Source organism: Papilio xuthus, unplaced genomic scaffold, assembly GCF_000836235.2.
Source record: "Papilio xuthus unplaced genomic scaffold, Pxut_1.1 DF826923.1, whole genome shotgun sequence".
In the NCBI taxonomy this organism is placed as follows: Eukaryota; Metazoa; Arthropoda; class Insecta; order Lepidoptera; family Papilionidae; genus Papilio; species Papilio xuthus.
This window is the reverse complement of record NW_013531726.1, coordinates 5061399-5201072: the sequence shown is the minus strand read 5'-3', so window position 1 is coordinate 5201072 and position 139674 is coordinate 5061399. Positions and strand designations below refer to the sequence as shown.

Below are 139674 nucleotides of genomic sequence, written 5' to 3'. Positions count from 1 at the left end.
GTTTACTCGAAGATATATTTAATGTTACTTGTTCATTGTACTTCTGCAGTGTTTGGACACGGTCAAGTTTGAATGTCAACTTATACGTGTGTGTACAAGAGGCTTGCGGCAACTCATTGTATAGGATGCAGACACAAGGCCTGTGGAATACTAATTATTTGTATGGAACAATGTCCCTCAGCTATGACTTCTTTGAAGACACTACGCATTGTTTCCACTTAAAAATGTCTTAGTTTTGAAATATGAATTGTAATTTGTAATAAAAATGTACTTTATGTACATTTTTGGTAAATTATTTAATAGCAAGGTACTTTAGGACACTCTTTTATTTAAGTTACTAGTTATCGGTCAAATTATTTTATTAATTGTATACCTAAATATTTATTCGGAAAGCTCTCTTTAAATTACTTAATTGTAACTTGCAAAGCTACTTAACATCAAGTGGGTCTGTGGTCAAGCACTAGTTCATTAAATATAAAAAAAAATGTGTAACTGTACGGGATTGGTGATCCAGTTCCATCCCAATTAAATAATGCGTTGTTCATGGTTTCGAAATAATATATTATTAAAAATAAAACTAAAATATTTATTTTCATTTAAAATACCATGCATAATTGTTATAATCTCATTAAGAAATACTAATAAAAAGAAATATTTACATCAAAGTGATAGATAGTTTCATCATCATCATCATCAGCTCACTATACGTCCCCACCGAGGGGCTCGGAGCCTACCCTAAGTTAAGGGTAATCAGACCATAGTAAAAATCTTAATAAGACAATTATTTTATTTTATTTAGTCACATTACAATCTTTTTAAAAGTATAAAATCGTTTAAAAAATAAATGCCAGCTTGATAACTTCACGCGTTTTCGAGATAAAGGGCCTTGACAGATATACGGACGGACGACAAAATGATCCTGTAAAGGTAACGTTTTTTCCTATAAGGTACGGAACCCTAAAAACATGAAAATATGTATTAACTAATCATTCCAGTTGATGCGTAAAAATTTTAAAAGAAAGAAGTCTATTTCAATACTAGCTGTCGCCCGCGAATCCGTCCGCGCGGAATTAAAAAAAGTCTTTATGAGTAGCCTACGTGTTTTTCCACATGTGTGACAAATTTCATCAAAATCCGTTAAGCCGTTCTGGAGATACCTTCAAACAAACATCCATCCATCTAAACTTTTGCATTTATAATATTAGTAAGAAATGAGATACAAAGGTTCAACTGAGTATTGAGAAGGAAATTGATTAATTTTTCAATATTTTGATAATTGTAAAGAAAACTACATTCAAATTACAATCTAAGTTAATTAATAATCAATATTAGTAACATTTTTTTAACGAGCATCGGTGGTCAAGCATTTGACTTGCGATCTGCAGGTCCTGGGTTCGAATACCGCCATGTACCAATGTGTTCTTCGATTTCCGATTTACATATGTACATTTATCCTACGTTCTTACGGTGAAGGAAAACATCGTGATGCAACCTGCACATATCTGAGAAAAATTTCAAAGATATGTGTGAAGTCAACCAACCCGCATTGGGCCGGCGTGGTTGACTATGACCTAATCACCCTTAACTTAGGGTAGGCTCCGAGCTCCTCGTTGGGGACGTATAATGAGCTGATGATGATTAGTAACATTTAATTAGTATTGTAGGAAATTCCGGGTCGTTTCATTGTTTTGCTTCCAGCTTCTACTAATATTGGTGAATAGTTGTATATAGCAGGCGTCGATGTGCACTCATTGTGCGGTATAGGGAAAACATATTTTATATCCACGTCGTATCTGTAAAATGAACATTTTTTATTACAATACAGCTCAGAACAGATGAAACTAGAATGTTCTAGTTTGATATAAAAATATTTAGTTCAAATTTATATTTTATATGCAATATCGAGAGAGAAAATAAGGTGTTTAATTATGAAATAATCATGAAGAAATACACTATCTAATTTGAGTTTTGTACAATTTCAAATAATGCTTGAAAAATGCATTATAACTAGTACATTTAATCGTGGATTTCTGAGACCAAACCGTTTAAAACATATTGATATCTCTGTTTTATGCAAGATGCAAGTAGGAATGACGATATGTGTTATACCATTATTTTGGTCTCAGAAACCATCGGTTAATGCTTGAAACAATAATTATTATTTTAAATTTCTTCCGCCGACTTCGGTATATTTATTTCTCCTTCCTTTTAACACGTTAGCTGCCAGAATGATTTTTCGAAAAATTATTTTTTTTTGTTTTTTTTTTAATTTTATCCAAAACCATTTCAATTGGGCCTTGCGGGTCACGCTGTATACAACAATTCGATTAAAAAGCCACAGCGAGGTGTTGAATGGAAGTATGGCTTGTCGGACACATAGTCCGACATCGCAGCTAACGTGTTAAGCAAAGATACAGACAACGTATTCATAACTTGGATGATTAAGATGATGATGTAAAAAAAAAATAAAAAAAAATTGTTACCTTGGAAGCTTGTCCCTTAAATATGCCATGACATTTTTAGGCAGAGTTGTCTTTCTTGACAATACGAAAGCACTCAAGTATCGAGCGCCCTCTCTCTGTTCCGCGCAATGTAGTAACAGTGCCCAAGTCTTGTACTCCGTGTCCAGGACGTATGTGTTGTAAATACCATCATCTGTGTTCATTCAGAAATAAATAGCATGATCAATATAGAAAAAATGTTACGTGAAAATCCTAGCCTGTACTTCAAATAACTGCTAGTCGTAATAACGAATATATTAAAATAAGTAAATATTTATTAGATTTTCTTTGTAGTAAAAGAAACGATGGACAAACGACAATAAAGATCTTGTAACCGTTAGTTTTTGAGTCCAAATTCTCTGTATAAAATATACAGTCATCCCTGTCATTATCTTTGACAAAACAGAGATAACAATATTTTCAAACGGGCGATTTAGGTCTCGGAAACCCACTGTTAGTGACCCATATAACTTTGTTATATTGGTGTAACAAAATACTTCTTCAAATCTGTGTCGTAAAAATATTTTATAAAATTTTTATATAAACTTTATAAAGCATTACACGAACACCCCTTCCCTTTTCCACCTTTATATCAGTCGGGTGCATAATGTAAGTTACTTTTTATCGTGATAGTTGAAATCGAATACGTAAAGGAAATATATTTCCTTCAGTTTATTAAGAATAGGCGAGCCATTAGGCAAGGCGTGTTTTCATCACATCCCTTAATTCATGCTTTTTTCGCTACCGACGGAATTTAGAAAAGGCGTGTTGTAGCAATGAGAATATTAACAAGTAAAAAATGTGTACAGAATACATCAATCAATTACCGACAATAGTAATTTTACAAAGAATATACTACAAACATAAAAGAGAGTTTTGTAGTAAAAGGTTTTAATTATGCGGTCTATATTGATAAGCAATTTTAATGCCAATAGCCTAATTGTTAGGAGTACAGATTTCCTATCTGGACGCGAGTTCGAATCCCGCCATTCGACTATTGTCGTAAACCATATCCTAGCACACGCCTAGAGCTTACTTGGAATGGTACAAAAATATAAGGTAATTAAAAAAAATGCTAATATTTAATTTAAAGAAAAATTGTTGTCACAGTAACTGTATAGTATTTCTCACACAGAGTCGTTAAATGGTGGTTTCTGTACACTATGGGATCGTTTAAGCATTAAGTGACTTACAAGTGAGTTCGGAATGAGTCCAGTGCGCAGGCTCGTTCAAGTCAACTCGCCATGTTATGTTGCCGAGCAAGTTCTCTCCGAGAGGATCGTCCGCGAAACGATATGTGAAGTTCATAGTCACACCCGGCGTCCATTCCACTGATCCATCTGAAAAAAACAATTATAATATAAAATATAGCCCTATAGTCAATCTAAAGCGAAGTACACGAAGTTTTAGAAAGTTAAAAATATTATGGCTCACTTTTTGTAATTACTTTGACGTGAGTTTAAAAGTACAAAAAAATGTTACCAGCAGTTTGAACATGATCATCTTCGGTGAACACTGCTCTCATGCAGCTATATGAAAGTGCCTCTTCAGCACTAGCATAGTATTCCACAACATACCAATCCCCCAGCATCTGAAAACGATCGAATACTACATAAATATTTATATTAAAAAACGCCTACAATTTCTTGAATTGAAAAATTGCTATGAGATTTCAATAGGCGTTTTATGTCATAGATGGAATATAATAGTAAGATGAAACAAAATTGCCAAAACACTTAAAAAAGCTTATATATCATTTTAATAAATGGTGAGAAAAAAAACGTTAAGTTATTAAATACGTCAGATACAAACTGTACTTGGTAATACTGACATTTATTATATGTAAATATTTAAACAGCAAGGATTAAGATAGAAATCTATACACAGATTTTTATCCGACATAGTGACTATTGTAATATATTCATAATATAGCTAATTGAAAGTGAAAATGTACCGAGTATCAATACATCAGTAAACATTAGCTCCAACGTATACGTCTAACCATAGTAGTTCTATTGTGATTTAATAATGTATGCAAATTATTTTATTGAGCTGTCAATTTGAAAGACAAATACAAAGGCTTGTTTCAAATCAATATACTGAGACTTACAATAGACATTTTTAACTTACTTGTGCTGAATTTAAAAGTGAAAACCCGGATATAAAGTTAACTACGAAAATGTGCAATTAATAATTTAGATATCCGACTTAATGGAATCAGTGGATTATAAGTAGAAGCATGTCAATTAGTCGTTACTAGCCATTGCTCGCGTAACGTAATGAGTAGCCTATGTGTTCTTCTAGACTATGTTCTACATATGTACCCTTTCAACAAGATCCGTTGAACCGTTCCGGATATATCTTTTAATAAACATCCATCCATCCATCTAAACATTCGCAATTATAATATTAGTAAGATTGACCATCCATACCATTCTTAAATTGACTCGTGACATCAGATATGTGCAGGTTGCATCACGAAGTTTTCCTTCACCGTAAGAACGTTGCATAAATGTACATATGTAAATCGAAAAAGACATTGGTACATGGTGGGATTCGAACCCAGGACCTGCTGATTACAAGTCAAGTACTTAAACCCCTGAGCCACCGACGCTCTTGTATAAACATTTTAAAATTGTACATTAATTTGACATTTATGATATTAAATTGAATAGATGAATAAACTAAGCATTATAAAGCATACAAATAGTATGAATACAACTTTCTCTACTTGAATTTAGTGGAATAATTAATTATTTTTAATTACCATTTAAAAATAAGAATGTATCCCACGGCCGTGTTAAATACTTTTTGGGTATTCCTCGGTGTGGTTAACACGTTAGCTGCTAGAATGATTTTTAGAAAAACGAAAAAAAAATTATCCAAAACCATTTGAAAACACCTAAAAATTGCTCATATACTAATTATTTACATATTGACAATTCGTCGACATATAGTCCGACACGGCCTTGCGGCTTACGCTGCATACAACAATTCGATTAATAAGCGTCCGACAAGCCACAGCGAGGTGTTGAATGGAAGTATGGCTTGTCGGACATATAGTCCGACATGGCAGCTAACGTGTTAAGATTGAAAAATAGACCCTGTAGGTGGCGTTGTCATAGCGTTGCAGGAGAAATTTGTACCAAATAATAGAAAATAATGTAATCTCATATTACCGTTCATCGTAAGAAGGCAAACACCAGAAACACATTTATGTAATTAAATGGGTCTGCCAAATAGTTCCGACATTGTTTTTCTTGAATGTACTAATGGTATATAATCGCAAACAAAAGTGTATTTATATCAGCTTAATGAACAATTTACTTTGGACAAATAATAGATAAGTTAATTTGCACTTTATAAATTATTTACCGTGGGTTTCTGAGACGAAATCCCTGTAATGTTTGACAAAACTACAGTTTTAGACTAAGTAGTTTAGTCCCCAGGAAATATTTCATTTATCTTCATCATAAGCTCACTATACATTCCCACTAAGGACTTCGGAGGCTACCCTAAGTTAGGGATGGCTATGCAACATCATAATCAACCACGCTGGCCCACCGCGGGTGGATTGACTTCGCGTATCTATGAATTTCTTCGCAAACACGATGTTTTTCTTCATCGTAAGAATGTTGGATTAATTTACATTTGTAAATCGACAATAGAAAAACATATTGGTAAATGGCGTGATTCGTACCCAGGATCTGGAGATTAAAAATCATGTAACTCCTGAGTCACCGACATTTTAATTTGTAATTAAATAATATTCGTTTGTCAGTATTCATTCACAAGCAAACAATTTATACAATCGTTATCATATATCCGCCACCTACTCAACGCTTGGAGCTCGCTTGTTCAAAATATTGATACGAGTTTAATTTATTACGTACTTTATTATGTTAATTTGGAATATTATTCAATATTGAAATGAGAGAAATTACGTGTTATTTGGATGAATATTGCTGCTATTGCAATTGACATTTTTTTTTAATTTATTACATACAAGATTCCTTGTTTATCATTTATATGGTTTAATTTACAATTATAACATCCAAATCATACCAATGCTATAGTCTTACATAATATTTTAAATGCGAATGTTTAGATGGATAGATGTTTATTACAAGGTATCCCCGGAACGGCTCAATTTAAAGGGACGATTTTTGACTTTTACCAGTCAAAAATGTAAAAAGTTTTTGGAAAATGTTTAAAATATTCAACATAGTTAATTAAATATTATAGTATTTTGCACAATTCTATAAATATCTATAATTTCATTCATTATCGTTAGTCTATTTTATTATTATGCTTTTTAAATTTCTAAACATTTGTTTTTAAATTAAAAAGATGGAAAGTCAAATATATTGCATTTTTATACAGTCACCTGTGATAAATCGAAATGTGGAACAGCGCGGACTTCCGGACATTTTCTTTTATTCACAATCCTTGCAAAAGCAACGTCGAATATAACAAACAAAATCACAAAGACTACAACAATTTTCGCCATAATTTAGACCAAACTACTAGATGACACAACTAACAATTCTTTTTTTTTATTTCTCAATCGTTGTTGTAATAAAAGTGTACGGTATTTCAAAAATATGTTTTCGTGACTTCAAAACGTATTACTCATTCGAGGAATAAAATGCGACTAACAGAAGGGAATTGTTATCAATATTGTATGGGACATTTGTTAATGCGTTGGCCGGGACGTTGGCAGAATACTATTATCAGATATCTATGAGTCATTGTTCTATTATTTTTGTACATCGTTATCCTTTAACAACTTTAGTGACGTGTTGGCATTGATTTTGTTGACACATGAATAAGTTTGGTTCATAAATCATTATATCCTCAAGTAGCTGTTGCCTGTGTCGTCTGCGCGGTCTCAAATAACTACTAGTGGCATGTGAACTTCCAGATTATGTTCTAGATGTATACAATATTTCATTAAGATCCGTTCAGCCGTTGTGGAGATACCTTCAAACAAACATCCATCTATTCATCCATCCAAACATTCGCATTTACAATATGAGTAAAATACCACAGATGTAAGTAAGGTGTATGAGAGTTAATCTAAATCTATAGTATTAATAAAATTGGATTGTCTGTATGTTATAAATAAAACATATTTCATGAACATATTGTATTTGCTTTGCTTTTAACGAAAAACTAATTTAAAAAAAATCTGTCTATCTTGTTACAAGTGTGTCCGGACAATCATCGAAACGTCAGGACTGATTTTGATGGTTTTTTTATACTGGAAGATAGCTGATATATGCGGGAATTACTTAATATATTATTCATTCCACTATGATAAAGTCGCGAGCAACGCCTAGTGCAACATATATTAAGTAAAAACTCATAGAAGAAAATATAAAATAATAAATAAAATAAATGTTTGTCTTATTGTTTAAATCATAATCTGTACCATAGTAACAGGTGTGATGGTCGACTGGTTCCTAATCGCAAACTATAAACAGAATTCTTGTTGAACAACTTGTTTTCTAACCCACTTTTATACATCGTGTCAAATATACAGGTTCCATAAATTGTCTTAGAATTCGGCAGGATTATCTGGTACGAATTTTAAATTGCCAAAATTACTTTCCAATTGCTTTTACCGTGATTTTACATTTGTTTTTACTAAAATTCCATACAAAAATCTTATGTTCTGGATGTTATGTCGATTAGATTTTTTTTTATAACAGAAGGTGGCAAACGAGCAGCGGGAAAACCAAGGTGTTCGACGACGCCTATGGATATCAGCAATACCAGAGGAACCACAGATGCGTTAACGGCCTTTGAGATTATGAAAAGAGTGTTCTCTTTTACAATCTTCTATCCTTTTGCTTGCTTATTCTTTTCTGTACGAATAATGCTAATATATCTTTTCTTCCACATTACCAAAATTAGGAAAGAGTATTTGGAATTTGACGTTTTAAATTTAAAAAAAAACAGGCCTTGCTAAAGAATCAACCTAATTTGTAACCAAGCTAGCTATTAGCTTAATAAAAATCACATTAAAATGACTACTTATCTACCTGAATTAAATGTGAGAAATTATTCCTAATACATTTATCTTGGTCAAGTATTCGTTCTAACAACTTACGCCAAAAGTAAACAGGCACCGACGCAAAAGAATGCGGCACAATAAATTCGAGTTTAGAATGCCCCGAGTAATTTTACTGAAGAAAGTGTTTTTGCTTTTTCCCCGTACGGTCTGTTATTTTCACCGATCTATACTTATCTCAATGAGGTCAAGGGAACAAATTTGTTATTCACGACTGCACCCTATTGTGCATATTAGGTAGTTAAACTTGCATTTATGTTAACTTACTACGTACTTTAGTTGTATAGAAGTGTTTTATTTGAAACTAGCTGTCGCCCGCAACTCCGTCCGTGCGGAATTAAAACAAAACTATTGGTCGCAGCGTAATGTTATATAGCTTAAAGCCTTCCTCTATAAATAGCCTATTCAACAAAAAAAGATTTTTTTCAAATCGGACCAGTAGTTCCTGAGATTAGCGCGTTTAAACAAACAAACTCTTCCGCTTTATAATATTAGTATTGAGGTAGTATAGACTAGATATTACCCGTTGTTTCTTGGCTGAATTACAATTGTTAAAAACAAAATATGGCTCAAAGAAGCTCTTGCTTTCTAATGGTGAATGGATTACTTGTATCGATTATTTTAAAGCTTATTATTATACAATTCTAATAATAATTTCTTATTATAAAGTAAAATGTCATTTAATTTACATTTTTAGATTAGAAATATAAATATGAACAGACAAAGATTTGCAATTTATTGAGCAGATATTTATATGTTTTCTAGTATCTGTCCATTCTAAATGTTGTTAAATTACGTTCAAATGTTCGCTTGGAATCTTCTTACGAATCTAAATTAGCTAGCACCTCAGGAATCACAATCAATACCTTTTTGTGGTATAACTGGCAAACAGAGCACGTACAAACTGCCAGCGAACTTTCTTAACATTCTTCAATACCTTTCCTTTTATGTTCTAAATCATCTTTTAAATCTTTAGTTGTGGAAATGTATGAAAATGTATATTTAGTCTTATCTTTTAGTATTCCTGACTGAAAGATGAGGTTTTTAGTTTACTATGTCTATCAATTTCAATCTTTTAGTCTCATCTCTTTAGAGACCACATATAGCCTAAACGTCTTGGTTTCTATTTTAAATTCATTTTTCACCAAAATATCGTAAAGATTATAATCAGTCGGAGCATATTAATAGATGTTTATTGTTGTTCATACCCTTCACGTAGGTTTCTCAGACCTATCTCTGTTTAAAACATATCATTATCTCTGTTATCAAAGATGATGATACAGATGACGTTGTTTTATACAGAGATTTTGGTCTCGAAACCTACTGTTAATGTTCTTAAAAAAATTTATTTTTAATTCTTTTTTTATATTTAATTTTCTATTTTAAGATGTATTTGTTATTTAAGGCCAGTGACCTTGACTTTTCAAAGTAGACGACAAACTACATCTGAATATTGGGCTATAAACCTACTTGTTATGCGAGACGGTTCAATGTTGAGGAGTGGCAAAACGAAGTTGGTGAAAATGTTCTACATTTAAATCAATTGATTACATTAATAAGGAAATAGTTAATCGTTTAAGTTTATGTTAAATGTATAAACGGATCTTGTAAATAAGAAAACCATTAGACTAAGTACAGAGTTTAAGTTAATATTTCATATTAATGAAGCTTGTTTAAGTGATAACTTACTTAATTTTACATTTATGACTTAGGTTAATTAATATAACTAGAAAGTGGCAAGTACACCATGTCATCGCAATTATTTTTTTATAATACACTAGCTGTAACCTGCGACTTATTCCGCGATGAATTAAAAAAAATATTTAATTAGTAGCCTATGTGTTCTTCCAAAATATGTTCTATATCCCGGCCAAATTTTATCGATATCTGTTAAGCGGTGCTGGTGATACTTTCAAACAAACATCCATTCATCCATCTAAACATTCGCATTTATAATATTAGTAAGATTACATTTTTTTATTTGATTTCAAGCCAATGTAAATGGCTTGCTTTTATTGTATTTTTTACTTTTATATTTTTATATTTCGAATTCTTGTTCTTTTCTTGAAGTATGCTAGCAGTTTTCATTACGTCTTTTCGTTTTTTGCTTAGTAGCTGTCGCCCGCGACTCCGTCACCGCGGAATAAAAAAAAAAAAACTCAAAAGTAGCCTAAGTGTTCTTCCAGACTATGTTTCATGTGTATGCCAAATTTCATCGAGATTTTTAGCGACCTTCAAACAAACATCCATCCATCTAAACAAATTTTTATATCCATTCTTTTGTAAATTATTATAATTAAAATCAATTATTGCTGGTACCTTTTCTCTACATGATTTTAAAAATAGCAGTGTTAAAGGATGACCAAAAATGTATTTACAAGAGTGTGTCGGTGTGTAACTGAAGAGAATGCTTTCGATATTCTTAACCGGCTGCCCTTTTTTATAATTAACTGCTAACGTGGGCGGTCACTTGACGGCTCTTGAGGTGACTCTTTATAAACTTTCTTCGACACTTTATACTTCATTTATTTATACGATTCATTTCTTTTACTGTACTCCTTAACCGTTCACAATCTGATATTAAAAACGTAATGTCATATTTAATCTGTGGGATGAGTGTTAAAGTGGAAATATCTTTTTTCCTTACATCAAATCTTTTGTCTTTTCAACAGGCAGGTAACTCATCTGGGGGGTTAGACAAAGTGCATTCGCTTCGAAGCGATTCCATAACGAACTTAATGTGTTCATAAATGTGTAGAACTGACAAGAACGTTGATGTTCGTTATAGAATCGTTTTGAAGCGAATGCACTTTGTGTAGCCCCGCTGTAACTCTAAATTGTTGCAGATATCTAAGGATAGCGGTCACTTGGATATTTTAGCGGTACTAAGTGGTCGCTTACTAGTTTGTCAAAACATTGTGACGTAAAACACTGGCGAATAAGCTCTTCTATCTAAGGAATTAATTACAATGTTTGGTTAAATGTTTTAGTTAATGGAAAGTCTAAGCAAATAGGATATTGTTCAAACATGGCGTCAATAAAAACGCACTTGTGCTTTCTACACACACGGAGTCTACCTGTTCTGTAGTTTGTTTTAATTTCTAACGACAAACGTGGAGGAACTATTTAGTGGGCTTTCTTTAGAATTGTTCGCAAGTTGTGTATATCTTCGAGAATTCTCCTTATTATGTATAAGAAAAAAGTCAAAGTAGGAGGTTAAAAAAAACTTTTTAAACATAATCTTTTCATTATTAATTTATTATATTAATTATACATATTTAGGAAAGATACACTGCTCGGAACACGATTCAAACAAACCCAAACACGATGAGGTTGTGTCGTTGGCCACCTACCAGCGCCATCATCATGTAAGCACCATGCCATAATATTCCACAGTCACGTGATTTACATCTGAATGCAAAATTTTATCTCAATCAATAAACTTGTGTTAATGAGTGGATTGAATTTCATTTGCAAAATTGGATAACAAACATCGGAGCAAGTGACACTTTAAAGTTTATAATAAGTGTGTAATAAAAAACATTAGAAGAACATTTTTGGAATCTCGTGTTATTCTTTAAATTACGAGATTTTGTGTTATGAATTTCTGCGTAGAGAGAACATTATTATGAAACGTACTTACTTCTTACTATCTTACAAATATTATAAATGCGAATGTTTAGATGGATGGATGTTTGTTTGTTTGAAAGTATCTCCAAAACGGCCGCATGAATCTCGATGAAATTTGGCATAGAGGTGGAGCATAGGCAGGAAGAATACATAGGCTACCTTTAATCCCAGAAATAGTTAAGGTTCACTTGCGATACTTCTATTGCTTATACGAAGTTATGTTTCACTGTAATGTAAATTTTAACGCTATTATCACATTGATGTTGGTAACAAAAATCTTATGGCACGTACGAAACCCGATAACTTTCATTTTTATAGATTAGTATTTAGGCCGTTGCTAGATAATTGATGGTTTGATAGTTAATCATTGTAATTATTTAAACTCAATTTAAAAAATGAAACGGTTATATTTCAGGTAGGATGTTTTCGAGAGAAAGTATATCATTCTGCGATGAATAACTACGGACCGGTCTCGGAATTGCGTTCATCGAAGTTAATAATTTATAAATATATATTTTATTTTAGAATGATTTATATCTTATGGAGAGTTAATATCAAAAATATTAAGAACATCTGCGAAAAGTTATTAAAATCCCTAACGTTAACAATCTAAAATAAGAATTTAAAAGAAGACTGCAACTCAAATGTACACATTAAAAATAATACAATTCTTAAAGCTAAGATATCAAATAATTATAAAAGACAAGCTGTCGCCCACGATTCCGTCAGCGCGGAATTAAAAAAAAAACATAATAAGTAGCCTATGTGTTCTCCCAGACTATGTTCTACATGTGTGCCAAATGTCATCAAAATCCGTTCAGCCGTTCCGGAGATACTTTTAAACATCCATCCATCCATCCGTCTACTCTCGCATTTATAATATTAATAAGATAAAATTAAAAGAACATTACGTACTTCAAACTTTAAATTTGTTTCATCAAGTGCAATTTTTAATTTATGTCGTATGTATTTTTGTTTTTCATTTCTCTAAAGACTGAATTTCGATTTCCGGTGAGCCTCCAAACATCTGGCCTACATCCGTTGAGGCCTAATCCGTCACAATCCAGAATGCTAATCTTTACATCGACGCGGTACGAATGCTTGAATAAAGATAAATAAATAAAATCGCGTTGATGGAGAAAAATGTGTGTCAGTATGTTGAACGCGCTTCGGCCGGCTGGGTGTGTGACTACGGTGACCAATACTTCGTGCACGCGGAGATAATTCCAAGTACAATAGTCTATTGCTCTTCCCTTTTTTTCTTATATCATAATGTGGCAAACGAGCGGCCACCTGAAATCGCTGAAATAGCGAAGTGACCGTTGCCCATAGACATACGCAATTGCATATGCGTTGCTTACCTTTAATCGACAGAGGAGAGGATGCACAGAAAGAAAATATTTTCCCTTCCCATACATCCTCTCATTTGGAAAGTCCACTTCCACTGCCCATTCTTTCCTTATAAGAAATAGGGGGGGAACGGAAACTAAATTAGGCCTCCGGGACGCACACTCATCAGACGAAACGCGGAAATTCTTCCACTTCACGCCTGTCTTCTGTGTGGTCGTGGTACTTCACCGGGCGAGCCGGGCCAATACGTGCGAAGATGTTAAAGCGGGCTCTACTACTGTTAAAACCCTCATCGCGCTTCCATATCATAATAGATCGGCCATGTTTATCATCATTCCTAAAAAGTGCGAAGAGATTGATGCCTATAGACATTTGCAATCTGAATTGTCAAATGTCAAATGATTGCTAATCGATTTCAATTGACAGAGAAAATGTTCATAAAAAGATCATTTTTCTCTTTCTAATATGTATTTCTTTCTTCAAGTTCTTCTTAAAAAAATAATGCTTTAAGGCATTTCTTATTAAAATCCCATTTAATTTCGAAATTTCTATGGACACCCTAAAGGCCAATTAAATCCGTTAAAGAATCAAGGAACGTAAAATTATGTGTTTTAGGAATATTTAGCATATTAATTAAATAATATTAATTTTAACTGTAAATCATCGTTAGCAGTTGATTTAAAACTAATAAACTAGCAAAGCTATTAAACTGACGAAACTGAATGAGTCGGAGAGAGAATTATCTTGCCGGAGAACAAGTAAAAGAAAGCACCGCAATATTATTAACAAAACTTAAATAAAATCAATATGCAATAAACATAATGCACCATGACTTATAATTTCGAATCTATCGAATTTAATTCATGTTTGAGTTGACAATCTTACTAATATTATAAATGCAAATGTTTTGATGTATGGATGGATGCATGATTTTGTTACAAGGTATCTTCAGAATTTCTTCAAAAAACTCGTTGAATTTTGGCATAGATGTAGAACATAGTCTTGAAGAACACGTAGACTACTAATTAAGATTTTTTTTTAATTCTGCGCGGACAGATTAGCGGGCGACAGCTAGTGATCAATATTTCGTGGATTCCGTACTACTACACTACAGTGATGGGTCATTGATATTTGTCATTCCAAGGCAAAATGTAAATTAGTGTAAACATGATCATAGACGTGCAAACTATTATACATGAAATTCATAACACGTATTAAGGAGTATTTACGTCTGGACAGGCCGATGTTCCTCGGCGGAGTACCTGAAGACGTCGCTAAGTAAACTACATATAATTGTTTTGTTTTTAAGTGATTTTAAATACAAAATTTTATACAAAAATACCTTATAATTATAGAACGATCGTTTGATTACTATTTTTGACCTTTTTATTTGTATAATATGAATGCGTCATGTCATAAATTTAATGCGTCTGCAGGGACTGAAAAAGGAATGCTCAAACAAGTTAAATCAACAAACCAAACGACGCGGTCACAGATAGCGAAAGCTCTTATTGACATATTGGAAAGTAGCCACTGTTTGTAATAACTTGACAAAAAAGTGTTGTCTATATCTAGTGTCATAAGGTTCAATTTATGTTAGAATATTCATCTCGTTAAACGTCTAAACGTAGGCGGTTCAAATCGTGTATTAGACATATTTAGGTTGAACGTTCGACAACATTCTTAGTCAATAAATTTTCATTGGGTGCATCGGCATTTTTTATTTTTATAATTACATTTCGGTAGGCTTTGTTCTTTAACTGATTTTAATATTATCTTCTATCAAATTATCATTGTAAACTGTTCCATACCGTAGTATTCCACTGTCTTGACATTTGTTTACATCCATATTGATATTAATTATATTATCTATAACAAAATTGAGACTCAAAGTGTCACGGCAGTGGAATTCTACGTTTAAACTGTTAAAAATACGATATACTGGTAAACCATTAATACCCAAGCGTAAACGAGGAATGTGGCAGAAATTATTTAGTTCTATTCAGCAAAAAAAAAACACGTAAGGAGATAGGATAAATGGTGAGCTCTCCTAGAAATGTATGTGTCGTATCCGGCCCGATTGGCACGCGACATGCTCGCTCACTGTATTAACAATTCGACCTGCCATGGTGCAACAAGTCCACTTGTAAATGTAACTATAAAATTTTGATGTATTGTTACGACAGTTTGTAGCAACTATAGATGATTATACGGTCTGTAAAACTGTTCTAATTATAAGTTGACATACCATTGAATATGATGATAACTATTTGCTATGATAGTTTAGTTAACGTAATATCCATAATTGACTGCTGAAACATACCGCTTTTAGTATAATATGATGACGTCCATAGAATATGTAATACAAAATGTTGCTGCGTCTAATTTAGATCTGATTGCTACAAATGCTAATAAATGTGATTTCTCTGTTTGTAATTTCCATTAATTTACCGGCGCATAATGTTGCACCTTTATTGAGCGTACGTTTACTAGTGCACGCTACGCAACGTTTTACGATCAGAGGCGACAACAACCCAGTTGCGCGCATCCTCCTGCCGACCTTGCTGACCGACATGCGACCCGACACATACCCTGCGTACGTTTCACTTCCTCTTTAAATCAATCTTAAAACATATTGCATAAGATTCAATTTATGTTACTCTGTAGTTTTTAAACGATGACGTATAATACATTGTCATTTGTGACATCAAAAATAAACAGTCCTTTGATGAAAAATTACGTTATTAAAGATTCTTACCTAATTATTTTCACAGTCCAATCAACTCTCTTTTCTCTTTCTTGTATCTTTTATATAGTTATGATAGATATTGATTTTACATTTTTACTATGATTACTGCCAAGACGGAAGATAGATCTAGAATAATGCGCCAACTTGACGTAGGATAAGGACGAGTAAATGATGAATTTATTAGTATGTTACCTATCTAGATGTTGCTTCCATTATGTCCTATACTTGCAATGTCACACTTTTTCATTCATACTTTCAATCTGACCGAACATTACTGTATTTTATGCCAATAAAAATACAATCTCACTATACGCAAATTTATACAAAATAATAAAGAATAAAAAGCTTGTATTTATGCAAGATTCCAGCGCTGACATTTGGCACAATAATTACCCGCAATTTCTCCTCATTGCCATAGTATTTACGTGACCTTTTCCATCTTGACATATTTGTTGCTCTTGAATTTAAGTACTTTATATATCAACCTCTTTAATTTAAAATCGATAGTAATACAAAATGAATTTACACAAATAACAATTTGTTTGACAAGATTGTAAAAGAATAAATAGTAAATAAAAAAATATTTGCACTTTAACACATAGTCTCCTTCCTGTTATATAAACACGGCTAAACACTCACGTATATTCCGGTGGCGGCACCGATTAGTTTCGAGCCCATCGGGGGCCCTTCATCAGGATGAGTGGTACTGGTATTATTTCGCGGACGCGGCCCGTCGCTCACTAAGCGTGTTTAGCCGTGTTTATATTTGTATATAATTTTAATATAATGTCTCATGAAAGTTTGAATAATTTGATATTCTCCTTCCGTTCATAATAAAAAAAAACGTAATAAGTAACCTGTGTTCTTCCAGGCTATGTTCTACATCTATGACAACATCAGCGAGATATATGCAGCATTTCTGGAGATACCTTTAAACAAATATTCTTCCATCCATCCAAACATTCGCATTAATAAGTAAGATAGCTGTTGACTAGCTAACAACACATTATTTCCTTTCCACCTTTCAATTATAAACCTGACGTGAAACCGCGTTAAACTTAATTCATCGGTTCAATGATTACCTTAACTATATTGCAATCATTAATCCGTCTTATTGTCCAATCATTAATGAACAAGACAGATATCGTTGGATTACGCTGCTCGCTGATTGAGCGTTGATTGTAACGTCACTGTAATTGTAGGGGAAGGCGCCAACTCAGCCGTGAACGATAACGACGTTGAAGTTTCAAATGAGCTTTTATTAGCTCAATTCTTTGTGATTAACGCTCTACTTAAACAGTTTATTAGATGACAAATAAGCGATTTATTGTTATAACTTAATGTTTTTTTTATATTTACATTTTGACTCTGGATTAAAAATATGGGATATAATTTTGACAAATTTCTAAATCTAAAATGCGTTTGTTAACATTAAATCCTTTTTGGTTTGAAGAAATGAGACTTTTCCTATGGTTGCGTTAGGTTGGCTAAAATTCTTTTCAGCTCTATTAGTATTAGGTATGATTTTTTTACTACCTTCTTAACTTGTCATTAAATGAAAAGATTTTAATTGCAGGTAGTTTGGTTAGGCAGGCCTCTATTAAGACGCCGAATATCTTCGGGCGCCGAATAGCCTTCAAAGATGACCCCTCGTATTCTCGGTTCATTCATCACATGTGTGGCCTTTAATTCAGCCGAGTCGATCAGTTCGGATATTTGGTATGTATGTAGGCAGACTTTCTCCGGGTGAAACGAGTATGGGAGAGGGGGGCACGACCTTGTTAGAGGGAGGCTGGCACCTGCGCTATCCACTTGTCACTGTCCGATCGGCGCGCGCGCATCGCCGCCACCGATACAAACGCGTCGTGCACGTGCGTGCGTATCCGATTACTATCCGATAGTTGATAATATACAATCCTATCCGACACCCTTGGACCTTTGTAGTGAGAACTGTGATTGTGTTGGACCTTTGATTCTTATTGATACGGAAAATTGGACGGTATGTATTTACAATTAATTACATATAATATTAATTAACAGATAAACTCTTATAGTTGGTTTCTGAGACCAAAATCGGTGCATAAAACCATTCATCATCCCTATCATAATCATTGTAAAAACAGAGGTAACAATATGTTTTAAACAGAAATTATGGTCTCAGAAATCCACGATTAGAGATTTTTATCAATTAGAAATATATTCGAACTTGTGTATTTTATATCTATGTATGTACAAATAAACATAGTTTACATCCCGTATAAATATCACTTACATTACTTTTACAGTATTAAAAGCTTAAATGATTAATTAAATCCATATTTCTCTTAATTACATTTGAAATAGTAAAAGTGTTTAAACAGCGTGAAAACTAGAACAATAATTTGAATAAGATGTGTGTTAGAAATGATAAGTGCATACAAAGTGAGTCGTCGGGGCGCTGGGTCAGTTCACAGTCGCATAGTAAACACTCTTTGAGTATTCTAATTCGCACTATTAACATATTATACCAGTTATTCTGTAAATGTAGAAAGTTCTTTAACTAACCATTAAAGTATTTTACCGATTGTTACGAAGGTAATGGTACGAGTATATTTATACCATTGTGACCTAGCCCAAGCAATCTGACAGATTTATATTCTATCATATAGCAAGACTTACTATAGGTTTCTGAGAACAATATTTTCGTAATACATATTGCTATCTTTATTCTGTCTAATACAAATCGTCCTAGAGGCCTAATTTAGTCCTCTTTCCCTTCCCACCCTTTTTCTTTTAAGGAAGCGATGGGAAGTGGAAGTGGACATTCCGGATGAGAGAATGTATGGAAAGGGAAGATATTTCCTTTCTGTGCATCCTCTCCTCCGTCGATTAAAGGTAGGCAACGCATATGCAATTGCATATGTCTATGGCCAACTTCAGTCTATGGGAAATTTCAAGTCAGCTCGCTCCTTTGCCACCTTATGACATAAAAAATACAATAATATGTTTTATATAGATATTTTGGTCTCTGAAACCGACGATTAGTCAAGATTAATTAAATTATTTCGTAGTAACTATTGCTTGTTACTACTAGACCTGTTTTTTGATGTTTTGATAATATAGGTCAAGAATATTTAAACTAAAATTATAGATATGCATGTCAAATGGTAATTTGGAATAGGAAACACATCACAACACACAAAAAAATGGGAGCTTTAAAAACTATATACGGTTATTTACATTAACATAAAGTATTATAACATTCAAAATTTATTATAACTCGCGATTACCTGTAAGTACATGTCTGTTCTCCTTCTTCATTTATTCACCGAAGTTTCGAGCTGCTATAAAGTTTGGATATCACTATACTTGTTCTTAATATGACTCTTTAGTACCTCAGTGATCTGTTCGATATACAATCGCCTAGGGCGTCCCCAAGCGTTGACTTTCATTTATTCATATTAAAGCTGTTTCTCTTATTCACGCTTTACAGTTACTTTTGACTTAGTTTTCCTGAATAATTTTTAATTCAATCTACCTGATTAATAAGGTCGAAGAAATTAATTAGGAAAAGTCTATTTCAATATTCTTTAAAAGTTAATTTTTTTTTTAATTAAAATATTAAATTAGCAGATTTTGTGTAAATTTACTAATATTTCTTGTACCATTCCAACTAAGCTCTAAGCTTGGGCTAGGATATGGTTTACGACAATAGTCGAATGGCGGGATCCGAACCCCCGATCTTGTGATCGGAAATCCGTACCCTTAACCATTAGGCTATTGGCGCTTTAGTTAATTTGCAATTGCAATTTACACCTCAAACTATTACGCCTTTAGAATATCTTTGCTTTACTTACGTTTCTTACGATTTTTAAGTTAAAAATAGGTAGGTTAATATAATTTTCTACTATGAATGCATACTCGTACTTTTTTATAGGTTATTTCAGTATATTGAATACAGCAATAATTAAAATGGTTACTAGACGTTTTGGAGCATGCACACAACGCACTACAAATTCACTAAAGCGTCGCAATTAACAATTAATTTAATTTAAACGTTAAAAGATGAACAAAACTATAAATATCTGAATGAAGATAGTTTTCAATTTACGTAGCATTTTAACAATTAAAAGAGAAAAAACTTACAAAAAATATTTAATAATGTAATTAAAATTATTAATGTTTCAAGAAGAAAAAATCGTCAAGAACATTAAAGCGAGTCCAAACTTGATTAGGTGTTACTTCATTGCGTAGTTCCTATAGCCATCTTTCAGCTTCATCATCAGATTAGCACCATGTTATAATAATATTGCACTACAATCGCAGAGTAACCCGGAAGAGGATCAAAGTTCCAAGATTGAAGGAAATTAAAAAAACTTTGTCATATAAATTTTTATGAGTTTTAGGTCCTGTTAAGTAATTAAGAAGTTTCATTGTTTCTAATATATATTATTTATAATTTCTAAAAGCACGTCACCATTACTCGTTAAAAAGAAACAAATAAGCGCATGAAAAACCTTATCTCTAGGTCAGTCTTTTAAACCAATAAATAAAAATGCATAATACTCATAAAATACATAATAAAATTATATTATTAACTCGTAAATATTTCACATCCGTGTTCATACTTACGAGTATTTTATCGTAGTACTACAGTATTACCAGTCTTCTGTTGAGTCAATTTAATTTGACCTCATTATATTATTATTATATATAAATATTAACTTAGTATTTATAACAGTACTCACGTAAGTTCACTGTAGTGACATTTGTAACAATATTGTCATCCCTTTCATATTTATTTTGTTTCTAATAAAGCGGATCAATCCAGTTCAAACCAGCTCTAGGGTTGGCACAAGACAGTTCGTAGACTACGGACGTACGAGGCGCTTTCTCGACACAACCTCCTTTTGCGTGTGCATCGACCTTTGGTTTGTTTTGTTTACATACGTAAAAGGAGTCCAAGCCTTAGTGGTATCATTATGACTAGTGTTATGTTAATTATAAACACACGTATAAACAAACGTAATATTTATAGTGCGGTTAATAATTTGATTGGTTTGGAATACTAATATATTTTTAATATAACATTTCTGTCTTGTTACATTAATTTACATTGAGTTTTTAAATTACAAGTATTAAAAGTCTAACAATAGATGCTTTTAAGTATATTATTGTTAAATATAAGTAGTTATATACTTATTTTAGTTACTAATAGTTAAGTATTAAGCTAAGTGTTTACTCCTATCTCCACCCCAATACCACATTTATCACCCACAATTATAATAATTTCCATACTGTCAAATATCCGTCATGTTATCTGGATCTGTTAGATTATAAATGTCACTAACTCATTAACATCTCTTTCCTATGATGCACCTAAAGTGTTGTATAACTTTGAAAAAACTTCCCTATAACATAATCTTATATATAAACTTCTCATGTCACAATGTTACTTACAATACTTCTTCCAAACGGCTAGATCTATTTTTTTGTATTATAATTCTATAAGCATATTCAGAAGGTCTGAGAATCGGTTCCTATCTTTTTAATCTCGCTACAGCTAGTATCATATATAAATCACCATTCGTCAGTTGACAGATGGCAGTAGGACAATCATTCAAATCGTCTGATCACAGGAAACGCGAGCGGCTCTTATGTCGGCATTCGTTTAATCACAGTTTAATCGTTACGTTAATGGGTGAAACTTAACTCCGGCGACATCGACTAGGACCCACGCGTCCGTTTGTCTTTTTTACCTTACACTTTCCGTACTTTCTCTAGTTAAGGTTAAGGCATAACTTATTCGAACTTACGTTATTTTTTATTTGTAAAATAATTAAAATAGAGAAATGAATCCAATTAAAAGAGAAGTGTACGAAACATTGATGTAAATGAGTATAATTAATCGACGAGGAAAAGAGTTACATTTCAGAAGAAATGTGACTATTTTTATCGGACTGTTTGATGTATTCGTCTTATATAAACAGAAGAAGATACCGAGAAAGGACGTAGATTAATTTTAACAGTAAATTGTATTAAAAAAGTTTAGATGCTAATTGCACGAAATTCAATGACATAAAAATGTATTACTATTATAGTTTATCAAATATTTCTAACTTAATTTTGTTTTATTTAAATCGGAAAATAAAGCCAGCATAAGTAAATTGTACCAATGTGTTTTTTTCGATTTCCTGTTTACATATGTACGTTTTTCCGACGTTCTTACGGTGAAGGAAAACATCGTGATGGAACCTGCATATATCTGAGAAGAAATTCAAAGATATGTGTGAAGTCAACCAACCCGCACTTGGCCAACGTGGTTGACTATGGCCTAGTTAACCCTAACTTAGGGTAGGCTCCGAGCCCCTCGGTGGGGACGTACAGTGAGCTGATGATGATGATGATATGTAAATTACTTTAAGAGTTTACCCAGTAAAAGAGGATTTTAAGTAACAATTCTCATTCGTATATTGTAGACCTTTTTAGAAGCATATTGCTTATGTACTTATTTATATAAGCTTAATGTGATGCCTCGTTAGCGGATTGAGGAGAAAGTTTTATAACTACGATCAAATAACGTTGGGCACTTTAGTAATGGTGTTAATAGTCAAATATTATTTATCTATTATCAATTTGTTAGTATATAATGAAAGATGTTTTATTTAAATTTCCGTACGGATTTTAGATAAAAAGTACGTTTAGAAACTTTTTTTTTTGGAAAGTATTATATAAATGAAATATATAAATTGATGTATAATATAGGCTTATATTTTTATTGTAGATGTAGCGAATGCCGATAAACATAATGAATCATTTGTTCTCATGGGAACTGAGATGAAAGTACTGTGAAATCACTTGTAAAGCTTTTTATGTGAAAATTAACAGTTAGTGAGAGCTATTGGTACTGCTATTTAATAAAACTTGACAATTGCTTTAAAAAAAATTGATTATAAAATTCAAGGCGAGTCATATGAGCCTTATATTATCCCTTAATGAAACCATAACTCTTTAGAATTTGGACCTTGGTACAGTAATTTTAATCCTAAAAATCCTATTTCATTAAAAAAATGTAAGATTCAATTTCATTCAAAAATTGTATTTCTAACCCCATCTTTTAGATAACTATAAAACCAATAAGAATATTTATAATATCCCGTGTCAATACATAAAAAGATTTTTTTTTTAAATTATAGTATACAAATGATTGCTAGTTTAAAAAGAATTAATTCTAAACTGATATATAAAAACGGCTAAACACTCACGTATATTCGTCCGGAGGCACCGACAAGTTTCGAGCCCATCGGGGGCCCTTCATCAGGATGAGTGGTACTGGTACTGGTATATACCACCGGACGAATATACGTGAGTGTTTAGCCGTTTTTATATATCAGTTTAGTATAATGTCTCACGAAAGTTTGAATAATTTAAGAATTAATTCTTTCACTTTAGTCTTAACATTTCAAGAATGAAGACAAGAATCATACTTATTTGTATTTTATTCATTTTATACTAACAATATTGTAGTCAATGGAGAAATGAAGTCATACGATCAGAGCTGTCCCTCGCGGCGAATTGTGTTTAGAAAGGTACACAAGATGGCATTCTATTGACGAGATAAAAAATGATTTGAAAGAGCTTTGACTAAGACATCATTGGTCGCGTTTTTTTAACATATTTTTAACAAACTGTGCATAGTATCTATTGAAATTATTATTTTTTGTATATTAGGTGCGATAATTTAAATCCTGGCTAATTATCACCGTCGATATCAAAAGCTCAATATAACGTCCCTACTGCGGCTTAAAGGTGAATAGGTTATAGTCAACCACGAGTTGAGTTTATACAAATCTTTGAATTCCTTTGTAGATATATGCAGATTGCATTACGATATTTTTCTTCACTGTAAAAAGCTCGGTTACATTTACATTAAAATCGAAAAAAAAGTTTTTGTAAGGCGAGGATTGACCTTGGAGTTTTTGATTACGGACCAGGTTGGTCATAATTGTATATAATAATCTACTGGCTTAGTAATTATTAAACGAAGGCTTCCATCGTTGAAATATTTGTACAAATGTCGCCTCTCTTTTCTCTCTGAAGAAACTGAGATCTGTGCCTATACATGTAACGCCAGTGGAAACGTACGGTTAGAATTAACAATGCAGTAGCCATCTAATTGACAGCAACAAATGATCTTTTGTTACCATCACGTCTGACAGTCGGCACGCGTTCACACAGTATTTATCTACATACATGCATACTATCGTCGAAATTTCTACGAATTGTTAAGCGCAATAGAGGAGAAATTTTTAAATAGCCGCCCGTGGTAATTTCAAATTTTCACACGAGAATTCTATGCATTCATGTAAGGAATCATTGTAACTTTTTTTAAGAATATTTTTAAGCTTGTTATAAAATTAATGACATAAAGATGACGCTAAGTCAGTTAGGTATGACTAATGAAAATTTCAGTGAAAGTTAAATATATGTCTTTACGTAGTATACTTGAGTAGTACATTTTGAATATCAAACAACATAAATTAAATGATAAGGTCAGTCGGTGGGGAGGCTTCGTCATCTTCGATAGAACGCACCTGTGAGCTATTCAACTGGGGATACGCGTTACCAACTTCAGCGTATCTGTTTTCCAGTTCTACGACAAGGGAACTTATCATGCTGCCGGATTGGAATGCATGGAGATAGATGTTTTAATCATAGTATTAAGTTCTAAAAATAAGTTAATCTAAATTTATTCACAATTTTAATCTTTTCACGCGTCGTGCGTAACGCTTTTATACGTCTAATTAAAGTTATCCTTAATGGCTTTAAAATTTAAATGACTTTCATCGGTGTATGTATTACCGTATTAATTTTGTTAGAGAAACTTAATAGTACTATAATTAATAGTAAAATGCAATACTGTCCAAAGAACCATGACATCGTAAGGAATTCTTTTTTTAACTATTAGCAGATTTTTTGTAAATTTACTAATATTTCTTTTACCATTCCAACTAAGCTGTAAGCTTGTGCTATGATATCGTTTACGACATTAGTCGAATGGCGGGATTCGAACCTCCGACCTCGTGATCGAAAATCCGTATCCTTAACCATTAGGCTATTGACGCTTATTTTAATAAATATGTAATTAACTCCCACACTCAGAGTGTTTAACTCTAGCAGGATTTTATTCTAAATCTACATTTAAATCTCATTTAGAGACCAATTAACGACATCAACGCGTTGAATGGGAATATGTTTTTTGTTAACTCTTCGTCTAGTGTTTTTTGTTCGTCGTCTGTTTTTTTTGTCATTATCTAACGCGAGAGTTAACTCGATAATCGTTTCGACATCTGGTGGACGTTAATAAAAATCGATATCGACAATCATACCACACGTAACATCGATACTCGGATCGCTAATTAGCCGGCGGGTGAAAGTCACCGACCGACTGACCACAATCCCAACCAAAACTCGATGTTTCGGCGATGCCGATTTTAGATCGATTCTACTTTCGTTTTTGACTGCTCTTACTCGCCATTCACTACAAGTGTCGATTGAAATTCCGATTTAATTTGTTCATTACAACACCCGTACATTTGCATAATTACACTCAAACCGATTTCATTAAAGCTTTATCATTTATTTAAACGTTACATGGCTAAGCTTTCTGTTACACTTATTATCCGTTATCTTAGGTATGCGCATATATTTCAATCCTTTTTTGGATGGATATAATTATAAATATTTACGTAGCATGAATTAAGGAGTTATTGGTGTAGAAAATTTTGATCGACTTTAATTTTAATAAAACTATATGGAATAAATAACTAGACAATTCGATAAAATACTAATCTTATATTTTTTCATACGTATTCAATTTTCTTTTATTGGTATGTGTTCAACTGATTTACTTAATTGTAACAGCACCTAGTCACCATATAGTGCCAACCCTAACATACTACAAGAAGCTTACCCCACCACATTGTGGTGACCCTCTCCGATACACTGCGACATCCCTACAAGCTCATTGTGACAGCCCTACTCAGCAATGAGGCGACACGTGTTTTTCTAATCGCCGGAGGTGACCCCATGTTGATGTGTGCCAGCGGGTCTGTACATGTAGGTCTACTGGTCTATTCCGCGAGCGCGCCTTCCCAGCACCGTGGGTGCGGTTTTATTGTCTCTCATTTTAATTACGACGCTAACTGCAAAGATGCTATTAATTGATAATTAACGAGATTCCGTATAAATGTAAGTAAAAATTAAGTATATTTATGCCCTTATTAGTTTATCAAACTCGTACCAGAATTTACTTCATATTATGTGTACATTTCGATCCAAAAATAGATTGAATCTCAATTATTCGGCACTTTCTTATTTCGCCTCTGTTATTTTAATATTCACCATATTAGTCGAAACACGTAATATAACACATATCATTGATAAACGAATAAAGGCAACTAAGGTTCCGTTCATACAAGGCTGAAAGCAGAGCAGATTTTGATTGCAACTCAAATTGAACTTTACACGTTTGGAATAAGGTTTACTTATACTTGTCAAGTCTATTAACGCTTAATCTTGATAAAAAGATGACCAAAATAATTTTGTAACTTATTTATAAAGTTTCATTTTATTTGCGACAAAAATCCGCTCTGGTTACCGCCTCGATCTATCTGAACGGACCCTTAAAATGCATTCGAAGCGATAAGACAAAAATAATCTTAAAATTATTATTTTTTTTAAATCAACATACCCATTTCTTTTTAAATTAATAACATGTTGGCTTAAAATGGGCATTTAAACATGACAGAGATGTGTCAAGAACACTCCAAACGCCTGCCGGTGAAAGTGTAAATAAATCAATGGCTTTCAAGTGTGCTTTTTTATTATTTATCATCTACGCACGTAGCAACGTCAGATTAAAAAATATTAATTTTGTTTGTGTCTAAAAATTCTATCTTTAATTGAGATTTTAAAATTATATACTTAGTGAAAAAAACTACTAAATTTTATTTACTACATCAAATAAAAATTACTAGTTTTTTTATGTAAAAATGTCACGGGTTAAACTTCTGCGCCGCTCGCGTTTTAAAAATATACTAGGTTAGTTTAGGAATTAAAAGATTTAATTTTACACATCATATCAAGTTTTTAGATATTCTTTCACGGCTTCCCTAAATCAGGTCAGGAGTCGTGAAAATTTATGTACTCGTAGCTCTCTTTCATTCTATTTAAAATAGCACCAAAGTGGTAAGTGGTAAACATATTATCATCGTAGTGTGATTTCATCGCAATTACTTTAGAAAAAGTAAATTGTTTCGACTCAACTTTTCGTCTTAAATAGAGAATCTTTTTTATAGAAAAGTGGACCAAAAAGAAACATCGTCTAATGAAGGTTGCAAAATTATATTTCATTGTTGGTTTTTGAATAAGATGTTAATCAGTGATCACTTGAAAATCATAATCAGAACAATGTTGTTCCGATATTGTAGATATATGCAACTATTAATTTCTTTAACGGCATTAAATTAATTTAAAATAAAAAAAAAAATTATCTTTAATAATAAATAAAAAATATTATTAATGTATAATTAAATTAGCATAGTGGAGTGCTTGCGTCGTATTCATTGTAGTGAGTACTTTTACTTTCGGCGTGTCGGGTGTAGGGGCATCGCACTCGGTATAGCGTGCAGATTGTATGTCCCGACAACCACCAACCGGCAACTAGCAACTGCCAACCGGCAACCGGCAAATTGTAACCGACAACCGGCTAGTCATTGACATTGTCTGTCCGTAGTCTAGACTATTGAACACTCATTTGCATAAGTACAGATTATCGCAAGTAATGTGTAAGCACGCTTAAGATTAATGATGATAAGTTTATATATATTTACAAAGTTAAGCTAGTCTCACACGTGCCTATAATATATATGAATATGCCATGCTATAATATATATTGCATTAATTTCAATGATGGTCGACTTAGCGTTTATATATACTAACTAGCCGTCGCCCGCGAATCCGTCCGTGCGGAATTAAAAAAAGACTTATTAGTAGCTTATGTGTTTTTTCAGACTATGTTTTACATCTATGCCAAATTTCAGCGAGATCCATGAAGCCGTTCTGAAGATACCTTCAAGCAAACAATCATCCATCCATCCATCCATCTAAACATTCGCATTTATAATGTTACTAAGATATGCGATAATATAAATTACGCTATAATTCGATGGCATCATAGTAATATATGTCATAGCTGCGTGTGCGGTCACTTCAATATTCGTGTAGAAAATATATCATCATATGCCTTGCTATAATTTTCATTATGTGTATGACGGGCTTTAGAATCAAAACTTTCGCTTTTAATTTAATTTCGAAAGGTGATAGTTTATTCCTCGAAATAAACTTAACATATTGAAGGATTTAATCAGATAATGATTTCTTTTACTGTCTATATAATAAATATATTATAAAGCTTAAGAGTATTATACTGTTATACATTTATGAATTTTTATATGTATTATTATTTATAATGGTGTTTATTTTGTCGATTAAATTAATAATTTATGTTATCGAATTATTAACCAACGTCTTAGATATTCATAAAAGAAAGCTTTCGAAAGTTAATTTAAAAACTATAATCTATAGAAACGAATATGCGAGAAATTCGCAGAACAATTTGTAATATAAATGACTAATTTGAATTTATAAAGAGTATTTCACGACAATCCACGCTTAGCAAAAATTATGAATAGAAATAACATATTAAGATAATGGTGAATATAATTATAATATTTATAACTTTCTATAAGTTCTTGCAGAGTTAACGCATTTCTAAAATGCATAAATGCATCAAATACTAGCTGTCGCCCTTCGACTCCGTCCACGCGGATTAAAAAAAAATTTCAAATTGACTCTACATTTTATTTACAAACCTTCATATGGGAAAAAAATAGGGCTGTTTTTGGTGTTTTCTCGGCAATTTTTTGAAATTTTCTCACCTTTAAAACCTTTTCTACACCTCCACGAACATTTCAAGACAAAGATAAGATAAATCCATTTAGCCGTTCTTGAGTTTTGGAAAGACTAATGAAAAGCAATTGATTTTTATAAATGTAAAAAATATTAACAAATTTTGTAAGTACAAGGCTTGTGAACATTTTTGTTTGATGTCAAATTAAGCTTATTAAGGGACTAATCGGGGTCAAGAGCGGACAAGCAAGAGAAAGTAAACGAATACTCTCTACGGGCTTCTGTAATAATCAAAATTAACTTAGTTGTAACATCTTCAAGGACGCTACATCTTTCCGAACTTACTGCATAGTTTTTTTTAATTTAATTTTTGATATACTGTCAACGAATATTTTGGACATTGGTCATCGCTATGACCCATCTCATTCCATATTTGAACATAAAGTTACATTTCTAAGTAATACCAACCACAATTTGCAAAAACTATGGCACACATGGTGTTGGCCAAATACTTTATATATTAAATGTATTGACAAAAACATCAAAGTGGCTGGCAAGAGTTCCGGCAACGCAATACTTTCTCCCATTGCTCCCACGGCCCACTTGGCTCAACCCGTTCAGAGGGAACGCCCAAAATGTTTGGTGATTAAAGATTCGAGTGTGGTCGCGCCTTTACTTTCGACTTTTCAACTCCATCCAATTAATGCAGGTTGCGGCCAATCCAGACAAAATCCGCGTCGCACGCAGCGTGACACTCCCCGTGACATTCGCCGTGACACGGAGCGTGACTTTTGTTTTTGCACGTTCAATTTTCACGTCGCGCACGTGTCTGACTGGATTTTAATTTCGCTACGTATACATTTAAGCGTCTGATTGTGCCGACAGAACTTGATTTATTTTTACTGTACAGTTTTAATAAAAAACAAAATTAACGAGTAGAATTTCGAGAGAAATGCAACCTTAAACTTACCATAATTTAAAGTGTCACGGGTTTGTAAGCGTTAGTTTAAAATGTCACGGAAATTATTTTTCTTAATATATCCGTTTGTAATTAAATTTGTCAAAATTACATGCGGAAACAAACAAGTTTACAATTACTGTAATTTAGAATATTATTGAAATTATATTTAGAAGTAGTATTTCTAGACCAAATATTACTAATATATGCTGTTTGGATTGCATGGATGTCGCTGAAATTTGTCATAGATGTAGAACATATCTACTAATAAAGCTCTTGTTAATTCCGCACGGACGGAGTCGCGGAGAACAGCTAGCATGTAAATATAACTTTAAACTAAGACAGTATCCATCGTGTCGATAGTAAAATCGTGAGCTCTTAGCAAATGTTCCGTGGTATGTCTCTAAACATGGTAAGAAGGCGACCTTACGACCTGAAATTTCTAACTGAAAGTGCATCATTATTCACTTGTATTTACTTATTTCTTATACACAAAATTAACTATGTAATGAGCTAACGAAACATGTTTATTGTATAAACAAACTAGCTGTTGCCTGCGACTCCGTCCGCACACTATTAAAAAAAAAAACTCAATCAGTAGCCTGTGTATTCTTCCAGACTGTATTCTACATCCATGCCAAATTTTATCGAGATCCGATGAACCGTTCTCGAGATACCTTCTATCAAACAGCTATCCATCCATTCATCTAAACACTTGCATTTATAATATTAGTAAGATAGTAAATTTTATTATATATTTCTATTGTCGAATAAGATAAGTGTAGCTTAAATCAATAAAATTAAAGTATTTTGAAATAATAAAAAAAACGAGTAATGTGTTCGGTGGTTAGTCATTAAACAGTGGTCTCTTACGCAAAAGTTTTGTTTTAATATTTATTTTGAAATGTGTAGAGTGTTTTGAGAACTTTCATATCCATGACCATTCAAAAGAAAGCACCGTCACTCAATCTGCTCACAGTTATTACCAAACTGTAACATAACTAGACTAATCGTCTGTCAGAAAAGCAATTAAAATATATAATTTATCTTCGCCTTGACATAGAAGTGCCATTGACTATTAACATAACTAAAAATTCAAAGTTGACTTGCGTTAAAAGGACGTAATTAGATCAACTTCAAAGTACAAAATGGAACGCATAAAATTACGTTACTTTGAGGAATTACAGAAAATGAACCCCGATGTTTGATCTTTTCGGCGAGGGCCTCGTACTCATTATGCTTAAAGCGCATCTTTAACTAGCTAATAATAATGTTTCACTAAAGTTTTAACGATTTTAATTTGTAGAAAAATGGGCCGTCTCAATCTTATTAGCAGCTCAAGGTCATCTGTGCATTGTGCAATGCTCTTCTCTGCATATCTCTACGCTTTATTACACCTAAAAGTGTATTCTGCACAATAACTCGTACACTGATATGAGCTACCAAGATATTTCAAAACCTTAAATAGAATTTAAAATTACCTCTATTATTTTAAGTTTCTGAGACAAATATCCCTCTTTAAAACATCTTCATATCTCAAACATGTCCAAGATAATGACATAGATGATGATATCCATAGATTAAATGGGGATTTTGGACTTGGAAACTCACTGTTAATAGTTTAATTTAATCACCTCAATCATATATTTACCGGTACAAATCAACTATTACCAAGATATTTGTTTCGTGGGTACAGCAGTCACAATACATTCGTCACGAATACGGGAGAATTTCCCATAACAATTGAACTGGGACACACTTTATGAGATATAAAGTAGGTTCATTATGGGAATGCAATAATTGTACAGTTATTTAATTACGAGTATTGTCTACACATCTAAGAAAATTGTCTGTGAGTTCGATTAATTAGGTCATGTGTTCTGTTAATTAAAATTAAAGATTATATGCGTTTTAATATTGGATTCTAAGACCAAAATACCCGTTGAAATATTATTGTTATCTCTGTTATTTTAAAGATAATGAGAGGGATGACAATATGTTTCATACAGAGATTTTGGTTTTAATAATCAACATCATCAGCTCGCTAAACGTCCCCACCGAGGGGCTTGGAGCCTACCCTAAGTTAAGAGTGATTAGGCCATAGTCAACTACGCTGTCCAAGTGCGGGTTGGTTGACTTCACACATATCTTTGAATTTCTTCTCGGATATGTGCAGGTTGCATCACGATGTTTTCCTTCACCGTGAGAACGTCGGATAAATGTACAAACGTACATGGCGGGATTCAAACCCAGGACCTGCAGATTGCAAGTCAACTGCTTGACCACTGAGCCACTGACGCTAACATGCAAATCTTTAATTTATTTGTAGTATTAAAAATATTACATAATAAAGTTGTCTTAAATTCATTTACATTATAATTTGAATGAAGATTTTAATATTTTTTTTTTGTTCACAGTTCACGATGCGGCAGAGACGAGCTTACGCCGTAGCTTTTCTTCTATTAATACAAACGGTAAGCTACCTGATTTATTGACAAATATTGTTTTTAATCTATCTTAATTACGTATAATTTTTAATATTTCACAATTGTTTTTCTCTTGTTTTTTTGTGTAAAGTTGATGTTAGATAGGCAATGATGTTTATTTATATTGTATCGGTAAATATCAAACAATATAGACGTTGTACTTTCAAAGTGAATAGTACTCAAAACATGAAAGTTAATGACTTTTAATCGTCGTACTGTTTACCGTTTATAGCGCATCACTAGCGCCGACTAGAAGTTGCTTATTTTGCTTGTATTTTCACTAAACGTATACCTACTTATAGACATTATTCATTACAATCCTTTGGCGAGTGATTAGTGAGGGGACATAAACGTCGACATTTTAGTAAGGCTAGTGTTGCGCCAGTACAGTGTCGGATTTTCTTGCTAACACTACAAACTTGTAAACTCTATTTGATTTTGTATAGACTATTGTCTATTATAACTTAAAAATGCTGAGCAGAGTATTACTTATTTACAAATTTATTGGAGACATATTATGTCCTAAACAAAACATATCCTTTGTCTTGGATGTTGACTTTGAAACTTAATTTGATAGTCATTTGTTTCTTTTGATAAAACAATCATTTGTTTTTAATATTTCGATACTTATTACGCAAGAATTTTCGTCATCGTTAGTTAATCTGTAAGTACATTGTTACAATACTCAATAATTGGGTTACATGAATAGCATGTGTAATATACAAACACTTTCATATGCGTGCTTAATTTATCTTTTATTTGATGTTCCAAATGATATCTTCTAAGTTTCGTCATTGTGGATTCACATGTATTACTATCGTATGCTTAATTTCCTTTAAGTTAGTTTCACTTTCATTTGTTTGTTAGCACTTTTTATTGACTTAAGATTGGGGTCGTGGGTCTTTTTTTAATATTTACTTATATTCTTAATTCGACAAATTTACTTGATGAATTTGTAAAGATGTGTTGAATTCTTGAAGTCTCGTTAACTTTTGTCATGTTTCATTGAATTAATGCAATCATGATTCATTGAAGTCTTGTTAACTTTTAATATGTTATTTTTTACCTTAGTTGAACATTTGTTAATACTTATCTTATTAAGTATAAATGCGATTTTTTGATGGATGAATAATTTGAAAGTATCTCCAGAACAGCTTAACGGATCTCGATGATATTTGGCATACATATAGAAAGGCGTCTAGAAAAACACATAAGCTACTATTTTTTCTAATACCGCGCGGACGGAATCGCAGGCGACCACTAGTGGTTTATATATTTACATTTGCTATGAGTTTGTAACTTAATGTCTACTCTATTATTCAGATATTAGTTAGTAATCACAATTTGCTGTCGACAGCTAAAAAATGTCTCGAACGAGACTCAAGCCTAGACAAGTTGGTGATGTCTAAGCCTTAGGCCTTAGCCACATCTTTGAGTATCGTATATATGTTTATGGTACTAAAGTTGATACACATCACAACAAATAGATCAGGGCGTATCCGTAGGAAACAGAAAGAGACAGAATCTTATACGGCGACGATAGTCCAAACATGGTGACGTCGACCCAGTAGCGAGTGGCAAGTAGTGAGCAGGCCAGTTCCGTCATGTACGCTATTTACCCGTTTAGCCTTTACTGTGGAAAGTAAGAAGGCTACTCAACCCGTTCGGGCTTCAATGTAACTCAATACATTGTAAACAACTCCAGTTTAAAACTTCAACGCCTTTTTCGTTAAGAAAATGAGTGTCCCATTTTCATTCAGTTCAAGTTGTGCTAGATGCGTTTTATGAAATTACTTGGCCACATGGATTTTAATCTTGTAAATAAGATATAAACGACGTTATCGTTATCTCGTATATTTTGTCCCCTCTAAGGTGCTCGGTCATACCCATGTTAAGGGTGACTAACTAGCAACAACAACCTTTACCCTGTAAAGTTTGGTTGACTTGACAAATGTGTTTGTAATTCTTTGCCGATATGTGCAAATTGCATTACGATGTTCTCTTTCACTGTAAGAAGTGAACAAATGTATATATCGAATTTGAATCGATCAAACCTGGATATAGAGGTCCAATTCTAGTTGTAATTTCTGGTAACAATCAGAGAATTAAAACATATTGTAATCTCTACTTTTTAGGGTTCCGTACCTCATAGGAAAAAAACGGAACCCTTATAGGATCACTTTGTTGTCCGTCCGTCTGTCAAGACCCTTTTTTTAAAGAGAATGTGAATACGACATATATTTCATTCATACAGGAAGAATAACGATACAAGACAAACTAATAAAAATTAAAATATTTATAATCTTTAGCGACACAAATGTTTAATAAATAATTCACACCACACGTGGGTCAAGAACAAGGCGGCATAAATTGTTTCTTATAATGGCAATTTATAACAATAGACGTGCGTGGAGAGTAAAAGCCGCTTTCCCGAGCTCTGTACATTGACCGCCGCGACACACATCCCTGCCTCAAATCCTGTCACACATTGCAACTTTTATTGACGTCACCTTTAGAAATTCAATAAAATGTAGATAGAAATTAACAAAATTTTCAACGATTAAACAGCTCTTTGACTTAATAGATCAACAGACGCAATTAATCTTACTTCTAACTCTACTGAGGAAGCTATGAATTATAAAACTCTTGACACAATGAGAAGAAAAAAGTAAGTTGTTTCTTTAAAAGTTCTCATATTTTTTTAAAACTTTTTCTTATAAATTCTTTATAATTAATATTTAAATGTATTAATTGGGCATCAAAATGCATCTCTGTAATTGATTAATAATAATATTCTGAATTTAATATCTGTTAGAAATAAGCAGATCTTTTTACATATAAGTTTCTCAGAAGTTACTTTACAAGAAAATCCTTTTTTTTAATCAAACAAGAAGGTTTGCAGTGATATGTTGATATGATACATCCGCGCCGATTTAATGAAAGTAAAATTAGTTCGCTGAGATCAACGACCGCGCGCTGACACACTGCACTTGAGACCACTCCCCGCCTTTAGCGCGCCTCATTTCACTGTCACAGTGTAGTAAACACAGTAGCGTCACTTACAATCGAATGTTCAACTTACGTCTGTAATTCACCGCATACTTAACGAATATATGCGCTTGTGAAAAAAGTTACAATTTCTTTTAAGAAGATATTAGGTATGCTTGGAAATATTTAATGGTTTTGAAAATAATTTTCTCTTATTTTGAGATGAGATATTTATTTAAAAACATTAATTTCGTATTATATGTTTAAATGAAAATGTAAAACGTGTACTTAAGATTTTTGTCTTGAATAATTTGTCTTTAAGGTTTTTTTTATATCTTAAATAAGTGTACTGATAAATATAGGCTGTGACAAATCAAGACAGAGTAAACCACATCCGTTTCGATCCGGTAGGTAAGAACAATCATATTAATTGTGTATGTTGATAAGTAAAATATATAATTGCCATCTAAATTATGTAATGACGTTATTAAAAATAGTAATAAATAATAGTTTTTGCTAAGACACCGGTAAAATAAAAAATATATTACTAGAATGCTAAAAGTGAAAGTTGTAACACGCATCAAATTCCTTGGTTGGTTTTTACATGTGTTCTGAAGTCATCCGCGTGTAAATACCAATTTAAGCTTACAAGGTAATTAAGTACTTACATATAAAATAACAAAACCAAACATTAAATATAGACAATTCTGCAATCAACGAAATTCGCAAAAGTACTTAAAATTCATGTACTACTAATAATAGTAATTTTTGGAACACAAAAACATATTTTTTCGTAATGCAATCATCATAAACCTTTATCCTTACGGAGGGTCAGCACAGTATGTATGTATGTATGTCAGTACAGTATGCCTCTATAAATCTCTATCAGCCGTCGTATCTGAATCTAATCCCTTCTTACACATATTCTCTTCCACACAATCCATCCATACTTTCTTTGGTCTTCTTTTACTTTTGTACCCGTCCACATTAAATCTCATTACTTTTTTCGTAATACTTATATCGCCATTTCCGTATGAGGATTATCTTTGTTTTAGAAATTTTGGTAACGGGACAAACCAACAACACATACAAAATTTATGTAAATTCAACTTAAGCGAAATCGACGTAGTGCTGATTTCTATTTTCGTTTTATTTGTTCATGAATTCCAATGTTTTAATATAATGAGAATAATTTAAATATGTATATTTATTATATTAATAATATAAATCTTTGTTTAATGTTTCTCTTTTATCTCTGAATGTATATTTACTGCTATTTAAATGTTTGCTGTTGAAATATTTCGAACAAACTATTAAATAGAGATGGTATTTTGTATTCCTTAACATTGTAAAATGTTATATATGTTGGGTGTTTCCCATTGATTGAATTTGTTTCGGCGTATCGGGAAAACAATTAACATTGGACTGATTGGCATAACGAAGACCTAGTCAGAGCAAAAGCTGTTTTTTTCTATATGACTAGAGATCCCTAAATAAATTCTCTACAGAATAGTGTTGTAATTAAAGTTCCCTGCGCTAAAGTTACTCGCTCGCTCACCAATTCGTTGCCCCTTTTAATAAACGCGCGTCATCTTTAGTTATTACGTTTCTCTAGTAACGTGTAATATGCGGCTATCGAACGATACGCATAGATTTTAATCTAAAATAATTGTCGATGTCGATGTACTTCAAGCCCACTCATAAATCTTAATTGAAAAAAAAAGTCTTCACATCTCGAGTCGAGGCCAATACTTTCTAATTTCTTACCTTGAGGCCAAACGGACAAGCTTTATAAAATTGTTAACGATTCGTTTATGATCATTTTATAGATGTTTGTGAATAGTAAATTTTCTATGAGTAACAATATTGATCTGATGTTGGATTATTAGGTTTCCTTTCAAGTTGTTACTAGCTATTGCCTGCGACTTTGTCTGTCTCAAATTAAAAAGCCTACGCATTATTCTAGAGTTGTATTTGTCTTTGTTCCAAATTTTACCCAGATTCGCTTCACGTCTGGGATCACGTTGTAACAAATATTTATAAATCCTTTGGCTAATATTTGTAGCTTGTAGCAATAAAATTTGTGCAAATTCTTTAACACAAGTAAGAAGACCGTTTTAATTTTCTTAACTGTCATAAATTAAACCAGTCAGACACGAAATTTTAACAAAACAAGAGCGCTCAAATCGGTCATCATCTAAATCAAATAAAAACCAGAATCATCAGCAACTTTCACGTCGTCCCATTCGAGTTTCAAGCTAAACAGATTCAGTGTGGCGTCCATCTAATTTTTATAAACGACCCAGATAAAGTTGACACATAGTTTTTGACATGTATCGGTTTACCTGAAGCATCAGGTCAAAGGCGGTCAGTGTGTCGAATTAAATAATATGTGAACATATTCATAAAATAAAACATATCGTTGACAATACACTTAATAACTAAATTGTCATAATTGATGTACTTAGTTTTATAAGTTAATTCTTGCATCCATCGATGATAGATGTCAAATGCAACAAGAGATATACAAATATTAGCATCATATTCAATTTTCCACCGAACCGTAACACATATCTTTCCAATGCATTTTTAATCAAAAACCTCTCCTTTAATTTTTAGAGTGCAATCCTAACCGACCAGACATCGAACGACAACAGCGGAGGAGGTAGCAATCCGGACACCAACAATGCTGTGGAGCCATCTACAGACCAACTGGCGATGGAGTCTGGGGAGCGAGACACACCGAGCCACGCGTACAACGGTCCGCCGCCGCCCGTGCCGCCACAGCACAACAGGAGACAGAACCCACCGCATCTGCAGCCGCATCATGCATTAGGTAGTACTCAAAACTGTGTATATTATAAGAACCCATAAAATAATATCTATTAAGACCTTTAGGGATTAAAAAATGTTTTGACCGAATTAGGCTTTTGGAGATGGAACTAAATGCATTTCTGGAGAAGCAGGCAGATGTAGATATTGCTTGATCACAAATGCTGAGAATATTATGTGTTTCATGTGTTAGTTACCATAACGTAAACTTAAATTGAAAATCAATTTATTGTTTTCATTTCAGGGATGCCGAGAATTCCAAATCACCACCAAATTCACTCCAAGCCCTTTGCTCTGGGACCGCCAGTCAATCATCTGAAAAACGATATAGGGTCCGGGTTCCGTGGCCCGCCTCCGCAACAAACGCCACCTGCTGACTCACAGACTGCCGCCAGTGACAAAGTATTCAGTGGAGCTGGCGATGTTTGGCCAGCTCCTGCACCTGATATGCCGAAAATAGTCTCACTCGATGTAAAATGTGAAAAGAATGCCATGCGAGTGTTTCTCAGTTTCGATAAACCTTTCTTTGGCATCGTTTTCTCAAAGGGACATTACTCGAACCACCAATGCGTACATCTGCCACCTAATTTGGGACGGGCTTCTGCTTCTTTCGAAATCGGCGCTCACGCTTGTGGAACCGCTGGGAGCGGAGACCCCAGGTACAGAGGAGATGTTGCTGCGGCCGGTACTTACTTCGAAAATGTTATTGTTATTCAGTACGATCCGCAAGTCCAAGAAGTTTGGGATCAGGCAAGAAAACTGCGTTGTACTTGGCACGATCAGTATGAGAAAGCTGTTACATTCAGGCCGTTCCCTGTTGACATGCTTGACGTAGTGCGAGCAGACTTTGCTGGTGATAATGTCGGTTGCTGGATGCAAATTCAAGTTGGAAAAGGACCTTGGGCTTCGGAGGTATCAGGACTAGTGAAAATCGGACAAACGATGACGATGGTTCTTGCTATTAAAGATGATGACGCTAAATTCGACATGTTAGTACGTGATTGTGTAGCTCACGATGGTCAACGTGCGCCTATTCAATTAGTGGATAGACGAGGCTGTGTCACACGTCCAAAACTTATGTCAAGATTCACAAAAATAAAGAACTTCGGAGCTAGTGCCTCCGTACTTTCTTACGCTCATTTCCAAGCATTCAAATTCCCTGATTCAATGGAAGTCCACTTCCAATGTACTATTCAGATTTGCAGATATCGATGCCCAGAGCAATGTTCTGATGGAGGTCACAATTTAATAGCCCAACACGTGGAATACGGTCCTCCACAAATCGACTCATATCCTGTTGGTGCTGAGATAAGAAGAGATGAACGTAGAGTTAGAAGGCAACGTCGTGCTACATCTCCTGAAAAGGAAGTTGGTGTAAACAGAGTCATACGTGTTGTGTCTGCGGGTGACTTGAATATGGATTCGACTGAAGAAAACGCAGCACCTAAAATTGTTCCAACGCCCGGTTTAGTTTGTATGACGACTCCTGGTTTTGCAGCAACACTTGGAACTCTACTTGCTACTCTGATTTGTTCATGTGCAGTGTCTGCAATTTTATTCTTTAAATTAAGACCTATAACGAATCTAAAGAAGAAAACAGCAGCGATCACGACGTTAGCTCGACCACACCCACCTACAGGACCGCACGTAATCTCAAAGAGTCGGTTCTATTCGTAACGTTATCGCTTTAAATAAATTTGTACATATTAGTGTAAAGAGACTGAAGTATGATGAACATACCTAATTTGCATTAAATATCAGAGGGGTTATACTAAATACATTCGCTCCAAAGCGATTCCATAACGAACGAAATGACAATCGCTTCTGAGCGAATGCACTTTGTCTAGCCTCGGAGTGCTCCTGTGAATGCAAACTTCGGGACTTTGTTATTTGTAATATGTAGTTTTCTATGTCTTATTTAATACAAGACTTAAATAACTGCGTGAGTTAGATGTAGATGACTTTCATAATGTGACGTTTCATATTACACTACCTCTTGTTTTTCGATATCCTTAAGTTTTGCGAAATTGAGCATTTTAAAAAATATCATATTATTTTCAATTAATGTTGTAACTGGTTTATTATCATATTCAATATTTTGAATAATAAATTATACTATAGTCTAAAATCTAATGAAATTATCTACATATGTACAAATTTAGAAAAATATGTATTTATCAAGCAATAGTTTATAATTTAAGTACAATCTTCCGTTACCCCTTTTCGAAGTGCATTTGAAATAGGGGCAACGGAAAATCTAATACGTGGTATATCAGCATTTAGGAGAACCGCTAGAATTAGTTAACTTGTCATTAGTATTAATATTATTTATTTTAGTTTAGTTATTGTAGTCATATTACTACTTTAATTTTATCTTGTTTCACACCTGAGTACCTCCTCCTTAAGATTTTCTTATTAAAACATTTTAAAATATTAGCTTAATTCATTAGTGCTGGGAACAAAAGAATTCTTAATTTGTTGGATAAAATAATATTGTTTGTGTGCGAAATGTTTTTGTTATTTTATAAATATTGTGACTTTGACAAATCTGTAATATTTAATTCGTATTAAAAGGATTATTTTAATTTAAGAGTTATTTTATTTATAGTTGTACTAAAATTATTTGCCGTAAGATGATAAATGAAAATAAATTTAAAATTTTATGGTAGCACACATATTTTAAAAGTGGACAGAACAGTTGTACAGTAACTAGTAAAAATAATAATATGGTAGGTTCCTGTCTCTGCAGCCTTGACCACTGGTTGTTTGAGTCATGGGATTCCGCAACCGGTGGTGTTCTATTTTTAATAAAAAGTATAATATTTTGGATATATTTTTTTTTATTTTGGATATGAAATGTTTAATGGCATTATATTAAAAATATGATATATAAATGAATACGTCATAGTAATATGGTATAATTCCTTTCCAAAAAAAACTAATTGTAAATTAATTAAAAAAAAATAAAAATATTGTCGTGAACATCGTAAATAATTTGATTAAGTTAAAATTCCTTATTTATTTAATGAAAAATCTAAAAAAAGAAAAAAAATGGGAAACAAATAATTCATAAAACACTTTCAACATAATTTTATTATTCCATTAAACAAATAACAAGTCGCACAATCATACGAAGAACATACGTTATGTTTGTTCATAATAAATAAATGAACCCTTCAAAGTAAAAGAAATGAAGATTACATCAAAGAGAAACCGCAACCGCATCGAAATACTTAATTCAAATTTAATATTATTCAGAGTATTATAAAAATAAAATCTGATAAAATAAAATTGCACTAAAAATATTATATTCTCACAAAATCATTTCCTTACTTAAAACGTAATAGTTGTAAATGCAAGCTTTTTGGACGAACTACATAATATAATTATTTTGGTTGAAGAATAATTATTCGCTGGTAAAACGATGTTTAAACATACGAAAAAAAACGAAAGTAGTTTTTACAAATTAAAATACTATTTGATATTAAAATTAAAACAGTAAAATAAGACGTTAACGTCTTTTAAAATATTTAAAACTTTAACCGGAGCAATATGAACTTTTAATTAATTGTATTTAAAATTAAAGAATTTATCAAAAAATAAGTAAATTATAATCGTAAAATGGCGAAAACATCGATTTACCTATCAATTCCGAATTTCTTCGTTATAAGAAAAACTTAAATTCTAATTAAACTAATATTAGCAACTAATTATGTTCAAAATACAAATTGATGTTGAGCAAAATTAGGAAACACTATAAATTATAAATGCAACGTAAATGCAAACTTAAATACATTAGAAGTTGTGTTTGAAATTATTAAATGATAATTCATTGGTGTTTTAATTAAAATTGTATCTAAATTATTATAATTGATACTAACTACGTATATAAAGGGCCGGAATACAAAAACATATGCAAAATAAAGGCTTAGGTACAGAAAATTACATTATCTTACAAGTAAAACAATTTCATCATCATCAGCTCACTATACCCCACTGAAGGGCGCGGAGCCTACCCAAAGTTAAGGGTGATTAGGCCTTAGTCAACCACGCTGGCCAAGTGCAGGTTGGTTGACTTCACACATATCTTTGAATTTCTACTCAGATATGTGCAGGTTGCATCACGGTGTTTTACTTCACCGTAAGAACGTCGTATAAATGTACATATGTATGTAAAACGGAAATCGAACACATTGGTACATGGCGGGATTCGAACCCAGGACCTGCAGATTGCAAGTCAAGTGCTTGACCCCTGAGCCACCGACGCTCTCAAAACAATTTATAATAATGAAAATTCTATTAATTTCTAATTAAAATAAGTCCAACCTGGATAAGCGAGAGTCCAAACTGCGATATTTTCTCGCTTATGGAGGTTTTTTTTTAACTTGAGTATCTCGCTTATGAAAGTCCTCCGTCGGGACTTTATTATACAGTAACACAGTACAGTTCTCGCTCATCAAGGTTTGACTATATTTTTCTATGTAAAAAGTTGTTAATAAAGTATTTTTTTTTCTGAATTTACAATAGTTAATATTAAATGTTTTGATGAAAAAAATGAGCTATATATAACAATTTTATTTTTCAAGTAAATTAAGTAAAATATTTGAAAATATTTATCGAAAGTTCTTAACTAAACTTACACTAATGGCATGACTCAACTCTTACCCACTAAATAGACACATAATTATAAATTAGCGTTTGTAAAAATAAAAAATGAAATCTGTACAAAACTTATGATAAAATGTATAATATTCACAACAGTGAAAATCAGGTTACAATGGACTTTGTCCGTAGCACGACTTAGCACCATCTGTATTTATGAGGTGTTTAGAAATACAACGAATCATAAATTATACAAAAATCAAGAAGGAAAGGATGGGAAGTTAAAGTGGACTTTCCGGATGAGAGAATGCATGGGAAGGGAAAATATTTTCTTTCCGTGCATCCTCTCCACCGTCGATTAAAGGTAGGCAACGCATATGCGATTGCGTATGTCTATGGGCAACGGTCACCTCGCTATTTCAGCGATTTCAGGTGACCGCTCGCTCGTTTGCAACCTAATGATATAAAAAAAGACATTTCAAAGTATATTAAGTATACAAAATAAGCACTGACCTTTTAAAAACTTCTAAATACGGCAAAATCGATTAAAGGATTTTGTATGAAAAATCTACTATTCAAATGACCACTAAACAACTGAATGTGGCAGTAAGTGCAAAAAATTGATTATTTTATTACGAAATAAAATGCGGTTTGTCATGGGTTTCAACTGCCATGACACTTGTAATGCAACATATCGTTGTCTCTATCTTATCGAATAGAAAGTGAGGGATGGCAAGTGTCACTATAGTCGTAACCCACATTTATTGGATGCTAGAACTAAGACAGTCTTGTTAACAATTCCTATATAAGATCAGCCTTCATGTGAATGGTGTGGATGAGGAGAGCCTAGCAGTCTGAGAGCCATCCAGGCGGCGAGTGATTGCGAGGCAGGCGCGGGTGATACGGGTACTTGCTGTGCGGCCATCCTTGACCGCAGACGGTGCAGCATGACAGCAGCAGCTAATGCTGCGCCTGCTGCAGCGCCAGCAGCTGACGCGAAAAGAGCGCCGAAACTCAACGCACCCATACACACGCCGTATACAACCTGTAAAGATAAGACTATGCTTTAGAACAAAAATGCATTTGAGAAAACATTGTAATTTTTATTTCTATATAAACTGGAAGTGTAGTACTTTTGGAAAAAAATTATAATTTATAACAAAATATTAGTGTCGCTATCTTTGATAAAAGATACTAAAGCTTAAATATGTTTCGAATGCTTAAATATCTTTAGTTTTAGCTAAAACTATTTACCTCTTCGCGTATTCTTCCGCTGAACACGGTGACGGGTTCTCTGGAAGGTCCAAAAGCTAAATCAGCTTCGGAAACAACTTCGTATATTCCAGAAACGCCGACATCTGCGGATCTTGAGTCACGAACAGTGCGTCGCTTTCGTAGAGATCTGGGACCCGCGACAGCCGGCCCGCGACCTTTAGGCGAGGTCATAGTTTCTCCGTTTTGTCCCGCTTTATCGCTATTCGCAAGGTTTCGTGGTCCATGTGGGAAATGTTCGTATTCAGGTGCCCGATCCTAAAAAATGAAAACAAATTAAATCAGAATTTTTCATAATACATTTTCAACGGAAATATGAAAAAAAAAACATTTTGGTTTCGCTTACAGTAAATGGTCTCCTGTTCAAAGATTCAAATGCTTCTTCTAAAGTCGATATCTGATCAGACTCCGGATCTTCGACGGGCGCTGGAGCTCGCTGTGGCAGAGGCGCCGGGGCTGGAACTACGTCACCTGACACCTCGTCACCGAATGCTTCCTCTAGAGGGAGACGCTGATACTCTTCTGCTAGACTCGTGTCCGAACCCTCAGCCGAAGAGTCACTGAAGAATAAAATAATTTCAAATGCAATTATTGAAGAATTAACATTTAATATTTGAAATGTAGAACTTCAAATCTGCGTTAATCACTAATAAAATGTGTTTAATTTTATTTCTAGGTCTTTGTGTATTAAATTCAAGCCATGCACTAGTAAACTCGTAAAACCTCTTATATATTTAATGTCTTCCTTGATACAATATTTAATTCAAAATTAATATAATATAACAAAATAAATAATTCTTGAAGCCTAGTACGCTTTAATGTTTTAGGTTAAAAAAGGTTATTTTTGATAGCCGATAGATGGCATTAATAATTATTTACCTGATCTCATTATGGTCCTGATGAGCACGATCGTCCTTCCTATCAAGTGCGTGTCGCTGCGGCGTGACGCCCGCGAGCTGGCAATGGTCGAGGCAGCCGTGTCTGCAGATCTCCACCTTGCAGCGAATATGCACACTCAACGCGTCGGGGAATTTGAACGCGTGGAAGAACGCGTAAGTTATGACTGTCGCTCGTTCGTCCGCTGCTTTGGCCTTGAGAAATCTGAGAATTATATGTTTTCAATTAATTATTACAATATTTTGTAAATGCTTTTATTCCAAAGATATTAGACAAATTATAACTGTTCTATACTTAACTGCTATCGAAGAAAAGAATAATTAAATTTCGATAATTACCTGGAAATCATCTTTGGACGTAGAACGCATCCGTATTCGTCAGACAGCTGAATAACGTGTCCCGAGCCATCCGACGCGGCGCACGACTTCACTCGCATATCGAACTCACCTGAAATACAATTTTACAGATAATTTAAAATTTTAACAGATTCACATTGATGAACAAAAATACAAGACCATGTTTCTTTTGATAAGAACCGGCTTACGTAGCCCATCTTATTTATGTTAGTTTTACAAATTCCCTCTATTTTTTACCAAACCTACTAAAGCATTTGTTAGGAGACAATCTTCCACGAAGTTAATGTATCAAAAAGTTTAGTGGAATATGCTATATTATTCTCTCTGTAACCTTTAAAAGACAACTTAAAACTTATTATAAGTACACATACCAGCTGGTTAAACATTTAGAGAATAGTAATTAAACAATGCAAGGAAGCCGCGAAAGCTTTACGTCTCACCAAACTTGCTTTCAGGTGGAAACAAATGAGTAAATACTCCATTAAACTATGCAAGCAAAAGCTGTTTCAATACAAATATGAGCTTTCTTAAGCTCAATAAGTTGACACAGTGATAATGTAAATGATGTTTGACAAAACGCTAGTTGGTGGTTTTAGTATGTATTTGAACTTTGTAAGTTTAAGTCAAGTGATTTTAAGTGATCCCTAAATAAGACAGGTTTTTTTATACATAAGGTGGCAAACGAGCGAGCGGCCACCTGAAAACGCTGAAATAGCAAAGTGAACGTTGCCCATAGACATACGCAATTGCATATACGTTGCCTACCTTTAATCGACGGAGGAGAGAATGCACAGGAAGAAAATATTTTCCCTTCTCATACAGCTAAGTGTCTAGTCAAGGTATATTTAAGTAGCCTTAATAATACTTGTATATAGCAGTTAATCTTGTTGATTGTCAATAGAAATACAATTATGATGCATTTATCTTAAAACATAATTACTTCTAAGTGTAAATTAATATAAGTACGAAAATGTCGATGAAGTATGCCACCGGTTTAAAACTTTATCATAATTCTACTTTTGAACGCACTACAATATAACATTGTAAGCTAAGTAGTCACGTAAAATATTTTCAGGTTATACATAAGAAAGATCCGCATACTTCATAGCCTTATTTTCATGTTTTTCTGCCATTTACTTAATCTTTGGTGTTCTATGCTTGAACCTTTCATTAAATATTTTTTGTAGATAATACATTTTTATTTTTTAACACATCAAAGTTTTGGAAATAAGACTTGCTTCCTTGCTTATAACAACAAATAAGTATACATTTTGATTCCACGCTACATCGTAATTAAATAACACGATACAAAAGACTTCAACGAGTTCAAAAGCGATTAACTCCCACACTAAGCTCACTAAGCTTATTAATTTTGTTTAGCACCAAAATCATTGATCACCGTTGTTAATACTTGTAAATATTAACCTTGAATCAGCTGGATATACAACAAAGAAGTAGTCTTTATAGCCAGCACACATGAGGCGCTTTAAATTTTGCGTGCGTTTCCAAACTTTCCGGTTCGGCTAACTCCGGTAATGCATACATGTGTTACAGCCGGATTATCAGACATATTTTCAGCAAAAGTGCGCTATTCAGCACTTTTCAGCACGTGCTTTAGTAAATATCCGCACATTATACGTGTATTCATAATGCCTTGTGTAACTTTAACACACCACATATTTGTCGTTTGTGCGAACGCGCGTTTTCGCAACGCGCGTACAAAACGCATAGTGTGAACCGGCTGTATCTCTTGTCGACTCGCGGCCCGTTAAGCTAACTCATTCGAACGTATTTGTCCAGTCTACTTTTTACTATTCTACGTACCGTTAACGTGTCTGTTTACACACTATTATTACCCTGTTAGAGTCGGTTTCACGATATTCGGCTCTCGTGTGACGACACGAAAACGAATATTAATTTACCTACATGTGTTGGACTTAATCGATCTTACTTAAAATGTAAACAAATTCAATGCTTATTTTATATATTTGTTGTTTAATAAGTCAATAGCTATTCTTAATGTTTTATGTTTTTTTGTCACTTTAATTATGTTCAGTTCAGTGGTGTAAAATTTATTTTATTTCAAATGATTATTTCGCGTGATTGGTTAAAGAATATAATATACTTAACACCCTGTATAAGCACTTAATTATTTGTAACCGACACACAAATACTATTTTAATTACCTTATTCTTCGTATTACCAAATTAATTAATACAACACAAAAGTAACAATACAAAAAATTAAAAAAAATCTAGTGGTTATTGAGAAAGTCAGAACGACGTAAAATTTTAAACAGCCACAGCGTTTCTGTTTGTCGTCAATCAAGTCTAACGGTCAACGATACGATATTACATCAATACTAATCAAATAACGTGAATTCTGAATAGGCTTATACGTGGATATACAAGAAAATACCGGTTCTGATACATGACGGTTCTCCCTTATAACTTAAAAAACGTACGACTATGGAAACTATACCTACAAATTCATAATAAAACAAACTAAGCAGCTATAGCAAATATTGTGTAGTACATGCACTGAAGCCTTCGCTTTATATACTTATTTTCCAATTATTTTATGCTATTATTATTTTATCAAAATAAATAAAAAAAGATAATATTAAGTATGATAGTAACACAATAAGTTATTTATCTTAATTATATTGTAAAATAAGTGATTGCAATTTAACTTAATTTTCTTTTTGGGGTGTCTAAGACTAGAGATAGAGTTAACCTAATAGCTTACGGTAATTAAGAATCGTTAGTATTGCGTAATTAATTTTAAAAGAATAGATATAGCAATTTCGATTAAAAAAAATATTAATTTCCGAAACAATAGTCGTTTATCCAAGTTATAGACGTATGTATTATTGTTATATACTTGAGTGTGATTTTATAGTTACAACTTATACTCTATCGTTAACAAGTGCATGTTAATCATCAGCTCAGGTTTTATAGCATATTATGAAACACGCGCAACACTCGTATAAATTTTAATTACCCAACTATAAATCTGTACAAAACAATAAAACTCGTTAAACAAACGATTTTCAAAATAAAATTGGTTATTAATTTAGATTAAAAATATAACTGCAATGCAATATATTATTATAGATGGAAATAAAATAACTTACTAAATTAAAAAAATTAAATAAACATTACTGTCATGAAAATCGTAAGGAAAAAGAAGTATTATAATAACTAAAAACCATAAATATGGAGAAGGCAAAGTACCGATAGTAAAGCAAATGAACATCTTGACAGGCAAAAATTTCAAACAATATTTGACAACGTAATTTTATGAAGGTTCTATTTCTACGTTACTTATTCACTTTCCCGCGAGATTCACATAATTTCTTCACTTATATACTATATATTTTAAATATTTTAAATAGCCATTAATCTTCTGGAGTATATGAACTTCTATACTACCAAAGAGGACGAATACGTTGAATTTTATTAAACAGTAATAAGCAAAAACGAAAGTAAAGTTAAAAGTTTGATATGATAACAAACATTTTTAAAATCATAGAATTTTTTTTAATATTTAAGCATAGATTAGATCGTTTAAGATGCTTTATAATATCTTTTTTTTAATTAAAATTAAAAAAAATCATACCTCGGTAATCATTGATGGCTACCACGAGAGTCAAAGTTGATCCGAGTGGGACGATCCCAGAAACAGGCGGCGCCCAGGGACCTTTGCCTGCTTGTATTTCCATCCAACAGTCCACATTGTCACCTAAGAACACATAAATATATAATTTACATAAAATACGTTATTGAAAATTTCAATCTTATCACAAACACGATATTTATATGAATTGTAATAATACAAAGTAAATTTTAAGTATAGTAAGTAACTAAATAATCGATAACTTTTCACAAAATACTCCAATAAAAGTGGATTAAATAAAAAAAACCAATATGAAATACTTAGAGTCAAAATAGAAAAAAAGACATTAAAAAGAAGACGAAAGCCTAAAGCTCTGGCCGAAAATACATCAGTGAAGAAAAGAATAAAAAGACACACAAATTATATCTTACATAATATTTGATGAATGAAATAAAAAAAAGCAATGTCCTACCTCTAAAATCCAGCTGTACAACGTCGAGATCTGCGATGACCATTGGTGGCTTGGAGGCTGTCTTCTCATAGTCGTTGAACCACTCACAGCGCAGCCGCTTTGCCTCGTCCCATACTTCCAGCAGATCTTTGTCGTACTGCACCACTACTGTGTTCTCGTAGAACTGACCGTGCAAGTCTGGAAATTAATAGAAGCATTGTATCTATACTAGACATAATTATATTCTAAAGCAGGTAGTAACATGCTTAGTGGCCTTATTTTAATGTCAAAAAAATTAAAAACTTAAATATTAATTTATATTTATATATTTTGTCTCTTATGGCTGGAATAAAAGCAACAATTTCAATTATTTTTTTTTAAATGAGTTTTGAATTTTTTGTAAATATGTTATGTGATTTTTCCTTTTAAATAAATAAAAATTATTTTTAATCCTTATTATTACTAGGACTAAACGCGGATGAACTCGCGCAAAAAGTGGAAGTCGTCCGAAGAACGCGGATCGACGACAAGTCCCCCGGTCAGTGCGGCGCACGCGATAATGACCCTTAAGAGCTTTCAATTACCTCCTTTTCAATACAGCGAACCATTAGGACGACATAGTAAAGCGCCTGACACTACAAAACTCGAATTAAGTCAGGAAACATTTAAATATGTCCCATTGAAATTACGTGTGAACAAGTTACAAATGTCGTGTACGAGTTACAAATGTCGTGACACTTTGGGAAGGAAATGCTTCAGAGTACGGGATTCAGGGTTGGCGTCTCGGCGGCGGGCTATCATGGAAAAATGCGCCTTACACGCTTATGTTATGCGGTCCGGCCGGGTGGCGATTCTCAGAAACAATGCTTGCTGCACGTTCGCAGAACGAGCGGGCTCCGTCCGTTACATACACTAGCCATAGAGGACATAACTAGGAATCGCAAACGAGAAAAACTCACTTTACTTTGTTGAAATGGGACCGACCGGCAGCAGAAGTTGACCGAAAGCGATTTATACGATTTATTGTTAGATGTTGCTGCAATTAAATGACAAATTATCTATTTACAAACATTAGCTTTTAAGGATCATTTTATTGATTTTATAAAAAAAAGAAAACAAGCATACAAATATGAATACAATTTAAAAATATAGGAATACTAACTTATCATATGGTACAATTTTGAGAATTGAATTAAAATTAAAATATTAACATCTCTTATTTAAATTTCTGTTCGATATACAGATTTATAATATTATTTCGTACTTCACTTGTTTAAATTTCAAATATAGAAATAAAAGTGAGTGCAGAGGTCGTGGGAGACAAAGTTTAATGTAAGACGTTATCTTCGCCTATAGATTAATCAGTCACGAAGCAACGACAAGCTACAAACGTTAACACAATACTAAAAGGTTTTAGCGTTCCACCGTCTCTATGTATAAGTGTTTTCATAAATTTATACGTTTGACCTTTACAACATAGACAACATAGCTCAAGTAATGAAATAGTTATATTACTAATATAAATGTGAATGTTTGAATGTATGGCTGCATTGAGCTTGCTGCAATTTGGCATATATGTAGGTCTTAGTCTGGCAGAACATATGGCTACTATTTTTTTTTTCATTCTCACGCGGTCGGAGTCGCGGGCGACAGATAGTGTGGTATAGCTAGACAGGAATTAAATACAAATTTCGCTTACAATTTATTAGAAATTGAGCTACTAATTTAAAACTAATATTACTCCTCACAAATGTTCAGTTTATCAAATAGATACAACCGAATTTGTCTGTATGTATCATAATTTATATTCAAGTGTTTTTTTATATGTCATAAAATCTCTGAAATAGCGAAGTGAACGTTGCCAATAGACATACGCAATTACAGATACGTTGCTTGCCTTTAATCGACGGAGTAGAGAATACACAGAAAGAAAGTGTAAAGTAAACATATAGCAACAGTAATTTGTTGAACACATCCTGGGTTTATCCTTAAAAGTAAGAAAAACGACTTCAATATATTAACCTTGTTTTACGATTACAATTATGCGAGAAGACAATTTTATTACAGCGGCAAAATAAAATGTTGAGACGAAGCAAGTAAACAAGATAATGTGTGATATAAATCTGATAGAATGGACTGAACGATGTAAGTGTTGTTACGAAGTTGTTTCGTAAATACACAACGGAACTAAATATTTACCGTATTAACTGAATGTTCTGCATATTTTTTGTTATTTTTGTTCCAACTATTTTATTTATAAGTTGTTAGTCAATCTGATAGAACGTAATAACAAACGCCTCTCTCACCGGGTCATGTATAATTTGATTTTTATATCAATACTAGTTGGCGCCCGCGACTCCGTCCGCGCGGGATTAAAAATAGATGTTGGCCGATTCTCAGACCTACTCAATATGCTCACAAAATTTCATGAGAATCGGTCAAGACGTTTCGGAGGAGTATGGGAACGAAAATTGTGACACGAGAATTTTATATATACGATAGTCAGTCATAATAATTTAATGATAAAAAAATTAAAGTAGAAATATACAGTAGAATCTGTATAAGCGATGGTCCAAGGCACCGCGACATTTTTCTTTTATAGACAGGTTTCTCTCCTACCAGAGTATCTCCCTCGGGACCGGAAAATGTCTCTCGCTTATAGAGGTATCTCGCTTATCCAGGTTCGACTGTACATACAGCTAATTTAAATTAAAATTTCATAGCGTAATGTAAAAATATAGTTCTGTAATAGAATAGTGTATAGTGTATAAGTCTAGAATATTCATAAGATTTACAACTTTAGTGAATCCATTAAGATGAACATTTGACGGCGTTTTGATTGCCCCTTATAGCATACCACAAATGTATTTATGAATTTCACACATCATCCGAGACCCATATTTGTAAATTGAAGCGCAGCTTTGATTCGTTATGTTCAACGAACTGAGCTGAACAAATAATTATTTTATATCCTTAAAACAAATACTTAATAAAATAAAAAAAAAACTAATTGCGATGGTAAAAAGTTTTATGGCGCTAACAATAATAATAAGACTATTAAAATAGATTTTACTTTTGTTTTATTAATTATTGTTTAATTTCTTTCTATCTATATAGAATAAGTCCATATGTGTTAATAATATTGTTTTATTTTTAATTAATAATTTTCTTTTTATTTATAAGAAAACCTGACAACACATTAATAAAAGGCCTCAATGTAAAAAAACTCACCAGGTTTAGTGCCACATTTCGCGTACGCGATCCTAAACGAGAAATAAGTCTGACCCGTGGACGGCGGCACGTACACACATCGCGGATCACCGTGCTGTCCTGAAATAAAAATAAAAAATTAACGACAAAAACGCCATATGTAAAACAGTATCCATATATGTACAAGCACATAATTATGCACGCAGAGGATTTAATTCTGTAGTGACATTAAAAGTATGAAGGAATGTGTCGCGGTAGCTTACCAATGTTTTTAATTACAAAGAACTAAAAAGTTAAAATTTTTTTTTAGATTGTAGTGTTTGAGAGCGTCGGTGGCTTTGGGGTTTCAACACTTGACTTGTAATCTGCGGGTCTTGGGTTCGAATCCCGCCACGTACCAATATGTTTTTCGATTTTGATTTACATATGTACATTTATACATTGTAAAGAAAGTCAAAGATATGTGTGAACTCAACCAACCCGCACTGGGCCGGCATGGTTGACTATGGCCTAGTCACCCCCAACTTAGGCTTCGAGCCCCTCAGTGGGAACGTATAGTGAGCTGATGATGAAGTGAAGTGTTACACTAATTCAGAGCTTTAAAAAAGTTAAAATTGCTTTTTTATTCATACTTTTAATAACTACAAAACCACTCTATTTAAATATATGTAAAAAGAATGAAATATAGACTGACCAAAGAAAGTAAAATATAATTTAATTAACGGTATTCTAGTGGAGATAACAGACTGCTTATTAATTCCCTGTGACCAGTTCTGTTTACATTAATTATAACACTTTAGATTAAGAGATTTAGAACAACATGGAAGTTATTTTTAAAAACAAACATAAACTTAATAGAAATTTGCTGTTTAAACTTTGTTTTTTGTCATATTAAAAAAATCTATCTGAATTTTAAATAAATAAACTTTACGAATCCTTAACTTCTTTTGGATATTTTTGTCAACACCCATTTAAACCTTAAAATGAACGATATTGCAAAGTTATACTTCGATTACCTTTAGTTAATGAATCTGAGTTTTTCAGTTTTTGTTCTTACAACAATATATATAAAAGCTGTCGCTAACTAAATCATTCAATTTATTTCTGTTTAAAACAGTTTGTAAAATGATTCCATAGTTTAAAATAGTTTGCACGATAAAGCCATAGTTTAAAATAGTTTTCACGATAAATCCATAGTTTAAAATAGTTTGTACAATAATTTCGTAGATTAAAATTGTTTAGTGCAAGAAGTTTCAATAGTGTTAGAAATGTACAATTATTTAAACATAATTCGGTACCAAATTAGTTCAACACGGTATATATATATTAACATCACCGAAATACGACCAAAAAAATTATTTTCATCATCAAATATTCGTTACAAAGCCTTATTGAAAATGAATAAAAAACACGAAATCCTTTTCGAGTAGGGATTGATGGGCTTACCCATTGTCTTGCCAATTGCTTCTTTCTTATGTTCTTTTAAGGATACATGATAAAATGTTATTGAAACGTTATAATAATTTATTGCGACATAATTCAGACTTAAAAAAGTAAAATGCTCCTTAATCTTTCATCGGAATTTCATTATTACAATGGACTTTCATTACCGGTAGACATGTACACTGTCGGACAAAAGTTTGAAACCACTTTGTTCACAGGTTATAATTTGCAAAATATTTTAAATCTGCGTATGATAACATAATCTACTAATCATTTTGAATGTCTAAACACTATTTTTCTTATCTTTTACACAATGACTATGCCATAAATGGGCAAGTTCCCTATTTAAAAAGGTAAATAAATAATTTGTAGAGCACTAACTTTTGGAGTTTTATTCAATATCGTAATTTTTTCATGGTGGTCTCAAACTTTTGTCCGGCAGTGTACATAAACATATGAATAAAAGATAGGAATAAATAAAGGTATGCATTTCCTCTGATAAGATAATTGTAAGGAATCTTATCACGCTTATTCTTCCCCGATTTCACTTTTTTTCTTATCTACTTATTTTTTCTTTTTGAAGAAAGGTTAACAATTCATTTGTCACTTTTCTGACCTCTTGATGTGTAAATAAGGTGTTAAATGCAAATTTGTGAATTCATTGTATAATATGTTCTCACCGAAAGGCTTTGCCTGACCTTACCTTAACATAGAGTAAGTGCTACATATAGAAATTGAGATTAGGTACTAAATATTTTACAATACTCTTTGACATGTTGAGTTGCTATGCATCTATGTAAGATCTCACCCAAGTTTATATTTTAAATTAGTATAACGACATCTTAAATGGAAATAAAGTTATTTGTTGCATCCTAAGTAATTTCTATCCTATTGCCCACATACGTATTACTAAAACAACCAATTTAATCGTATACGTATTCATAATAACAAAGAAACGTTATATTTGACCGTAATTTCGACTTGTGTTTCGGTTAAAAACACAAAAAGTGCTAATTATACATCAAATAGAAAACTAAATAATCGGGATGTGTACTGTTTGAAACGGTTATATCTCATCTAGAACGCACACAGAATTGATAACGCGTATGTTAGTGAAACCCGAGCAATTACAAGTAACAATTAGTAGCGCTCTGAATACTTGCCGCTCATATGTGTTCAATGCGGACTGTAACAGTGTTAAATCGATGTGTTTTCATCCTATTATAGATCAATCACCAGCTCCAAGATATACATAGAGTAGTAACAGTCTTCTAATGATCATAAAATAATTGTCATCAAAATTTTTGTGTTAAAAACATTAACAACCCATGTATGCGAGGACTTTAGGATCTAATTATATTTAATCATAAGCTTACTATACGACCCTGCTGAAGGGCTTGGAGCCTACCCTAAGTTAGGAATGGCTAACCCATAGCCAGCCACACTGGTCCAATGCGGGTTGGTTGGCTTCACACATATCTTTGAATTTCTTCGCAGATTGCATCAAGATGTTTTTTTTTCTTTAAGATCATCGGTTAAACATATATGTAAATCTTAATTTACAAAACTCATTCATACATATTGAGATTCGAACCCTGCAGATTACAAGTCAAATGCTTAACTACTGATCCACCGACACTATCTTTTTAACTTATAGGTATTTGTAAACATGATGTTTATACTTATTTCCAACAAAACATCCATCAATATTTCTATTATTATTCTTAAGTATAATCATAAACGTGTTAAATTGTATGTTGCGTGTATGTAATTTTATCGCACGAAAGCGTTGAAAATTATTTGAAATTACCTTTCGATGAGACGATGCCCTCGAAGGGATGTGAGAATGTGAGGTGCACGTCCATGTGATCCTTGCCGCACATTACCTCAAGCGATTGTATGACCGGCATGCCTTCCGGCCTCTCCATCGGCCATAGCTCACCTGCGCGAACTCTCGTCTGTAAAATAATAAGCACCGTTTTACTTTCAATGTCTTATATTTTCTTATTTATATTAGTTTGAACTGAAAGTTCAGTCAGAGATTAGCGACCAAGGACTGTTTCAGTTAGTTAACATCATATGTTTATAGTTTTAATGTAGTGTGAATTTTAACAACTATAACGCTAGAGAATGAAAGGACGGCATAGCGCCGTTCGTTTTTACAAAAATATCAAATAATCGCCGAAATAACTGTAGTGTGAAATAAATCTTACTAATATTATAAATGCGTAGATTTAAATGGATGAAATGATGTTAGTAAGAAGGTATCTCTAGAACGGCTCAAAGGATGACGATGATTTGGCATGAATGTAAACCAGTCTGGAGTAGCAGATATAAGTTTATAAAGTTTTTTTTTTAATTACCCGCGGACGGAGTCGCATGCGACAGCTATTATTTACATAATGTAGGCTTCCAATTGTAATATGATTCAATAGATGTACACAGAAATAATCGCCTTATATTAACGGGATCATCTTTAAATGGAGTCGTATTGTCTAAGAAGTGATTAGAAACAAGCATTAACATAACATATATGAGCACAAAACATTATGATGGATTGCGAGCGAAGGTTCCAAGAACGTCGAACGCGTTTCGTTCCCACGCCCAGGCAAAGAATTCACAAAACGACGAGTACAAATATGGTGCATTCGGATACGGACACTTTAAAGCGAAAGTTATCGGTTTTAATAATCTTATATTGAATGAAGAAAGAAGGTAAATGGTGTACAAAATGGAATTAATAAATTGAAATGTTCATTTCCGCTTTGACATATATCCAAGTAAGTTGTTATATGGCATATAATACACGATTACTTTTGATAATGTTATAAGCATCTGTTTTTATTTTTATTCTATTGAGATGTTGAATCATCATCAATCTGTCCTTATCCCTACGGAACAGTGTGTCATCATAATCAGCTCAGTATACGTCACCACTGAGGGACTCGGAGCCTACCCTAAGTTAAGGGTGATTAGGCCATAGTCAACCACGCTGGTCAAGTACGGGTTGCTTGACTTCACACATATCTTTTGAATTTCTTCTCAGACATGTGCAGGTTGCTTCTCGTAAGAACATCGGATGAACGAACATGTGTAAATCGGAAATCGAAAAACACATTGGTACATGGCGGGATTTGAACCCAGGACCTGCAGATTGCACGTCAAGTGCTTGACCCCTGAGCCACCGACGCTCTACGGTACAGTGTGTACTACACCTCCATACATCTCTATCAGCCATCTCTTTTTATGAACGTCTCTCCACATAACCAAACCACGCTATAGAATAATTTGAATATTTCACAATGTCTTTTTTATTTTACATACGAAGATTTATGTGACCAGTGCATTTGTAATCGCGTGTTCCCAGCGAGATGCTACTTTACATCGAGAAATCGTTATTAAAAACGATTTCTAATCGATTCCATATACTTTCATGTAGTGTTAATTATTTAGAACACAATCAAATATTCATGAATTAAGCGAATATATAACTCATCGTAGTTTTTAATGTGACGTAAAACAATTAAACATTGAATTATTGTTAATTGTTTCCTTTTGTTGTTCGTAGTCATAGACAACCAATTCCAAATTCAAAATCGATCGTAATTTAAAAAACAATGGCTTAAAATTTAAATAATCGAACTTGTTATGTTGCAATCAATAGAAACTTTAAGTTTATATATTGTCCCAAAATTCATATAATTTTTAAGCGACTTCAAAAAGGAGGATGTTCTTAATTCGTCTGTATTATTTTTTATTTTATTTTTCTTTGCCGATTACTCCGCCCCTTATCCGATTTTTATAATACTTTTTGTATTCTAAAGGTATTGCGTGTCATTTGTCAGACATATATCCGTACAATTTTACTATGACATTTCAGGAAATTTAACGCTCATCTTTTTTATTTTATCAACTCGTGATTTTCAAATTTTCTATGACATACTAACTATATAAATTAACATTTTAGCGTTGTATTATATTATCTAGAACACTAGATAATAGTAACAATAAAAAATTGTCTACGTCATACAACCCGTGCAAATTACAAATTACATTGTACACAAGAAAGTAAGCAGATCTAATATGTGTATTTAGCTTAGCAGCTCTAACGAATCCGTAGGCGCGTGCCACACGCTATTACAGTAATGACGCACTTGTATAGAAAATATACAGTAATCAGCACAGCTGTGTTTCTATCATGGCCTGTTATTACCTGACACGGTGGCAGGAAGATATCTTATATTGAGTTCAGTTTCTAAATAGTTTCACTTGTCACCGAAATTGTATGTTCTGGGTACGAAAGCGGTTAGACAAACACAACTCATAGGGGTCCGCAAACTATCTGAACATATTAAGATTTCGTTTTAAGATTTACCGTTTATGTTTGGCTATCCAACACTGTAACTGGCGTGCGGATAATCCTATGGGTTTTCACGGGAGATCAGCGCTGAGTGGTCCAGAAAGGAACACCCAGTATACAAAGCTTAGTGCAACCTTATCCGGTCAGCATTGCAACACTCTTTATAAATATTTCCTGTTTCTTATTAATGTTATTTCTGTATAATTATTTTGTGCTCTTTTTGCATATTGTGTTGTAATATTGAAAGGACTAAATGTTTTTTTTAAATATGGACTTCTATTTAATGTGGCTAAAAGAACCTATGCAATGCACGAACAACTTTATAGGTGTATTATATACATTATAGAAGTATTAATTTTTAAGCCCAAAAAATATTTTTATAGCTTCTTTGTGTAAATAATTATGTTTGTTATTCAAATGAGGTGTTAAAAAGGCAACTTTACAGGAAGCGGAATGTGGACAATAAAAATATTTGCAAGAGCGCTTGATGAATTGCAGAAAAGCAAAAAGAAAGCGCGTTGTTTGTGAGTCACGGCTATGTCCGCGACGCATGCGGAGAAATTTGCCAAGAATGTGAATTTCTTCGGATACTATTAGTCAGATAGAGATGACCCCTTTATCATTTAGACTCTAGAACTATGATATTCAATATTATTTCCTTGAAGTTAATAAAATTATTAATTATTTTACCCGGTGAGAGTTATATATTTTTTTATTCCAGTCACATTTAAATCCTAACCCATATTATATTACAACGGTACAGTTCGAAAATAAGTCATTTAGTTTTTTGGAGTAGATAAATTCATAGAAATGTCTTAAGATACCTCGTGACCTTTTAAATTACATTACAGTGACTTATATTTGAAACAATAAATAAAACTTGGATATAAAGTTATAAGCAAATCGCAATCTTAAAGCAATAAAATTAACGAGACAAAAATAGAAAATCAAAAACACCTTATAACTAAAAATCGCAAAGCAATCAAAGCGAAGTGAAAAGTGTAAAAGCGAAGAAAATATAAGTAGCAATAAAAATTCCTTTGTACATTTGCTTGTTATTTAAATTGATAAAATGAAAAATGTTGCAGCAATTTCCTAATACTTAGACACGGAATCTTTAATAAATATTAAAAATGTTTCCACAGTTCCCATATAAAATAAATACTTCATGGTACTCTCGACAAATTTGTATTTGGACGATATATCCACATAGCAACAAGTCGAAATCAAAACTCGCATACTTTCATCGTAATGTAGACGGATGAGTCATAAAACGCGTTTCGTATCAAGTTGGGAGCGTCACCTGTGCGCATGTTGCATGATACCGACCAGACGAGAGCCGTCAATACTTACGCGATATCCGTTACGATTACAAAACTATATCTAATTAAATATACATTTTTTATATCCGCCGGAATACATAATTATTGGACACGCTATATTACTTAACTTAGTTATAATTTAGGGGGTTAAATACTCTTATCAATTAGAAACATATATGAGATGTTTGTACCTCCCAAAAATATAAATATCTACGTTTAAAACATATTATTATCTCTGGTCTGTCAAAGATAATAACAGGGATATGTTTCAGAGGTTTTGATCTCAGAAACCAACGATAATATGTTCAGGATGGTTGTCTAAGCTCGATAATTTTAAAGATTTTGTGTTGGTACTCTTATCAATGCTTTAAAAACATCGCGATAATGTGTATGGGAAGTCTAATATCATCATCATCATCAGCCTATACTAGTCCACTGATGGACATAGGCCTCTCCAATGGCACGCCACTGAGCACGATCCTCGGCCACTCTCATCCAGCTCTTGCCAGGCAAGCCTAATATAAAACCAATTAAACGAGATTAAACGTTAATTATTTATATTCTCTAACTACTTAATGTCTATACTTCAGTTTAATTTAAGTATTAAGTAGTTACAATTTATAGTGTTGAAGTAATCGATATTTTCAGTACAAAATTGTAAGTTTCCATTTTGTACTGGCGCACCTCACCGCGAGGTTTCGGCTAATATGTCGTCAGACGTAACTACACTAACCGACTTGTAAAGTTCAATGGCACCACGCCAGGTGGTTTGACCACGGATGTATGCTTAATGGAAGAGGCTATGTTCTAGTTACGTAATTTAAGCCAAATGTGAATATTTTGGCGATATTATTTTTATTATAAAAATTTATAAATACAATAGGTATCCAATGTTTTACAAATAAATAATATTACGGTAGTTATATATTTATAGAAAATAAAATATAATATTAGTTTTATCATAGCTGCTTATTGATAAACACTAGAATAATGACAAATTGTGATGTTCGTGCATTTTTTAAATTTATAAATCATAAATTTGATGTACAAAAATCGAATAGTTATTTAAAATTCGTTCATTGCCACATCTAGTTACAATATAATCCTAAACATCCATCGTAATGATAATAATAGGCGAAAACCGCCCGCGGCATCTGCCAATACGCGTGTCATTTTCTCACCACATTAATTGAATACAAGGCAGGTAATTATTTTAGCAAAGAAGAAAAAAACATATAATAGTAAAGCTGTCATGACATGTGGGTTGGGTGGTCCTTGAAATTCCACGGATTGAATTCTAGACATGATGACTTTACTACAACGTACAATTACTTTGATGGAAATTAGAGTTCATGCTTTTCATTCGTGGAAAGTTTATTACATAGTAATAAATATTTAGGATAATTGAAGTCTGGTTTTTCTTTCATAAAAATATAATCACTAGCTATCGACCGCGACTACAGCCGCGCGGGATTATAAAACTTAATTATTAGTATATGTGTTTTAGACTATGGCTTACATATGTGCTAAATTAAAAAATAGTTAGTAGCCGATTCAAGGATCTACTGAATATGCATTTAAAATTTCATAACAATCAGTCAAGCCGTTTAAGAATATGGTAACTAACTTTGTGACACGAGAATTTGACATATAAGATATTCAGCCTTAAGTTGTACCTGTTCCGGACATACTAGTAAAAATAAACACTTAATAAAGGTTCTATTTAGTTTAAATTAATTAAAATAAGCGCATATTTACCGAAGAATTGCATTCAAAGCGGAACGTTCGCGGGATTTCCACTTCGCCGCTCTATTGCGTTCAGCCGCACTCGCTAAATCTTACAATTTTCTACTTTTAACAAGCAATGATACCTTTAACACTTTATAACTAAGTCCCTAAGATTATTAACATACGAGATATATAATAATTTGGGATATCTACGGACACTAGAATATCTGACCAAAATTAGGAAGAGGCAATTCATCTTTGGTCTTTAAATTTAGTGTTAACGTTATTCGCTAGAGAGCTACAAATAGAGTTAACCCATAAGAGTATCAGATAGTAAATTTCATTTGTGTGTTGCATAGGTTTTTACTTTATGTAAAAACGAGGGAGTTTATTTGAAGAAAGATAGATCTCTGGATCTCTGGGGGGGTTCGGGACACGGAGACTGCGGGGACGCAGTCTCCGTGTCAGGCTCCCTCTAGCGCAACTTATCTAAGTGTATTATGAGGTCGTCGTCGCATTGCCTCGCTCAACTTCCTTCCTCCATCTATTCACTCCCTTAAGAATTATAAACTTATAAAAACGCAATCGAATAAATAATTGTTAAAAAGTTTTTTTTAGTAACTAAATCTTTCTTAATAAATATACGTCCCCACACACACAATAAAACATAATCATAAACCATAAAAACGTTAAAGTAATTAAAATTAATAGGCCTATATCTGTATGAAAAAATAAATCTCGCAAAACTAGATTGGTATTGTAATAAATATTTTATTACACATGATAAATGACGTCACGACATTCCAAAGACAAAAAATAGTAAGGGCGTGTCAAAATAATTATCATCCTGTCCTTATCCCACTTACGTAGAAAAATGAAATAAACGCCAAATGAATTATTGTAGTACTATTCAACATCTCGCCATAAACTGCTCTATAGTTTTTTTCCTTTATATTATTAAGGTTAGTTTTACAGTTGTTTTACAGAAAGCATTACAAACCGTGGGTTTCTGAGGACCCCGCTAAAAAATATCGTTATCTCTGTTTTGTCAAAGATAATGACAGGGATGACGATATGTTTTATACAGAGATTTTAGTCTCAGAAACCAACGGTAATTATCATAATTGTATAATACTTCTTTGTTTAATTCATTTATCACGGATCCCCATTATAGTTGTTTTTTAAGAGAGATTTTTTAGAGTTGGTTTATATTAAGTGAATAATTTTCGAACTGCATCTATGTTATTCTAAAACAAGGCAATTTCAATTTTACCGTTGTTTATATATATTTAATAATCAAGAGGATACACCTTGTCAATGGAAATTAGTTTTTTCCCGCAGACTCCGTGATTTACAGATTTTATTGCCTAAGAAGATAACTGATACTGTCGGCTCGCTTTGATCTTGACATTTGGGTACATCTTTAAAATTTTAAATAGGGTTAATAGTTATATCTTAGAATTAATCAATTTTGACGAACATACAAGTTTTAAACATACAAATTCATAAAACTTAATGCGGAATTAGTGATCGAGATAAGAAATCTTTTAATTAGTATAATAATTTAAATTTTATACGCATTCATTCAAACATATTTACGTGATCTTTAGAATACTACTAGCTATTGCACGCGACACCGTCCAAGCTGATTTAAATAAATATAATTAGTAGCTTCTGTGTTCTTCTAATGTTCTATGTGCATGCCAAATTTGATCGTGATCTGTTCAACCGTTCTAGATATACCTTCAAATAATCCATCCATCTAAATATTCTCATTTATATTAGTAAGATTAGAATTAGTAGTAGCAAACGGGAAGGCGGAGATCGATTCGAAAGCTTTTGATTTCGATTAGCAAATATCAGATTACGTAAGGAAAGTGAAATTACCTCACATTTAATATTGAAAGTTATTCTATGAAATAAATTAACATCGATATAATTTATCTACGTAACTGTTATTCTACTAAGTACTTATTGCAAAAGTGTGAATATTATTGTGGGTTTCCACTGACGAAACACTACATAAACAGCAAGCAAAACAAAGGAGACAGTAAAATGATTGGTACAAGTATTTTGGGTTTGAAAACACACGGTGAAAGCTGCATTTCCTAGAGTTTTGTTTTAAAGGCATATCAGTTATTTGTAAACGGATCTTATCCTTTTACTCATATCTTACTAATATTATAAAAGCAACTATTTGGATGGATGTTTGTTTGAAGGTATCTCCAGAAAGGCTGCATCGATCTCGCTGAAATTTGGCACGGATGTAGAACATAGTATGGATGATCACATAGGCTACAGATTAAGTTTCTTTTTCCCGCGTAGATGGATACGCGGCGACAGTTAGTTGTATAATGAGGTTTGAATCTAAGTAGAGTAAACGCATAAATAACGTGAAATAAACAGTACGGCACACATTTCCTTTCACTTGAAACAACAAATTCACACATTCATTGTGTTTACGAGCAATTAAATAGGTGCAGCGCTGGAGGTTTTGGAAACCGGATTGGTATTACTTTCGATGATTGAAACCGAGCTGTATTGAGATGTATTGAAGTATACCAACCGTTAGGATTCCAAGACGGGGCGTCACATAGAATCTGCATATTCAGAATCTGAGAATAGGTGAATTTAATTCCGTTATACTGTGCCATTCATCTCACGTAGTATCGTAAATTCTGGTAAAACGAGCTAACCAAATGTTTTATTCATGATGAGTACACATTAACTCTGTCTGCTCACTATTCTAAGACTATTAACCTTGAAGCGAAATACACTAACAGTGATTTACAAATAAAGCTCGAAGAAAACGCAAACCCAATTGTAAATTATTTGGTAGCTTGTTTGCAAGCACCCTGTAGTTTTTATGACAAAGGTTTGTTTTACAAAAAGGTGTAGTTTACGAAACCGAAAACGTTATTATTAAAATCTATGTAATTTGTTTTGAGATATTTATATAAATGTAAGAAAGGTTAAATCGTCATATTTTCGACCAATGAATCTGTAGTATTCCGTTGTGCAAGTCATTCCCGGACACCCTGTAGTTTGCAGATGTAACAAGAATTCTTAACTGTATTAAAAAACTAAAAGTAAATCGTTTTCACAATTTCATTTTAAAATAACTCAGAAAAACAAAGAAATATAAATAAACCGAATTCAAAAATAACATAACATCGACGTGGATCAAACCAATGTCAATCGAGACAATTACAGAACCACAATACAAAACTAGGTCAGTCGGTAATTAACCATAGATAATTGAGCCCAATGTACACGACACGCACAATGGCTCTCACGTGGTTGTCTTCACACGAACTTTCTCAAGTCATCACACAGGACGAGTGTTAGACGCTTGTCGGAACACTTCATAACATAGGACTTAATGAACTCTTGTATCGCTTTGATTTTAAATGCAAAAGGAAAAAAATACTCCTGCATTGGATGGATGGATATTTGTTAGAAGTTATCTCCGGCTGCAGAGATCTCGCTGAAATGGCATGAAGGTAAAACATAGTTTGGTAAAACAGGTCGACTACTCATTAATTTTTATCAAATTTCGAGTCGCGGGCGACAGCTAGTAAGTTATATTTGAGATATGTTACATCATTCCAGACAACACGAAGTAAAAAAAAAGAATAATAAGGCGTCGTAGTATTGCAATATTATTTCATTTTGTTCCAACATATTCTGCAATATCATTATGTTGAATTACGTATTCTTATCCGTGTTGGAAATCAATACGAAACAAGAGCCATTGTTAGCTCCTAGGTCAGCTTGTAACGTCGTGATACTAATTTCATTCTGCGGTTTGTTTTGAATTGTTATTCCAGTTTGATCTTGATGCACTTGCAAATTATTTTATACCTTTCATCGTTATTTGTAAAAGATTTTTTTAAACTTCGTCATAAATTAAAATTATGATTTTGGCTTTGATAAATTGGTTAAATTGGTACCAAGCGAAAAGTACTGGTAATAATATACGTCAACTTATGTATAACATATTTGAACTTCAATAGAGTGATTTGATGCGACTGTTATCTAGTGTACTTACTATCCGCATAAAGTGGAAGCAACGTTTAAATAAGCCATCCTTATGAATGGGACTGGGAAAATGCCATTATAAATGTATTAGTTTATGGGCAATGTTATGATCTCTTTATTATAGACTATTATAAAAGGAAATCTAAGCTAGTAAGCAATCATTGAAATATGTTTACGGACAACCACAACTTTATGTTGCTAAAGCGGTTTTCTGTTTGTTGACATCTCAAAAGAGCTTATGTCACACACACACACAAGATAAGAGTCTAACGAACATTGGAAAAAATCTATTATTGAAAATAGTAGCATATCGTACCGTACTGGCTACTGCCGTACCGACTACCACCCGTACCGGGCGTACCAAGCTTATCCGTATGTTTTTACGGCGCGGTCCAGTTGCGGGCGTGCAATATGTCCGCTATGTGTGTATGTGTGCCGGCGGACGCGCGTGCGATGCGATGCGCTCAAATGGAGCGGACGTTGGCGACGAGAAAGTCGCGAGCTTCTTGTGATAGCGATACGTGCGCCCGCTTGCCCGACCTCCGCAAGGACGGGACGATTCTGGTTACTTAACGTTCTAGGTTGCCTTTTTGTTGTCAAGCGGAGCTAGACTAACATAGTTTTGAAAAGTTTGTTTTATTATCCGTTGGTTTCAGAGACCAAAATATCTGTATCTGACATATCGCCATCCCTGTTATTATCTTTTACAAAACAGAGATAACAATATATTTTAAATGGGGAATTTGGTCTCAGAAACCTAAGATAGGTTAGCTAAATCATCACAGTCTTTATTTAATACTAAAAAAATATTCAATTATAAAAACAATGATTTCAAAAAGAGTTCATGTTTATCAAAACATGTCTGCCTTTCAGAATTTTAGGTTAAATCTTTTCAGCCACACTATAAAGTTATTTTCAATATGATTAACCAAATTGAATAATATTATATTTAAATGCAGTTAAAACATAATTTATTAATTAGATTACCTTAAAACACGACCAAATAATTTCAGAAGGAGATTTTTTTACATTAATTTAACAAATTTTAAATACAAAGTAGTATAGTATACAAGAAGTATATAAAACTAGATTAGAACTAGATTATGTTAAATAAAAACCTATATCATGTTAAAACCGTTCGCCGAGATCCACATTTTTTTTCATAAAATGAGGTTGAACGATGGAAAAAGCGGGTCTAAATGAAGATTCATTTTCATTGCGAGAAAACTCAACTCTGTCTTTATAAATTACAGTTTACTCTCGACTCTATAGAAATTCGTTTGGCTTTCCTCTTCGTTTGGGAAATACATTAATATGTTTGAAAGTAATTATTAATATATTAATAGATATTCGTCTGAAATTTCTAACCCTTGGTACCAGTACAGCGTTAAACTTATTAGTTAGCAGCGCAAAAATAAATTTGAAATTAAAATATTCAAAATATTATTTAAATACTAGCTGTCGCCCGCGACTCCGTCCGCGTGTTTGTCTAAAAAATAAAAAATAAATTAAAGGTGGACTACCCTTCACATTTAGGGGGATGAAAAATAGATGTTGGCCGATTCTCAGACCTACTCAATATGCTCACAAAATTTCATGAGAATCGGTCAAGCCGTTTCGAAGGAGTATGGGAACGAAAATTGTGACACGAGAATTTCATATATAAGATTTACTTACATTAACCAAGGCAAGCATTAACCAGATGACGGTCGTCCTTGATATGTGAGATGAGAGATGTGCCGACATTTTGGACCTGCAAATGAAAAGTAATGTTAGTCAGTCTGTCATGACAACCCTTACATGAAAAGTGAAACCTAAGCTCTTATACATTGTTAGATACCTCTACCAATTAAAGTACAGTCGAGGACATTAATTTCCTACCCACTTTAGTAAAAGTTTCTTATTATGTGGGAAGCGAATTAAATTCTTTAACTATACCTGACTTACGGTTTCCAAATATAAAAGTATTATTGTAGTATTGGATCATTGGTATTGTTTGTTTTATCAACACTTCATTACTATGTTGCTTAGCTATGCTGTACATCCAGTCTTGGATAATTCACAAGGCTATAAGTGAATTTATAGAATTTACATAAGTGAAAATATCTGAATAAATATACAGAGTAAACTAGTTTGGTGAGGCGCCGCGTTAGGCGAACATTGCTTTCTCGACGTGAAAACGATTACGGCCAATGTTGCTACATAATTTTCAATATTCTCGTATTCTAGACACTTTTTATTTAAATTAATCAATTAAGAATCCATAAACTACGGAATGTAGAACTTAATTGTGTGACTTACTTCGGGTAAATATAATATAGGTGTCAAATAAAATTTTATTACCTCACACATTTTTATATTAATAATTATATCCTTCCTTTAATTTCAACAGTCGGTTTCCACTGTTGTAAACGAAATCCACGATTATATTGACAAAAGAAAGTACATATATATGCTGCATAATTATTGCATACATTTAAAATGCCACGACCACTGCATCTCTTAATATCAGTAAAGACATTCTTTTAATATATTGTATAAATATTATCGGCTTACACAACATTAGGCTAAAATTACTTAAGAACTTTCTCCGTGTTCAAAACGAATCGATAATGTTTACAAAAAATACTTACACCAATCTATGGCACTTAAGAATTTGACACCATTCCTTTTGTAAATAGAAATGTGACAAATATTTCAGTTGGGCTCAATGGAAATATATGATTTCCAATTAATTAATAATTCAACAACATGCCCATAACATAACACATAGGGGTAGGCAGAGAGTACAGATTCCGACAAGGCGGTGGCATGATACACATATATCGCTACGTATACATTCAATAATTCTTATGAAGCGCTGGATTAATCACTCAGTGACACCCTTAGTGTAATTTTCTAGTGCTAAATTTAACCTAACAAGATGAAAAGAAAAGCAAAAATTGCTAGTAAAGTTTTATGACTGACAACAACCACATCATTATATTATGGTCTTCGATATCATGAGTAGAACAATAATGTCATTATAACTATACTGTTGTAATGAGATTGTCGGAGAAATCTTTTATTTTATCTCCTATTTTAATGGAGAAAAAAAACAATAACTAGCCAATTATTTATCGTTATGTGGTCATGATATTTTACTTCACATGATAATGTCACTATTTTTATCGTCTATTTTTATTTTTAGTTAGTTTTTTTTCATTTTCCCTCTTTCTCTGTCCACTCTGTTCTTATAAGGAATGGATGGGAAGGAGAAGTGTATGAGGATGCATAGAAACGGGAAATATTCTCTTTCTGTGCGTCCTGTCCTCCGTCGATTTAAAGTTCGCAGGGCATCTGCGATTGCGGATGTCAATGAGCAGCGGTCGCTTCGCTCGTTTGCCACATAATAATATTAAAAAAAGAAAACAATTGATAGGCGTTTTATGGGGCCTAAATAGTCATTGAAGTAGTACGACTAGTCTAGTCGTAATAGGGCTATAGTTTTCTTAACAAATTCCGCGCATTTTAAAGAGAAGAAGTAATTGAATGTCATCATTAAAGTTATGCTAGAATATTTGTAAGGTAGTTTACTCGTGTGATAGAATAATATTATAACAAAGTTGTAACATTAAAAAGACTAACACTGGAAGTGAACAGCTCACTAAAAATAACTTGTAACACTGACAGCTATAAAGTATTACACGTATTAACATTGTAACAAGATGTCTTAAATTATGTTAATGTCAGCAGTATTAAATTAGAAATATGTTATCAATATTTGTAACATGAACACTTCGGAAGGATTTTAATGTTACATATTTTTAGGATAGTGAGGCAAGTAGCAGCGGGAATCGCAGATGCGTAGCCAACCTTTGAATAACGGTATTTGTGTTTGTTATTTAAAGTTAGTAAACAGTAATCGATACTACATGACGATAACAAAGTATTAAATTACATGAATGGTCGCATAAAAAGCGAGATAACTTGTTTTACATGTTTCAGCCTTAACATTATTATCAGTTTTTTTTATATATCATAAGGTGGCAAACGAGCGAACGGCCACCTGAAATCGCTGAAATAGCGAAGTGACCACTGCCCATAGAAATACGCAATTGCATATGCGTTGCCTACCTTTAATCGCCGGAGGAGAGGATGCACAGAAAGAAAAAAAATCCCTTTCTATGCATCCTGTCATCCGGAGAGTCCCCTTCCACTTCCCATCCCATCCCCATAAGAAAAAAGGTGCGAAGGGAAAGAGGACTAAATTAGGCCTCCGGGACGCACACTCATCAGACGAAACGCGGAATTGCTTCCACTTCACGCCTGTGTTCTGTGTGGTCAGTTATATTGAGAAGACAATTCTTAGCGTAAGATTCATTATATTAAGTCTTGAATAACAATTCTAAGTCCTAATGACATTACTAAAAGCAAATATGTGTATTTCTCTATTAGCAACTCGGAATGATTTGCTATAAAGTCTACGTATTTGTGATAACTTTACCGTTGATTTCTAAGACTAAAATCTCTGTATAAAAATACCTTTATCTCTGTCATTGTCTTTGACGGAAGGGGATTTATGTCTCAGAAACACACGGTTAATGAAGTACATGTCTGCTGGTATTACGAATTAATAAAATATTCGATCGAATTGTCAAAATATATAATTCAAGTTTTTATTTAAAAAGAAATACATTTAACGAATCGAAATAACTTGTTTTCAATAAGCACAGCAAATTGGACATTGATGTAAAAGCGCATAACCTCAAAAAAGACATGCGGTCGCGATGGGAATATTTTAACAATTTTTTTGCGAGATACGAAAGTGCATTATTAGAAGACATTGGAATGCGTTTCGAACGCACGCGGCGTCCCACCTCGCTTCATTGGCTCGTAATAAGACATTTACGTCGATAATTTTATCGCAAACGTATACTTTAGAAATCTTACTTAAGTCTTACTAATATTAGATGTGAATGTTTAGATGTTTATTACAAGGTATCTCCAGAACATCTGCAAGGATCTCGCTGAAATTTAGAATAGAGGTAAAACATAATCTGTAAGGACACATAGGTTAATTGTGTTCTTTTTTATTTAATCCCGCGCGGACGACATTCCGGGCGACAACTATTATTATATAAAAAGACCCTGTTACTATTATCATTGAAATTCTCTTTCTAAGTTGAAAAAAAAAGTTATTTGAAATTTAGTGATGTCTAGAAAAGAGCTTTCGTAAACTAGTTCTTAAAGACTATATTGCCCTGACCTTCGAAACAGTTACTACACTATTTTACCTTTAAATGCATATGCCCAGATATTGATTATATTTTCTTCATTCATTTCGAAGCAATAAAAAAACCTTAACGAAGGTACAATAAATTTCAAGCAACAGGCGTGAAATTTTTTTATAGCATATAACTTATATTCAACATATATGGGGAGTAATAAATTCCTTCTCAGACATTGAATGTAAGCTTAATGAATGTCGTAACAACGTTCAATTAAACTATACGGAAGTTGTTAATATTGAAATTATTAAATTTTCATCAAAGAATTAACTACTTACTAATATTATAAATGCGAATGTTTAGATGGATGAATCGATGGATGTTTCTTTGAAATAATCTCCGGAACAGCTCAACGGATTCTGGTGAAATTTGGCATAGTTGTAGAACGTAGCCTGGAACAACACGCAGGTTACTTAATAAGTTTGTTTTTAAATCAGCACGGACGAAGTCGCGGGCGACAGCTACTATCAATTAAAGACTAAATAAGAATTTCATTTTACTCTAAGAACCCTCTTCCAACAATACCTTATTGCCTTCTTCCCTTATAACAAAGGTTGGGTTGGTTAGGACCTAGGATTTGACCTCTGTAAAGGCGATTTTTGCTGTCAAAGAATTTAATTCCCTTGCCACTAACAATCAAATATCGTACACCTACCACCATAAGGGCTTTAATTAAGTATTGATAACAACAATAGACATTTCATAAAAAAAAATGTTTTCAGATATCTTGGCGGTTCGTAACTTCGCGTGACACACGTACAATTTACGGTGTAGCGGAGCGTTGCGCGATACGGGGGACACTGGGCAGCGAGCCCGTGACCTTGAGCCGCTAAGATATTTGAAATGAGTTATATCGTTAGTAAAAATATTGTAACTTACCAGCCACTATATTTCCGACGACTCGTGTTCTTCGTTCTCCAAACAATCATTATCAATAGTCACAGCACTGTCATATGTGAACAAAACACAATTGTCACCTTCTGTCTCTTGTGTTAGACAAACTATTGTCACAGAACATATCCCCTTTGTGTTACACTTCACTGGCCTAAGTGCTACTCTAAGTGTTGATTCTTGTTATCTGTAAGAAAAGAAAAAACGTCTTTAAAATAATTATTTTATCATTTTACCAATCAACAGAGATGAAAGCTCTTATTATACATTTTTTTGATTATTTTCTTTTTAAATACATCTTACTTCTTACTAATATTATAAATGTTTGGATGGATAGATGGGTGTTTGTTTGAAAGTATCTCCATAACGGCTGAACGGATCTTAAGAAATTTGGCATACATATAGAACATTGCTTGGAAGAACACATAAGACGGAGTAGCGGGCGACAGTTAGTAGTTTTTATAAACTGCCAAAAGAAATGTATTTATATACACAGGTCATAATAACGTTTGTGGATGACTGAAATGGCCCGAAAGTTTAATGTCCAATGCATACAATGTGTTTATTGTTTGACCAAACATCGTTAGAATTGCTAAAGAAATATATTATGCGTAGGAAAGCTTTTAGTGAAAACACATTGGTGCCTAATAACGTACAATGGTCTTTCGCTGCCTGAGAAAGTGTTTTAACTAAAAATAAATGACAATATTTTTATATGTTACTTGTACAAGCAATATTGGCTTTTAGATAAAATACATTTAAAGCTTACAATCGCTTCAATTAAAGAAGTCTCATGATTAAAAACGCCGAAGGCATCGTTTTAACAATAAGCCATTGAAATTGAATATGAGTTGTATTAAATAAAAGTAAAACTAAAAAATCAAGTAGCAGTTCGTATGATTTAGTCAATGCCACTTCTATATTTGATGATCTTTGTTTTGATTTTTTTTTTAAATGGATATTAGAAGTAAGGATCGAATCATAATATTTTGTTATTGTGGAATTAATAAACAATTAAATTCAAACATAAAATCTATATATATAAAAGAAAGTCGTGTTAGTTACGCTATTTATAACTCAAGAACGGCTTTACCCATATGGTTGAAAATTGATGAGGAGGTAGCTTAGAGCCAGGAGACGGACATAGAACACTTACTATTTAAACTTTTTTTTCTTCGAATTTTATTTAACTTACTTATAATATAAATGCGAATGTTTAGATGGATATGATGTGGATGGATGGAAGGGTGGGCTACACTAAGTTTTTTTATATATCCACGCGGACGGAGTCGCGGGCTAGCTAGGGCAGCATAAAAGTAAACAAAAACAATACTACTAAATAAAATATATGTACAATTTGAGAAATTTTTTAAATAGTTAATTAACTTTTAATAGTAATTAATTAGTTAAAAAAATAATTAAAACGTAAAAGGTATTTCAAAAACGAAAAAGAAAGTTTTACGTAATCGATACCAATACATATAATAATTTTTGGAAACGAACATAAAACACCGCTTAAATTTTTCATTTTAATGACAATTTCGAATTACATATTCAAAAATTCTTGAAATTTTTACACATAAAAAATATATAATATATTCTATGTGGCCTAGTTTTTGATACAGGTTCCTTTGAAATATTTCTTTTATCAATAATTTATTCCCAACCATCGGTACACGTAATACCATGGTTCGAAGTTAACTTATTTTTACCATATTTATTTTCACAAATAACCGGCACAAAAAAATTAAGTTTGTTTTTAAATGAAAATCCCATTTTTTCTTTATTTGAATCACATTAATTAATATAATATGCAATGAAAATTATTCAAAATGTAAGTATTAAAAAAAATACGGTGCATATAAAAAGCAATAAGTATGCATCGTACACATATTCCAGTTAGAAAACTAAAACTCAAACGATGAAAACAATCTGACGAGTGATGAATGCAAATGAACGTTTTCCAACAGATTATAAACCGTTTAACCATTTAATTATTACTGTTTGAATGTATCTTTACATTTAAAATAATATTCCCAACACTAGAAAGAACTTTAAGTGCTAATATTACGGTTGAAGAACATACATAACACTGTCATACGTGAGATTTTATGTTCAAACATAAGTCTCATCCAGTACTTAGAAACCCACATTAAAGTAGCTACTTGTATCACGTTAGAAGCATTTCTTATGTGCGCAGAATACAAAAATAGACCTAATTGTGTTTTAAACGGTAGACAGAGAGGTGTATAATCGCTTGACATAGACTACACAATGTGGCCTACTGCGAGCTTCGGATCGCGACGGTTCTGAAAACTCGGCAAGCGGGGCTTTGCGACCGTACGCCGTCGAGTCCGTATAGCTTGTAACGGTACACACAGGTGACTGCCGATAGCGCCGACAGACTCACGCTCATTTCTACGTATGAGGTGGCAAGAAAAAATAAACGTGATATTAACACGAAGTCAGATACGTACTACATTGATAGAGATTCCTACAGTTCAGTGCTTTAAATGAACGAAGTATCTATACATTATTAAAATTGAAGTGTCTGAATGTAACGTACACATGTATTTGCGTTGCTGAAAACGAAAAAAATATTTAAAAAAAAATTAAATTGTCCGTGTACCTGCATATCTGTCGGCAAGGCCGCGTTTGTTTCGGGTAATCTATAGAACGGCTACACCGATTTTGATGGGACTTGGACAGGATGGTAGCTGAAGCATGCGGGCATATTATTTTTTTTCTTAAATTCCGCGCTCAAAACAACAACTTGACCATGATTAATATCTTGACAACAGCGCAGTTGGATAGTTGTTGTGTCCGGGAAACAAAGGGCAATTAAAACAGCCCGTAGATAACCACTGCACTCTTAGAAAAAGATCGTCTCATCTCGTGTGTAACTTTTCCGAGGATTATAATAAGAATTTCGTTGAAAAAAAAATTGTATATGAAAACTACATATGAAAGTTTTGATTCCAAATAAGACTATGACTGCATAATAAAGGAATTCCATGACATGTAAGATGATGTGACCAGAATCGAGAGCGGTATGCGTCGGTGACTTTGACGTGCAAAAACTTGTGCGCGTTTCGACTGCCAATAAATTTAGTGACAACCAGATTGGTGACATACTACAGACCAAATTCCTCTTACTTTGATATATATATTTATACACTAGCTGTCACCCGTGACTCTGACCGAATGAAAATAAAAAAAAAAACTTAGAAGCCTACGTGCTCTTCTAGACTATGTCTACTTCTATGCCAAATTTCAACGACATCCTTGCAGCTGTTCTGGAGATACCTTCTAACAAACAACCATCCATCCATACAATCATTTGCATTTTTAATATTCGTCAAATTTAATGTTACATTAAAATTTTTAGTTGCTATATTTTAATGCATTAGAGACATCATAATTAAAGCAAGCGAAAAAAACTTCAAAGTTTAGTGAACAAAGCTGTGAAAACTTTTTAATGCCTGTGAAATGGTTGTCTTCGAATGCATTCAATTTTAACTGCCTATTCTTATCTCAGTTAAAAGTTCGACGTCAAAAGGATGGGTGAACTGTAATTAGATTTTTTATCTGTAGAAAATGCTTAGCGGCTGCTGAGAGCGGCGATATTATCATCAAAGAGACGTCATAAACATTTAACGCATGAGAGACGAAAGCGGAACGAAATTGGATAGTCCGGATCAACTATCGACCCACCAGGAGCGATACGTGCTTTAGACAAGATACAACAAAACTTTAATAAGGATATGAAAAGCGTTGAACATTATCTTCTGCAATCTGTACTTAAATTTCACGACTACGATTTAACGCTTTTTAGTACTTCTAGTTTAATATTTTAATTTACAGAATTACTAGCTTCAACCCACAACTCCGTCCATGAATTAAAAGAAAGATTAGTAAGTAACCTATGTATTCTTCCAGACTAAGTTCTACATATATTCCAAATTTCATAAAGATCTGTTGAGCCATTCCCGAGTAATCTACTAACCAACATCCATCCATCTAAACTATCGCATTTATTATATAAGTGAAATATGTTGCATTTTTATGTTTTTATCTATGGTCTATTAATTTTAATTATTAAATCATTTTGAGTTATTAATAAGGGTTATTTCTAGATACTGGATTGTTAATTGCTTTTTACTACTTCGTAAGTATTCATTATACAAAAATACTTTATGATGATGTCTCTTTATAATTGCTATCTACTGTTAGATCTGGTTACGACTGATCATAACTTCACATATACATACTTGTTTAGGTTACGCCTTAACGACTTTTCTAAGAATATATGTTATAGAAAACTTTCTCATTTATCAGTTAAATCATCATCATCAGCTTACTATACGTCCCCACTGAGGGGCTCGGAGCCTACCCTAAGTTAAGGATGATTAGGCCAGTCAACCACGCTGGCCCAGTACCGATTGTTCGACTGTACACATATTCGTTAAATATAATAATGATAATTAAAGAAAAATGTGTTATGAGTAAAAGATGAATTGTAAAGATAACAAATAGACGGTAAAATAGACGGTTTTACTTTTACTAGCACGACCTCGCGCCCTCTGATCGCATTCCAAACGGTGCATACCAGTAGCTTTTGCAAAAAAAACAGTTGGCCTCCACTGTTGTAGCAGCCGTAGCCTTACTGTTAGTTTATTTGTAACGTAAATTCTACTTTCTTTAAAACGCACACCTTCAATTTTAAGTGCACAATAAATTTCCTTGAGTTATTTGCAAAAGCGGTGCTTTAAGAAAACTTACGAAGACTTGTACCTGGCTCTAATTTTATAATGTGGCCTTAAAAAGAGAAAATGTCGTTAGAAAAATAACAAAAATTTATGAAAAAAAATGTATAGCGTGAAACAAAGCCAGAAGCCCAAATCTGAAATAGTTGTTGTTTCTTAGCGTGTACAAAACTGTAAATATTGTGGCATTGTAAAGGACTCTACTCACTCGCCCCGATCGTTGTCAGTGAAAGAAAGTAAAAAACAACTTCATTTGTATTACTCGTATTCTAACAGTGCATATTACGTATTTGTAAAACGGTATTTCTTGTGTACAAGAAACGCTGTATTTATTAACAGGATATCGGAAATAAATTGCTTGCGGCTCGACTATTAACTTAATGACTTTAAAATATATACAAATATGTAAAATCCGTTCTATCGGATCATTTAGTTCCGTGTTTTCGTTTCTTTTGGATGCGTAATTGGCTACGGTTTCCGCCATGTTACTCTGTCGGTGTAGTCAATCTGTGCTTAGCTTAGATAGCATCGGCCCATCAGCATTCATATTTACAATGTTTATTTCTTTTTAAATACATTACGTTATCTTGATGAGCAAACAAAGGGAACATATGGTAGAAATTGTAACGGTAATTTACGCGCTGAATCGTAAAGAAATATTAAGTGAATATAATATGTAGTAATTATTGAAGATTGAAATGTCTTTGTTCATAACATTGTAACAAATGTTACCATATTATAATTGTACAAGTAAAAGTAAAAGATTTAGTATCTACAATCATGAGTGTTTTCAGTTACACCGGTCAATCGGCCCAATGGGATGTATTTCTTACTGGGCCGATTGTGTCCATAAAATCATAAAGATAGTTGTCATTGGACCGATTAATTCTCAGCATTGAATCGGCCCAATGGTAAAAATTCCGGCCGATTGATCAGTGGGCCAATCGGCTCAATGGCAATTCATTATATTTTAAAATGCCATCACCTTTGAATAAAAGTGCTAAAACTGTGATTTGTGTAACAAACAGTTATAGGAGTCAAGTCACGGCGGAAATGGCTAACATTTCACTTTGAAATTATTATTTTATACGTAATTATATAATATATGGAAATATATTTCATAATACGAAAGTTATATGGAAGCTGCATAGCTGAGCTTAGCTCCTTTGTATCGCTTTCGTCGCGAAAGCGGCCTTCGATCGCAGGTTCAAAAGTCAAACAACGTGAACCTATAATAAGACGCTTGCTCACCGGCCCTGTGAAATCCTAATAGATTGCACGGTATAAATAACTGTTTATATCGTTATATCTTACAAAGTAATACTTATATCTTAGACAGATTTTGTATTGTAAGATGTATCGTTAATATAATCTTAGCCAACCAATAATGTAATCACCACCGCCGTCCTGGCACGTCGTTTTCTAGTACTTTTAATACTGCCCTTCTTGAGTATTTCATCAGTATGAACGGTATAAGTCAGTCTGGATGGCCCCGCACGACACTGCAGTTGGCTTTCAAATTATACGTTCATCAGAAAATGTTTTAAGGATTTTTTGCATCTGCAACTTATCCACGGTATATGGCGTGTAATACTAATGACGCTGATATAGCATTTATATAAAACAGAAAAAAAGCGTTAACATAACTTTCTTGAATTTCAAACAAATTTATATTCCAAACTGGCGGATATGTCAGGTCAAGACATTCGTCAGTATTGTGACACGAGTGCAGAGATAACACTGCACGACTCTCCTCTAGAAACGAAGTCGACCAGAATAATAAGACGATAAGTTTATCTAGCTCACGACGATTCGTAGATCACTGTTGAGGATATATTTTCATACAATTACCTAACACTAGCAGTTGCCCTCGACTTTGTCGTAGAATTAAAAAAAATCTAATGACAAAGATAGTGTAGCTACTTAACAGTGAAATAATTTTTTAAATCGGTTCAGTAGTTTCGGAGCCTATTCAATGCAAATGTACAATCAAATCTATCCTCTTTATAATATGATTTCTAAGGGCAATTGACAATGAGCAAAGTAACCAATGAGGCTATTAGACTAATTAATTATCTTCCTTTAAGATTAGCAATTGTTTTATTAATGCATGAAGGAATAATTAAATGTACTTTAAATTTTTCAACGTATTTAGTAAAATTCCAACTATGGTTCGGATCTTTTAATATCGATTGTGTAATATTTCACGTCACCATTTCCACGACACAGGGTCGGACTCGACACTGTCATTCCATTTATAATTGCAGATATTCCGTAAATGTTTCGAGTATTTTCTATTTATTTCTAAGTAACGTTGGAGCTGCTGTTTAAATGAGCCATAATTTATACGTTTACACTATAATCCTTTCCTTTCCCCGTTGCTTGCTCAGTGGGTAGTGAGCACATTTGAAATTTAAGACCTTGTAACTTAGCGCCTAGCATATTGGTAACTCTAGACATCGGCATTCAACTGGTAAATATTTAATAGTATCCATTATTATTAGTGAGCGTCGGTGGCTTAGTGGTCAAGCACTTGACTTGCAATCTGCAGGTCCTGGGTTCGAATCCCGCCATGTACCAATGTGTTTTTCGATTTCCGATTTACATATGTACATTTATCCGACGTTCTTACGGTGAAGGAAAACATCGTGATGCAACCTGCACATATCTGAGAAGAAATTCAAAGATATGCGTGAAGTCAACCAACCCGCACTTGGCCAGCGTGGTTGACTATGGTCTAATCACCCTTAACTTAGGATAGGCTCCGAGCCCCTCAGTGGGGACGTGTAGTGACCTGATGATGATGATTATTTCATTTAGATTTTTTTATAAAGTAAATAGAACGATAGTCATAAATACACAGACTTGAATGGTTGGTAAGCCGTGAATCATCATTTCTTTATATGGTGCTAAAGGCTTTGTAGATATTAAGTGTAAATATTTTTGTTTGTTATTTCTTATTATTGTTATCATTGCTTTTTTTTATTTTTATATCGCTTGCTTGTATACTTATAATTATAATTAGCTCCTAACTTGATTGTCATGGGACTGACATGTTCAAAAGAACAAAAGTCCCTAAAAAAATAAAGAGAAAAAAGAAAAAAAAACATTTCTTTAATAAAATATTAGCAGATTTTTTGTTAATTTATAAATATTTCTTGTACAAATCCAACTAAGCTCTAGGCTTATGCTTGGATATGGTTTACGACAATAGTCGAATTGCGGGATTCGAACTCTAGATCGGAAATCCGTACCCTCAACCATTAGGCTATTGGCGCTTCAAATTGATTGCAGTATAAGATAATATTTACCGATACAGGATAAAGAAATGTCATGAAAAAGGTAAAAAAATCATGATCAAATTACAGGCACTTCTGCGTTATTATTCTTCGACAGGAACACATAAATTTTCCATTAGTAATAAGACTACAAACAATAATTGCGATGCCCGACCGTCTGTTGAATTTATTCGGGCCCAGATGGTTAACAATACAGCGTGTTGCCCGCGGCGCGTACCGTTTAGATCAAATAACACGATGGCAGCGGTGAAAATTAGATATAAGAATGGAAGGGAATCATTATGTCGGCTCTTTTTATAACTTTCAAATTAAAGGGCTCTTCGGAGCACAAAATGTAGTCTAACCAGTTGCCTTCGAGTTGTAAGAATCAAAGATGGTCCTGTAGATAAAATAATTTTTGCAATTAATTCCAATTAGTTGCAAGTTTTTTATTCCAATGTTACGATGAAATAACCTAATTAATTTTAAGTTTATGAAATGAAGGCTAATTAGTCACACAGTTGAATCAAAATTACGTTTTAAACAAAGATATATAAGAAAAAAAGAACTGCATACATTAAGTATAATCTGGAATACTGTTTAAAAAGCAAGCATGTGTTCAGAATACCAAAGTATGGCACAACATGCGGTCTAAAGGATCTCCCAGTGAGACGTAAGCCAAAACGAAATCGAACTCTGTATAAATCAAAACACGTTCCTTTCCACAGAATATATAAAACTGTTGATACATTTCTTTTTAATTGCACGTAAAAATATAAATATTAATTTATTACTTAATAAATCAAAACAAAAACTGATCGATTTAAATCTACTTTGTATTATGAAATATTCATTAAAGCGATTATATCTAAATGAGTAAATCGACCTGAGCTTAATTGTGACTTAATTATCTTTAACAGAAATTAACTATAATCAATTCAACCATCTTAACTTTTTATGTGCATTTAAAATTAATTTATTTCATCAAATCATCACAACTTTTTTCATATAAAATAACGAAATACATATCAAATAAGGACTGTTTAATTGCGGCAATTCACTTGATCGTCAAATTCAAAGACGGGAAATTCAAGAGAAGAAATAATATAGGGATTGTCGTATTAACTTCGCCGTCATCAGATAGTGACGTATTATGATTTGTTACATAGAAATTGTTTTTAATAGTACATGAACGATTTCTCACATTTGCCTATTTTTAACATAACGTTCAGTTTCAACATACGCATATTTACTGTTGATTATTTTTATAAAAAAAACTAAAATAAGTATGTATTTTATTAAAATTAATGCTTTTTTCTTTAAAATGTAACATAATGATTTTTATTTACTATATTAAATCTTAAATGTAAATATATATTTTTAAACAATCTACAATATTAAAAATAGATTGGTTTCGAATTTACTGTTAGGCGGGTCATCAAATAAATTATTCATGTTCATTCTAAAAGCTTGGAATTTCGGTTGACCATACTAACATACAAATACGGAAAGTCTTTAATACCAAGTGGTCTTAGTTTTTTAGCGACAAAAGAGGCCTTTAAAATGGTAACAATTTTTGCTTAGTTTTCCTTTTTACTTACGTTTATACGAGAAAATACTTACAACAAACGATATAAGATTTATACAAAGATATACAACATAGATACTACATAAGGCATAAAATAAAAAGTTTTACGTAATTTTTATGCTCGTTTAACAAAATAATGAAATTATTTCACTATTTCGAGAGCATAATCCCCTTATTGCAAAATTGTCTCTTCTAGTCCAATGCCAACGAGTATTAAGTAAAAAGGTTTAATTTCATGAAATTTTGTTATTCCAAAAAAAAAGATCTTTGGTATGCGTTTGCGTAATTAGCCTGAGGCTTAAACGTAGGTGTATACTTCATACGTGCTTCAAACTTCACTTGGCCACTTCATAATGAGACCGAATTTAGTTTTAAATTCCGAGAAAATTGGAACCATTGACTTCCGAGAAAATTAAACAACTAACATAACAAGCCAAACATGATTTATAATTCGATATAAAAACTATTTACATATTTTAACATTTATAATACCACTATATTCTCCAAGATTTCCGTTTTTTTTCTTAAAAATATTGGAACACGGACAGATATGATGATGAAAAATATTCTCCATAGTACGACCTCTTTGCTAGAATGCAAACTCTGTACCAAAGAGGTCGAATACGTCAAACGTCACAAAACTCATCACATACATTTTACGTTTCAGACACGTTAAAGTTTGTATTATGATATGATGAGTATTGATTACTTTTAAATGATAGATAGACAATGACTGTAAAAGATAAGTAACTCACAGTTGGTTATTCTGACAGCGTCTTCATATTAAAATAATAAAAGAGCGATCTTTGCCTATACAATACCGTTAAACGACTGTCAGAATCAAAATCATTAACGTAACAATAAAGGCATTAATTGACGATGATTGAATTCTCACGCGTATAGATTTGATCGAAGAAAAACAAAAGTTTTTTTAATAAGCCTAATATTTTGCCTAATGAATTTAAACTAACATAATTACGGTCTTTGGACTAAATAGAGACCACAGACGGCCTAGCACAAAAGTTTGCGACACCCGCCATCGTATGGTCTTTAACAAAATTATGTAAAAATTAAATAATTTGTTGGTGTGGTATAAAACCGGCAGGGGGCGCACTATAAATTTTAATACAAATTTTGTCGATTACGTTACGAAAACATTATCATGAATATTCGTGATAGGCCCTTAGTATCTAAGATCCAACCAAAGATAGGAAAATTCACTAGTTCATGAACAACTAATGATTTTATTTATTGAAATTATAAAATAGGCACGAGTGAAGAAATCATAGACTACTGCGTACTTAAAAGTTATTAATCAAATGAACTAGGCACATGTTGATTGGATGAGAAGTTTTTTTTTTAAGTATGTGGGTCAATAGTCATAATGATCAAAAGCAATAGAAATATCTATGATCCTGATGACCACTCCACTAATCACCCAGTCCCGCTACGACGCGACGTCCTTATCACAAAACTATCGATTAAAGACACGTTCACACTGGTAATAATTATATAAATTAAATTTATACATTCTTTTTTCACTTTCTTTTTTTTCGAAATTATCATTTTGATGTCGAAATTTAACTTTCCCCGCATAATAAATGGTTTCCTGTATTGATTTAAAGTAATGTTTTATTCTTTATATCTTTCAAAAATGCTTGTAAGTAATCAAACGAAAATGAAATATATAATTAACTACCTGTCGCCCGCGACTGCGTCCGCGTGGATATATAAAAAAAAACTTAATATATAGATAAGTTAAATAAAAAGCAGTTCTTCAAGGCATAAATTGGGAAAAAAGAGTAAATATTATCCTATGGCCGTCTCCTGGCTCTAAGCTACCTCCTCACTAATTTTCAGCCATATCGGTAAAGCCGTTCTTGAGTTATAAATAGTGTAACACGACTTTCTTTTATATATATGAGATAAGATATTATCTAGAATTACAAATTAATTACCTTATCATATTATATTAAATTTTGGGTGATCAAAGAAATCAGTTTTGTGAATTTTAGTACGTATTGGTTTGAAGGGTTTACTATACGATATATTTTAATTCAATAAATACGACATAAGCGTTAAACAAAATCGCCTACATTCAAATATAATAAAAAAAATATATTTACCGGGCGCTTTACTTAATATCGTACGAAGTCAAATGCAAACAAATGAGTTAGAATTTTTTCCATTGTGGAGTGTGGCCGTGGCCTTACTCTAGGATGCGAGGCAGCGCGCAGCGAGGCGTAAGCCCCATAAAGTCGAGAGAGAGCCGCGCTGCTCCGTATACATTAATAAATTAATAATCATTATAAATGGAATTCCGCTAGCCGAGCGCGCTTTTTTACGCCATACGCGAGTGAGAGTTTCAGATTAAGATTTTAAAATACGGTAAAATTTGAAAATGAATGAAATTCTTACACGTTAATGTTCATAAAATTTAGGGACATAATATTACCTTGACATAAATCTTTAGCAAAAAAAATATTGTATCGTTTCCTTCTTAATAACAGTATTAATGCGATTGTTCAATGCAAGGATGGATGGATGTTTGTTTTAAAGTATCTCCAGAACGGCTGAATGGATCTTGATGAAATTTGGCATAGTTGTAGAACATTGTCTAGAAGAACACATAGGCTACTAATTAAGAATTTTACAAAATTGGCGTGGACGGAGTCGCGGGCAACGGCGGATAATTAATAAACTTTTTTATAACATATAACATAACATGTTGTTATCTCTTATTTTTTCAAAGAGAGTAAGAAGGATAGGTATATCTTTATGCAGGTGTTTCGGTAGTGGAAAACAAGATAATACATTCATATCAACTGAGTATTTACATCTATCTGCGGTCAACCGCAGTTACCGCATATTAAACTTGAATGTGTAGACATAATCAAATCAATACAGAAGAATCAATGTAATAAACATCCCTTAAAAGGGGATAAAATTACGATCTACCAACTCTAAATGCTGATTTAAAATGTATATATTTTCATAAACATATACGGATAGAAATACACAATCTTATACTTTAAGAACCTCCTTCATCTGGCCTTCTTTGAGCTATTGTTTTGTGATTGTAGTAAACAATCGTGACAGTTAGCGAAGTAGAAGAAAGAAGTGTCAAAATGCGGATGTAGCGCTCTCGGAGACTATTTAACAAATGCGTCTAGATTATTTGCTAAATTGCAATTTAATCAAGTAATCCTTAACATTTAATTTATTAGTAATTGACGATTTGTAACTATTATATATATACGAACAATTGTATATTGTAACGGACATGAAGCTAATCGCTCGCTCGTTTGCCACCTTATGATATAAAAAGGTAAGTTTAGATATGACGGCTGATAGGGATGTATGGAGGAGTAGTACATACTGTGCCGACCCCCAACAGGGATAAGGGCAGGTTGATGATGAAATACATTGTAGGTTTAAGCCGTTATGTTATTTTAACAAGTCATTAACATATTATTAAATAACCTATGGTTATAACAGTTTATGCTAATCCACAGTAACTATAAACCCTAGTTACAGGGCAATAGTTGAACTTTATTGAGGCACAAACATTAATTAATTTCTAATCATATATATACAGTAGCTGTCGCCCCTGAATCCGTTCCCGCGGAATTAAAAAAAACATTTTTAGTAGCCTATATGTATGTATGTTCTGCCAGTCTATGCTCTATATTGTTAAATTTCAGCAACACCCATTCAGTCGTTCTGGAGATCCCTTCAAACAAATATCAATCTATCCATCGATCTAAACATTTGCATTTATAATATTAACAAGATAATAATACATAAATGGTTATATAAATCAAACTTAAATGTAAAATTGTAATTTAAAATTAATGCAGGAAAATGTAAATGAAACTTATTTATAATAGATATAATAAACGATTATTCTATCGCATTGTATAATTAACTACAAGTATTTCGTAAAACAAAGTAAGAAAGATTTATTTCACATTGTCAGTTATATTACTAAATTGATTAAAGAAAACTCACGATGTTTTAGCATTTGATTGACATAAATACGATAATAACATTATAAAGAACCTCAATTGAAGTGCAAAAGGGATCCCGCTAATATATTTTGATTCTGAGAACAAGTATCAAACGTTTTTGTACCCACTTAACATGTATTTAAAGTTGAAATTGGATTATTCAAGTTCTATTACGAAATCATTTGTATTGTAAAATTTAAAGAATTACGAAGTAGACGTGAGTTCATTAGTTTCCATTATCTTGATTGATTGCCTTCAATAAGGGACTTTTTGGATAAATTACTTTAAGCAAACTGTAAAATGTATAAAGTTTATCTCAAATAGCTTTATTTGTCAAAATGATCAACTACAATTGATCGAAGTATGTACTTAATTGATGGATCTTCAAGCGAACGAGCAACGAGCATCATTGGCTCAGGGGTCAAGCACTTGACTTGCTATCTGGAGATCCTTGGTTCGAATCCCGCCAAGTACCAATGTGTTTTTCGATTTCCGATTTACATATGTACATTTATCCGACGTTCTTACGGTGAAGGAAAACATCGTGATGCAACCTGCACATATCTGAGAAAAAAATCAAAGATATGTGTGAAGTCAACCAATCCGCACTTGGCCTGCGTTGACTATGGCCTAGTCACCCATCACTTAGTTTAGGCTCCGAGCCCCTCGGTGGGTTGTTGAAAGAATCGAACGTCAATAATATTTTACTTAAAATAATTTAAAAATTTCCGTAAAATTAAAAAAAGTTAAATCAGATTTGTTAATGTTATTAACAACTTAAGTTATACAAAAGGGAAAAAGAATCTACAGACCTACAATGTAAACTAAACATATCAAACAGATTGCGGTAAATTTTCATATCGTGTTTAACATACGCTTGCTAATTTTGGCGTTGGATAGATATGTATCTAATCATAGCTTAGTAATTACGTCTGCCATTACCCGGACTCTAATTCTCTAACTGCGGTATGTTACACTTTACGTCTGTGTAGACTGCGTGAAAGATGCGCGTAACGAGACACTGAGCTAATTAGTTTTTATTTACGGTTAACCCACTTTTGTAATGTTTTTTAATTACAGCGTACATCAAAACGTTAGTCTACTTCTTGACAATCGTACATCAGAACAAAGATTATTTCAAATTTTACTGTCTCATCACAATCATGTAGTAACATTTTTCTTATTTTTTTATTTCTTAGTTACTTCATTACTAAACACTAGTTGTCTTCCACGACACCGTTCGCGCGATATAAAGAAAAAATAGTAGCCTCTGTGTTCTACATCCATGTCAAATATCAGAGTGATCCATACAGCCGTCTGACCGTACCTTCTAAAAAACATCCATCCACCTAACCTTTCGGATTTATAATATAAGCATGTTTATAAAAGAACATAAATTAAGATGTTCCTCGGTTCGTTGTATTAACAACGAAATCGTTTATCCAAACCACGCAAATCAGTAAACTGTATGCGTAAATTTAAAACTCTAAACAGCTTGTAATGTAATCGACATCGATAGTTAGGGTTACCATACTGTTATTTACACCGTTAATCATCCATGCTTTGTAAGAGGCAATTTGCCGGAACCATTGGTACTAATCAGGTCATTGAAGCTAGCACACCACCATTCCCTCTCCGTCTGTCCGTTAAACGCGCTACGTCATAAATACTGGGAATTCTTTTCATATTTACTAATGAATTTTTCTTAACGCTTTTGTTTTATATTTAAAAGAAGACAATTAAATTAAGTATTTATCAATTCTTTTGTACACAGTATATCTTCTTTTATTTAATAATTAAGCTACATTACCAATGTCGGGTTTCGATGTTATAATTTTTAAGTTATTTTACATTAACTTGGACGATGTGGTAGAGTAAAATATACATTTTTAGGGTTCCGTACTTAATAATAAAAAAACGAAACCCTTATAGTATCACTTTGTTGTCCGTCCGTCTGTCAAGACCCTTTTTAATACTCTGTTCTAAATAATACGGTCATGTGCTCAATACTGTCTATAAAATTGCTAGTTCTAATAAATATTTAAGTAGTTCATAGAATTAAGAATTTGTCATAATATAATATATCTTCTGCGATTGTAAAAACCAATTCGCAAACAAAAACTCAGACACACTTGCATACTTAAATCCCAGACACCGTTGATTGAATTAACACATTTCTTTACATTCTAACATTGGCGACTTTCATTCATTACATTTTATGTTGCATATATGTAAAAATGGACACTTCTTGCAATTAGTAAAGTTTTAGTGGTGTTCCGTTTTAAAAATTATTAGCATACATTTAAATAATAAAGAAGCTTCTAAGTAACGGTTTTGCATATAAAATTAAGAAAGCGTATTTCTAATAAAAATATACATTAACTTAAAAAAATATTTTACGACTGATGGACGTTCTTGGGCTGAGCATCACAGGATGTTACATAGTTTTGTAAATGTAACTTAGAACTGAAACTTCCGGTTACTTAAGAAAAGCTACCAAATCAAAGTTTAATCGATTCGAACTTACGTCGTTATCGTTTAATGAACGTACTCTAAACTGGTTGTTTGAACTACAACGCAATAATGATAACTATGTAAGCAGGTTCACGTATATTAAGATTTTAACATATTAGCACATGTAGAATTATTTTATATCTGCGTCGAATAAATTAATAGTATATAACAAAAGCCGGTCATAATGATAAGATGGTTATTGACTCAATTTGTATTGATTTATTGTCCATGCTCAGTAAGTTTCAGGTAACTGGAAGTAGAATTTGAAAAGTAATTTCATTTTCTTAAAAAAAATTGTAAGTATTCTAAAGTAAATAAAATTCAAACTCAGATTTTTCTTCAATATACTATTACGAAACAAAATTAAAATCATTGAACAACTTTGGTTCCTTATTCGTGTAAAAACTTTCACAGTGTCATTTTATCTTATCAAGTAATCTTTGAGAATATGTTAATAAAAGACAATAACTAGCAAGTCATGATTAATACCCAAATTCAACACATAACGTAAAAAAGCTCTGAGAAACCTATGCTACCGACACTTTCAGTGTGCGCGTTGATGTCTTATGTACTAACAGATCATGTACCACCAACTCATAGCTTTTCTACAATCGTAACACTATACCATTGTGAAGAGAAGTCTTCTTGATAATTGATACATTCTCATTCCGAATTTCTAGCTGTGATATTGAATTTCGACACACTTATAACGTTTGAATGAGAAAAGTGGTTCGCTGACATACATAATTTAATTTTTAAATGAACGTTTTACCGTTGTTTATTATAATATAGTGTTATAAAAGTCGTATAAATCTTTCGTATCACACCTTAAACCAAAACATAACCCAAATAGCGATATTATTAATTTAAACGTTTACTTACCTAGTCGGGAATCTATAGAATTCGACTACCCCACAAGTTCACAGAACACATTTAATTGTAGGCTGTATATGTTAAGAACAACAAAATAGTGTTGCGCCGCACGTGTCGATAATGAGGTTGTGTGAGCGCGACGTGCAATCAGAGCGACGGTCGCGAGAGACTGGCGCGCCGCCGCGTCTGCCTGGCACCTGCCGCCTCCCCCCACGCATAGTGTTGTCACTGAAAAATATCGATATCGAAAACCTTACACATTTCACAGCATCTTCCTTCCCTTTTCCTTAAGGAGGGTCGGCACAGTAATTAACTTTTCCATGCATTTAGATTAACTATCATTTTGACATATATCATCTTCTTAATCATTCCATCCACACTTTCTTTGGTCTTGATCAACCTTTGACATTATATTAAAAGTTAAAAACACACCTAACGTTATTGAATAGTAATTTGAATTTTAGGTAACACACCTATAATAATTATTTTAATTATAATTCTTTGTCGTAAGTACTATATAGGTGTTATAGCTAAGAGTTTATTTATATAACCAATGTCGCAAATCTTAATCTACAGTACTTGAAATAAGACCTATATAAGCAAGTCGTTGGCAAGCTATTTTTCCCATAAGCTTAGGTAACTCCGTATTCATGGGGATTGTGATTTTATTGGTTTGGGAAATTATAAAAGATAAAAAAACTAGCTTCTAACATCTTCATATCCGTAAGTAATAAAAGTTATCACTTATCGATGATAAAAATGGATACATGGACTTCACTCGGAACGTACATTGCACAGTAGTATATGCATATAGTACTTATATCTACTGATCAAATTAATTACGGTTTTCGATGCTACAACTTTCGATGATGAAATTATATTATATCTCTGTCATACACACGGATATAGCGCTTTGATATATCTCTAGCTTTCTACTACGTACACAAAATTACAATCTTTGCGGTAGCCCGTGTCAAATCTAAACCGTGATGTTTTCACCTGCGTCTTGTGAATGAACCGATCTGTTGCCGGCTTCCTTTTAATATAACGAACAATACAACCTGACAATTGTATAATATTGCTTTACTATTAGTTACCGAATTGCATACGGCATAGAGTCTTTATTCATAAAATGGGCCGGGGTTAGCTGATAAGAAATAGTGTTGCTTAACAAGCTCTTTTGTCGATAATAAAGTAGGCCATAAGATATTTACAATTAAATGTTTGCTGATACAGTTGCTAATGGAAGTACATTTGAATGTTTATTTTTAGATATTGATTTAAAAAAAAAGCTTGGGTTGAAGAATTTTACAGTTATGAAGCAATGGTTGAGATATTGGTTATTACAAGGTCAAGTATGAAAACTTCTGAAATCAGATACACATCTAGATCTTACTATTACAAATTGAAAATATTGATGTTTTTATAACAGGAGTCAAAACGTGCAGCGGGAACGCCGAGGTGTTCACCGACGCCCATGGACATGAGCAATACCAGAGGAACCGCAGATGCGTTGCCGGCCTTTGACATGATGATATGCTCGCTTCTTGAATTGATGGATACTACTGATTGTTAAAAAAATGTAACTTCAAATCAGCTGAAAATGTAAATGGATTTTGTACAAGATTTTGTCTTGGATCTTGGAGATAAATTACTGTAATTGTTAGTAAGATTAACAGATGTATAGAAAATAAATAAAAAAACAAAACAATATCATAAAGCTATATTTATTTACATAAGTCAGAAATATACTTCTTACAAATCATGAGTTCTCAGTTTCTTTGTACCTGAAAAAAAAAACAATGAATTAACATTTCGCCTCAATTAATTTTCATAATTTTTTTAAACATAAAATTTTCTTACAGCTGTATTTTAAAATCAAGTAGCTATAAAAGAAGACTGTTTTGAAAAAACACCAAAATGTTGATTAATCCATTTACACAATTGCAGAAACTTGCATAGGTCTTCAATTTCAAAAGTATGTATGGTCAGAAGTGTATATACAGATGGATATCTGTACACAAATTATTATTTTTGTAAGTAAAGAAAATACAAGTTTTTGAAGCTTTTTAAATCTATACTTATTTATACAGCTGACTGTACACAAAATAAAAAAAATTAACCACATAATTTCGCACTCTAAAGTGACTAGAATTCAACTGCTGCAAGTTCTGTACATACACATTGTATGTAGATAGGTACAAGAAACACTATGTTTTGTCTAAGAAAATGGAATGTCAACTCTATTAAAGGAATTAAGGTAACATTTCTATTACTTACTTGCAAACCACACAGGTGTAAAATACAGTTTGTCCTTCATCGGCTGAGCGTAGCTGTAATGTAGCATATGACATTCTATCATTACCACATTTAGGACATTTTCTCTCAACTACAGGCCCTTCTGGATCATCTCTGTTCAACATTTTCTCATGAGTCACAACTGATACTGTGTTAAAGTTAACTGTGTATTTGAACTTTAAATTGCTAAAATCTAGAAGGGAAAATTCTTGGTTAATTGGTTTACAAAAATATACATGGTATAAAATTCAATAATTATAAAGAAATGACACAATAAGCTACATTCCTTTTTCTATAATAATTTTATAAAGTGAACTGTTAACCAATTTTAAAATACTTATAAGATTAGGCAATTTTTTTTATTTTGTTTACCAGCACAAAAGAGTCGCCGGTTTATTTTTTTTTTTTGTATTATCATTCCTTTACAAACATAGAACTTACTTTCAGCATCATAAATCCCTTTACAAGCGTAACATCTTACGGAACCAAATTCTTGAAGTAGAGGCAATATAGATCCACATCTGGCACAAAATGCTGTACTTGTTGAAAATGGTCCAGATTCAGTCATTTTAAAAAATTCTGGAAAACCAGTACTTTAAATTTTTCCTTTTAGATGAAGTATGTGTATGATTAAATAACTTTAGTACTTGACTAACAAGATTATTTAATATGATAACCTAAAAGTATACAAAACCATACTACAACTTCAAATAAAAACAAATATCAAGAATTCAACACAGTACTGACTGACATTGACAAAGTTGGCTGTCACTGTCATCTGTCAAAGATAGCATAGATAAAACATAGATTAAGAAATTAAGAATGCAGCACCACGTGTGAAGCCTGTGAAGCTGATGGATAAGTCAATCTACCAATTTACCCTGAAATATAATCCCTAGAGATAACTAGAGGTGCCCAAGTAGGTATTACCCCTGTGAATATTGAACAAACTCATAGTCATCTAAAGATCTGAGGGCTACCAATCAAACAGTATAAGAGTTCCCAATAAGCAAAAATGACATTTCTCATTTCGAAAGTCTTTATGTTTGAACTCCAAGCTATTTGTAACTTGTAACCTGAGTTCTTGTAGTAATTTCTTCCTATTTAAATTAATACATACAAACATATTAGCCAATTAACCAAAGCAATTAACCTTCATATCATTATGACATGCGTGAAATATTTATGGAATTTCGAAATTGTGAAAATGACAACATTAAGCCATACTGCTCATTGGTTAAAATATGACGCTGTCAAGAATTATCATATTGTTGTTTTTAATTTAAGTTTACATATTTTCTGTTACGACTGACTGTGAAACTATACTATATTAAATAGAGAACTAATTATTATTTATTTACTCTTCAATAAGAAGACAAAAACAAGATTTTATTTAATCTCAGCTGAAAAAATTGGAATTAAAATAATATTATCAGGTATGTAACAACTATAGACTTGGTTAAACTAGAGTTTTAATTCTAAAAGCAATGAAGGCACATTATCCTCTTTACAGTATTGATAATTGACAAACTATTAAACTATTCTACAAATCAATTAACTGTTTTCTTATAAGCTAAATTAATATTTATGATTTGTCAGGGTTTTCTTCTACAATAACCACAAAACTTACATTTTCAGATTCTCAATCAAATGGATCCAGTAATGGAATTACCACAAACTGACTTTACTGGCAGTGACTCTGTTATACCAACAAGTCATCAAATGGAAACAGACAGTGAAACAATACCAAATGTTGTGCCAACAACAGCCCCTGGTGGTCCACAGTCGGGAAAACATGAAGAATTCTCAGTCGAAAAAGTCCTAGATAGAAGAATTAAAAATGGAAAAGTAGAATTTCTACTAAAATGGAAAGGTTATTCTGAGTATGTATATGATATTAATATCAATGTACTTAATTAACTGCAGAAAATATAAGTTTGGCAATAAAATTAGAATAACATTACTCTCATCAGTCAAGCTAAAATAATGTAGAAGTGAATTGTTAATGCTAACTAAATGGTGCTCTTAGTTTTAATTAAACTTTAAACAAGTGCTTTTAATGTGTTAAAACTCACAAATGAAACTAATGTCAACCATAAACACCCAGATAAAGCAGAGTCAAACACAGTGGGAACACAGTGTTTCTCACTTATAGAGGTTTCTTGATTATCCAGGTTCAAATATATTATGTTAATAATTAACATAAATAAACTTTTTCAGTGAAGATAATACCTGGGAGCCAGAAGACAATCTAGACTGTCCTGAACTTATTTCCGCGTACGAAGAAGCCAGGCTGAAAAAAGAACGAGAGGCAATACCAAATGTGACAGAGTCTGTTGAAGAAACACCTACAAGAAAACGTTCCCGCAGAGCTGACAAGAAAAAGAAGATTGAAGTGAGATTCTTAGTTAATTTTTTAATTTGCAATACTTAATTACTTTTGCAATACTCTTAGTACTTATGGCTTTGAAACAGCAAATAAAACAAATGTGTTTATGTTAAATATTTATGGATATATTATTATTTTTAAGTAAAATTCATCTTATTTGTGTCACAATATGGTTATTTGCAATGTCATATGGTTGTGTATAAAGTACAATTTTATAAAGTTGATTTATTTAGTAGTATATATAATTTTATACAATTAGTATTTGACTTCAATACTTTAGTGTGTAAGCTTTATTTTAGAAAAGTAATCTTAATTAAATGCATATGTTTGATTTTTAGGAAGTTGAAAAACCAAGAGGTCTTAATAGAGGATTGGCACCAGAAAAAATTGTTGCCGGTCAACTTTTCCATGGAACACTTTATTTCTTAGTTAAATGGTAAGTTTGTAACATATTATTTTTATAAACATTCAGTTTAAATTGCACAACCTTTTTAAAAACATTTTTAGTTAGTTTGGCTTTTGGTTTCAAAAACAATGTGTATGTCAAGAACATTTACTCATGGACAGAAGCATAAAAATTCGTGTTATATTTAAACCTGTACAAGTTTGTGAAGCTTTGTTTATATTTATGTAGCTGACTGTACGTTATTTTACTTTACAGGGAAGGTTGTATGGAGTTAGATGTGGTACCGGGCCATGCTTTAGGCGAGGCGTTCCCTGACTTTGTGATCCAGTATTACAGTTCTTGTGTTCCATTCAGTGTACGACATCCAGTGCCAAAAGTTCCTCGGACAGCACCAGAGGTGTGTTATTTTATTGTTTGTCCCATTCCAAATGAATTTATAACTTTTTAAACCAACATACCAAAAAATTTCTCAAGTTGATGGCTCAAGAGTTTGTAATCTGCTGGTCCTGGGTTTGAATCCCGCTGTGTTAATTTGTTTCTCAATCTTTGATTTACATATGAATGTTCGTATATCTGACGTTTTTATGGTAAGGGAAAACATCATGACATGAACCTGAACATATCTGAGAAGAAATTCTGTAGTATAATATTTTTTTTTTATTCCAGCGTCCTCCACCAGTTAGTGTGTCAAATGACACACCAATGGATTCACAAGAGAGTGCTAGTCAAAGTTCTATTGAAACCCCTTCAGGTAAGTTATAGTGTAACATCTAAGTGTTAATACCAAATGTACATTAAGAGTATATATATATATATAGTATATAATGTTAGGTATATAGTAAAAGTAACAATTTTTTTTCTCTGTGTCTAAATTAATCTAGCTTATATATCTTACTAATATTATAAATGAGAATGTTTACAAAGATGGAAAAATGGATGAATGTTTGAACGTATCTCCAGAATGGCTCAACGGATCACGATGCAATTTGGCATAGATGTAGAACATAGTCTGCAAGAAAACATTACTTTTTTAATTCCGCCTGGATGGAGTCGCGGGCCAAAGATAGTGATATAAGAATGATTCAATATTTATATTTATGTATGCATATTAATATTTCAGACACGCCATCTACAGTTGAGAATCCGTCTGAGGAACCTGCAGCAGAACTGGAGGCGCCCTCTATCGAAGTTCCTGTTAACTGACCTTTAGTTATATATCTTGAAAATATCGATTGATAATTATTTTTATATGATGATAATTCATAATAAAAATCATTTATGGATTGATAAATAAACTAATAATTGTTAATTAAGTAAGCAAGGACATTTTTAATTTCTACAATTAACTTAATTGTATTCTTAAGATTAAAAAAAATAAAAAGGTACGAAAATGTTTTTTATTCCCTTGTAACATTTTAATTACATTATACCCTGTAATACTTAAATACAAGATTATGTTTAAAACATAAACAAACAACATAATCATAAAGTGTATTAAGTACTTTGGCACATCGAGGTGTAAATACATAGACGGTATATAGACTTATGTAACATTAATAACAGTGCCCTTAATACTAAAGAAGGCGAGATTTTCTGTCGGCACCCATTACAATAGATTTTAACAAAAATAAACAATAAAATTCATAATTAACAATATAATAAAGAATGAGCAACATTTCATTCGTCAGTATTTTCAACTTATTGCACAAAATTATTTATTGTACTTGCATTTTCTTAAAATAAAACTTACAACTATTTGATATTACAACTGGCAATACCGCTCGAGTTTTTCATTTCTCTACTAGATGGCGCTATTATTAATTAAAAATATTTTTTGTTTTAACTATGTCCCTTATCGGGATTGTTTATCAAATATAATACAAAATATTAACATCATAACTAATTTACAATACATTTAAAAAACAAACATTGAAGTAATTCTAAAAAGATTCATTCCTCATAAGTATATAGTGTTTCGATTTAGAGTTTTTGTTTTAACACATTTTTGTATTCTTTTGCACTATGACTAGTACTTTCTGAATAACTTAAATTAATCTTACAACCGCAATCAGTCGTTTAATAATCACTTAAGCAGATCCTTAGTGCACCATTAGGATAAAAATTCTGCACTATGGGGTTAAGTGAACATAATTAGCGTAATCTAACCTCTTTTACCAGGTAACCTTGCGACTTTGTTAAGAAAAGGTGAGATGGACGCAAAGTCTTCACATTCGACGATCAATTTCCCTTTATACTTGATGCAAGATTCCGCACACAGCTGACCTTCAAACCAGCTGCCTAGCATCTTCTTGCATTGGGCACAATTTTCTATGCAGATGTCCATTGTGTCGTAACCGGTTGCTGAAGAAAAAAACATTAGGTATTAGAAAGGAAATCCGACACTGTGCCGGTGTATCGTCGCAACACTAGCCTTATTAAAATGTCAACGTTTATGTCCCCTCACTAATCAATCTGTCACTTGACTTTGTAACGGAAGCGCGCCATTCGCGCCAAAGGATTCTAACTAATAATGTCTAAAAGTTATTATTTAAAGTTCTTTTAATTCTGTGTTTGGATAAATCTATGTCAAACAAGAAATCTGATAGCTCAATACAATTTTAACTTATATATTATGTTGTTTTACGCTTTCTTACTGTGGTTTTTGTTGAAACATCCATCGAAGTATAAAAGTCTTTCTGAGAGAATCAAGCTCCTACTTTTAATTTATTTTTTAGAGAAACTTATTTAAAATTTACTAGTTTTCTCTGCAACGTTTAAATAACTCATTTTTTATTCCACAAATAGTATCCATTTAAGTAAGCTTTTAATTAGAACAAATGTAAAAATAAAGCCTTGTTTTTCATCCATTACTTTTTTAAACAGATGTTCGTAATGTTGTTAGTGTTTAGGTACATTACAGTTAAATCCAGGGTCGGCAATAATTTGCAAAGATAAGCTGAGGGACAAGACAGTTAAAGCGGACTTAATTTTGATTAACCTGCTGGGCCTAGCAAAATGTAAAACGAGCGAAACTTTGTGAACGTATAACCGTTGGTTTTCATGACAGACACATGTAAACATATAGTCGTCCTTTTTATTCTTTTTGGAAAAAGAGAGAAACGATATTTTTTGTACAACTATTTAAACAATGAAAGCCCACGCCACGGTAAATCGATACATTGCAGCTGCATATGAAGGCTTTTTTTTAGTTAATTTATCGTTGGTTTCTAAGACCAAATCCCAGTTTAAACCTATCTGTAGTTCCTCTGATCTTATGGATGTCTATGGATGTTGTTCTTTCCACCATTTTTTGAACTCTTCTATTATAAAAAAAGAAATATAGTCATCTCTCTCATTATCAGGGATTTTGGGTTCAGAAAACAAAGATTAGCCTTGTGTTAACATTAACTGAGTTAAGGTCTAACTTCCTAAAGCGCCTATAAAAGATTTACGACCTAATTTCCTTCGCCGTGTTTTAGTATACTTAAATAAAAATATATTAAAATTTTCGTTTACACAAATATTATTTAGGACATAAAATTTCAGACCATTTACATATCTGGGTCTATTTAATATTTTTTGATAATGTAGCATATTTAAGAGTTAAATCTGATATCGGTTTCACCATGAAAAGAAAATTTCCAAATTGACTTTATTCTGAAAACATTATTTTCGTTACATGCGAATGTTTCAGTAGTTGTTATCTCTAAAAATAATTCGACAATTCTGCGTAACATCGTTTTCAACCGCTAAAATATGATATATGTAACATAACAATGATTTAGTCTTGTTACGTATGAAAAATATTTGATATTGTATTTTGGAACATGATATTTCGTTAATTAAAAAAAACATGCTGTACACTGTTCCTCTTTGAAACTGAGGGAGACAATACAAATTGAATGACACCTCACTTCGTTCAAAATCGGTTCAATGGTTTAAGGTACGCTTCCATTAGTCTGCGCTGGACGCATCGCACCCACGGCTCGCAACGGACTTTAGTTTTCTTTGCGTATCCGTAATCCGTAGCGGGCTATGTGGACGCGTACCTTTAGGCTGTAGTCGTGTAATCCTATAGGATTTTACAATGTAATCGACATACATTCAAACATACATATAAGAATAACATTCTCTTTAGTGTATTGAGTAAAAGTCAAAAATTTGCTTCTTTTATTAGATAGTGAAGTAAAAATGAGTTGAAAATTAATTTACCTTTTCTATGAAAATAATATTAAACTAACTATGTTTAACATGCCCCTAGCACTGACACAGATTCAACTAAGACTAAAGGCTAAGACTAAGATACGTATGTTTTGGTGAAAGCGGGATGAAGTCACTTAATTTTAGCTTGCAGATGTTAACCTAGCAAACATTAATATAAGCTGCGAGCACTTCGTTGTCTTGTTTATTCCAACGTCTGTTTACTGTTTGTGATTCGCTGTTGTTTAGCATTGTATTTAAATATTAATCAGACATAAATGGAGCTTAAATTATAGCCACATTTCTGGTTTAATAAATAAGTTAAATGTAAAAAGGAAGTAGAATTATATGACAGAAGATATCATAAAATATGAGAAAATTTTCACAAATATTACCTAAATGCTGCTACATAGGACTCATTACAATTTTCAAGATGGCGGAGCTACAGTTGACATGTAGTCGATATGCTTTTACAGTCTTCAGACCATGCGGTTAGTCGGCTACTCGTATTCCGACGACTTGCGTCGACGAAATGTGTGCAACGTTGAATCGTTACTTCTCGCAACGCAATCGTGCAATATTAATTTCGACGATTTACCTTGCCTTGTGTATGAAGGGCCTTATAATGTACATTTAACTTATTTCTTTATTTATGAGAAATAATGCTGATTTTAACTCCCAGTAGGCTTTACTCCATGCCCAGATACTTATAAATGTTAACAATTAACTTTCTACTTTCACGTTACACATTTTACACTTTACTGAATTTCCTAGATAAATTTGCTGAGTTAATTAAGAAATATATTAACGCGACATGTGTGACATTATTGCGGAAGTCTCAAAAATGTGAATAACTATAAACTGGCTTAATATTATGACGCTTCTAAAATAAAACCTGAACAAAAGTAGTATAACTCTTGAGAGTAAAATCGTTGATATGTAAACAAATTGCTACTTCATTCTTTGGAGTGAATAAAAAAATGTTTGTAAAACATGTTAATAAGAAATTGCACAGCCCTAACATATTAAAATATGTTATTACCTTTGCTTTCTTCAAAGAGGATGGGCGAGTTAGCAACAGTGGAAATCCACAATGATTTTTATTAAGTAATATATTCAAATTATTATAGAATTTCGGGGTGCTTCCCTTTAAGCCGATTGGCCTATCGCTAATCGACAAAATACGATTTTTGTCTCATTGGACCGATCCAATCAATCGAACAGCCTATTGTTTTTGATTCTTTGTATTCGTTCGATTATCGGATAGAAAATGTATCTCGTTCGGCCGATTGACCAGCCGATCAATTAGCCAATAGGAAAAAATCCCACTGGGCCGATTGATCAGAAGTAAGATCGGCAGATACACTGACATTTAATATTAATATTGGAAACAGCATCATAAAATTTTTATTATTGTACTTTAAAAGTGCACTTAGCAATATTGCGACACTTGTATTTATACACTTTCGAAAAATAAAATAAAATTAGATTTTAATAATTCAAAAGGTATAAAGTTATAAAGAAATGCAATTGAAAACTCTTGATGATAGATAAAATGTTGTCTATTCATTATTATGAAATGCTGGATGCATTATATTCAAACAGTAACATGAACGATATAGAACAATCTAGGTTTTCTCAAAGCGTATAAGGAAGAGATACGGCAGAGGAAATGCTCGAATCAAAACATTCTTTATGCGGAGGTTGACTATTATTTACTAAACACATTTACATAACGTCACAAACCAGGGCTCGTGGTATATTCTAGTAATAGAATACATTAAGATCTTAATGTTCTAGCGCAAATCTGACATTTAAGTGATGATAAACCGGCAGTTTCTCGTTATTATTAGTCCATTAGTTAAGAATATAACAATATGACTTAAGACTATTATTAATACGATTAAGTTTCCAATAGAATACCAATAAATGTGCAAAGTATGCAATAATTTTACCATTAGAGGAATCTAAATTTAATACAGTATTTTAATAGTTCACAAACTCGGATATTTCACGATATATTTATGACTAGCAGTTGAGCGCCACTCCGTCCGTGCGGAATTAAAAAAAATAGCAGCCTATGTATACTTCCGGACTACGTTCCACATCTATGCCAAATTTCAGTGAGATCCATGAAGCCATTCTCGAGATATCTTCTAACAAACATCCATGCTTCTAAACTTTCGCATTTATAATATTAGTAAGATTAGAAACACCTATGAAAATATGTTGCTATCTCTACTTTTACAAAGATTATGTGAGAGACAAAGATAGGTTTTTTAATTAAATATTTCAACTGATTACACTCTCGATAACTAAATTGTTACCTGCACGATAATACTTGTGTTCAAAATTCAATCTAGTAAAGTTAACCGCCTTGGTTTTAGAAGGTGTCGTTAAATCCTTATTAAGCGCTACCACGTTAGTATATCTAGGTATTTCACGTTTGTATTTCGTAAATTAAGGTGAAGGCAAGGTCAGACTGTTCGAGTCCGGTCGAACTCTAGTATAAACCTAGATTTAGCTGTTATAGGTTTATAAAATGAATTTTGAATTCTAATTTAAATCAAAATTCTTTAACAATATGTTTGTTTTTTGCAACTTTATTTTATCTTGCATCATCGATAGAGTTCATTCAAAGAACAGTTATGACCTATTGCGCTTTTCAAACACCAAACTAACTTAAGAAAACTAAAAAAATATGAATAAAACAAAAATGTTAGTCTTTATGTCACCTTTTTAAAGGCTTTAAAACCGCATGAAAAATATCACAGCTTATTCCAATACAGCTTGTTTATTTTTATCGTTGTTATCGTCAAACGAGGTGAAACAAAATTTTAGCAGTTTAGTAAAAAGAAAAACAGAATCTCATCCTAACCAATCAGGAAAACAGGCATAACATATTTTAACTCGTATTTAACTGTATTTTTTTTATAACAGAAGGAGGCAAACGAGCAGCGGGAACACCGAGGTGTTCAACGACGCCCATGGACATCAGCAATACCAGAGGAACCGCAGATGCGTTGCCGGCCTTTGAGGTGGTGATAGGCTCGCTTCTTGAAGGACCCTAAGTCGTATTGGCTTGGAAATACCGCCGAGGACAGACCGTTCCACAACGCGGATGTGCGAGGCAAGAAGTTGCGCCAGAATCGCACCGTTGTGGAATGCCAGCCATCCAAGTGGTGTGGATGGAACCTGGCGGTCTGTCGTGTCGTCCAATGACGGAACGCGGCGGCAGGAATCGTTCCAAACAATTCTTCTGTATAAAATAATGGTTACTTTGAAACTTAAATAAATATTAATCAAAGTCTTTTGAGAATAAAAGACCAATTTTTCGTCTGATACAAAAAAAAATAATCAAGTGATAGTAGTAGAAAGTAGGTGACAATCTTACCCAACACATACAATATGACCATGTATTATGTAACATATATATAAAGTAATGTTTAAGTTAATTGGTAACATTACATAAGAGTAACTTAAAGGTAAAAGGCACCAAAATAATATCTTACATTCAATTCGTTACGAACTTACAAATCAGTTATCAAAGGTGCACGAGTAAAAGATTATTAAACTAAGTTATTTGGCAAGAGACGGTTTTGTTGACGAAATATGTATTTGCACAGTTGAACTTTTTCCAGATGAATTAATACATCATATGTCTAGAATTAATCTAGAAATTGGATAACTTATATTTGCCTGGATGTTTTTAAACGGTATTTTTCTTTTGGTACAATTTGTGACAAGCCAAAATTATTTAAGCTATGTAATCTAATTGGGCAATGTAAATAAACCTAAGGTATATTATATTATCGTTTTCTTCAAAAATAAATCGATTTTGTATGTAGTATAAAATTAAAAAGTACAATCTCAGGTAAAAATTATGGTAGAAAAAGTATAAATTGCATGAATATGCTTTACTATAAGCTACTTTATAAGTTTAACTTACAAAAATAGTTTTCATAACAACAAAAATTACCACAAACCTGAATATTATTTACTACAAACTCAATACAACGTAATAAACAACATTTTATTAGGCAAAGTAAAAAACAAACCAAACTTGTTTTAAATATTGACTACATGTTAAACGTAAAATAAACAATAACAAGACTCATAGGCATCAGAATACAAGGCGATTAACATATTTGATTAAATCAAATGACGCGCGAGGTCAAGTGTAAGTAGATACGATGAAATTGCGTAACGAATCGCCTCAGCGAAAGTAAACCGGCCAATTCGCGGATTGGGGTCATTGCCTCGATTCGCACGAGAGCCTCATCGCGGTGTTAGTTGTACGGCCAAAGCGTGCCAACTGGAAAGTTTTAGTTAGGTTCCGTACATACATTTGTTAAAACGACAAGTATTTTTTATAAATGAAAACATAAATTTTTAAGATTTATAATTTACTTGTAAGTAACTACTGACCGTTATTTTTTAATATTATCTGCAGAATTAGATTTTAATTTCGATACTCCCCAGGGGTTTATGTATAAGGATCTCTAAATATAGACGCTTTTGCAATTCGTATTATTTGTGAAGAACCATGTCCTTAAAGAAAACACGTGGGTTAAATATCAACATGTGCTTAACTGTTTGTGAATTAAATTTGCATATGCGTTTATAATTTGAATTAATTTTTACTAAACTTTATAAGATCTTTAAATATATAATATAAATATATACGCTGTATAAATTAATCTATTATTAAGTTAGGCAACGCATATGCAATTGCGTATGTCTATGGGCAACAGTCACTTCGCTATTTCAGCGATTTCAAGTGTCCGCTCGCTCGTTTGCCACCTAATGATATAAAAAAGTGGCTTTAAAGTTTTGAAGTTCAATTTTCGTGAATATTAGAAGAATTAGAAGCTCATACTGCGAACACATATTTTGAAATACAAAAAACAAATTAAAAGTTTTCTTGGACCGTCTTTAAAAATAGGAGATTCACAATTCATCTGTAATAAAGCTTTTGCACTATGTGCTATGTAAATAAGACTAAAGTTTCAGTTAAGACGCATTGTGTCATCGATTAGATAGGACTTTCCTGCAAATGTTTAGCCAGCAATTTTATAAGTGGTTGGCAATGTACCAGCTAGTAGATGTGCAAAGTTTTGTACGGCATTACTTTTGGCACCGATGTTTATGTTACAACGTAAAACTGGAAATGTTAAGTTTAATTCTGGTTTAATTAAATTAATGGTATTCTAGAAAAAAAAGGTAAATACATTTAAAAATATTTTATCTGATGGCAAATAAAAAAACGTAAAAAAATAACTTAATTATTTTTCCTCTATGGAACCGGGACTAGTGTCCAAACTAGGGCGATACCCTGTGAGATGAATTACTAGGCCCAAGCGTAAATTAGTGACATAAACTAATCTCTAAAAGGAAATTGTATAGAGTTAAAAGCGATTTTATTTTTTACGTTTTTTATTGATTGACTTACCGTGGGTTACTGAGACCAAAATGTCTATATAAAACATATCGTCGTTCCTATTATTATCTTTAATAATAGGGAAAAATGTCGTATTTTAGTCATAATGTTTATCGCTCATATACTCATAAAAGATAATGGATTCGCTAAGAAAGTTTTTGTGTTAAAGCTATGAATAAATTAATAATTCAGTGCGCCTCAAAGCGTACATTATTCGGCTTTTAGGCTCTAATTTAAGTATATAGTGAGATTCGTGAATATCATAATAAAGCCAGAATAAAAAATATTTATTAAGCTTTCTTTTCATAGACATTAGACATCATTATAGTTACTATATAGACTAGATGAGTGTCAGTGGCTCAGGGGTTAAGCACTTGACATGCTATCTGCAGGTCCTGAGTTCGAATCCCGCCATGTACTAATGTGTTTTTTGATTTCCAATTTACATATGTACATTAATCCGACGTTCTTACGGCGAAGGAAAACATCGTGATGCAACCATATCTAAGAAGAAATTCAAAGATGTGTGTGAAGTCAACCCGCACTGGGCCAGCGTGGTTGGGGCCTAATCACCCTTAACTTAGGATAGGCTCCGAACCCCTCGGTGAGGAGCTATAGTGAGCTGATGATAAAGTATAGTTACTATTGTATTTCGGTAAACTAATTTTTTATAATTGTTTTTTATAAGGCGACCAACGAGTAAACAGCGAATTCAATTATTATTTCGTATTAACTGATGCGTTCCCTACCTTTAAAAGACACAGGAGGTGCGCAGAAAAAAGTTACCCCCCTTCCTACGCATTCTCTCCTCCGGAAAATCGACCTTTCAATGTTTCCTCATTAATTCCATTTTAATGAAATTTTTCGCATGCTCTGTGACATTTAATTGTGTAGACTTTTGATGTTATTTATTATTACTCATTGCAACGCATATTCGTATAAAGGATAAAATGCAGAGAGCTTTTCCTTTGTCGTCTTTTTGTCAAATTAAAATAATGAAAAGTTGAAAAAAAAACTGTAAAAGAATCTTGCCAATTAGCGAAACTTTGTAGTTCCGCAACAATATTTATTTTTCTCGACATTTAATTAAAAAATATTACCGTATAACGTTGTTTTGGTGAACATAATTTTTACTTTCAATCGGTCATTTTTGGAAACGATTCCTAACAGCTTGGGTGGTTACTAAGCAAACGCACTTAACTGTAACTAAACCGACTTACGTAGAATAATATATCATCATATCACGTAGAAGAAACAGAGAACATTTTGAGATGTTTTTAAAGTTGTAAAGAAATTATATATACCCAGTAAGACACATCTGAGAGCCTAAATATATAGATTATAAAAACTACTTACCAATAGCGGGACTTCCTTTAGCTTTTCTCAATGTTGTAGCCAGCATCATTAATGATAGAACGGTAATAAAATTTCGCTGCACCACCATTATTTCAAATTCTAAAAAAAAACAATATTGATATTAAAAAGTTTCTTGCATTCAGTAAATTTTATTTAATGCATGATTACCAATGTGTAAATAAACTGCTGGATAACTAAAAAATAAATAAACTAACATAATACTTCCCGTCAAAATATTGTCCCGGAGGCCTAATTTAGTCCTCTATCCCTTCCCACCCGTTTTCTTATGAAGGGTTGGGAAATGGAAGTGGACTTTCCGGATGAGAGGATGCATGGAAAGAGAAAATTTTTTCTTTCTGTGCATCCTCTCCTTCGTAGATTAAAGGTATGCAACGCATATGCAATTGCGTATGTTTATGGGCAACGGTCACTTCGCTATTTAAGTGATTTCAGGTGGCCACTCGCTCGTTTGCCACATTATTATTTAAAAAACTTGATACTTATTTATATTGATAAATAATCATCAAGTAACTTATTCAGCACTTAATTGGAAATTGCAAAATAGATCCTAGATAGTTTAATTGGATATAGAGCTGTTACTACTGAAAAGTTTGCATGTTTGATACATTTATCTTTTACTACAGATACTAAATGTACTTACATTACAGCACTTAGAAAATCACTAATATTTTTTTTTCATTTTCTAAGATTTTTGGGAAAAAGATTACTGGTCCACAGTACTATAGTTTGTAACTACCAAAATACTAGTATAAAAAATAACCCTCTTTTTGTAAAAAAAAATAAACAGGAGTGAATCATATTCAACAGTGGAAATCCACGGTTAATTGCATGTCCATATCTAATAAATATTTTTATTATATCTATGAAATTACAGGTTAGTTAATTGTTATGGTTTGAAACAGAACAATTACGTAACTACAAAGTACCAACCCAATCTAAATCTACTGGTGCTTAGAATATAACGCCCTTTAATTATTATACTAAAGAGCTTACAAAGGACTCAATTATTGCATACTAACCAAAATGGGTTCCAAACATTTACGTGGCTAAGTCTAAGAGGTTCAAACATACTGTCATAGAGGGGAAATTACGTGAATTTTCATTTACATATATTACTAATATTATAAATGGTAATGTTTGGATGGATGGATGGATGTCTGAAATTTGGCACTGATGTAGAACATAATCTGGAACACACATAGGCTACTTGTAATGTTTTTTTTAAATTTCGCGCAGACGGAGTCGCGGGCGAAAGCTAGTTTTAAACATCACACATAATGGTAGGTACCGCTTACTATTACAAGTGTCAAAATAAATCAAACTCTACCGGTAATAGAGTTTGAGCGTACAGTTTGGTTCCTAATGTCTCGTCTATTGATATAAGTTATTTTTTTTGGGTATAAATGTAAGTTATAATACGATAAAATAAGCAACAACTAAAGTGTGTTTATATAACTTAACATGTTAAGTGTGAAAGGCTTAATGCGAAAGTTTTACTTCATTTTGGTGAAGGCTGTTAAGTCGGGAAAAGGGTCTTGATAGAACTTTGTGAGAGATAAAAACATTACGATTTTACTTATAATATTAAAAAAGGGAATTGTTTAGTTTCTTGAGGTTATGTTATAAATTATCAATTTAAAAATTAATTGAGACATAAAGTTGAAAATTATTTCGATCTCTTCTTTATGACACTTACCGTATTCCTAAGTGTTGTCATTTAGATGACATGAATATTTATCACCGCACTGGAACTACATTCGCACGTTTCGATTTCGTTCACGATGATGGGAAAATTAAAAAAAAATACTATAACCACGACCGTTCGTATATAGCACGTGTTTAAATATGAAACCAGTCAGCTTGTCCATACGTGATTGTGAGGGGAAGGGGAGGGGAGTTGCATAGTTCGTGCGTCAGGAACACCCCAGGAAACGAATTTGTATGAACTTTACCAAACCCGAAAGTTCTAAGTAGGAAGTTGGTGACGGTACGTATGTCGTAACGTAGATACGACTTATGTAATTTAACGACGTGACGTGCTAATGAATTGAATGTTGTGTCGTTTTATTAGCGAGTTTTTATGATTTCATCGTACTTGTATTACAAAACGAAAATTTCACTTCACTCATTAAAAGTGAAATTTTCGGTGAAGGACAATTTTGAAATCTATTTAACTAACATTATTTTGTACACCTTACGAAGCGTATCGTCGTCTTTAATTTAGTTAATTTCATTTGATGTTTGGTTGTTTTAATAAAATTTAAACGGAAACATTATAATGTAGTTTACTCATTCATAAAAATTTCCGAATAAAGTAGGAAAATAAGATTTAAGTCCACATGTTACTTTGGTGCGTAAGTAGACTTGCTAGCCTTCAGAAGTAGCCCCAGGCGCCTGAATACTTGTACACTGATGATACTTTAGGGTTATTCTGATTTATTCTTTAAAGTTACAAATAGAAAGTAAACGTTATCTTCTATCACTACCTTGACTTACCTTTCTCATTTCCATATTTAGAAGCGTTAAGTGGTCACTAAGACACCCTAATGTGTGTCTACTTGTGTATATATTCTACACTAACAGATTAAAAAAAAGATACCAATTTATAAACCCGAGTATAACTCTATTAATTAAATTCAGTTGTTTTAAGTTTTTGTCAGAAAAATTATCGTAAACATAGGTTCTTGACAGACGGACGGACAACAAAGTGATCCTATAAGGGTTCCGTTTTTTCCCTTTCGTGGTACGGAACCCTAAAAATAGTTATATTAAAACAATTTTAACGATACGTATCAGCTAACAGGAAGGAGTATCAGCGTTGGTTAAGTTTACAATTAATTTTAAGTTCAGAATAGACCGTGTTAACAACGGCGAACTCACTTCCGCGGCACCGGACAAAAGTCAAATGTAAATAACCTGTAGTTATACCACTTGTATTATAAACAAATGATTGCTTCGTTTCTTCATAAACCTTTTTTAAAAAAGGAACATAACACGCAATGGTTAATATGACGTAAATAAAATCAGGGAATTCCCAGAGATTTTCTTATATGTTTCTACGATCTATTTAAACATTGTTAGAAATACTTCCTAATTTAATATAAGTAAAATCCTGCCGGAAACAGAAGCGGGCATGATCTCTCAATCTGGTTTGATCGGCTTCCGTGTATGAAATCATGTTCACGAAAACACGATCGAAATACAACATTAAATATAATTTCCTGAACTGGGATTGACTTAATTTTATTACCACGTTTCGAGAGAATCGATTTACACAAAATGAACATAATTATAAGTCGCTACTTCTTAATGTTTTCCAATTTTATTACAAAACGTATTCATATTTTTTTTATCGACGACAGTCGTAGAACCCAGCTTTTTTAATCAATGTACGAAGTATACATTTTTTTTGTTTCGCAGAAAATCTTAACAAGGTACCATGGTTCTGAGGGTTATGTGGGGTTTCACCCACTAAACCCCACTAGGTGTCCATCTTCTAGTACAAGAAGCGAAAATTGCAAGTTAATTTGCTTATCCTGACAATAAATGTGTCGGACTTTCTAAATTACAGAGATGACGATATGTTTCATACAGAGATTTTAGTGAGAGAAACCAACGGTTACTTGAACGTCGAAGGTTGGCCGCTAACTTTGTTTTGTCCCGGTCAAAAGACGGTCAGGAGACGAAACAATTTTCCCGCTGATTGAATCCCCGTCCATTCTCTGATGCGTCGTAGTCAAAATTTCGAATACAATCTTGTTATCTATACTATATAATATAATATTTTTCTTTTATGCGTCACAGATAATATGTTAATTATGTTCTATAAATATCACACGGAATGCCTATAAATGTTAGCGATATAAACATTATGAAATAAGTATGGCGCGCATATCGGAAGGGTATGTTGAACCTGCATTTATAATTGCTTCCTCGATTTGTTCTCGGTAAATTGAACGAACATATTTTTATCAGTCAATTCGTACTCTACACAAACGATACATCGTTAGAGAAAGAAAATATACATAACTTTTTCTTAATATTTCTTTTTAAACATTTCTTGCTATAATATTAAGATGTGAAAAAAACAACCAGTATTTTTTTATAACAGAAAGGGGGCAAACGAACAGCGTGAACACCGAGGTGTTCAACGACGCCCATGGACATCAGCAATACCAGAGGAACCGCAGCTGAGTATGTCTGAGTATAGCCGTTAGTTTCTGAGATAAAAACATACTTATAAAACACTAGCTGTCGCACGCAACTTCATCTGCGCGGAATTAGAAAAAAAAAACTTAATTAGCCTATGTGTCTTTCCAGTGTATGTTCTACATCTATGTCAAATTTCAGCGAGATTCATGCAGCGGTTTTGGAGGTATCTTCAAACAAACATCTATACATCCATCCATCTAAATATTCGTATTCATAATATTAGTATAATGTTTTATTCATGTACTTTTGGCAGTGAAAACTGGCAAAGTGTTTTGAGTGTTCGTTTTGATCAAGGTGTGTAATTTCAGTCCGCTTCTATTGCTTACAGACGAAAATGGTATCAATATAGTTTTTAATATTGTTTGTTTTAAAAACGCCTGCCAGCAATATCTGCTTACATGAGTGGATCGCTGCAGCAAATACCGAGCTCCTCCTAACATTTTTAGAAAATTATTATTCTGCTTACTTCGAATTCTGCCTGGAAAAATGTATTGTGAAACAGCTGGAGCAAAAAACTGGTCAAAAACATATTTCCATCCCACTCATTCTCCTTGAAACAGAGCAGAACCAATGTATTTTATACCAGTGTTCAAAAAAATTGACATTCACGGAAATAAAATACTAACCGTGGGCTTCTGAGACCAAAAATCCAGTTTAAAACACGCTATCTCTGTTTTGTAAAAGATAAATGACAGGGACGCCGATATGTTTTATACATAGATCTTGGTCTCCGAAACTCACGGTTACTACAAAGAACACATCAAACACTTTTTAGTTAAACGCGTGTTTTAATGTTGTAGTCATATAATAAGTTTTACATATAGTACGTTATAAAAAGAGAAAGAAAGAAAACAGCAACAATCACTTCTAAGCAACATAACACCTAAATTTCTCTTACATCAAATTACTGTTGTTTTCAGAATAGTAAATCAGAGGGTTGTATGAGCTGTACTTTACTAATAAATCTTGATTAAACCTTAGTTAATGTATTAAGGGTAACTACGATTATTACTTGATGTATAGTTTTAGTTAGTAAGTTCTGGAAAGAAGAGTAAAACTATATTGATGTAATTCACTAGATGGAGCTATTATTAATACTAAGGATATTTTGGTGTTGATAAAATTATTTCAAACATCTGCATCGGCATTCGTTATGCATTCGCTACGAAGCGATTCCATAACGAACTTCAAAAATGTATAGAACTGTGTGCCTATCACGAACATTTGCGACAAATGCCTTCGTATCGTTATCGTCAGTTACGTTAAAACTGAGTATGAGATCTTTGGTCTATAGGGCGCCCTATAGGGCGTAAAGTGCGTGAAGTGGGCGCTGCACAAATTTTGTAGATGACGATACGATGGCGATTGTCACAAATATTCACAGACCCACTGACAATAACTTTCGATAAGTCACGTGATTGTCGCGTATCAGTTCCATACAATTTTGAACTTCGCTATGGAATCGCTTCGAAACGAATGCACTTTGTCTAACCCCGCTGTTACTGATTGTAATGATTGTCTACCTAAATTAGTAATAGACTTCAAGGCCATTTATTACTATTAAGAAGTAAAATTTTGTATACCCCAAAATTAAACAAGAACTTCCATTTTACTTTGTCTATTTAAAATAATATCTAGTAATAAACATCAAAGACTCTAAAATTTAATAGAACATTTTATCTTTCACTCAATATAATTTGAAAGAGCTAATAAAACAATGATAAAGTTAAAGCCAAATTAATTAATGTCGTTCAACAATTCTAATTGTTTACATTTCCGTTTTGGGAACTTCGTCGCTCACTCTAGCGAGAACTAAATTCTTCTCAGTGCCTTGAAGTCTTTTGGGTTCTAAGGCGGATCTCATTTCCAATGCTCGAATGTCCGTTTCGAGGGAATGTTCTTTATCAGCCAAATCCAAAGCAATCTTTATTGAAGCCGCTTCTAATGCGTTATACGTTGCTCTAAAAAGTTAACAATTTTATTGTAAATATATAAGTAACTTTTCATATGTGGTCTTATTTCTATTTATTTTTCATTGTTTGGTGACGTCATGAAATAATGAATTGTCTATTTAGTACTAAATGTTCCAAAAGAACTCATATCTTCTAAGATACATTCTTATCAACGTTGGTTTAACATTCCGCGTTACTTGACTACGTTTTGTTTAAATGAATAAATGCATTAACAAATTGCGGACTTTTGAATTGCAAAAATACAAAAGCAAGATCTTTTGTGGTTTTAAAGCGTAAAAGGATTCAACAAAGGTATTAAAGCGCTTTATATTCATCCGCTTACACAAATCTTAAGGAAAAAGTTGCTCAAATATAACTTCTAAGAACATCTAAATTAGAATTATAACGGGTGTTTTTTTTTAATTTTATTTATTCCGTAAATGATTTTCGAACGGAAACCTTTTCCAAAATGCTAAGTATAAAGTGTACGGTAAAATGCTTTTTATAATGTTTCGATTTTAAGTATTTAAAAATTCAGTATAGTAATTATTTTGAAGTCGACCGATGAATATAAAATTAAACAATATCCACGCATTCTCCTAAAATTAAATGTAAAATAATTACTAGTTATTTCACTTATAAAGTAACTACAATCTACAAAATGTTAATGAAAGTTTGAGTCTGTAATACCTACTTGGCACAATCCAGCTTTTCTTGTAACTGACGAATAGTTTCCTTTAGATTTTGTACCTCTTCCTTCAATCCGATGTCAGCTTCGTCCGCTGCGAGCTCAATCCCTGGCCGGTAACCGCGAGTCTCTAAACGAGTCTCTGCTACCTTTAGAGCGTTGATCTTATCAGAGAATTGTTCCCCCATAATCTTCAATTCAGCTGCTAGTTTGTCCATATTTTCTTCCATCTGTAACGTAATTAAGAGTTATAGTACTCATCAGGTCATAGATGTACGTCCCTATTAAGGGTTTCGACCCTAATCTAAATAATAGCATTTTTTTCTTGTCTTCAAAAATGTAGGAGCTGCATAAAATATCAAGTACGCATAAAAGTAATGTGTACAAACATTTTGCATAGATGGCGTTAAAATACTTTGTCGCTTTTACATGTAACGTAATTTCACGTAAGAATTTTAACGTCCTTTTCTTTTGCTTTCTTTTAATAATGTGAAATAAACCTTCATCTTCTGCCACTCCAGTTCGTTCCTCGCTCGTTGTGTATCGTAGATACGTTTGCGCATCATATAATTGGTGACGTCGGTTTGAGCACGTAGTGCGTTGCGTGCGCGTTCCCGGGCCACGAACAGTGATTCGCGAAGACTCAGTGTATCCTGCAGACCATCTTCTGCCATTTTCTTTGTCGCTTCACATTTTTCTAACCACTGCTCGTTCGTTATCATTCTGGAAATAAAATTCGCAGCAATTACCAAAAATAGGCAGCTAGTTAAGCTATTCCGTATAAAACGACTAGCTTAGTGTAAACATTACTGACATGCAAATCAATTTGTGTAGGATTTTATATTTTCAGATTTTTTTAACGTTTAAAACGTATGACGATAATATTTGCATTGTCCTACAGCAGTGTTCCCCAGTTCCCCAACTTATTTTGTCTACTGCCCACTTTGGGAATAAATATATTTTTTTAGCGCCCCCATATTTTCACATATATAAAAACCACTATTAACGGAGAATTCTAAAGGAAACTTTTACTATAACCCGCAACTTGAGACCTGCAGCGCCCACAAGGGGGCGTTATCGCCCACTTTGGGAAAGACTGTCCTACAGTATGAAACTAATTGTGTATTATATATAATATAATAATATTTCTCACCTTTTTGGCGTCTTCAAAGGATCCGATTTGTATGTAATATTGGCGCATTCTTTATCCAGATTCAGCATATCCTTGTCGATTTGCAGAGCTTCATTTTTATCATTGAGGTCGAGTTGTAATTTGAATTTGATTACCTCCAGTTTGTTAATCTTTTCCCAAGCTGATTGACAACGGTCTGTCAGTAGTTTTTTGTTGCTTTCGGTGACACATAATTCCTACAACGATATGTATTTAATTCCATAAATATAAGATTAATAAGTTTTAAATTTTTCTAGTATCAAGGTTTCCCTAATTGATAGATTTTGCAAAGGCGCCTTTGTATTTCCTGTTTTACAAATTACTGCTATATTTTAGGGAGAAGTAAAACCTGATTGATTAACTTTATTTATGTACTCTAATGAATTTGTTTACTTAAAACAGTGAGTTTTTGAAAATGTAATTTACTTAAACAAAAGGTGTTCAAGCGATTGGCTCTCTTGTTAATTACTTGTAACTTAATATACATATCGATGGAATCAATTTCTGGCACGCAAAAAGGAACAATAAGACAATAATATTAAATCTAAAGAAGTCTAAGGCAGTGATTAAATTTAACATATTTCCGCACCGGAAGCGATACTTGCAGCATGTCAATCAACAGTCTTGATTCGATATTGTGTGATGTAGACAAAGTGGTCCAATACGTTTATCTTTCTTATCATACCATTGTTTCTCGAAGCCGGAAAATACTAGCAAAAGCCTCTTTTGTATTCCCGTCACATGACCAACATAATATATCCTCTTATCTCAATATAAATGCGAATTTAGTTTCTTTTCCAGGCCTGTGATGTAAGTAATGGAAATTTAGGTGTATTGTACCTTGCCCGTAAAGTCTTAGAATGGCGCCCATCGATGATCTGGCCAACATTGCGGGAGCACAATGAGCTTTGCAGGGGATCAAACATTGGGAGAGGCTTATGTACAACAGTTGATGGCCACAGGCTGACAATTAATGAATAGAAATTGTTACCTTCTTCAATTCAGTGTCAGCAAGATCATACGTCAACTCAGTGCTTCTTCTCCCATCTCTATTAGACAAACACTCGGAGCAAATCAATAGTGGTACGTTCAGTTGCTCCAATTCTCTTTCCGTAGACGCCTTCTCTTCTTTCAACGCATTCATTTCTCTGTCCAGTCGGTCCAATAGTTCTTGTAGTGTCGACTTCCATTGTTCAATTTCGTATACTCTGGAGAAAAATAAAATTGAATTATTATTTATTCACATTCTTTGCCACTAACATCTACTATAATGCCTTTGAAAGTCAAGGCAAAAGAAAGACAAAGAAAAAACAAGACTATAAACATTATGAAAATAATTGAATTGATTAATTCACTAAAATTATTGGTACCTTGCTCTCAGACGATTGTTATTATGATAAATGTCCCAGTCGGTCTTAATTCTAGTTTCATTTCGCAGCTGCCGCGCGCTGTGGCGGAGATCAAAGGCATCTGCTCTTCGAGTATCCGCAGTCACCTGAAGCACATCTTTATATGATTAAAAAAGATGTATGTAGAAATAATTTAAGTAATGTACCAAATCCTCATGGAAATCCGTTGATCCTTGCATATATTTGTAAGAAGTTTTGTACGTAATAAAAATGAGGTTAAGCCTCAGTAGAAAAAAATAAATTAAAGAAATATTGATGTACCTCTTTATTTTTCTATTTCATCGAAAGTAAAAAGATTGAAATATTGTAGCTTAAAATAACAATTAATTTAAACGTTAAAGGATAAAAATACACAGATGTACTTGGAACGCTCAGAACAATGAGTAGCAAATACCTTTGAAATGATTATGTTTTAGATGGAAGCAAAAATACGGTTTAGTATCTCCGTTTGCGGATTTGAATAAAATTATACCAAAGGTATTATGCGGATAGTGGCATACTGATCTGAATGTTTAACACTTTCCTATCTCAAACAGTTTTTATACATTTCTAACTTCTTTTGTATACAATTATACAAAAGTTCTTTTTCTACGCTAACCTTCAGGTTCTTTATTACGTTATATAAATTTGCATTTTATTATCATACTTAGCACCCAGACACAAAGAGGTCACTAAGGGAGCGTCTTAGTGTAGTTTTAGTATAAGAAATCTATATAAATGGAATGAAAATACTGGTTAAGATTTTGAGCATGTCGCAACAATGATATGACAGGATTTTCCGAATTATTTAATTTAGGAATATAACTGACCCTCGATAGGGATAAGGGCAGGTTGATGAGGAATATAACTGATATTAAAGTCTTAAATCCAATAAAAAATGTAGACTACGATACTCAGATTTTTTTTATTTTACTACAGATCACAAAAGCCAGTACTAGAAAGCCGTGGACTGGCGACTTTTAAAAAAGAAATGGCTAATAAAACATCGTTGACCTAGTTGAAAACATTGAAATTACATTGGTTTAAATAAACTCTGAAAATCAATGAGCTAGCTCAACTTCGCGTAGTTTTGGTTTTTCAATATCGAGTACTAGTTTATAAATCAATAATAATGGTAAATTATGCGCAAACCAGATAATTCACATGTAGGAGAATCTACAGTACAAAATTAAGAACAATTATTTATTGTAATGTTTTTTTTTAAATTAAAACCAACGACATCTTATCTTACAGTGGTGGAGCCCGCTTTAACAGTTTCGCAAGAATTTCGCCTGGTTCGCCCGGAGAAATACCACGACCACACAAAAGACAGGCGTGAAGTGGAAGCAATTCCGCGTTTCGTCTAAAGAGTGTGCGTCCCGGAGGCCTAATTTAGTCCTCTTTCCCTTCGCACCTTTTTTCTTATAAGGAAAGGATGGGAAGTGGAAGTGGACTTTCCGGATGAGAGGATGCATGGAAAGGGAACATATTTTCTTTCCGTGCAACCTCTCCTCCGTCGATTGAAGGTAGGCAATGAATATGCAATTGCGTATGTCTATGGGCAACGGTCACTTCGCTACATCAGCGATTTCAGGTGGCCGCTCGCTCGTTTGCCACCTTATGATATAAACAAAAAAAAACATCTACTCTTGGTCCGTACTTTTTTTTGTAATAACTTTATCGATCCTCCCTAGAGTCCCTCCACGATCGCTACGCCTGTTCCGTAGGGCCATTTTGATGTTTCATTGTAAGGTTAACCAGTATCACGTCAAATGTTTCTAGGAAACTACTACTTTTAAGGATACACAGTGCAGGGAAAATAATGACCGAAAATATACTGCATTAGATATATTAAAATTCACCATAAATCATAGAACACTGATTAAAAATAAATCTTTATAAAGCAGATTGTTTTGTGGAAGCAAACACTTATATAATACCATACAGAAAATAAACTGGGTTTGGAAATTGTTTGTTATACAAATTGAATAACAGATACATTATTGCGAAGTATCAAAACAAATGAACGCTACACAATTTTGTTTGGGCTCATTCCAATTTTTTTGTTCTACATTTTCCTATTAATCATAAAAGCTATTCACCGATACATATATATTTTAATGAATGTTTTGTCGAATATTTGTTTGGAAAAAAAAACTATTGTTAAATACAAAATTATACAAGGCAAAAGGCATTACTGTGAAAGTTTTGGAAAACTTCGCAAAATACGAGGACAATCCCAAACGATGCAGTATGAATGCCAATGGGATCTTTTCAACTTTTGTAACTAAAAACAAAACTTAACCAAAATGAATATTTACAACGGTACGTCTAGGTTTGAATAAAAATCACGTTTTGTCCCGAGAGAGAATACATTTTGCAAGATATCATTATTAAAGCAACCCCTAGTATTCTACGCGAAAAAATACCTTTTGTTGACCTGAATAATATAATGCAATGAAAACAAATTTTAAATTAGACGAGGGGAAATCTACTTCAAGGTAAATACCAAGTGAAAACAAACGCTTATTGTTTTAATGTTGAGCATCTGTGCAATTTAGATATGGGCTTGTAAAAAACTGATTCAAACATTTAAGAGCCGACATAGACATAATCAACTGTTTCTAGCAATGAACACCTTCAAGCAGTCAGCATAAGACTGGAAGCATTCTTAGAGGCAACTGCAAACCAAACGGATCTTGCGCCAACTAATGAGAATAACAGATATTAAAAGATAATTGCCCCTTTATATCATGGCGAGCATCACAATAAATGGTATAGGTCAACGTATTCGCCAGTACGTAGATAGGGCTTATGATGAACGTCAACACCTGATCGTACGTCAACTGCGTAGCAGCGTATTCCAAAATGTTATCTGATAGCTTTTCTATCATCAAGACTTGTGGGCAATGTAATATATAACTACTGCATAATTTTGTAAATAAAATTACTAGGTACGAGTTCAAATGAATATAAGGATAATCTTATTTTATTTTCAAGATTTTATCTTGTAGAAAGGAATGCTTATTTGCAGATTTAAAAAGATCAAGAGATTAGCTGGGAGATAAAAATATGTTACCTGTAATCCGTAGAGGCGGGCGTCCCAGTCGGGTAAACTTAAATGCGGCAAAGGCTTTTCATAAGTCACGACTGACTGCATTATTATAATTTAATTATTGACTATTTAATATAAATAAATATAAATGTACAAAAATTATTAATATCTGTCAACCGTTTGACAGCAACGTGTGTTCGAATCAAAAAAAAAAGTGAAACTATTTTCGATTTAAAAATGGAACTTCAATATTAAGACCTTTTTTGTGTGTATTAGAATAAGAAAAAAGTATTTTATGTATATTCTGTCAGAACCAACCGCGATGGTAGCCCTTTATCAGAACCGTATATTTGTTTCAATAAATAAAAATAGAGATTGTCGATATTGCTGTCAAAGCTCTTATAATCATAGCATTAACGTTATAAAATACACGATAAATTAGAATTGTCTAGAATGTTAATTTAACAAACTTTGCTTTTAGTATGAAATATTCCTAAATTTCTCAAGATATATTGATAAATAAGCTAGTCTGAACTTTTCCATACATTGATAGATCGACGTGTCTAGAAGTTGTTCGTAAGTTGTATGCAGACCAAAACTAACTTTTATATCGCACAGGCGAAAAATGTTCGTCATGTGCTGTGTTTGTGGCAAACAAAATGTGTTCAATTTACTACTTAGTATTAAGTTACATTGAATAGAAAACTGCAAGAAATAAACTAAGTTAAAAAAAGTTGTTTAACATTCAAAAAATGCTGTGTTGCTTGGAATGCCTATGAGTACTCATTTCAAACGATGGCATTTAAAATGTTCGAAAAAGATTGTTAAGATTTACCATTGTGTGATGTTGCCATTATTATTATGTTTTTATTCGTGAATCAAACACACACATGTACATACGGATGGATAAAAAATAATCATTTAAGAACTATTATCGAAAGGCCGCTTTAAAACTAAACCAAAATTTGCTTTAGGATTCCAGTTGCCCCTGAGTGGTAGTACTTGTATAAGATTATGTGCTATTCAAGTAACTAAGCGAATAACATTCATAAAAATAAAACCATTTTCTTTAACAACAAAACACTTAATTGTAATAAAACGTAGGAGGTCTGCGTTTAATTGAAATTTAAGTTGGTACATAATATAATTTTAAACTAATGCAGCGCCTGACGGTATGATAATGTTGGTGCGGTGTGTAAGTTGCTACATTTACATTGCTAATATTAAATGTCAGGGAGGATTATTTTTTAAAAAATATAATTTAATTACTCCACCTGAACTGTATATAGCTTAAGATTACTATTTTACTTTTGATGCGATAATATAAACTGGCTGCTAAATTTACCCAAACTGTGTTTGAAGAGTATTGTCTAAGTTTATTAATTTATTTATTAAAAAAACTAATAAGTGAAATGAATGTGAATTAGCGGCCCGGTCCTTTACAGGTTTACCAAAACCAAACGTTACAGAAATTAATTTGTACAAGGGTCCGACACCGTTTGAATAAATATCTATTTTATTTTCCTAGAGGAAAAGCAATTTTGAGGCAAATTAAGCATTATTCAATTGTTTGTGATAAAAAAAAATGTAATCCGCGCTGATACTCTTATTAGGTATATTTTAACTAAGTTAAATTAAATGTTATAATTTGGTATTACTATTTGCAAGACATTGTTATTAGATTTGTCTTAATTCAACCCGATTTAAACTATTTATCGTACTTATTTCTACACAATTTCTTACTAATATTATAAATGCGAATATTTAGATGGATGGATGGATGAATGGATGTGTTTGTCAGAAGGTATCTCCAGAACCGCTGCATTGAAATCGCTGAAATTTGGCATAGATTCAGAACATAGTTTGGAAGAACACATAGGCAACTAATTAAGTATTTTTATATTCTTCATTAGTGTTTTGGCTTTTGTGTTATACGCAGAATTCGAAATGAAGTTTATCCTTTCTTTAACATCGTTGTGAATAATTTTATTAGTATAACTTTTGGTTATAAGTTATATTTAGTGACTAAAATTATGTAGCGGAAAAACTTTTAATATACGTTTCATGCTGCATATAAAATGAAAACGTGTCTGTGAATATGCATAATAATGTCGTTACTAAGAAAATGTTTGAAATATTGTAAGACCGTTGCATTTTTATGTCGCAAACTTTTATTATTAACCGATTTTTATAAACTAGCTGTCGCGCGCGACCCCGTCGGCGTGGATTTATAAAAAACTTAATTAGTGTAGCCTATGTGTTCTTTCAGACAATGTTCTATATGTATGCCAAATTTAATCGAGATCCGTTCAGCCGTTCCCGATATATCTTTAAACACCCATCCATCCATCCATATCACATCCATCTAAACATTCGCATGTATAATATTAGTAAGTTAAATAAAAAGCAGCTCTTCAAGGCATAAATTCGAAAAAGAAATTAATAAATAATAAATCCTATATCCGTCTTTTGGCTCTAAGCTACCTTCTCACCAATTTTCAGCTATATCGGTAAGGCCGTTCTTGAATTATAAATAGTGGAACATGTAGAAATAAAATTTTTAGTTACGGCTATCTAATTTTTAAACAAAATGAGGTCATGATATAATCTCATTTATTTAAAAGGTCCATCCGACCTACCGGTCGGCCCAGGTACCGCTGGCGAGACGCCATAGAGCTGGATCTGCGGGAGCTACAAGCGATGGACTGGCAGGAGAAGGCGCAAGACAGGCGACTTTGACGATCTCTTGGAGGCCAAGACCCACTTTGGGTCTATGCCAGCGGAGTAAGTTTAAAAAGATAGTAAGAACATTTTGTATTCATTCTAAGAAAATAAACTTCTTACATTGTTCTATTCAGAAAAATTTAGTTCAATGCTATATTGACCTAAATGAAACGGAAAAAACTTTTAAATTACTTATTTAACAATCTGCATAAACAATGGAACTCTGAGAAGTTACGAACTTATTCTAAACAGATTCACAAATTCAATTTTGTCAACCAAATGGTTTTAGCTTGGATTTGTGATAGATAACATTCAGATATAAAGTGTAAATATAATAGAATTGTTAAGATAATTTTTTTTTTTATAACATAAGGTGGAAAACGAGCAAGCGGCTATATGAAATCGAAATATTATAGCAAAGTGACCGTTGCCCAAAGACATATGCAATTGCATATGCGTTGCCTACCTTTAACCGACGGAGAAGAGGATGCACAGAAATAAATATTTTTCCTTTCCATACATCCTCTCATCCGGAAAGTCCACTTCCACTTCCTTTTCTTATAAGAAAAGGGTGGGAAGGGAAAGAGGACTAAATTAGGCGTCCGGGACGCACACTCATCAGACGAAACGCGGAATTGCTTCGCCTGTTTTCTGTGTGCTGGTGGTATTTCACCGGATGAACCTTACCAATTCGTGCAAATATGTTTAAGCGGGTTCTACCACTTCGCTATTACAGCGATTTTAGGTGGCCGCTAGCTCGTTTGCCACCTTTTGATATAAAAAAAATTGAAAATATCTAGACATTTCTATCTTATTTCTTACTAATGGTGTAAATGAGAATGTTTGGATGGATGGATGGAACTTTGATTGAAAGTGTCTCTAGAACGGTTGAACGGAACTTGCTGAAATTTGGCATATATGTAGAACATAGTTGAGAAGCACATAGGCGAATATTTTTTTTTAAATCACGTCGAAGTCACGGACGACAGCTAGTTATAAAATAAACTAAAATCGGGCGACAGCTAATTATAAAAATTATATTGAATAAATACAATATAACCAAGAAGTAGACTGAGCATGCCTTAATTGACTTTTATTAGAAATTTTCTTGCATCATATGTTCATATTTTATTTTTTTACAAACACAAAAACAATTTTAAATAAGCGCTTTCTTTAAATACATTACAGTTACAATAAAACTGTTTAAAAAGTGCTGCCGGAAATAAATCGGTTACATGTATTTATTGAGCGTAGGAACAACACAGATTTACTACTAACTTTCTAACAGCATTAAACTAAACAGGCAGATTTAACGAAACATTTTCAACGCGTTAAACTTTCCTAATTTTCCAGTGGGTCGTAGTGAATGACTTTAAACGGAGTTAAAGCGGATATTTTTGGTGCATTTTGATTTTATTTTAGTTCACAAAATGGAAAATAAAATTAATATACGAATTTTATGATTCAGTAGAAATACATAGAGATGCAAATCAAATCTTTTTTAAATAAAAAAAAAATTAGGAATATTTTTTTATTTATACAACTAGTTGGCGCCCTCGATTCAGACCCCACGGAATTAAAAAAAAAGCTTAAAAGTAGCATATGTGTTTTTACAGAATACGTTTCACGTCTGTGAAACTTCACTAATATCCATTGAGCCGTTCCGGAGATACCTTCTAATAAACATGCATCCCTCTAAACAATCGCATTTATAATATTAGTAAGATATTTATTGTATTATTGTATATTGTTTTCTTGTATGACACAAAATCGTTAGTAATTATTCTCAGTACACGCTTAGATAGTTTGATCTTTAATTTACTGTTAAGTAAGAATTTTCAGCAGAAGCTGAAATTGATTTGTCCAGCAAAATATTAATTAATAAAGTTTCGTCGTAGTTAAGCTAAGTTTAATTAACGTTTGAATTTTTACTGATTGACATTTTTAGAGATCTTGCCAGTAAAATGTAGCTTTGCATATTTTAGCTCTATATAAATATATTTGAAATACCACGTACTTATTTTAATAAAACATCGTTGTCCTTATCACATAATTCATCTGTCTCTTTCTAGCTATATAAATTGCTTACATGAAGTTACAATACATGTGGAGCCTTTTTTTTAACCAAATACCCATACCGGGTGCCTCGGGTAAAGCCACTTCGGTTACGTGGGACTCTCTCCACATCCCTAAAGGGACATGGAGCCTACCCACTAAACCCCCACACATGTGTGGGCACATGTTCTACTCTTCGCACACAATACATGTTGAGCCTACAATGTTGTAAGCAAAATAGAGCACCGCAATTCCTTTTTGGACAACTGCATGTCCGTTCAAGCTGACATGAAGCGTGATCGATTAGGAACAAATAATTATTCCTTTCTATATGTCATCGTGTCCCTGTCCTTGTCACGCTTAGTTAGGGTCCCATATATTTCTATATTTATTTTTGCTTTTATCATTATTAATTACAACACATCTAAATTCAATTTTGTAATGTATTTTAATAGAAGTTCGTGTTACTTTATAGCACTCGGATACAGTTCATCAATATGCGAGTCGACAAAAGTGGGAATGGACTATGAATAGGAACGATTAGTCGGATTACATCCGTAGCTGCGACGTGCGGAAACTTTTCAGTCCAGTGATTACGAATACATGATTAACGGTGAGTTTCCACTGACGAAACATCAGTAAAAAGTAATTGCAAAAATTACTAGTCAAGGTATTGTTATGCATTAACTGTAATTTCCTTTATGTTTACGAAATCGGAATTGGAAATATGATAGGTGTCTTTTTCTATTATAATGGAATCAATTTCCTACTTGAACTTATTTGGTTTAATCAAAATAAATTGTATTACACTTTATAACCACACTACATATTAATATAATTATATGTGTTTTTTAATGAAATGTTACCAACATTATAAATGCGAACTTTGTTTGAAGGTATCTCCAAAACGGCTCAAAGGATCTCTAAGAAATTTGGCGAAAATATAGACCACAGTCTGAAAGAACACATAGGTTACTTACAAAGATATCTTAATACAGAGTCGCGGGCGACAGCTTGCAGTCGAATAAAGTATAAAATATACCACGTTGTCACTCTGATAAATTGAATCATAGCGGGAGTTCGTTTCGATAAATTGCTAAACGCTGACGTTTAAAATGTGTCAATAGAACCAACATTTCCAGATATAAAAATGTAGAATATCTGGTTAACCGCGGCGTAAAAATGTCGCACTAAAAATAGGTTCAACAATATAGTAAAAATAAATTCTATTTGGATTAGATTTGAAATTCAAATATTATATTAGAAAAAATATTCTAAATTTATAAACCGAACAAAAAAAGTAGTGAATCATTAAAACAAAGAAAAAAAATTGTCACACTATTGAAGAGATAATTATATTTTTGTTGAATAACTCTATTTGTTGTTATGTTACAGTGATAAAATATTAAGTTTTAAAAAAAACGAATAAGTTGCATATTTGTTATTCCAGGCTGTTTTCTTCATGTCAAATTTAATCATGCCGCCGTGCTTCTAACAAACATCCAGTCATCTAAACATTCGCATTTATAATATTAGTAACATTGATATGATGTCCGTCCAAATATGATATTGGGACCTTCAAAAGTAGAGTGAATAGGCACTTACTAAGCTAGCGCGTACCATCTTTCGACCAAGTCTCCACTTCACCAGGTGGGATCGTGGTCAAGCGCTGGCTCATAAAACGTAAAAAAAAAATTGATTCAAATTTACCGACATGAAAATGATACAAGAAATATTGGGCGTTTGATACAAAATGACCTAGATTTACTGTTCATTGTTTCGGGTTAGTTTCGGGCAGTAAAATAATTAGTCTTTACAGCAAGTGCTTTTGTCTGCGCTTAACGACCCTACGCCTCTCGTTAAATAACTTATTCAGGAAGGTCAAATCTTTCACATCTTAGAAATGTACTCTACAACAATTCAAGAATTATTTGTATTATGTGACACGATATATCCAAACAAATTAAATTATTTTTGTAAAAATGTCAGAATATAATATGTACAGTTAGCTGCATAAATATGTAATCATTTATCAAGCTTCAAATACTAGTATACGCCTTATTCTCCTTCGTCTTTATTCTTACGACCATGATAACATGTTATTGACGAACTAGTGCGTACGTATTATTGAAACTGAAGATTTATTTAAGTTTCTAAAGTTTTCTCAGTGTGCACATATTTATGCAGCTGACTGTACATCTAATTTTACTTAATCTAATCATTACTTAACTTAATCATGAAAATGAATAATAAAACTTAATCAATGAAATAAAAAATAAATAAATATTCTATTCTATTCTATTCTGTTGTTATGTTATGTTGTGTTGTGTCGTGTCGTGTCGTGTCGTGTCGTGTCGTGTCGTGTCGTGTCGTGTTCGTTCTGTTCTGTTCTCTCCTGTTCTGTTCTGTTCTCTTCTCTTCTCTTCTCTTCTCTTCTCTTCTCTTCTCTTCTCTTCTCTTCTCTTCTCTTCTCTTCTCTTCTCTTCTCTTCTCTTCTCTTCTCTTCTCTTCTCTTCTGTTCTCTTCTGTTCTCTTCTGTTCTCTTCTGTTCTCTTCTGTTCTCTTCTGTTCTCTTCTGTTCTCTTCTGTTCTCTTCTGTTCTCTTCTGTTCTCTTCTGTTCTCTTCTGTTCTGTTCTGTTCTCTTCTGTTCTCTTCTGTTCTCTTCTGTTCTGTTCTGTTCTGTTCTGTTCTGTTCTGTTCTGTTCTGTTCTGTTCTGTTCTGTTCTGTTCTGTTCTGTTCTGTTCTGTTCTGTTCTGTTCTGTTCTGTTCTGTTCTGTTCTGTTCTGTTCCCTTCTCTTCTCTTCTCTTCTCTTCTCTTCTGTTCTCTTCTGTATTCTAATGAAAATTTAGATAATGTTACTTCAATAGTAAAAGATTTCGAGACCGTGTCTTTTAATGCTGCACTTAGATTTGTTTTGTCACTAAAGTTGCCCCTTGGACTATTGCTTAAGTAACCATCAGAATTTGGACAAAACAAAACCATTGCCGCTAAAACAATTCCTTCAAATTAATTATGGTATATAAAATTCCAAATCCTTTACTGCAAATAACTAAATGTACTATAGACCATTTCAATTAACCAATGGCGTATTTATACAAAATTAAATTAATAATTAAGCAGTATTGTTCTCATATGACAATAATTAATCAGCGTGTAAAATTGGCCTCGCATACGATACGTTAGATTATAAATTGCTAAATACGATATGCAGTTGAAGTTTAAATTATGTTCACACCTATGACATAAATAAAAAAAATACCAAAATGTTATTATTTTTAATCAACTAATGAACAATTGATACTTTAAGTTAATTGTTAAGTTATTTAATTTATATTAATATTACACATTTACAATATATGTACACTTCAAGCTCCGTTTACTTAAAGGTGTTTCATAACTTAATTAATAATGCGTAACATAGAACTTCGACTAAGTGAAGTTCATAACTGAACTGTTAAACGTTTAATGCCTAATATTAAGATGTTTCAATTATAAACTCTATTCATCTCTTAACGTGGGTTTCTGAGACCATATTCCCTGCTTAAAACATATCGTTATCTCTAATATTTTATACAGACATTTTAGTATCAGAAACCAACCGTTAATCGGTTTTTAATTACTGTTTCTTTTTGTAAAGTTAATAAATATATTTGCTCATATTATTTGGTATTATAATATTATAGATCACAGTTAATAAGAATTGGTTAAGTAGTTTCTGAGTTAATCACGAACATCATGACATGGAATTTTTCTATAAATGTATAAGATAGCAACTGTAACTATAAGCTAGCACCTGGGAATGTTAGGGAAGAGAAAGTTTTAAATTGCATTAACGCCTGCCCGGCGAGTTAAAATCATAGTTCCTAACTACGGTCTAAGCTCTGATTAGTCAAAGGCTACTTTGTAAGTGAGCTTTGCGGTGACAAATATTTACGGTTAATGCGAATTTCCGAAACAAATAACATGTTTTTGTTTTCACTATCCTTACACCTGTATAACAACGATATTTTCAACATGGACACAATATATGTAGAACTGATTGCCAACCTTCTTTAGTTGAATGGCATTTAAAGAAGAAGAAGAAAAAAAAACCGAGCAAAAAATTATACTCTACTAATTTTCGAGCAATTTAAACTAATAGAAATGTTTATTACAACAACAAATGCTTTTGAAAACTTTTACTATTTTAGATAACTTTATTATAAAACCTACTATTAATTTAATGTACTATTAATAATAATTACTATTAGGATTTAAAAGTATAATAGTAAAAGAAAAATTATTAAAATCTATTCAATAAATTCATCGTGTAAACCAACAATCTAATATTTTCAGTTAATGGCTTTGTTTTAAAAAAATAATGTGTATGTCACCTCTATGAATTTATTACGTTCTTTATCGAGTCGCACGTGTTATAATTCAACATACGACTTATTTGTCTGAATAAAATCGATATTCGATTTGTATTCATGTACTCCACATCATTCATTCAACTCTTGACATTCGTTGACATGCATCACGCCTCTTTACACTGAATGAAACATAAAAAGCTAATAAACTTGAATATTTATTTGAATTTATTTTCATTATTTAGCTACTAAATACTTATTTAATTTTAACCACTCTCTTATTTTAGAAACAAGCTAATAAATCGAAACCAACATGAAACATCCTCACTTCACTGTACGTCCCCGCTGAGGAACTCCGAGCCTACCCTAAGTTATTGGTGATTAGGCCATAGTCAATCACGCTGTCGCAAAGCAGGTTGGTTGACTTCACACATATCTTGGAATTTCTTCCCCGATGTGTACAGGTTGCATCATGATATTTCCCCATTCACAGTCAAATCGTCGGGTAAATGTACATATGTAATCCGAAAATAAAAAAAAACACATTGGTACATGGCGGGATACGAACTCAGGACCTGCAGATTACAAGTCAGAGCTTTAACCTCTGAGCCACCAACAACTGTACGTTTGTTTTTAAAACTCTAATGTCATCCTTAGATGATTTATGTCTGTGGTAAATGCATTCAAAATGTTGAATAAACATTACATAGGTAAAATAAATCGAGATCGATTATTTAGTTCGGGCTTGAGTTATTTTCGTAGCCACAAAAAAGCTTACAACTAAAATCAGATTATAACTTCGACTTTTGAACAGGCAGATGTGTTTTATGAGCTTTGCCTGAACAAGTGTAATGGTTAAACTTTCTTAGTTAAGTGGGTTTACCCATTACATAATTTATTATGATTTATCCACGATAATTATTAAATTAATTTATTATAAACAATGATGTCATTTTGAGTTCGACTGAGACCTATCTTATGATCAACGACTCAGGCTTCAAAAGTCCTTAACATTGCTTTTATGTCAAAACCATACGACATTAAAAAAGGATCTTGTAATTAAACTGACCCTTGTTCTTTAAATTGGCTCAGTAAATTAATTGTAGAAAGGAACTCGTAGGTAACTTAAATGGTTCTTTTAGGAAAATGATAATTAAAATCGGATAAGAATTCGTGGTTGGCTGAAAAAAAAAAAGTTCGAAATGATGCCGTAGATATGTTACAAAAAATAGAACGTAAATTCATGGTTGAAACAACTGAATTCGGTGTACATTATATGTTTGAAGTCCGAATCGATTCATTCATTTTAATCGATGTTTTTAGGAAAAGCACGTCACTAAGAATTTAAATTGATACATGTCAAATGTGGTGTATTAAATTGGCCCACCTAAAGGTGTGATTAAGTCTTAGTCAACCACACCGTCCTAGCGCGAATTGGTTCTTCGCAGATAGAAGGAAGTTGTATCACAATGATTTTCTTATCGTAGATCTGTATATATTTTTAAATTTAGAAAGCTATTCGTAATATAAATATAAATAAAATAAAATAAATCTTGAATTTGAATATGAAATGCTTCAAATACAGAATATTCCCTTGCACGAGGCGAACTAGAAAACTAAGTGAAACTCAACGATGCTAAGAACGCCCGGCATTATCATAAATCGATACTCGTCGTATATCTGCTTTATATTTTAATATTCAAGTCTTACTTTTAAAACTTATGACATAAATTATGCATAATTCTCTAACGACCACTCACTTATAATAATTTCCTTAAAATAAAAATTGCATTGTACACTAAAATGAACTTGAGAAGTATTTTTTTATATCATAAGGTGGCAAACGAGCGAGCGGCCACCTGTAATCGCTGAAATAGCGAAGTGAACGTTGCCCATAGACATACGCAATTGCATATGCGTTGCCTACCTTTAATCGACGGAAGAGAGGATGCACAGAAAGAAAATTTTTCCCTCTCCATGCATCCTCTCATCCGAAAAGTCCACTTCCACTTCCCATCCTTTCTGTAAGATGCGTCAATAAAACACTGCGGTCGGATGCCAACTGATTTATTACTTTCCAATAACTACCTTCATTATACTACACATCTCTCCCCTAATTAATAACATTTTGATAACATTTAAACTAAATTAGCTTTCCACTTAATATATATATAAAGATATATATATATATTTTTTTTTTGACATGTTTAAACTTACATCTACTCTTTTTCCCTCCACCAAGTAAAATTAATTTTTCCCTTTACATCATTCAAGTTTTCTTTATATTAATATCCATATATATATTTTTTTTTTGTTATTTTATATAATAAATAAAATCAAACAGAAAAAAAAATGGAACAAGAATGTGACTAAATTAAAGTGCCTAAAACTTTTTTTTTTTTTTTAACTTTACTCCATCTGTTTCCTTCGCCATTCGCGACGAAGTGCTCTTTTAGTCCTCTCATTCAATTCTCCGGATAACGTGCTCACCTGGTTGGAACTTCCGGGAACCACCAAGGTGCTACCCTGAGCCTCCACCGGCTCCGCCGTCTCAGTGGCCGGCACAGACGCAGTGTCCGTGTAATTGTCGGGCTGCGGCTGTGCCTCCGTGTACGCATCGTAATCAATATCTAAAGTAACACCTTCACAATCGTTATTTTTATTCCGCGGTCTCGTGTTGACGTACTCATCAATGTTGCTATAATTATCCGATTCGTTTACTATGTCCCATGAAAACCTATTGTTGCCGAGAGGTAAAATCTGGTCCGTGTGTCGTCGGTGCACCCCCCCATCATTATTTATAATTTTATAAGACACCGGACCGGTTTGTTGTAAAATTTTCCCTTCGACCCACTTCTGACTATTCGTTGAATAATTTCTCGATAATATTTTATCCCCTACATTAAAGTTCCTAGCTAGTCCCGAGGAGTTGCGTATTTGTTTATCCTGCACTTCCTCGACTATTTTTGCGGTGCTCGGGCGCATCGCGTCCAGTCTGTTCCGCAAGCGATGTCCGAGGAGCGCCACTGCGGGCGCCACGCCTGTCGTTGCATGCTCACAATTTCTATACTGCATTAGGAACCGATATAAACTAGTGTGTATGTCCCTACCTTCTATAACGGCTTTCTTAATAGTTTTTTTTACTATTTTTACACAATTTTCGGCTGCGCCGTTACCTTGCGGTCTATAGGGTGAAGAGGTTATGTGGCGTATCATGTTTCTATCACAAAATTCTCTAAATTCCGCACTTTGAAACGGAGGTCCGTTATCCGTTACGAGCTTATCCGGTAGGCCGAACCTCGCAAATAAACTTCTCAAAAACTTTATGGTGTGATAGGCCGATGTACTACGTATCTCCTCCGCCTCGAGCCACTTACTATGAGCATCCACTACGATGATATAATACTTGCCGTGCAACTGAGCAAAGTCAGCGTGCAGTCGCTGCCAGGGCGCTGCGGGAAACTCCCAGGGATGAAGTGTGGCGCGCGGGGGGGCGTCGCGTACGCTGCGACACGCCTCGCACTTGTTCCCGATCAATTCGATGTCTTTATCGAGTGCCGGCCAATAGACATAATTCCTAGCGATGGACTTCATTTTTACAATGCCTAAATGTCCGTCGTGAATTTCTAACAACACGCGTTTCTGTAATATTTGCGGAATCACCAGACGATATTTATACAAAATACAACCATGATCAATATATAAATCTGAACGCCTAACATAAAAAGCCATTTCATCATCTGCACATTTTTCCGGCCATCCGAACATAATATATCCAAAAATCCTACTTAACAAATTATCTTTAGTTGTTGCTAATGCTATTTCTTTAAAATTAACCGGTAAAGTTTCATCGACGTACATTAAATAATGTTTATCCGGCGCACTCGATGCGCCATCGCTGCCGTCTCCCTCTAGCGGCAAGCGCGACAACGCGTCAGCGTTGCCGTTACACTTTGATTTTACAAAATCAATATTAAAATCGTACGCGGCTAATTTCGCGGCCCAACGTTGTAGCCGACTCGCCGCAGTCTGGGGAATACAGCCTTTAGGTCCAAAAATATACACCAACGGTTTGTGATCCGTTTTTAACGTGAACGTTCCTGCCAAATAAATATTGATGATGTTTTTGCACTCCGTACATAATAGCGAGTGCCTCTTTATCTAATTGACTATAGTTCTTTTCGGCGTCGGAGAGCGTCCTGGAGGCGCAGCTAATGGGACGCTCAGAGCCGTCGGGAAAGGTGTGCGCGAGTACCGCGCCTACACCGTATGCGCTGCTGTCCACGGACAACACGAGTGGGAGCGTCGCCTCGTAGTGACACAACACTTGGTCGCTAGCTAAAATATTTTTTATTTTCCTGAAGGCGATTTCACAATTTGTATTCCAACACCATGACTGATTTTTCTTTAACAGAGCATACAACGGATGGAGTAATGTACTTAAATTAGGAACGAATTTGCCATAATAATTAACTAACCCTAAAAATGCCTTTAATTGAGTCACGTTCGTCGGTTCCGGAGCCTTCACGATGGCGTCCACCTTGGCCATGTCCGGATGTAAACCGTGTTTATCAATAATAAAACCTAAGTAAGATACACTCTTTTGCAAAAAATTACATTTATTCAACTTAACAGTAAGGCCCATGTTTGCCAATCTTTCTATTACCGCACTCAGATTTTTCTTATGCGTCTCCCTATCTTTCCCAGTAACACAAATATCATCTAGGAATACTACAGTATTCGGTAAGCCCCTAAGTGTCTCCTCCATAATTTTTTGAAACATTTGTGGAATACAATTTAAGCCATAGGGAGTACGCTTAAATACATAAGTACCAACATGTGTGGTGATGGCCGTGCAAGCCTGCGAGTCGGGGTGGAGAGGAACTTGCATATACGCGGTTGTCAGATCTATTTTTGAAAACTCCTGTCCGCCGCTGAGGGCCGCAAACAATTCCTCTATCCGAGGAAGCGGATATTGATCAATTTTTAATTTCGGATTTATTGTAGATTTGTAATCGCCGCATATGCGGATCTCCCCGGAAGGTTTAATAATAGGTACTATAGGTGTACCATAATCGGAATGTTCAACTTGATAAATCGATCCCTCTTTTTCTAAACGATTTATTTCTCTCTCCACCGCGGCGCGCAATGCGAGCGGTACCGGCCGAGCGCGTAAGTAAACCGGTTTGTTATCAGTCAATTGCAAACGAAATTGTTTTTTACATTCACCTAACTTATCCGTAAAGACGTTAGGATAATTATTTTTTAAGTCTTCGATGAAACGATTGCGCTGCTCTTTAACATCAAATGACATGTTATTAACATACAGTTCCTTTATATTAAATCTTTGAATCCAATTTCTACCTAACAAAGGACGACTGCCATTCTTGATTACATACATTTGTAAATTATCTTGAAAATTATTATCAATCGAAGCGTTTACTACAATATATCCAATCGGTTCTATACGCGACCCAGAATACGAACATAATTTAATCGAATCCTTAACAATCTTATAGTTAGAAAACAAATGCTTGTAACAATTTTCATTAATTGCCGAAATTTTACTTCCAGTGTCGAGCTCACATTTTAACATTACATCACCTATCTTAACGTCTACAAAATAAGGCTTATCTCCGCTAGAAACCGCACGAATATTGTACATTTCACAGTCGGAATCCTCCTCCACAAAATTGTGTCGCGTTCCCGCCGATCTACTATTAGACGCCTTGCACATTATTTTTAAATGCCCTTTTAAATTACATTGGCCACAAGTGTAATGCTTAAAACGACACTTATCTGCACGATGTGGTTTACCACATCTCCAACACGGCTGCTGTGCCGCAGACGGTCGCGCCGCCGCGGCCGGCCCGCCGCGCAGCGCATGCAGCGGCTCGCCGCCCGCCTGTGAAAAGCCGTCGCTTACGACCGCGCTGACCGCCGCCGCCGCTGTCGCCGCCGCCGCCACGCTGTCGCCGAGGTCCCCGGAGCGCGCAGCACCGCTCACGCTGACGCGGCCGCTCACCCGCTCCACGTGCTTCTCCGTGGCTTCCAAATTTAGAGCTAGCTCCACCGCCCGTTTGTAGGTTAATTTCGCATCAAATAGCAATCGTGATTTAATTTCCGTGCTCCTCAAGCCCGTGACAAATTGCTCACATAAGTTTTCTTCTAAATTTTGTGCAAAATTGCATGACGAAGCCAAATGTTTTAATTGTTGCAAAAAATCGCCGATGCTTTCTTCTGCCTTTTGTCGCCGTTGTCGAAACATCTCCCTTTCGGCGTACACCGAACGTTGCGGTTCTACGTGGCTTTTTACAATATGCACTAACTGTTCGAACGTTTTATCCTCCGGTCTATCTGGTGCACACAAGTCACACATCAAATTATATGTCCGGTCGCCTACCAAGGTCACCAACGTGGCGACCCGATGCGTCTCCTTTATGTCATTTAGAAAAATAAATTGTTCTACACGTCGTACATATGTCGTCCATTGTCCGGAAAACAAATCAAACGGTTCGATTTTACCGAAAGGCATGTTAGCACTTTACTAATTATCACGCACGCGTAAAAAAAAATAACCCGCCTCGTCGCCAGTGTAAGATGCGTCAATAAAACACTGCGGTCGGATGCCAACTGATTTATTACTTTCCAATAACTACCTTCATTATACTACACTTTCCTTATAAGAAAAGGGTGGGAAGAGAAAGAGGACTAAATTAGGCCTCCGGGACGCACACTCATCAGACGAAACTCGGAATTGCTTCCACTCGACGCCTGTCTTCTGTGTGGTCGTGGTATTTCACCGGGCGGGCCGGGCCAATTCGTGCGAAGATGTTAAAGCGGGCTCTACCACTGTCAAAATAAAGTATAATATTTTATTGAATTGTGGTCTTAAAATCTTTTAAGCTACTATTAAAATTTAATCTCAATCAGTTAATTGTTTAATTAAGTAACTTGTAAATTACTTCGAGAAGATATAATCCGTTATCATATACAAGATTCCTAGCTTCCTAATTCCCAAAGGAATAACTTGAGGCTTATCACTTATGCTAAATTGGTAAATTGATGTATATTTAATTCACAGTTAGAACTATGACTTAAAGTGCAGTATAACGCTCTGTTATGATTTATACGTTACAACACTTATTTGCGTAAAATAGTACTTATTTCATTCTCTTACTTAAGTATTTATAATGATTCGTAAACGCTTTGCGGGTTTAGACGCTATGTAACTGACGCGCGACAATCACGTAACTTATCAAAAGTCATTGTCAGCTCTATACAATTTTTGAAGTACGATATGGAATCGCTTCGAAGCGAAATTATCTTATATCTATACGATAGAAAGTATCGTATAGCCCCGCTGTCTTACATCGTTATTGGACTTTCTTAAAACATATTAGATAGAGTCTAAAACTGTATAACTGATGCAAGTTTGGTCCAAAAAGAGCGTTAGGCTTGTTTTATGTTGGGCCGATTGGTGTACTGGTTTGACCGATTGAGTACATAGAATATAAAGAAACTATTGGGAGGCCAATCGGCAAATCAAGACACAATCAATAGAGTATGTTAAAATTGAAAGAATATGTGTGGAACATTGTCGACATCACTTGCTAATAATTAACGCACTTGTGTGTAATTACGCAACTGAATTACACAACAGCGCAATTGTAGTAACATTTAACGTAATAAGGACACGGGTACCTACTTATTAATATATTTATACATCTCTGTTAACCTAAGTTAATTTAATAAATATATTTCGATATAAAACAACTATAATTTACCGTTGCTTTCTGAGACCAAAATTTATGTATTAAACATATCGTCATCCTTGTCATTATCTTTAAGAAAACAGAGATAACAATAAGTTTTATATGTTCTCAGAAACCCACAGTTAGAGTAGCTAGAGATTGTTGGATAGATTTCTGATTCATAATATGTTATTCATTTTATTATACTTCTTTATATGTTTTATGACAAAACTATTTTCTGAAAATTACTCGTGTTTGTATGATTTTCAACTATTATTTTGTGCTCGTGGAAATGCTGAATTTAATATAGTAAGAATATAATAATTAATTTTACACAGAAAATACTTAATTACAACACACAAGGCTTTTTAGTTTGGACCAAGAAATGTTAGTATACATAGAGAGAAAATGTAACAAACAGTAATAATTTGTACATTTACCCTGCTATTTACATTCATGGTTCTGCAGCCGTCCAATTTGAGTAGGCTTAGCAGCGGTTGAATTTAAATTCTTCGTACTAACAGCAATACTGAGGAAAATATCATAGCAAATTGTTGAACAAATAATTTGTCGATGTTCGATTTCTATTGATTTGTGATTTCTAGGTATTTCGAAGTTAGTATGTTGGGTTAAAATTAAAGTAAAATATCATTATAAAATAGAATAATAATATCGGAACAAAGGCGTATTCAATACAGTGGCCTACAAATACATTAACGTAGTCAATACTTTATGTATTAACAACATCACGAACAGCTTGGAACTATGCCAAGAAAAACATTTAATAATAATAAAACATTAATTAACTTTAACGTACGAAGTATCCAATTAATCAATACTAAAAGAGTTCCACAAACTATATGCAAGTAAATAAAAACATCGCTTACATAATGTTTATGTTTGTTCTCGCTGAAGCTCGCGGCTTTGTCCTCCTGCAAATCTGAGTTAACCCAAACGAGAGTCTAGACTGTAATTTAACTTTGTTCCAAAATTCATCTAAATCCATTCAGTCTTTTGCCACTGCGTTGTTACAAACATGCACACAATCATAATTACGCATTTGATAGATAGCAGTTGCTCGCGATTTCGTCCGCGTAGCATAAAAAATCGATATGTATAAAAATCAATTGCTGTTCATTAGTCTCGCTGAAGCTCGAGAATAGCTGCACGGATTTATCTTATCTTGGTCTTAAAATGTTCGTGGGGGTCTAGGGAAGGAAAAGAAAGATTGAGAAAAATTCAAATGATTGCCGGGAACTAAGTTTTTTTTTCATTCTACGCGGACGGAGACACAGGCGACAGCTAGTCCGGTAACAAATATAGCCTATATCACCTAGGAATAGTGTAGCTTACCACCTGTGAAAGAATTTTTCAATTTAGTATAGAAGTGTCGGAATCTATTCAATGCAATCAAGTCTTTCCTCTTTACAATATTGTACTGTGTAGAATACGACTCAAACACTCGTTTAGCTTCTTTTCAAAGTATAACTACACTGATATAGATTTAACAAAAGCATTTATTTCTAAAGAAAAAAATCCTTACAATAATTTACGTTCGCGGTCTGATGTCGTTCGCAATTTGGAAGACTTTTATCTGTCGGCCAGGAACCGTCTAAATTACCGAGTAATCCTATCGCCAAGACATTTTTCATCCGTTGTACCTATTTATTAAATCGCAATTCGTTGTCGGAAAGAAAGATTTTGTATATTTTTTAATATATTTCAGGATATAGTTTGCATATGGATTTTTATGTTTTTTAAAATTGCCACAGAGTATTTTTCTATTTAGCTATTTTTCATTGCCTGTGTTCTTACATTTATAAAAATAAACATCAAAATATTGAAGAAAATAACGCGAACCATCTATCAGAGTATGCTCTTGCATTATAAATTGAACTCCGCAGCATCGCTTGAGTAAAATCTGTCCAATTTATTTTAATTCTTTTCTGGGCTTGTTCATAAATTCAATTCCGAAATTAAAATTTAAAAGTACCGCTGCACAGGCAATCCGAATAAAAGAGTAAAGCGCCAGAAAAGGTTTTGTGTTACATGCATTTTGTTGTTTATATTTTTAATTTAACAACAAAGTATTTGTCCATACGAATAATATGGCTAGTGTTCATGTGATAAGATGACTCGCAAAACAATACGATTGCTCAACTGCACCGGGCTCTACGTATTACTACGGCTAATTGCTGTTGCTACGAAGCGGCTACGCGGACAAGTCGAGGATCGTATGAGGAAACATCTATAGACTTTTGTCATTAATAAGCAAATAATTTTCCACAAAATACCCTTAAAAGACAAAATACTGTGTATAGAATAAGGTCACATTCTTTTAAAAACAAGAAAAAAAAATTCAAAAGAAGAAGTATTCGGCGTGTGCTACGGCAGATACCGCAACGTCGGTTTTCAATTAAGAAAAACTGTAAATGACTATTTAAAATTGACGAAAAATTTAGCTTTTTTTAGCGAACATCTTTTTTTAATGAGCCCGGAATGAAATTCTCAACTCATGGACCTAAAGACTACTTTTAAATACTACAAAGTCCATACTTTCAACTAAAAGGCCAACAAGGCGACAAAGTTCACATCTATATGAATTTACTTTACAAGCGGAAATAGATACACGACGCAAACATATTCGACAAATTCTTTACGTGATAGGCTTAGGGTAAGAATGGAGCGACTTGTGGGCGACACAAAACTTTTCCAATTTGCCAACACCGAGCGGCCCCTAACAATATTATGAAGCTATATCGTTTTAGGATTTGCAAGTTACATAAATATGTGTATATTTAGTACATTATTTATACTTAAAATTACTAATTAATTAATTGGACTGTCACTCGCGACTTCGTATGCGCGGAATTAAAAAAAACATAATTAGTAGCATATGTGTTCTCCCAGACTATGTTCTATATGTATGCTAAATTTCATTGTGATCTGTTTAGCCGTTCTGGAGATACCTTTAAACAAACATCCAACCATCTAAAATTCCTATTTATAATATTAGTAAGAATTAAGATTAGCTACATTTATGTATTTGATATAAATTAAACATAACAAATATAGTTAAGCGTCAATAGCCTAATGGCTAAGGGTACGGATTTCCCATCACGAGGTCGGGAGTTCGAATTCCCGGAATTCGACTATTGTCGTAAACCATATCCAAGCACAAGCCTAGAGCTTAGTGCGAATGGTAAAAGAAATATTAGTAAATTTACAAAAAAATCTGCTAATATTTTAAAATAACAAAAAAATAGGTAGTTTTACATTTCGAGATAAAACTAATGATAATTATTTTGTATTTTAAATATAATGATTATCATAATGCAATTAATTAACTGTAATAATTATTAATTGCATTAAAAGAAATATATTTCTCTTCCATTAACCGTAAAAGCCGAGGAATGGCGTTTGATTAGAGCTTAAAATTCAAAGCATGTCTGCAATAAATGGAGCTTATCGTTATTTATATCGTGTTCATTATCTAGATCTTTCTCAAGAAAATATTTCAGGAATATTAAAAGCAAGTATTTCGATACGAAATATATTCAGTTAACGTTTCCATTCTCGTTTGCTTCCATGTTACTCGATTACTTAATTCAATATAAAGCTTTGTTAGCTCATTTACGATAAAAATACCATAGCTTACTTAATTTCGTGTCAGAAAATATTAAAAGATCTTTGATATTTAGATTTTAAAGACCTTCTCGTCCTCAGAAAAACATGGGACTATTGTCAATATGGATTGTTAACTAAATATCTAGAAACATATAAAGAAGTAGAAATGTTACTGATATTATAAGCGAATGTTTGGATGGATTGATGGATGTTAGGTCGAAGGTATCTCCAGAACGGCTACAAGTATCTTGATGAAATTTTGGCATAGATGTAGAACATACCCAGGAAGACACAGACTACTAATTATGTTCTTTTTAAATTCGCGCGGACGTAGTCGCGGGAAACCGCTAGTATAGTGATAATCCATAGCGGTAATTAACACAATGAGGTCACGTCCAGTCTTACTCTACAAAATCCTTCTTGTGACATATTTTACACGTGACACGTGGATATGAAATTTTAATATCTCGTTAACCCAGTAATTTAACTCTCAACACCGGAAGTAATTTTTATCAACTATTGTTTAATTTTAAACTCCATTAAAATTATCAAATTAGATTTTTCTGAAAGGGATTTTCTCTCTACACGTCATATATTTACAAATATTTCATATGTCAATATCATCATCATCAGCTCACTATACGTCCCCACTGAGGAGCTCGGAGACTACCCAAGTTAGAGGTGAGTAGACCAATATACTTTCCATGAAATCCTTCCTTTAAAAAATTTTTCGTTTTTATCTTACTTATAGATTTTTGGTACGTGATTTCAATTCCCTATTTAATTCCCTAATTCAAAGTCAACTAACCAAACCTGACTAACCATACGTCAAAAATTAAATCACACAATAATAATGATACAGGTTTTCATTAACTCACTTTATTAAGTCTAAGGAATGAATTTTTATTAAAATTCATAGCACATTTTCTTGAAAAGAAATATAGATATTCAACCTCGAGGAGATACAGTATGGCTAAGAATACGTGTGAAGAATGACAACTACACAGGGTATACGATACATTGAAATTGATTTTTTATAATGAAAAATATTTACACTAAACCTTTGAGTGAGAGAATTATATTATTCTTTTAGACAGGGACGTATTCTGTGCAATTATCAAAGATTATATTATATTATTATACATATTAGATTTTTTTGCTATATAGAAAACGCGCTTCATATAATCTTTATTTACTTTAGCAACCTTATTTCTATAATTACATATAGTCTTAAATCTATGATATAAAATAAAATATTAAAAAAAAAACGAATAATTTACTAAAATATGTTATTAAAAGGAGTATATTAGATTATATTAGAATATTTATCGCTGTCGTGGGAACTTTTTTAATGTAATATAAATGTGTTAATTAAAATAATTGATACATACTAACGTAATATGTGCTTGTAAATGTTTCTAGTAAAATAAAAACGAAAATATATTAGACAAAAAAAATATATTTCTAACATAAAGAGTTCCAAAACATTGACGAAAAAAAGCTGCACGTAAATCGGGTTCAAGTGGCACTTGCCCTATCTCATATCTCACGTCACATTCAAATCGATTCGAATAC

The 139674-nt window shown here is 33.1% G+C and overlaps 7 protein-coding genes across 8 annotated transcripts; 2 read left to right on the top strand and 5 right to left on the bottom strand.

Moving 5' to 3' along the window:
- Nucleotides 1-1582: 1582 nt before the first annotated feature.
- Nucleotides 1583-7154, bottom strand: Karl (lipocalin/cytosolic fatty acid-binding protein Karl). Its single transcript, XM_013318346.1, has 5 exons — nucleotides 6889-7154; nucleotides 3984-4092; nucleotides 3695-3841; nucleotides 2484-2655; nucleotides 1583-1793 (listed from the first exon to the last, which is right to left on the bottom strand). Exons 1-5 carry the CDS (start codon nucleotides 7009-7011, stop codon nucleotides 1649-1651), a joined length of 696 nt encoding a protein of 231 aa, XP_013173800.1. The 5' UTR covers nucleotides 7012-7154; the 3' UTR covers nucleotides 1583-1648.
- A 10978-nt stretch (nucleotides 7155-18132) lies between these two features.
- On the top strand, nucleotides 18133-41111 carry dy (transmembrane protein dusky). Its single transcript, XM_013318352.1, has 4 exons — nucleotides 18133-18305; nucleotides 32633-32689; nucleotides 38309-38525; nucleotides 38766-41111. Exons 2-4 carry the CDS (start codon nucleotides 32639-32641, stop codon nucleotides 40196-40198), a joined length of 1701 nt encoding a protein of 566 aa, XP_013173806.1. The 5' UTR covers nucleotides 18133-18305; nucleotides 32633-32638; the 3' UTR covers nucleotides 40199-41111.
- A 2468-nt stretch (nucleotides 41112-43579) lies between these two features.
- On the bottom strand, nucleotides 43580-89169 carry m (zona pellucida domain-containing protein miniature). Its single transcript, XM_013318328.1, has 12 exons — nucleotides 89021-89169; nucleotides 71971-72169; nucleotides 67499-67574; nucleotides 56181-56328; nucleotides 52949-53047; nucleotides 49739-49915; nucleotides 49270-49392; nucleotides 45631-45739; nucleotides 45275-45496; nucleotides 44742-44955; nucleotides 44378-44653; nucleotides 43580-44168 (listed from the first exon to the last, which is right to left on the bottom strand). The coding sequence occupies exons 2-12, from the start codon at nucleotides 72018-72020 to the stop codon at nucleotides 43935-43937; spliced, it is 1728 nt and encodes a 575-aa protein (XP_013173782.1). The 5' UTR covers nucleotides 72021-72169; nucleotides 89021-89169; the 3' UTR covers nucleotides 43580-43934.
- A 1551-nt stretch (nucleotides 89170-90720) lies between these two features.
- RpI12 (RNA polymerase I subunit RpI12) lies at nucleotides 90721-92037 on the bottom strand. Its single transcript, XM_013318322.1, has 3 exons — nucleotides 91751-92037; nucleotides 91292-91502; nucleotides 90721-90798 (listed from the first exon to the last, which is right to left on the bottom strand). Exons 1-3 carry the CDS (start codon nucleotides 91875-91877, stop codon nucleotides 90774-90776), a joined length of 363 nt encoding a protein of 120 aa, XP_013173776.1. The 5' UTR covers nucleotides 91878-92037; the 3' UTR covers nucleotides 90721-90773.
- An 81-nt stretch (nucleotides 92038-92118) lies between these two features.
- Nucleotides 92119-95412, top strand: LOC106122378 (chromobox protein homolog 1). Of its 2 annotated transcripts, none has more exons than XM_013318321.1 (7): nucleotides 92119-92228; nucleotides 92948-93192; nucleotides 93530-93704; nucleotides 94037-94134; nucleotides 94360-94501; nucleotides 94771-94855; nucleotides 95225-95412. In XM_013318321.1, exons 2-7 carry the CDS (start codon nucleotides 92960-92962, stop codon nucleotides 95305-95307), a joined length of 816 nt encoding a protein of 271 aa, XP_013173775.1. In that variant the 5' UTR covers nucleotides 92119-92228; nucleotides 92948-92959; the 3' UTR covers nucleotides 95308-95412. The 2 variants fall into 2 exon arrangements, with proteins under 2 accessions (XP_013173775.1, XP_013173774.1); XM_013318320.1 differs by lacking the exon at nucleotides 92119-92228 and adding an exon at nucleotides 92699-92745.
- Nucleotides 95413-95542: 130 nt separating this feature from the next.
- EH (eclosion hormone) lies at nucleotides 95543-106856 on the bottom strand. The gene is given in 3 exon segments (NM_001312591.1): nucleotides 95543-96465; nucleotides 105101-105199; nucleotides 106818-106856. Coding segments are annotated over 2 exon segments (288 nt in total). The 5' UTR covers nucleotides 105189-105199; nucleotides 106818-106856; the 3' UTR covers nucleotides 95543-96265.
- Nucleotides 106857-111054: 4198 nt separating this feature from the next.
- Nucleotides 111055-117786, bottom strand: LOC106122413 (tektin-2). The gene is made up of 7 exons (XM_013318359.1): nucleotides 117612-117786; nucleotides 114515-114639; nucleotides 114136-114352; nucleotides 113127-113341; nucleotides 112474-112696; nucleotides 111980-112203; nucleotides 111055-111294 (listed from the first exon to the last, which is right to left on the bottom strand). Exons 1-7 carry the CDS (start codon nucleotides 117690-117692, stop codon nucleotides 111102-111104), a joined length of 1278 nt encoding a protein of 425 aa, XP_013173813.1. The 5' UTR covers nucleotides 117693-117786; the 3' UTR covers nucleotides 111055-111101.
- Nucleotides 117787-139674: the final 21888 nt, after the last annotated feature.

What these genes read in the sequence shown, in the direction of transcription:
- Karl (XM_013318346.1), bottom strand. Translation starts at nt 7,011, where the DNA reads ATGGCGAAAATTGTTGTAGTCTTTGTGATTTTGTTTGTTATATTCGAC. An exon ending in TGATCATGTTCAAACTGCTG is followed by an intron (nt 3,842 to 3,983) that starts GTAACATTTTTT and finishes TGTTTTTTTCAG; the next exon opens with ATGGATCAGTGGAATGGACG. An exon ending in TTAAGGGACAAGCTTCCAAG is followed by an intron (nt 1,794 to 2,483) that starts GTAACAATTTTT and finishes TTCATTTTACAG; the next exon opens with ATACGACGTGGATATAAAAT.
- dy (XM_013318352.1), top strand. Translation starts at nt 32,639, where the DNA reads ATGCGGCAGAGACGAGCTTACGCCGTAGCTTTTCTTCTATTAATACAA. An exon ending in TTCTTCTATTAATACAAACG is followed by an intron (nt 32,690 to 38,308) that starts GTAAGCTACCTG and finishes TTTAATTTTTAG; the next exon opens with AGTGCAATCCTAACCGACCA. An exon ending in GCAGCCGCATCATGCATTAG is followed by an intron (nt 38,526 to 38,765) that starts GTAGTACTCAAA and finishes TTTTCATTTCAG; the next exon opens with GGATGCCGAGAATTCCAAAT.
- m (XM_013318328.1), bottom strand. Translation starts at nt 72,020, where the DNA reads ATGATTGTTTGGAGAACGAAGAACACGAGTCGTCGGAAATATAGTGGC. An exon ending in GAAATGTGGCACTAAACCTG is followed by an intron (nt 49,916 to 52,948) that starts GTGAGTTTTTTT and finishes ATTAATTTCCAG; the next exon opens with ACTTGCACGGTCAGTTCTAC. An exon ending in TGAACAGGAGACCATTTACT is followed by an intron (nt 44,654 to 44,741) that starts GTAAGCGAAACC and finishes TTCATTTTTTAG; the next exon opens with GATCGGGCACCTGAATACGA.
- RpI12 (XM_013318322.1), bottom strand. Translation starts at nt 91,877, where the DNA reads ATGACTGAATCTGGACCATTTTCAACAAGTACAGCATTTTGTGCCAGA. An exon ending in AGGGATTTATGATGCTGAAA is followed by an intron (nt 91,503 to 91,750) that starts GTAAGTTCTATG and finishes TTTCCCTTCTAG; the next exon opens with ATTTTAGCAATTTAAAGTTC. An exon ending in TACACCTGTGTGGTTTGCAA is followed by an intron (nt 90,799 to 91,291) that starts GTAAGTAATAGA and finishes TTTTTTTTTCAG; the next exon opens with GTACAAAGAAACTGAGAACT.
- LOC106122378 (XM_013318321.1), top strand. Translation starts at nt 92,960, where the DNA reads ATGGATCCAGTAATGGAATTACCACAAACTGACTTTACTGGCAGTGAC. An exon ending in CTTTATTTCTTAGTTAAATG is followed by an intron (nt 94,135 to 94,359) that starts GTAAGTTTGTAA and finishes TTTACTTTACAG; the next exon opens with GGAAGGTTGTATGGAGTTAG. An exon ending in TTCTATTGAAACCCCTTCAG is followed by an intron (nt 94,856 to 95,224) that starts GTAAGTTATAGT and finishes TTAATATTTCAG; the next exon opens with ACACGCCATCTACAGTTGAG.
- LOC106122413 (XM_013318359.1), bottom strand. Translation starts at nt 117,692, where the DNA reads ATGCAGTCAGTCGTGACTTATGAAAAGCCTTTGCCGCATTTAAGTTTA. An exon ending in AACAATCGTCTGAGAGCAAG is followed by an intron (nt 114,353 to 114,514) that starts GTACCAATAATT and finishes ATTTTTCTCCAG; the next exon opens with AGTATACGAAATTGAACAAT. An exon ending in TGGAGTGGCAGAAGATGAAG is followed by an intron (nt 112,204 to 112,473) that starts GTTTATTTCACA and finishes ATTACGTTACAG; the next exon opens with ATGGAAGAAAATATGGACAA.